A 142,899-nucleotide genomic window follows, 5' to 3' on the forward strand; every position below is an offset into this window, starting at 1 on the left:
TGTGATTTGTTCCCTTCTAAATAATTTAATTTAAAAAAATTATTTAATTAATTATCGAAAAAAAAGAAAAAAAGGAAATCAGCCACCACCAACATTCCCCCAGCCAGCCACCACCAACGACACCCATGCCAGCAAGGAAGACCAGAACCCCCTCGTCGGTGCGAAATCCGACCAGGACCTCCGCCGGCGCACCTCCCCTTCCCCTGAACAGTCATGCCCGGTTGCCCGCATCTCTCTCGAAAACCCCCTACCCTAACCACCGTGCTAGTATCAAATCAAAAAACCCCTAACTCCCTCGAAAAACTGTAACACCCTAGAAATTCCTTTCCTTTAAAAGTACCTATTTTACTCTTTAAAATACGATTTAGGAATATCTAAGACATTACCGCCACCGTGAAAACGGCTAAGGCAATTATCAAAGACACACAGCGGAAGACTTAAATTAAAACCATTCAAAATGAGTCAACTTAAAAGTCAACCAAACAAAAATAAAGTTAAAACCAAAGTCAAACGAAGTCAAATAAAATCAACCTACAACTTGGAACCGTTGAAGGCCCTTATCAAAACCAATTAAATTACGAAAACCTTTGCGTTAGTCTCATAAGCATAACATAATATAATATAATATTTGAATGCAATAAACCACATCTCAACTAATAGAAACTAGCATGATTCGCTCTTCACTCATGCCCCGTCATGAATATGTTTCAACACCTGAAAAGATTATCTCCACTTGCCCCCACTACTCTCCATTAAAATGGATCATCGTAGGGCCAAGATAAAGACATAGCCAGACACAAACAACACACACAATCAGCAAAGCTGAGTACATAAGCGTATTTAAACACACTAACATGCAACTCCTAGCATCACACATACTTACCTCATTGCACCTGTTTACAAGCACACACAACAAACAACAAGACTCTTTAACTGGACACTAAATAATTCATTTAGCGTTGATTACGCATCGAACGGGTTTCCAACTAAACCTACCTCAATAAATTGAGGTTCACTGACACGGGAGCTAACCGTGCCAGCATCACTATGCCACACATTGGTGGCGGAATTCCAGCGCATAATAATAAAAGGGAATATACAGCGTCCTGTACTCCATTAGAAATGGTTAAATATAAAACCCCATAACTCTCCCCATTGTTCATACTCAAGGTATACGTTCCAAGAGTTTTGGTGCGTAATCTCTTTCACTTTACGTTATTTACAGATTATTAAACTTGGTGATGACTCCCAAAGCATAATAATTCAATCAACAATAATTATTCAATCAAACAAACATACCAATTCAAGTCTTGAATAATTAGTGACCACATATAATTTAATGTTGAACCCTTTTTAAAACTACCTCAGTGTCAAAGACACCTTAAACGCATAAAGCGCCAACAATCCTATCCCTCGGTGTTGAAAACACCTTAAGTGCACAAAGGCACCAACATAGTATTTATTCCTTGTGTACATAGAAACTTATATAGCTCCTTCCTCATGCTTAATGCATCAATAAAAATTATATGGACTATAATAAAATTCCTTTTCAATATTCTAAACATAATTAAACAATTAGTTTAATTAAACATGCTCTCTAACATGCCATAAATAAATATGTAGTCCATATACTCATGCCAAAAATATAATTTCCAATCCATAGATCATCACAAATAAATTCATGCTTCATAATTCAATCACCAATACTAATAATTCACAATTTAATACATAAACCTTAGCATGATGCTACTTGTAATTGATTGAAACCAAACCTAGCATGATTCTACATCATTAAATATGCTAAGTACGCGAACGTACCTCAATTAAGCCCATAAAGTGGCCGAAAACACTACAACAATTCCCGAATCAAGTCTCCTACATAAAGGGACAATAATACTAAATTAATTACTCTTGTATACACAATTTTCAGCAAGTTAAACTCACTTTAAACTATTTAGAATAATCTGAAAATTATTTAAAAACCCCTAATTAAACTCCTTTTTAATAGGTTATCACGCCCTTTTATTAAAATCACAATTATACTACTTTAAATAAAATTCCAGCATTTTAAACTAATCAAAAACCCCTTTAAAACTTCATCAAAATATATTTTCATACTTAAATTATCCATAGAAAAATTAAATTATCTCTTACCCTTTAAACTCAAGGATAAAATTTAAAAAAAACCTCGTTAAAAATCAAAAACTGCCCGAAAATCATACTTAGAGGCTGAATTTGGCCACGAGAGGGTGGTGCTCACTACCAAAGGTATTGAGTCTTTCTTAAAACATTGTTTTCACATGGAAAACACTACTTTTTTTTGTCAAAATCGGATGAGTTTAGAACCTGATCGGGATTAAAACGGGATTAATATTAACGAATGGGAATCTATAAATTAAAACACGAATTTATGTGTTCAAAATAATCTGGAATTAAGTTAAACTAATTAGTAGTTATAATCACCAAAATTTCCAAAATATTATTACTATAAAAGCCCTAAATCAATTGTTCATAAAAACCCTAAAAATCAAGTCTTTAATAATTTTAAAACCCTAACTTATAATTTTATGAAATCTGAAAATAAAACACTTTATTATTTAAAATTTACAATCTTTAATCATCAAAACATAATTATGATACTAATCAAACATACTTTGAATAATTAAAACCAAAACCCATAAATAAAATCATCAAAATAGCTAGAATGAAAAGAGGAGAGAAAAAGGAAGAAAATAAGACTAACCTTTTTGTGTGGGAAATTTTGGGGATCTAGTAGATATATATAGTGTAGGGTAATTAGTGTAGGTTTGGGCTTCATATAGTCATGGACTTTAAATGTTGAAATAGGTGGCCCAAAAGTAAAAATAGGGTGATTGGGTTCATAAGAAAGATGGGCTAGCTACATTTGGATTAAATACTTGTTGACCCAAATATAAATACTTGTTTTATCTATAATCCAATAATTAAAATAGTTTGACCCAAAATATATTTTATAATTAAATAAATAATTTATAAAATACATTAAAAATACGGGGTATTACAAAAACCCTCCCTTAAACACCGACCGACGTCGAAAACCTCCTCCCCCGCGTAGGCGAACGAATTCGCCCCGTCCCGATGACATCTCCACCCTATTGAACCACCACGAATGCCGAAACCCTAAAACCAAAATCCAGGGTTTCGATTTTGGTGTTTTGGGGTTTCGTGGTGGTGGTTTTTGGCAAGTTGGGCGGCGGCGACTTGTGATAAAGGGTTTGGGCTGCCGACTAAGGGGTTTTCGGTTTGGGTTAGGTTTTCGACTAAGGTGGAAAGGTGGGGAGGGGTTGAACTCGGCGAAGGTGATGTTTGGGGATTTCGGCTAAGGTGGTGGCTGGGGTCGGAGTTGTCGTCATCGGGGGAAGGGGATGGCTGTCGGACATCCGAAAAGTGGCTGGGTCAGGATTATCGTCGGTTGGTGGGGGCGATGTCGGGGGCACTGGTGATGTTTTATTTTATTAAAAATTTTTAAATAATTTTTCTGAAGTTAATTAATTAAATAACTAATAATAATAATAATAATAATAATAATAATAATAATAATAATAATAATAATAATAATAACCAATTACAAGCTGCCATGTGGCACAATTAACATCAATGACTAATTGAGTTAATAGAAAGGGCATGTTGTGACATTTTCATAAAACTGAAGGTTATATAGTGTATTAGAAAGTTTTCGATGCAATATGGTGAATTAAGCCTTAGCTTGGTATATGGTGAAAAATCTGAAAAATAAATTAAGAAGGGATAATTTAGGAGACTAAAATCCTTTTTAAACCCTAGACTTCGAAACTAAATCTAAATATTTTATAAATTAATTAAACTATTTACAAAAATAAAAAGTTTGAAATTTTAAAATGAAACAAAAAATTATGAAAATACATTATATATATATTTCATAGACTAGATAACGTAGATATTATTTTAAATAATAAATAACTGAGATTTGTTTCATAAAAAAAAAAAAAAAAAACTATTGCCGGTGTCGGGGAGGAATGGTAAGAAAGGACAAAATATAAATTAATAAAACTCATGTTACCATTCCATTAATAAAAAAAAATTACCAACTAGTAATAATCTAATTCAAGATAATAAAAGTCAATTAACGGAAAAAATTCTAAATTATAACAATGATTTATATAATTTGAGAAATTAAAGATGATATGTAAATTATGAGTAAATTGTCTATACACATAATTACATATGCAACATATCTTATCAAAGAAAATTATGTATGCAATTATGTACGAAATTTCATTTAATTTGTTAATTTATCAATAAATTTAATATAATCTTTTTCATATTATTTAATTTGGACCACTTAAAATAAAAGATTCACCACTTTAATTAACAACAAATTTCAGAAACAATTAACATTTTTGAAACTCGGAAACACGTAACATTTTTTAAACGCTACAACATGTTGTTTAAAAAGCTGTGAAATGTTTGTGCGTTGATAATAATTTTTCCCGTGTTGGTCACTTTAACTAAGATGAAGTAATTGATCGTATTTTTTTACGTTTCAATCGTCATGCAAGTATTACGCAATTTATTGATGATATGAATTTGGATGATATTTAACAATTTAAGATTACGTCAAAGGATTTAAAAAATTGTTGCTTCTAAACTCTAACAAATCAGTTCGAGTTCTTCAATTATGTAAAAACCAAAACAGTTTGTACCCTTGTCAAACCGTTACATGGTTTCTATTAGATTATATCAATCTTAATATTAAAAATATGTCTTTTCGTTAGATAGATTTTGTTCCCATCACAATTTTAAACAATTTTAATTGATTAATGGATTGTTAATTTTTTAGTATATCTATTGATTGAAATTTATACTTGCGTTAATTTTTTTTTTTTTTTTTTTTGAAAGAATATACTTGCGTTAATTTTATATATTTATTACTTTTTTTTTTGTTGTTCATAATGTGATTCCTGAAAAGTTTGCAAATCAATTCATATTCAATGATTTTATTGCAAAAACATAACTACCAAGTATTATTATTTTTTAGTATTAGATAAATAGGTGTTGATTTCTATATTATTTGGAGGAATATTTTGAAGTAACTGTAAATTTGAGTTTGGAGGTAAGATCGAGAAATTGCATGGTGATGGTTTTAGCACAGTAGAATTTGGTTTTTGGTATAAAATCAATTAAATTTGCGATCTTTGTGTTTTTATTTAATGTAAGAACATATACTACCTCCGTTTCATGTTTTTTGCAACTTTGCAATATTTTATATCTCACAAATAATGCCCAAAGTTGCAAAAAACATGAAACGGAGGTAGTAGAATAATTGTAAGACTGCCTATGGTGAATCCCAGAAACACTTATGCACGCCCTGTTCTTCTTTTAAACTACCAGCGATGTTTAGTATTTCTCCTCTATAAGGTTAGACTTTACAGGTAACAAGTTTTCAACTCTGAAAGTCTTATGTGTCTCTTTTGAAAGAAAAATCTTGTTGGGATTTTTTTGGAGTTTGTTGTGGGGGTGTTTGGTTGAAGAGAAACTCGTGGTATTCCGAGTCAAAGAAGTTGTAAACTAATGATATAATTCAAGAGGCTATGAGCATATGAAAAGGCAAATGTAAAACTTCCTACTCAGCTTTGTACTATTAAGAGCTTTTGGCTCCTCTTTTATAATGAGCTCTACAAAATCAATTTTGATGCGGCTAGATTTAGGGATAGAAGCATTGGTCTATGAGGTGTTGTGGGTGATAGTTATGGTGATGTTATGATGGCTATTTGTACACAACATACTGTATGAGGCTTTGGGGGACTACTAGACTTAGTGTCAAGGTCCTAGTTTTTTGACATTGGAACTTCGAAGTAAGAAGAATTCAGACCTTGCTAATAAGTAAATAGCAAATGTCTTATCTAAGAAGTGGTGGGTTTGTGGAAGAAAGGAACCATTTGATTAGGCGGTACCTGTATATGTTAGTTGAGACGATTAATACAAGAGGGAGGGTGAATTATATCGAATTCCTATTGACTACTTTTGCGGAATAATAAAACAATGCATATAGGAACTTGCAAAAACACACAGATTTTACGAGAAAACCTTTCAGGGCCCAACTGGAAGTAAAACCTCGACCCTACCTTAGGGATTTCAAACACACACACTTTACTATAAAAGGGCAAACACCAAGTTACAACCTATTAGGCACGGACCTTTATTTCACAAGTTCCTCACTGGACTTGCTACTTGATAGAACCCTATCCTACCCAATCTAAGTACCACACTTAGATTCACTCGTACCACCAAAGTACTACACGTACTGCCAAAGTACAAACTACTTGTACCAGCTAAGTACAAAACTCACAGCTCCACCAAGAAGCTTACACAAAACTGTATATAAAGCAAACTATAAACTCACCCAAATAACCCAACCAATACAAATGTATGACACCTAGCATGTTAGGCAAGCAATGCACGAAATCTGAAACTAATATGACAAGTTAGAAGCTTGGAAAAATTACTCAACTATAGCACTGTGATTTCTCCACGCATAAACTCACAAAAACCTAAAACCATTTTGCTCTCTACTATTTATACAAATATCACTCGTATAGAAAGTAGGTTTTCTAAAAGATAAATAAGCTAACTTAACTTATCTTTAAACACGGTTTTATGTAAATCAATATTGAAGAAAATCTTTCCGGAAAATAAGATAAAAAGATATTCATTAAAAAGAATTATCTTTTTAACAAACCAATTTTAAGGAAATAAACTATTTGGAAAATCTTTTCCTAAAATCTATCTTTTATATATTTTCCATATTAATTTATTTACCAATCAAACTTGTCAAGCTTCTAATAAATTTCGTGGATTAACCTACTTAATATGTTAACAAAAATCTAGAAGATAAAAACCTTAACTAAATATCATTGCTGCGCCGCGCTTTTGTACAGGTTGATTACTTGGGCTCCAAGCTTATTAAGTTCCACCAAAGAACTTAAGCTTGCTGTCTTCAAGTTCTTGTTAGGGAACATTCCTGTTAAGGAACCCAGTTCTTGTTAGAGAACTCTTCTTCTGATTTGTTTAACTCTTTCAATAAAGATCTCTTCATGTCTTCTTAGTTCCAGCTACTTCTTCCATCACCATGATCAACTTCACGTAAACTAATCAAACACTTAAAAACCTTTATTAGTTGAGTTTGCTTTAGTTTAAGTTCCTCATCATCAAAACCTTTATGCTTCAACATTATACCTAAGTCATAAATGCGCTTATTGGCTAACAGCAGTGTTCTATACTCTGAAGTGTAGTTTATATCTGATCAAATCTAGTGTGTCATTTGCATGCCTTAAGGACTGTTCTACTGAACTAAGCTGAACTGATTGATTGGAGCTGAACTGAACTGACCTGAACTAAATTGAGATGAAATGAATATTTTATGAGAGAAGGAAACTAGGAGCTGAACTAAACTGAACTGAACTGATTGGAGCTGAACTAAACTGAATTGAACTGAAATTAAGCTGAAGTGAATTGACCCTTAGGTCGTGGTGGTAAATGTTGCTTACTTCGTACTCCCTCATATCTATTTAAGTATATCATTCGGTTGTGTACAAAGTTTTATGCAAATGAAATAAATTTAGTACTTCAATGTGTAGTGGGTTAAATTGAGAATAAATACTTCGTACGTAGATAAAAGATGAGTGGGAGAACATTTAATTATGGGTGATGCTATATGTGGGCTAAATATAAGCATTAAATACACTCTTGAAATTATATAAAATTAGGAATTTATGACAAAAACACGTATAAATCAATGTAATTAGTGTTTATATTTTCATAATTTCTTAACTTTTTACGATCTTCAAGTGTAAATTTAATGTTTATATGTAGCCCTAAGGGCTATGTATAATATTTTCCTTTAATTATTAAGAAATGATAACGTATTAATGTGAATATGTGTAAGGATTATGAAAGAGAGAGAAATGATTTTTTTTTTTTTTTTTTAAAGGTCGGGTTAGTGGGAGGGAAGAGAAATTAAATATAGAGAGAGATTTCTATATAAAAAAAAAAAAAAAAAAGTAATTTGGAGTATATTTATTCTAATTTGACCTTTTTAATGCGTCACATAGTTAGATACGAAGGGATATTATATTAAACTGCATTACGAAGTATATAACCACAATAGGCGCATTATTTTTAAGATTTGGGGATGATCATGCAAGTGCATGTGAAAAGATTTATAAGGGGTTAAGGAATGTTGCACCCTCTGACCCAAAATTTAGCCTCCAAAAAAAATTTAAAACGTATACGAGTACTTCGTATATTGTTTGAACTTGATCACCAGCTAACCCAAAGGTTACCCCGAGTCCCCGACAACCAATATGCACTTTAAAGGAGCCTCAAGTCCTCAAAATCATATAGCCTACTATACAGCAAATGCAATAGTGATAGATCAATCAATAAAGATTATCAGAGTGGTTATTTTGCCCATTCCCTGTCCTTAAATTCTTAATGGAAGTACACCATATTTGCAGGTTAATGCTTGATAGCGCCATGAACAAAGATACATGCGCGATGAAAAGAAACTGCTATGTGTGAAATATATTAAATGCAGGGAACCGGCTATTGGTGGTGCAAGGATCAGAAGTTTCTGCGGGTGGTTCTGGTCCTTTTGGACAAGACAGTATACACATTCACAACAATAGTTTATGGATAACATAATTACAATTTTACTGATGATGAACTAATATGGAAAATTTGTTGATCATTGAGGATACAAGAGTGATTATTCATATTTACACTGTACAGGATACATATATTACAGGTATTGTCCTACAGGAGTGTAAATATTTTCTATTCAGGCAGGAGGGGTAACCGCGCAACTGGGGTACCTTCTTTGCCACCCTTTAGTGATACAGAGGTTATTTCAACATCATGAGATGAACCATGTTTGGCATGTTTTGAGGAAGTTTTCTTTGATTTAATCGGAAGAATTTGTAATCGAGGGTTCTGTTCTGTACCTGAGTTCTCTGCAGCCAGATGGTAACTTTCCACAAGCTTAAGTTGCCGGGCAACTATATCTGAACGTCGAGGAAGAAGTTCTACTGCCTCCCCACCCGGAATCACAATATACTCAATCGCAAGTCGAACTTCCTATTGACAAAATCAAAGGTTAGTAAAGTCGATTAGAAATGCCTAGAACAGTAGAACTCGAAGCATTAAATGCCAGTCATGCATATACCAGGGGCAAAAACATTGATGAAATATGCAAATGAAATCACCCATTTACTTAAAGCATCCTCGAATCGATTCAATCAAAAGGTTAAAAAAACCTACTTTGGTAGGAAGTTCAATCAAAACAGAAGTCATTTGAGTAGTAATTGGTCTATAACAAGGGGGTTTCATGACTTTCAGCATATCCCAGTATTATTATTTTGTCCTGGTACTAATAGGTGAAGATATTGAAAATTATTTTCTGGAAAGATTGAATATTTGAACATACGAGTACTACCAAAGTACAAAACTACCGCATCCTCCTCCTCTGAGACTCATTTGTTGCACTATCAAGTTGAAGTCCACATTCATCACCAGCTAACAATTGAGAAATGAATTTGAATGGAATGTAGTTACCTCTAAAGCATCGAGCTCTTCTAACGAAGGTTTCCGTTCAGGTGCATCATCTTCGATTTCGATGTCAAGCACATCTTTTGAAGGAAGCTTTGACATTGGGCCAAAAGCTTCCATCCCAAGAATCATGCGAATTGCCTTTACCATTTGTGCCATGGTATTTGACTGCAGTGTCATGATGAGAAGTTAAGAGATAATCGTTGTAGCACACATTTTAAGATATTTATTGGTCAAATCAGAAAATTACCTTGATAACAAAGATAGGAACTTGGTGAAATTTAGCAACACCACGGATCCATGGATTTTGCTTCATCTCTGAACTAGAGGCTAAGATTGCATGCGCTATTCCAATATCATCTGTAGCATCAATTACCTCCTCAAGCCCCATTACTTCTGCTACTTGTAGTAAATCAGCTTCCAATATCTAAAGCACATAAATTGATGTAAGTAGGGTGACTTAACATATTTTCCCTCTAAAATCTACAGGCCATAATGGCATCATTGCCATCATACTCAGATAGATATCATGATTATGGTCAAGAGACTCAGAACCCACATTTACTTCAATTGCTATCTTAAATTTTCCAGATTTGTCCATCAAACATTATTTGTGAAATGTTGATCAATTCTTTGGTAGCTAAAGTAAATAAATTCGCATGAACAAAAAGCATGTTGTGGTCCTTGTGGAACAGGATATTCTCATTTCCTTTCCTGAATGATAATCCCACTGAAATACTAATGCACATTTGTTCAGCTTGCCAAAGGAATCCATAGTGCAAAGCAGATTGGCATATAAACATTCCATTCATCTTACCTTATAAGTGTACACAAAAATCGGTAAGCTATTCTTTCTTGGACCTTTGGTGTTTCTCCTCTTGGAAAGATGAGGTACAGCCATGTCTTCATTTTCAGATTCTATTTCAGTGCTTCTCTTAGCAGGCTTAATGAACTCAGATTCTTCTTGCTGCTGCTTTTCAGGAACCTTGGCCAAATTATCAGAGCTTTTCACCTCAGGTTCCATGTGACGGATTTCAAATAGAGGGGATTTTCCTGTTACATCAAGAATAAACATAGGTAAGCACCTCAACTCCTGAAGCAAAGACTTTGATGTTGACCTATTTTAATAAATTTATATATGATACCAGCAAGTATAGCATCGACTGTTGCATCTAATCTGTGATGGACACGACATTCAGTTCTAGAAATCATTTCAACAGCACATGTAAATGTGGGAGGTCCCTTTCTCTCAAGAACTGTCTTCTGCACTTTTCTTCGCCTTGCTTCTTCATCACCCAAGGTAACACTCTACCAAATAAATAACAATTCAAAGGCAACCAAACATCAGTTATTTTGTTCATTAAAATTTATGACTATGAAATGAAAAACAATAGGGTTAAGAATTTTAGTGATGCACCTCTATACCACCAACCAGCAGCTGAAGTGAAGGATTTTTCATTATATTATCTATGGTCATGCCGTGAGCAGTCCCAACAAGTTGAACTCCCCTTTGAGCAATGGTACTGGCAGCCAAAGCTTCAAGCTCTGTTCCGATTTCATCAATTATTATTGTCTCAGGCATGTGATTTTCAACAGCCTCAATCATCACCTACATGTTTTTAGAAAGAGAGGAAATTAGAGACTAAGATTAAAAGTTACATCGATAATCCCTTGTTTATTAAATTAACAGTGAAGCAATGTGTAATACTCACGTTATGCTGCATATCGACATTAGGCACTTGCATCCTCCTTGCACGACCAATACCTGAATGTGGAATATCACCATCACCTCCAATTTCATTCGACGTGTCCACAATTACCACTCGCTTATTGTGCTCATCTGCTAGCGTTCTTGCAATTTCTCTGGACAAAAAAAGCTTAGTTTTCATTCTTCTTTTTCATTTATTTATTTATTTACTTATTATTTACAGGAAGTAATTTGATGACTATAATGTAGTCAACCATTTAACTTGCAGTAAGTAAATTTTACATTTTCCATTTCCTCACTTTATTTAGGCATAGAAAATGCATTCAAATGACTACACATAGCAGGAAGGAATAATGCCGACCACCCAAGAAAAGCAAAGCAAAGCAAAGAAAGCTTTTAAAGTTTCTAGAGCACAACATGCAAAGATCTGAGCTTTTATGTCAAAAAAAAATATGATACTTGTATTGATCAATGAGCAATTTTGATAACAAGCTACTAACCATAGAAACATTTGAAAGGATCTACCTGATCAAGGTGGTTTTGCCAACTCCAGGCGGTCCTATAACCAAGATAGATCCTCCCCCCTCAATCAAATCATGGATGATCTCTGCACTCCCAGAAACCGCTCTACCCACCCGACAAGTAAGCCCAATTATTTGCAACTTACGATTCCGAATGGCACTTATACGATGCAGTGAACGATCAATTCCTGATCGATTGTCATCTGAAAAATCACCCACCTGAACAATGCAACTAATTCACATAAAATAACAATCTGATTTCCACCAGTTTCCACCACACCAAACACCCTGATAATTAAAAGCTTTCAAATCTAGCTGTTATCACACAAAAACATACCAATAACAGCAAAGTTTCAGACACATTAATAGAACATAAGCATGCCAGAATCAAATTCCATTTAATTCCTTCTTCAAGTTCAATATAGATTACATTAATTATATAAACAATTAACCGATTTGTTCGAATTAATGGCACCTCATGTAATGACCATTTGGAAGAAGCAAAATTCTCCTATCCCATCATTTTATCAACAAACAGATCAAACACTACTTCATGCTAACCAATAACAAAATCACATTTTACAATTAGAAATCAACCAACTACTTGTATAAAACTATATGCATAAAATTCAATCAAACTACCTTAGAAATAGCATGCTGCAAATCCTCAAGCTTGACAGGGTCCTGAGAAATGACCCAATCACCAGAAGGAAACCGCGCCAGAGGTTTCCTTCCAAAATCAAGAACAATTTCAATCAAATCCCCAATCTCATCATGACAAGACAAGGAGTTTCTCATCCTAAATGGAACCAATTCAAGAAACAACTCCAGCTCTGAAGCTGATTCTTCCACTCTATGATTACTAAAGTTAGAATTTGTTGTTGTTGAAGTTAGAACAAGGGAATTTGGGGTTAACCCATTTCCGGGAAACAGCCTATCTGCCGGCCGGCGGATTTCCGGTGACCGGTTGGATGATACGGCGGATCTAGACGGAGCAATTCCTTTACGCCCACCACCTGTTCGACGAAATGCCGCAGAGACAGGGGATAGAAAGTTAGCATTGTTTAAGTAAGAAAAAGTTGATTTTTGGGTTTGATTTACTGATTGCCATGAAGTTTGAAGATCAACCAGCTCAAACCCATAATTTAATGCTTTCATATCTTTCTGGGTTTTTTAAAAAAAAATTAATTTTGGTTAGAAATTATTGAAAAAGTATTGTTCTTTATTTGAGTTTTATGGTTTTGGCAACCAAGAAATGAAATTTGGAGGTGAGAGAAAATTAGAAAATGGAAGATTCGTAAGAATCTCCTTTGTGATTGGAGAAGAAGTGGGGTCAACTGAAGTTGTCATCCTGAAGAACACTCTAAAGAGAAAACACGTGGAGGCTTTGTACCACACAAGCTCAAAAGTAGAAACTGAGTAATCTAAAAGACTAAAATCGGTATTTTTCTTAACTACCTGCCTAATTTGAAAAGATGAAAAGTTATTACGTACACTTAACTAATTTAATTATGTGTATGTGTGATTCTCTTTACACTCAAACCTTTTTGGATTCAAACATGGGATGTGAAGATTGATTAAGACAATTTAATCAGCTAAATGGTAAATTATCATTAGTGTTATACTTTTTCCGTTTCATTTACTTGATCATAACCTTTGGCACACATAGTTTACCTTATTACCCCTAAAATTGTCTCCACCAATACTCGTATAGTATAAGTCAATGAATAATATCAGATTATATCATAATGGAAATTGGATTAATTCAAATAGAGTATGTTGGTTTAAATTAATTCAAATAGAGTATGTTGGTTTAAATGAGAGGTTAGTAACCGTGGGAACAGAAACGTTTAATTACGGAGTATACTTTATCATATAAGGATTACATGTGGAATATGATGCATTATAGTTTAACTAAGCAAAGCAAGCATTTTACAATGGCTTCCTTAAAATTCAAAACCCACTTGATCAGACCTTAAAACTCACAATATTTAGAAAGAGGTTGTATTTCTTTTAGGCCAAAAAAAATAAAGCAACCAACCAAAATCTGATCAGACCTTTCAGAATTCACAAGGAGATATTCGGCCTGTACCAGAAATACTTCTGGGCAACCATACGAGCAGCAATAAGTGAATTGGCATCTGCTTCAGTATCATTATATTTAACCATACTTTCGAAGAGATCATCACAGCAAACAAAATCACTCGTGGACAGCACAACTGCTGGAGTTGCTTCATCATCAGTAGAAGTCTTCCGAGTTAATCGAATCATCATTTTCGTAAGCCTCTTCTTCACTTCATTGAATTTCACAACCATCTTCACTTCTTCAGTGGGCTTCTGCACTATGCTTATACTTCATACTCTATAAGACACAATGAACTGAAGCTCATATACTATCAGTACTTTAGGTAGCTCACACAAAATTTGTGACAGAGAAAGAAAGAAGCCTCTATCATGGGCTGTGTCATGACAAAGGTAAAAAGCATGACAACTAACATATGAAGAACATCAAAATTATGCCTTCACTTGCTACTCAGAATGTCAAAAACTAAACTATTTGCGTGTGAAAAAAGAGCAAGGCCCAAATAGGGCAGTTAACGGGATTTATCATGATATTGGCAGTTTTGGCACAAATAGAAATAGAAAAACGCTGAACATATATCAAACGAAAATATAATATCACTTCTAGAGTTGCTACACAAAAATTGAAATATTGTGACAAACTTGTAGTGATTTCAGTACACAGATTGCAGAAGCTAACTCAACAGCACGTCTCTGCGTTTCTTCCTCATTGATGTATCTGAAAAATCTCTCCCCACTCATTCTTCTAAAGGCAGTACAACACAATAAGGTTATGAGCTGCCAACTATGTCAACATGCTCCAATGTCACGATGACAAGGGAAGAATTGTCATTTGCCTGTATTTCAGATGATTTTTGCTTATCTAAGACCACATCAAAACTTATCTGCAGCAGATAGTCACTCTTTCCACATATCAGCCAGCTCATCACGCTCCATTGGGTTTGATAACTCATGCATTTTCCTTCTAGTCTTTGCTTTAACCTTTTTAACGTATTTGCCAGCCTTCTTTTTCTTCTGCAGAGACCGTATCTACAAGCACACAAAACATCATCAAATCTCTGGAAAAACATATGTAAATGGGAGGCACTCAAGAGTCTATTCTTTTGCTTGATTTGGTAATGGATTGCTAGTATGGTGCATAAGAACAAACAAAAGATATCAAAATCAAAAGAAAATAGTGGCTATAAATCATCTACCTGATTCGGTGAAATATAGAAGGGATTCTCATACAAAGTTGGACCGCCAAAGCTTCCACCAAATATTTTGATGGGATTTAAACAGAACCTTGGGCCAACCTACCAATAGACCAAGCCACAAATTAATCACACAGTCATAAAAAGAGAGTATCTAATAAACAAAGTAGTTCAGAATTTGAACCTCTGTAAGGGTCATCTTGTCCAAGCCGCCTCTGTCCATTTTTGTTGGTTCATTATGTGGAACAGTAATCTGTTGAGAAAGAGGAGAATTTTGACAAAAGAAAAAAAAAAACATAGTTAAACCATCTATCCAAGACCAAAATCTACAGTGAACCAGAGCACAAAATGACATTGAAAGCACAAAGTTGTTCAAGTAATAATCAAGGTAGAAATCAGATGTTAAGAATATCTGTCACCAGAAGTACAGTCAAATTTTTCATTAATCTAGATTAGTCTAAAGTCATAGAAAATATAAATTCACTCTTCAATTTAAATGCAAGAAGCTGGTTGTAGCTTAAGATAAGTCCAAATGAGGATTCATCTATATGCATTGGAAAATATGAGCTTGTATCAAAGATACGCTAATTATGCGCTACTATACAGCAAGTACAGAGGGAACACTGCCCGGATCATCAAGAAAATGAGTCCTATAGTTCTACTAAGTCATACAAATGCAACAGATACAAATTCACAATAACCGTCACAATTGCTGGACCAAGTGACGAAGGAATCATTTGTGCCCTTGTTTAATGATGATCCATATTAAAGCGTAACCAAGATGTATGACAGTCATTCGTAGATAATTACGTTATACGAACCTGGTAGTTTCTAAACCAGATATGATCATCAACAATTGAAAAGGCAAAGACATGATCATGAAAAGGCTTTGATTTCCTGTGATCCTTTGGAATCTGGAATATCTGAAATGAAGGAAGAATTTAATAAGTAAAGGCAATGTAGCGATGAAGTACCCAAGGGTATACAAATGTAAGCATGCACATCATCATTTAACAGCAATTGCACAACAAACCGGCAGTAATTCAACCACATGTAACATACCTCTAGCTACAGAGAGAAATACAAAATCACACACACATTTATACAAACACGCCTAGACTACCCAGTCAAAGCAGGTACACAAATGATTTTTTAAAAAAAAGGAACCGTCTGCCTTGTCTGTCTCAATCTCAGAATGGTAACAAAGGTCAAATAACCACCTTTGAGCAGGCTATAAAAGGTCATATAATCACCTTTACCAATAGAAAAGCAACTCTACAAAACATTTTATTTGATAAAAATGAAGATTAAAATCAAAGTGTTACTGGGAAGAATATCTGATTAAGGTTGTCCTCATGAAAGCAAGTACATAAAACATTGAAGTACGTAGACAATATGAAACCAATTCATAAATTCAATATTAATGTAAAACCTTTTTACCATCTTTATCAGACAGGCAGACACATTTACTAGAGCCATATACATATGGGATGAAAAAATCAAGGTACCTGCAACATCAACTCCTTCAAAAGCATCCAGTGTGGTTCCTTGTCAAAATTAGCCGAGAATGTCAATAAAGGACGTGAACCTTTCAAATGGTTCCCAGTGAGCTTTAATTCTTCCATTGTATGCACTGAACAGGAAAGTGAAATTAACTCATTAGGATAATTCCAACTATAAGCACACAAGTTCTCTACTAACATAACTGCATGGGTAGCAAATAGAACCAACATGTGGGACTTGAGATTGACAGCATACTGCGTTAACTGTAGCGCACATTGAAAACTTTTCAATAAAAATTACCTGCATTAACCAAAAATTTAACTGATGGACCATCTGGACTCTTGGCCATCCACAAGTAAAGATCTTTATGTTTCCTGCACTGGCAGATATAACAGAGAGACACCAATCAGTAAAGAACCAGGAATTTCATGGTAGCATGACCAGATTAGCATCAAATCAACAAATTTACAACAAAAGGTAAATAACTTATAATATCAAAATTTGCACGTTTTATTACAGCTGAAAAGAGAAATCAGAAGCATAATGAGACATTTTCTAAATCCCTAATGAAATTAATTAAAAGCCATTTCTAAATATGATTGATACAGATGAACTAAGAAGATAGTAGTCCATATACTTAAAGATTTTTTTTTTTATATATTTTTGTTCCATTTTAAGTTACCACAGTTACTTGAGTGATGGAACATTAGAAATTTGCAGCTTTTTTTAATAAGACTTCCATACCATACCTATTTGTTGCCCCATTGTATTCCTTGGGGTCAGACTTTAACACAGACCACAAATTCTCACTAATTTTTAAGAAATAATATAGTCATGTGATATCTTGTTAGATTCATTACAATGTTCACTTTAAAAATATCATACCTTTATAATTTTTACAACTACAAAATTGGAGATATTCATGTTTTAAATCGTGTCTCAAAGATCGTGAACAGCCAAATGAGGCAACAAATAGAGACAGAGGGAGTGATAGTATGGTCTCTTAATCCCTAATGAAATATATTTTTTTTTCAACAAAAAGAAAAAAAGCCCCAAAGTTTCATATTAAGCGCAACAATTGAAGTTGGTAAATCAGGAGAGTCATATAAGCCACACCGTGAATCTTGGAATTATAGTTGACTATATAATGACAGTACCGAAATCAAATTATGCCTCAAAAACATACTCCTACATCCAACAAGAAGCCTAAGCAATAAGAAAGCTCTTTCAATATGATAATGCACCACACAAATTATACCTTCCATCCTACAGAGTATATGATTTTATTCCGTCCTATTAGGCTGATATCAATTCTGAAAATCATGGACAGCTTAAAATTCTAGAATCAAAGCCTTATAGTTATTTAAGATAATTACACACCTATTATTGATGGTTTTGCATTTCTACAATTTCCATCACATATTCTTATGCAATCAAAACTATCATTGAAGGCTTCGGTTTCGCACGAACTTCAATCAAATTATTTTACATTACCACTTTCAATTTAGCAATACATACAGTAATACTACTGTACACTCAAATACTGATATAGCTAATAATACCTCAAAAAACATGCAGGAAGAGCAGTTCTTAAGCTCGACAAGCTCATTCAAAGTGGCACCTTTACTCTCCTTCGATTCAACCTTACTATCCCTCTTCGAATGCGGCAAAAGCGACGCCACATTCAACATCAAATGTCGATACCTAACAATTCAACAATCAAACAACTTTACCAACAAATTCCCCCAAAAATCAAACAAATTTCAACAACAAATCAAAAACACAAAAACCTAAATTCCTTTCAGAAAACTTCAATCAAATACCTGAAATTAATCCGACGAGAACAAGTTATAAGAACCTTCTCCTTGTTACGGAAAACAGGTGCATGAACAACGTCACCATTTTCTCTCTCCTCGCCATCTTCTTCCTGAGGTTTGGTCTTCCACCCTAACAAAGTCCTCTTCGGCCGCTCTGGTGCGACGGCGTTCTTCTTCGCTTCTGCCTCTGCTGCTGCTGCTGCGGCCGCAGCTTGGGTCTCGGAATGCTTTCTCTTCTTACCCATCTGCAATTTCGTAGAGCTTTTTCTCTCTCCTCTAATGGAGTTTTCGTGGTATAGTTAGGGTTTTGCTAAAACCCTAATTTTGATTTGCAGAATTTGGTGACGAGGGTTTTACGAAGAAGTAAGATGGAAGAGATATGGAATTGGGTTGTTGTGGGCTATTGTGATAAACTAAGGGCTACTGGGCTTTTTAGCTTGTAAAACTCTATTTTTATTTATTTATTTATTTATTATTATTATTATTATTATTTTTTTTTTTGAAACTAGATAACTATTCCGTACGAATACTAACTTTAAGAAATGGTTACTCTTTTTATTTCGTAATAATGGCAACACTATACTATATACAAAGATTTAGAAAATCATGGGGTAAATAAAAAAAAAAGTACTATCCTCCCTCGCAATCGGGTTGTTGTTATAGAACAGTATAAGGAAAAAGTACTATCCTTCCTCACATAATAAAGAAAAAAAAGGTGTTGTATTAAGGGGCAAAGGGAGTCCTAATAATGGACATACAAAATGAATAAATGTTTCCTCAAAAAAAAAAAAAAAAAAAAAAAAAAAAAAAAAAAAACAAAAATGAATAAATGGTTAATTGGACACAACTACTTACTGATTATGAATAATGATAGTATTAGGCATGCCCTAAAGCATCTGGAATCCTGGATAGCTCTATCTTCAATTGTAATATTGTGTATTGGTGATGGAGGTAATTTCTATCATGTCATACTACGAATGTTCATATGTTTGAGTTTCATGTTAAAAATCTTTCCCTTCAAAATTGGATAATTTTTAGTTTTTTACCTATAATAATTTACTCGTACATTAGTAAGACCTACTAGGGGTGAGCAAAAATTCAGGGTACCCTGATGTGGAACCGGAACCTGTTCGGAACCGCAGGTTCCAAACCCAGAACCTGTTGAACAGGTTCCGGTTCCGGGTAATAAAATTGGGAACCTGTTGCAACAGGTTCCGGTTCCGGGTAATAAAATTTTGGACCTAGAACCTGTAGGGTACCCTGTTAGTACATGTTCCCTATAGGATACATGAAACCGAAACCTATATGGTATTGAATATTCTAGACAATTAGTGTTGGTTTGTTATATTTGAAGCAGTTTACTAAAGTTGTAAGCTTTTATTGTGAACATCCATTTTTAAAAATATAGAATTGTCACAATTATCAAGTAACTATTAAGCTTACTTTGAAAAACAGGGTACCCTGTTTAGGAACCTGTTGCAACAGGTTCCGGTTCCGGTTCCTACTTTTAGGAATCTGTTGCAACAGGTTCCGGTTCCGGGTACCGATATTTTTACTAGGTACCCTGCTACGCTCACCCCTAAGACCTACCCAAAATGTCAAATATCCCAAGGGCACATCCCTTGGTCACTCTAAACTCAAACTTATAAGGTTGTCGATTATGGCCAAGCACAATTCCTTTGCTGCCTTCTCTTGCATGAATGTTTGATATTGTTATATTCCCTTTGAGATTTGAACTTATCAAGGCTCAAAGAAAACAAGTGTGTTTGTGCATGCATATCATAGCCCCTATTTTCCATGCCTTTTCTTCCTTGCAATTCTTTGTTGCAGCAAGGTCTTCTGATTAATTGTAATTGGGAGTTACATCTTCGAAAAGGACCAGAGAATGATCTCCCAAGGACACAGGTCTGGAACTTCCTGAGCTGCCCTCCCAAGAGTCCCAACAGTCACGGAACTGGAGACAGCCGTGAAAATAAACACAGAAGATTGATTGTTTAACTGATTTACATCATCTTACAGGAACAGATATATTGTACAAACACCCAAGGATCCTTTATCTCAAAGCCATAGATCATATCCTCTTAACACTTAAAGGAGTGTCTAAGTTAAGGTATCATGAAATTCACCAATGTTTTAATTCAACACAGACATCTTCTAACCAAGTTAGATTAATTCATTTCCATCAAATGAGCCACCTATAGCTGCATATAAATAAAATTGGTTGATATAAACTGTAGATTAATTCATTTCCACTCACCAAAACACCATCAAATGGAGCATTAAATAAAACTCAGGAAGTCATTAGACATCCCTTTGACAGTACATGGGGTTCTCCATAAAATACAATGTAAATGTGGTTGGCCAAAATGCTAATTTTAGAGGAGAAATGAAAAAAAATCTCTCTTGAGCCAAAGTGAGTATCCTATTCTATAAATTTAAACAGTTCACAGGTCATCTTTCATGAGTTCGTCAAGAGAGAACTCATCCTCTTCTATCACTTCACCATCTTTACCATCCCAAGGTTCAACATTCTCAATCTTAGGAGTGCTACTCATTGGGAGATTACCCTTTCCACCACGCCCTGCTTCCTTTACAAATTCCCTGGGTCACCATATACATGATTTCAAATAAAGATTTACCAAAGACAGGATTGAATAGCTTGGTGAAAAGTAACATATTTTAAAAGTACAGTATATAGGCTTACACTATATGATCAAGCTCAAATGCGGTCTTAAGTGGAGCATAGGCCCCTTTCTTGGCGTTAAGGGCCACCATAGCGGGATAGCCATACCCACCAACACCAACATTTTTCTCGAGATCTGGCTGTTTACCTGCAGCCGCCCATACAAAGCTGCAAGACAATAATTCTATCAGTTTGGCCTCAGCATGATAGTAGAATCCTATCAGGAATTCACCAGATATCCTATATAAGAGTAGTGTCCCACCCATTCTCTCTTCCTCACTCATCCATGGGGGTACAACAGAGTATATAATACCAAACTTAAGTTGCACTGGATACCACGGTTTAGAAAAAGGTAAAGGAAGTTATGTCCTAGATTTTCCCAAATAACAGAATGCTTTAAGAAGGAGCTTTCTAAAGATTATGAGTCTATATAAAATAAGCAAAATGATATATTACCTGTAAGGATTTCTTTTGAATTTCTCTGCTACTGCTAGCAGCATCTCTAAGTACTTGTTCCTTCCCTCGGCCTTGGAGTCCAAGATGTCTGGTAGGAAAGAAACAAAGCATATGGCAGCAGAACCACACTTCTCTTCCATGACATCCTACTCAAAAAGTACAAGTCAGTATCATTTGTATGGTAATACAGTATACTTTCATAAAATCTGGAAAGGTCCACAAGCAACTAGGTAGATAATAAACATACCGGGCTAGTCAGCTCAATAACCTCTGGAGGAGCAGTGTTTGTTTCCAACTGTTCAAGAGCAAATGACTCAATTCCAGAAGCAGTTCTTGCACCTTCGTACGGGAATGGGCTGTCTTTGTCAGCACCAAACACTAAGATGGTTGGGAATCCTTGCACTTTGAACCTGCTCATCAAAGACTGAAAAACCAACAAAATTAGATTTAAGCCACCTGCTGTGTTATATACATTTAACAAAGAAACAAAAAGTTCAGCAGCACCCTTTCTATCCAGCAAGGGACACTGAGTTAGGTTTAATAACTAAAACATTTGTCTTTATACAGGAAAAGGGAGTTACAATTTTTGTTACTTCAATTTTAATGTTGATTTCTCATTATGAGAATAATTATACATCAAGTGCCACTAAAGATCTGAACAAATTAATATCATTCAAAGTTTGTTAGAATCCTGGTAAAAAAATCAAAAAAAAAAAAAAAAATCCTTCCCATCTCCTCCAGAGTACAGTTGATTTTCTATGAGATAAAATTATGAAATCAAAAAAAAAAAAAAAAAAAAAAAAAAAAAAAAAAAATATACTTCTTTCTTTTTTTTCTTGGGGGGTAGGGGGGGTTAATTTTCTACAGGAACAAAAGACCAACGCATCAACCTACATAAACGTTATGTTATATCCTACAAATAAAAACGTTTTCACAACAACACACATAAACATGGAAGGCAAGGTAAATTTACCTTATCTTCATCACAGTTGACATGACCAAGCTTAACTTTACCCTTCAAGTTACTTGCTGCTTTCTTCCATTCTGGGGCTAGTTTTTTGCAGTGACCACACCTGAAAATAAGAAAGCACTGGTCAAACACAAACCGGAAAAGGAAAAAAAAAAGAACGCCAAGCCAACTTAAGAGTATATTAACAACAGCAATGATTTTAATCAGAAATAACAACATTATATTTTGAGAATTTCATCCTCAAGTGAAGCTATCATGTCCTACAGCCACTAATAAGAGACATATGTATGACAAGAATGGTGAAATCTATTCTACAAACTTTTACATAATCCAAAGCACCACCTTGCAAAACATTTTTAAGCACAGTATTTATTACGACAACGTCGACAAGATAATATACTCCGTATTAGATATGAAGCAGTTCACTATGATGATATTTTCCCCATGACATTTGATGCATTACAGTACACACATCTTGCGAATCAGAATACAAACTATCAATTCAAACAAAAAAGCTGTACAAAAACGTACCAAGGTGCAAAGAACTCCACAACCCAAAGATCTTTGCTTTTCAGCACTAATTCATCAAAGTTACGTGAGTTCAGCTCAACTGATGCACTGGGCTCAGACTTCTTCTCACTTGATCCTCCTGCTTTTCCATTTAAACGATCCTTCAAAAGTGCCTTTACCTGCACACAACTTACACATCTCAACATTTGTGTGTTCTCTTTCCAAATATAAAACAGACCATGCTGGCCAAACTGCCAACGACAATCAAAGAAAAAGAAACATCAAAGCACACACTTTGCTAATAGTTTCAGACTGCTTCATGAGAACGGCTTGCTAACCAAGACACTAAGTATTAACATCGACAATGTACTGAATGAAGGCAAGATTCCTAATAAATTGGTATGAAAACCTCCTTCGTCAATCAACCAAGGACATATAGTTTTCGCTAAACCACTCAGTTGGATGCCACTTTTATTATACATTATCAGTTTAACACTCAACACACAAACCACTAATTATAACATGTTGATTGTGGGTGTTGTATTCCATGCTTGCATTATCAGATTATTATTGGCGGCAACCATTTGGTAAGATTGATCACACATTAGAGCACATCGAATGATAAATTAATTGTCATACTACATTGCAATTACCTTCGTGCTAAGAAATGACATTTTCCTGAGTTGATGTTAACAAAAATATTCACTTTGATACATGGACAAATAGATGATTGGGTGACAAATCTCACACGTATTAAGTGCAAAGGATAAAAAGAAAAGTAAAAGATTTTGAAAAGTAAAATAACAAAGCCTTTTGAGTTTGAAGGCATCTCTTTCCTCCAGTAGTGCAAAATACAAAAATCCTGAGCAATAGAACTGAGTGTACATAGCAGATGACAGAGCACGAACTACTAAGTACTAACAAAGATCACTAACCTGCTGGAGAGCAAATTCGGCAATAGGTTTGACATCCCTTGCTCCCATGTAATCAACAGGACCCTTTCCAGGTACAAATACCTTTATCGTTGGGAATCCTTTGATGCCATATTCCTTCACAATTCAAAAATCACTACATTAGAAGTTTAAATAATCATCCAGAATAAAGATGGACAATTTTGAGTGGATACAACAACCTTTCTAGCAAATACACAGCAATAAATCAATAATTTTCGATCTTTCCTATTTTTCACATTTCTTTTTCACCGCTAAGAGATTAGCAAACAGCAAACCAACCTTGATCATTCAGGCAAAGAACAAATGAAATCTACAGATAAAATGCCTTCAAGAACAAATTAAACCTACAGATAAGATGGCTTCCTAATGATCACATTATCTCATAATAGTAAGGAACATCAAAGTTTTATCAGCATTTCGACAATCGAACTCTTTGACACTGAATGGCAATAAAATCTGAGATTAGTATCAAAAGGGCAACCTGAGCCAGAGATTGGTGGGCATCAGCATCAAGTGCTGCTACCGTCGCCACGCCTTTCAAGACTCCGGCCGCCTTTTCCCATATCGGAGTTAGAGCTTTACAGTGACCACACCATGGCGCATAAAACTCCACTAAAACAACCCCATTTGCATTCAAAACCTGCCATAAATACGAATTATATTAAAATTCTTAATATTCCTACTAATTGAATTGCAAAATCAAACTTATCCACACCAATCAAAACCCATTTGAGACAAATAACACAATCTAAATTGCTAACAAACAGAACAACAATCCAATCAATATCCAGAAAATTACATTGAGCTAGAAATTAGTCAATCACTAACCCATAAAATTTATATTGAATCTAATTATCACAATCATTAAAATCCCAGAAAACAGAAGAAACAATTGAACTAATTACTCAATACCCATCATAAAATCACTCAAAAAATCGAAATTAATTCAGAAATTTAATGATTTCCCAAATCAGATCTTAACCAAAATTGAAAAAAGAACAAACCTTAGACTTGAAATTGGAGGGAGTGAGCTGAAGAACGGGTGATGAAGCGCTGTACAATGCATTAGTATGCGCGCAAAATAAACATAATGTTAACAAGATGATTGCTGATTTCTGCATTGGATTTCTTTCTATTTCTCTCTCAAAATTTTCTGAGTTTTTCTCTCTTTACAATGAGATGGGAGTGTTTGTTTCAGAAAATGGAAGAAGATGAAGATGATCTGAGGAAGAAGCTTCACGACGCTGCGAAAGAAGAAGAAAAACCCTTCGGATGGACCCACAGATACGTGTGATACCCAATCACAGTATTATACGTCGGACCAGTGACTGGTCGTTTTTTTAATCTGGTTTTTTATTGGACTTTTGCAAATTGGACATAGATTGCAAAACTAGATTATGTCCCGTGCCACTCTTACACATATACGAGTATATTTTTATACTACTCGTATTACTATTAATTCACTTTCTCATAACGCGGTATTTTTTTCTCAATAATCCACCAACATAAAATCTTTTTCCATATGTTTCGTGTAAATTATATAATGCATCTTTCATGGCAAGTTTCTAATACTTAAATTTAAAAAATCAAAAAAATATTCCCTTAAAAAAAAAATTATGGTACTGAGTATATTTTATTGAGGAAATGTTGAGACTCTAATTAAAGCAATTTCAATGGTTGTATGCAGGAACTTGCTTGTAATTTTCAAAAATTCTTAGATACTAGCTTGACCATTGGAGCTTGAAAAAAAAAAAAAAAAAAAAAACTTGACCATTGTGGCATGGCAAACTTATTTATTATTTAATTAACAATTAGTTTACCAATTGATATACTCTCATGCTAGTATGGCATTATGCTAATGCTTAGTTAGCTTTCTTAAAGCGATTTTGTTATTTTGATAATTTTTGTAGCCACCCTCTTAACATTTTGGCATTTACATTCATTGATGCACAACTTTGACTATATATAGCTATAAATAATGATTATCACGTAATTCATACTCCATAAAAGTTAATACGTAGTACTATTATTTGTGAACAAAAAACACATGGAATATAATTCAATAATAACAATACGGAGTAATTTATGTAATAACCCTTATATATGAGCTTCAGTATTTAAATTTTTCTCAGATTAAAAAAAAAGGAACTTAAGGAAAAAAATTTTAATTACTTGTTGGGATTGCAACAACACTACAACAGTGCTTTCTGCAAGCATTAGCCATTTCATCCTCGGACAAAATTTTCTTCAAAATGCATATTTTACAGGGAATTTACATTAAATCAAGCCCTAGAAATTGGAAGGATCAAGTAAAAAATTAAGGAAAAAAAGGGGTGGTTCAAAAAGTAAAGACTATAGTGTTGATTGCTATCCTCTGTAGTTCCGGTATTGAGCAGACTGTAAAAATTATGGAACTCTGTGGCTTGTACAAGATGACACAAAAGATATCCTTTCTAAAAGTTGATTCTGTATATTCTAGCCAGGCAATCTTTTCGCAAAGGCGAGTCGGTAAATAGGGCTTTGATAAAATCTACAACCTGCAACAATTAGCATCTTGTAAAAAAAATAAACCTTCACAAACATATTGAATTCTAAGTTTCCATTTCACAAGAATTAGCATACCTCTGTTAAAATAAATCCACAACCATACAAGTCTCCAAACTCCCAAGCTTCAGTGATGGACTTCAATGGCATGTCAAGAAGTTCTACCATAGAAGAGAAAACAATCAAACAACAGTTATTTCGGGGTGGGAGATTGTTGGGTAATAATCCATCTCACAGATAGGCAAAATCCAACCCCATGGGCATTTTATCAAAATTCCCAACATAAACTGGGGCAATTCAACACAATAGAGCGAATTCTTAGAATTAAAAACCACAAGATTGGATTTTTTGCCCATCTCTGCAATGGGGTTATCAAAATTTCAGTTGAGAAAAAGGTGTGGGTGGTGTGTGTGTGTAATAGTACCAGCTAGTTTTCTGATTTTCCCCAAAGATGGAATGTCTGCTTCAAGTGGACGTGAAAAGCTCTGATCAGAATTCTTATCATTTTGAATAGTGCTCAGGGCCTCCAGCAACGGTGCCAGACTCTCCAGCAACAATTGAATGAGTCTTTGAAGCTGAAGATACAAGGATAAAGGAATCAATATATTTGAATGCAGTCATTTCAGGGGATAAAAATATTATACATAATCAAGGTTTTACGCACTTGAAGGGACTCTTCAGCCGCTATATCATCTAAGAGAAGTATGTCTTGCGTAATTCTTAAAAAAACTGATTCCAGAGCCATGCACATACACCTTTTGTAAGTTGAAGGCAGTAAGACAGGCTCCCATAGAATTCGAACTTTTTCGATGATAAAAATAACCTGATACAGAAAATTGAATGGACATCAAAACAGCAGCAATGTAGGCAGAAGTGTTTTCTAAAACAAAAAGATACAGTTATGTGGTTCACCCGCTCTAAACTAAACTTTACAGACTCGTATTGTGGCATTTGATGAGTATTCTGAAATCCATCAGCGCCATCTACAGCCTAAATTCAAGATAGTGGAAAAAAAAACATAAATTGGTAGCATCAGTAGAAAGCAGATACGTAATATGTCAAAACAAATCATATCAATATTAAAGTAATGCATACCTCCTTCAAGTTGGATATAGTAACTTGAATGTGCTGCTGAAGAATGTCTTCTCCCAACAGCTGCAATCTAGGAGCTATATCAACAAATATGGCATGCTCTTTTATGAAGCTAGGGAAGTCTGGCCGGTACTGAAAACAAAAAAAGATAGACGTGTAAGCTAATAAAAAGAATTTTAGATATCCAATCCTCAGTTCATAGCGGTTGACTGATGATCAAACAAACGGTTATTCTGAATATTAAATCTAGACATGGTTTGTCACACGAAAATTAATCAATCATAGATTAAAGATTTTAAGCAGGTGGCCAGGAGCACAAATTCAGGACTTACAATAGCAAACAGTTCATCATACCTCAAATGCCAGGCCTAGGATTTCCTGAGAGAGATACAGACAGTCATTGTGCATCAAAACAGCCGCCTGGTTGATGCTATCACGCTGTCGCTCTAACTTCACAAGTGAGAAACTAGTTATGTTAAGATAATTAGAATGTGACAGTCCATATATACCAGGTATTATTATAAAGCACATTATGAAAATTATGAAATGTTTAGTATTAATGCAGTGAACTAATGTCAAAACAATGTCAAAATAACACCCACACTAATATTTTAGGATGCCGTCACCATCACCCTTACACTCCCCAAAATCTACATGTTTTTCTTGGAAACGAAATCCAGAAATTGGTAAATAACATAAAAATTACTGAAAATCAGTTAAGGAAACAATAAAGGCATATAATGGAAAAAGTTTTAAACTCAGTTGAATAATTTTTCTTACCAAATGTCACTCCTTAGTGTTCATACCAAAATTAAAGTACGACCATAACTTAGATGGAGGAATTTCAGATGACGCATAAATCATCAATTAGAATGTGCATGCAGATGTGTACAAGATTCTTTTTTGGACAAAAGTGTCTTCTAACCAAAGAAATTGGTTGGATAAGTAAAACATTTAACAAGTACAAAATTACTCTGATTGTGAATTCTAATTAAAGAAGCACCTTTCTTCAAAAAAAAATTAAAGCACCTAAATCTCGCATAGTAAAACTAACCATTTAGCATAGTAAAAATGTCAATAAATACATATCAAAAAATAGAAACTCTAACTTTCTGAAAAAGTTATTAACAACCATGCAAATTCAAAATTCAGAATACCATAGACATCTCTCTTAACATTGAAAAAGTGACAGATACTAAAGGCAATGAGTAATGTAACGGTGTAACCTAAGACAGACTATAATTATACAGAAGTTCATATTCAAAAAGTTGATGTAAGAAGACTAAGAACCCCTCAACAAGAATACCTTAATTGGAATAATAGCTTCATAAAGCAATAGAGCATCTCTTGCCGCATGATAGAATTCCAACGCCACTCGTGGGGATGACACACAAACATCCTATAGAGATTCATAAACAAGTCATCAATTCTGTCTTTTTACATGAAACCACAAACATGCAAAACAAATATTGGGATGACGAAAATTCGGAACTCTGGAGAGTTGGTATGGCTGAGATAGTGTGGTGGAGTAAATGTTTCATGTGAATTTACTCTTAAGTGTGTCAGGTTTAATAATTCTGAGGGCTTATCAGCTAATCAAAATCATCCACGTAGTCCAATTGAACATGAAAAATAAAAATAATTGTGATATCATTAACATTATACAAACTACTGCTACGAACAATTTCATCGCAAATTCAAAATTTCCCCAATACAGAAAACTTAGTGTCATGAAAATCATAATAATGAGCAATGAGTGAGGCAATGTCTGCATAAATAATCATCTTACTTTAAGTGTTTGATGCACCAACTTCATCAACTGGCTAGAAGCATGAGACACTATACACCTCTCTGATGAAAAAAGCAAATTGACAGCGCAGTCACTGTATCTGTTATTTCTGAATTTATGTCCTTTGCTGCCAAACTCCTGATAGCTCATTGTTAGTATGTTAATCCAGCCAGTGAACACAAGGATACAAGACAGCTTTCATGAAACTTACTTCAGGAACAGTAAAGTCACATTTCAGAATCAACTGTCTAGCATTTGCCAACATTTCTGTCTTCTTCCTCACAGCAAAGTGCACCTCCACATTATCAGCAAAGTTGCTGAGTCTTTCATCATTCTTATCCGACTCAGAAATGAACATAATATCCTTCAAAACAGTCTCAAATTCAGAAGAAGAGTTCATAATTTTCTGAAAATCAGCCAACTTTGAAGCATCATCGGGGACAACCTGGGAAAATAGAATACAAAAGAGTCAGCACAGCAAACAGAAGTCAGGTCAAAGTGTATAGAAAAATAAATCTGACCAATAAAAATACATGAGTTCAACACACAAGCACTTAAACAATCAAACTAAGGAAACCACATCGAATTCAGCATATGTATTAAAAAAATCAATCTCACAGGCCTCTAAATAGTCAGCATGAAATGATAATTTTTAATGTCTTAACATCATACAAGCAGTGCAGTGGAGCAAAAAATAAACATGAATGATAAAGGTGAAGTTTTTGTAAGCAAACCTTCGAGAGGAAGTTTGAAATAATAAGCTCAGACATCCTTGGCCATGTCAATTTGCCGAAACAGCGCATCCAAGGTCCATTTTCAAGACATACATTGCGGTAGATGAATTTAACAACTTTCTTCATTCTTGAGAACAGAGCGTTGCAATCCATGTCTTCTGTCTACAGCAAGAAGAAGGATCAGTCTAACAGTGTCTAGCATGTGGCAATCTTTACCTTGTAGAAGGCATATTAATGTGTAGTGAATTATCAACTAACTAGTCCCTCCGTCCCATAATATAGTGCCTAAATTTTATTTTTGGTGTCCCAATATGTTGTGCCCGTTTCCAATCTATCTATTTTTATTTTACATAATTTATTAATTTTATTATACTACACCAACTTTTTGCCTTTCCTATGTAAAAAACCCTATCATTTCAATAAAATTATGTCATTATTTACTTTATTATTTCTTCCATATAAAATAATCCTACATCCAAAGCTTCATAATATGTCATATTTACTCTTTTACTTTTCCATAAAAAATACCTCTACTTTTGAAAATATTACAAACACCCTCCACTACCCTTCATTTACATGAAAAAATAGAAACGGGCACTACATTATGGAACGGAGGGAGTATTACCAATAACCAAGTTCATTAACACACTTTCTGTTTTCACAAATCTAAGCGTGACTGCTTGGCACACAACAAAAAAACAATTTGAGGAGCCAAAAGAAACCAAATTCACAATAGTAACAGCTATAATACTAATGTTACCTTCGACTCTGAACTTGAGATTATCTTCAAGATTGTATCACTGCCCTCTTCCAGGCTACCACTAGATTTCTCCAGAAATGAAACGGGGGACTTAAAATTCACTGCAGGAGCAATGGCGTGCTTGATAAACAAGTCAGCGGTCTTTGCAAGCCCGTAATCAAGTATTCCCAACACCTGGAAGATAGAACAAAATTTTATACCAGCTGATATTCCGTTCACAAGTAGTTGCCACAAACATAAATATAAGTAATTAGAAGCTATCATGACAACTTAGTAAATCTTCATGTAGATAGGAGTTGTATTCAACACATTCATACACAAAGCACTGAATTATACCAAAAAAATAACGAATTTTATCGCGAATATCATCATACACTCAATCAAATCAACAATGAGGATTGATTTACAAAGCTTGTTATAGGAAACTAAGATTTCACTACATTGCAACAAAACAAGAACTTACTTCCATGGCTTGTAAAACTGTTCGAAGCTCGACGCCATGAGCATCACCAACGCTAGAGCGATAAACAACCCGAATTCCACCCAATTGAGGGTCAAAACTCACCACATTGCTCATAAACTTGACAAGCAAATCTTGAATCTACAAACCCAAATGCAATTCATCCATAAAAAGACCAATCATCACAACACCTAATAAAAACCCCAAAAACCAAAATCAAAATCAAAACCCCAATCAACAAAAATCACAATCAATTACAATAATCTTACCTCCTCAAAGCAGAGCAACCATTGCTTCCTGAGCAACCCATAAACAACAACCTCCTCATTCTCTCTTTCCTCATCAACATCACCAACCCTCAACGCCAATTTCAAATCCCTAACCCCTTTTGCCGCTTCAACAAAATCCCCATTTCTCATCAACCCCTTAACACTCCCCAAATTCCCACTCAATCTCACAATCACCCTCACAATCGACGCTTTCTTCTTCGTCGCTTCCAATTCAGAAACCCCAGATTGAATCTCCTTCAAAATCGACAGAATCTGACGATGATCATCATCGTGGGAGAGGAGAGAGAGAAGGGAGTGGAGATTGGAGGAGAGAGAAAGGGAGTCGGAGAAAGTGGAGGAGGAGAGAGAAAGGAGGTCGGCGAAGTGGGTGTGATGAGAGAGAATGTAGGATTGAACTTTGGATTTGATGTGCTGTGAATGGGCGTCGAGACGGTGGATTAGGAGGCGGAGGTCTGGCGCTGAGAGGGGGGATGATGGGTCGTCGAGGTCTGATGCGGAGAGAAGGTCGCGCACGTCGATGGACTTGAACACGGCGTCCATGGCTGCCGGAATTGGTGGTTTTCCGGCGGTGAATTGGTGGTTTTCCGGCTGTGAGAGAAAATCAGGTGGATTGATTGTTGCTCGGTTTCTTACTTTGTTTCTTAGAACAAACAAACTCGAATCAGCTCAATGTTTTTCGAGTGTAGCGTTATTTGACGGTTTGACCCCCCACTTTTACTTGAGAACGCAAGTATTTATGAGGTTAAATGACATATATACCCTTACTTAGGCTCTTTCTTTTTATCGGAGCGCACCCCAGTTAATATGTCATATTAACGTCCCTCATTAATATGATGGCATTTTCGTTATTATTGAAGCATCTATCAATATTTTAATGTTTTTTGTTTGTTGCTGACATGACACTTAACAATCGACGTTAGAGCTTGGTTAACAGTGAATTTGAATCCTGTTCCATCTTCTTCATATGAGCTTTCATCTTCTCAAGCTTTCATGAACAAATTTCATCCTCCATAAAAGATGGTCAATCTGTCATCCTCCATTGAAGATGCTCAACCATATCCAATGCCACCATATTTTCAGCGGCTTCGCCGCCAAAATTAACGAAAACCCTAAGAACAAGGGGTGAAACAAAGGGTTTGGTTAACCCTAAAGGGTAGGGATTTATCCTCATCTTCAATATCCATTGTAACTGCAATTCCAGTCACTTCCCCCAATTTAATGTCCTGACGAAACCCTAGTTCAATCGCCGCCCGACCTTCAATTGATTTTTTATCACCGCTGAAATCGCCGCCCAACCTCCTATTTGAACTTATGTACAGCGATTCGACTCAAAAACATTTACCAGCTCAATTGGTGTTACTTGTTCATTAAATTAACTGCTAGGTCCATTGGCAGGAGCTGAAGTTCGAATTGGGGGAAGTTGGAATGACGGGAAAGCTAGAGTTGAACGAGGAGAATTACGAACGGGATGCTTATGCCGCTACAAAATCGTTAAGGGCCAAATTGACTTTGACGAGTTTACCCTTACTTTAGCTGGGAAAATGACGCTGATGCCCCCATATAAACGGGTGGTGTTAATATGACATATTAACAGAGATTTTCTCCTTTTTATCGTTGATCCTTGACTTGTCCCTCGTCTAACCTAGCCACCACAACACACAACCACCTCTTATTCATACTTCAGGGTTATCGTCGACCTTCAGGTTTAAAACAGGGTTACTAGTTAATGCCTGAGCCATTCTCGGATTTTCATTTAATATATGGCTGAATTATCTTTATGCATAATATAGAAAATTAATTTTGTTGGATGATTTTTTTTTAAAGATACATGATGCATGATTTATCAAGGGAATATCTGGCAAATGAGCCCCATAACTTAAGAATTATGTGCAAATCAGCCCCTTAAGAATTTATTGAAGCAAATCAGCCCCGCACCTTTAAAAAAATGTAGAGTAATATACAATGGAAGGTACTAATGTTTGACAAAAGTTGCAATTAAGGTAGTAATGTTTCAAAAGTTGCAAGTAGAGTACTCACCACATTATTAACCTTCTACAATAGGTTAACCAAACAAAAAAAACAAAAGGAAAATTAAAATTCTGACATTAATACAGTGGGGACTGAAGTTTGCAGTTGTTTAAGGAATCTAGCAGTTAAAATATAGCCGTTACAACTCCAAAAAAAACTGACTTCCATATATACTCATCTCCATATCCATCTTCTCCACCTTGTATCTATTGAAAAAAAAAAAATCAGAAGAAGCAATTACAAAAAATTACAGGAAATACAAAGTTATTTTTTTAAAAGAGTGTTAAAAAAATGTCAAGGCTGAGCAACTCTGGGAGTAGATGTCATTGTGGATTGTTGGTGTCTAAGAGTAGTGCATGGACAAGAGATAACCCTGGCAGAAGGCTTCTTGCTTGCCCTGACTATGAGGTAGAATTTGATAGGAGGGGTTGCAAATTTTTTAAGTGGGTGGACATGGAAGACCCCAATGAGTAGCAGACTGAGGTGATATTGGGGCTTATGCAAGAGAAGCGAGAACTCAAGAATGAAGTTATGTTAATGAGGAAGAAGTTGAAACAAGCAAACAAGTTTGCTAGGAAGATTGAAAGTGATTATGTTATGCTTAAAATTAAAAGGGCTGCAAGGATGAATTTGGGCATTAATTGTGACTTGTGGAAGGTTGTTATTATGCTGCTGGTGTTAGGAATTTGGTATGCATTGAAGAATTGATCAATTGTAGCTTGAATTAAGTTTTAATTTGTACCTTGTGCAGCTACTTATTGTTGTTTCTCTTCTTCTTGCTAAATCCTGTAATAATTACTGCAATTAGTGTATGAATTTATGTACTAATGATGGATTCAATATAATAATTAATTTGGTTTTATTACCTGCAATGCTTGACTTGAAATGGTGTTGCTGTTTTGGCTTTGCTGCTGGCTTGACATAGGGTATTGATCTTGAGTGAAGGAGTATACAGTTTGCTCCCCTTCAATGTCAGTGTGTTTGCTGTTGATTAGGTCTGAGGTTGGTTGGAACCTTCAATTTGTCACAAGTGAAAACCAAGTTAGCTATAAGTAATTTGAATACAATTAAGGAAATAAATGAGTTACAGTATCATACTGATGGAACTATATCTGATAGCCACTAGGATATGTGTACACTCCATAGCCCCTTATGTGCATAGGTACAGAATTGGTAGGTGCATTTGCATCAGAATCAGCCTCTTTTGTTGTGGGTGTGTGATGGGGTGCTTCTCTTTCTTTTGGAGCATTCTTGCATCCCTTCTTGTTATGTCCCTGTAGTCCACATAAGCTGCAAGTTTGAGGGTTCCATGTCTTCTTCCACTTTCCAGTTGCTATTGTCTCTCGCCTGATATCTTCTCTTTGTCTTTGGTTTGTCCTGCACCTTTTTCAATTTTGGTGGGATGACACAGGCATCAGATTGTGGCCATTCTTGGGGACCATTCAAAGGCTCAAGTAGGAAAGCATATGCTGTCATGTTCTTTTCCTTGGTGAAGAACTCACTGACATAGTCCTCAGGCTGCTCTGATTAATTCCAAATAGCAACCACAGCATGCTTGTAGGGAATGCCACTAAGCTGCCAAGCATTGCAACTGCAAGTTCTTTTCTGCAAGTCTACCACAAATTTGTCCTGTGTTGCACCCCTCCTGACCCCATAACAGAATCCCCCATCCCAAAAAGCATTCCATCCCCTTGCCCAAATCCTCACTTTCTCCAATCTCTGTTGAATCTTGAGCATAGAAGTACATTTTTCCCACCAATGTCATCTCTTTTGTTGTGGAGTCTCTCCATCAACCCCTCCCTTATATCTTCAAGCATTGTAATATGGGCTTATGCCTTTAACTCATAATGTATGCATTGAACACCTCACTCATGTTGTTATCTGATCTTCACTATCACAACATGACATTGGAGTGTAGAAAGCCCTACACCACTTCTTGTAGTTCCTTGTCATCAAATCTTCAGCTGTATCAGCAGAAATGACCCTTATCGGTTCAATGTTACTTAGGAACTCATTTTCAGTGTTACTTTAAGGAATTGTCCAAAATTGCTTTCTAAATTCAAGCTCCCCTCCAAAAACTCCTCTGAAGTTGTAGTACACATGCCTAGCACAAACCCTTGTCTCAGCCTCTGGGAAGACACCAGACACTGATCAGACAAGCCCTTTGCTAACAAGCCCTTTTGCTGATCAGACATAAATGTGTAACCAGCTCCAGTTGCTGTCTCTAAATCATCAGATAGGAGAGACAGGAACCATGTCCAACTGTCAGTGCTCTCAACTTCAACAACAGCCCATGCCAAAGGAAACATTTGGTTGTTTCCATCTTTTCCAACAGCAACAAGTAATTGGCCCCCAAAAGGCCCTTTAAGGAAGCAGCCATCAAGGGAAATAAAGGGTCTACAACCAGCTTTGAACACTTTCTTCAGTGCTTCAAAGCACAAATAAATTCTCTCAAAAACATTATTACTCATCTACAACTTCACAGTGTTACCCCTGTTATTCCTTAATATCTCTGCAGCATACCTAGGAAGCAAAGAGTACTGTTCTGCATACTTCCCAACAATCAAAGATTGTCCCTTTTTCCTAGCCCTGTAAGCCTTGAACCTGCTCACCCTTATTCCCTTTTCAAGCCAAATAATCTCCCTAATGTCTTGCAACTTCATGTAAGGAATACTCTAAACCAATTTGCATAATTCTTAGAAATCCAAGTGGAGGTCATCGATGTAACTTTAGCTTGCCTACCACAACTATGCTCTCCAATGTGGGCTTTCACAATAAAATTTCTTTTACCCTTCTCCCAAAAAGCCCATATTTTCCAAGAGCAACCCTTATCATGCTGCCTACACTTTGCACCCACTATGTCAGGGTCATTTCTGTAGAACTTAATGTTTCTGTCACTACTTACACAGTAGTCATTCAGAGCTTTCCTAATTAAACATCACAGCATTATCAAATTGTTGGCTTGCTTAAAATTTAGAGTTGCTGCTCGCACTATTAATAATACCTCTTTTTTTACCTTTCACAGGTGCTACAAGGTACCCCATATCATTTTCATCATCATCTTCACTGGGGCTATCTACATCACTTCCACCTTCCCATACTTCATCAAACGAACATGTTCACTGATTTCCCCTTAGAGTCTGCTACCACTAGTGGAAAAATAGCTATCCGTAACGGGCAAGGGGCGTTACGAATGCGGCTGTTACGGATAGGCTATGTTATTCGTAACGGGCGCTGTCCGTTACGAATAACCCGTTATTTGTAACAGACATTTTAACTGCCCGTTATAAATAACAGGTTTTTTGTAACGGACATTTAAATCGCCCGTTACAAATAACGGGTTATTTGTAACGGACATTTAATTTGCCCGTTACAAATACAATTTTAGCCAAATTAAAAAAAAAATGGTAGCAGGGGATACCTGCTGCTACCTGGTAATCTTTAATTACCATTATTAATGCTCAATAATAATATATGCAAAATTCAATTAATTATAAATTAAGATACAACTTGTACTAATGTCCAAATTAACTTTACAACTCTTTAACATGAATCAAAAGCTACTACATAATTCCGCTAAACCTCTTTATTCTATTTTTCTTTCTCACTAAACCTCCATAATTCCAAAGCAGAACAAGGCAACTTCAGAGACTGCTTTCTCTTTCTGTTTCTCCAGCGAGGTTGAGGTTGCTCTAGAGGTGGACTTGAATGGAGTGCCAACGCAGTCGGTGGAACATCGACCATGAGGGCTGTGCACATAGACATCATGGTGAGATAACAATAAAATCATTCTCTTCAAATGCTAATCAAAGGAGAAGCCATTATCTCCACCAATAAGCAATGATAAAGAGTCCAATTCCATTTAAGTATCAAAATTCCACATCAAATCTAAAACTTATACAAAAAATGAAAGAAAATAAAATCCACGAATTTATAATTCCCAAATGACTATAAATTACAAAGAAATATCCAAAATTAATTTCTTTTTAGTGTCCCATTCCAGTATATTTAGTCTGCAAACATTCAATTTCATTTACAGAAACCAGCACTGTTGTCTATCCTGCCTAACACAACAACATGATTATCACTTACAGGGACTGAAAAATCGACAAAAATCTTCAATCTTCAGTATCATATTGACTACATCATCCCCAAGAACCCTCAAATGATATAAATTATAACGATACATCAAACAATGAGATAAATACTACACAGAGAAAATTGATACAAACTTTTGACTCCAGATATAGATAAGGCCATAAATTAGTTGAAAAGCAAATATAACCTATTCAGAGCTCCTACATTTGATTATTTTTTTTTAATCAAATTAAGTTTGAAATAAAAATCCTAATCAAATAAGCCCACAAAAATTATACACAGCCAAAAATGAATTAATCTTTTGACACATTCCACCAAAAAAAAAAAAAAATTCAAACACACGCTTAATTTCGATTCAATTAATCTATACAACAAAATATCCAACAAAATAAACACAAACCCATCAATCTTCCAAATCAAGTCACACAAATTAGATCAAACAAACCCGTAAATTAAAAAAAATCAAAATGAATCCAAAAATTCAAACATAAAAAATAATAATCAATTAAAATTCGACAGAAGGTACCCTGAGACAACTCGCAAAAAGCCCTAACTCAATCGAGTGTCGACCACCACTAAATGCATCGGCATCAAGGATTCGTAACGGACACTATTTCGCCCGTTACAAATAATTAAGTATTCGTAACGGACACTATTTTGCCCGTTACAAATATCTAATTGTAACAGGCAAAGCTTTGCCCGTTACAAATAGCCTATTACGAATGAGATTTTTTCCACTAGTGTGTATAAATCATAATTAACATGTGGTCAAAGTGATTTTTATTTTAATTTGACCTCATGAATATTAAGTGAGTCGATCTTTCAGGAATGGAGGTAGCAGGGCCGTCCCGACTATTATGGAGGCCCTGTGCAATTGAGATACAATTAGCCCCCCTCCCCTTTTTTAAGAAACGTATAATAATATTGCTTTTTTTTTTAATAAATGCTCTGCTATGATTTGTTGCAAAGGTTTAGAATAAAGAAATAAATGTAATTTTTGTAATATTATTGAAGAGATCGAAATATGTTGAAAAGCAAATATAATAAGTTATAAAAGTATGTACGGGTTATTGTAAAGAGGAGAGAGAATGGTAATATTTTCTAAAAATGAATATGAGTCAAGGGACCATTATTGGGTATAAAAATATTAAAATATTGTTACTATCTTGCATATGAATGGAATAAAAAAAAATGAAAAGTAAAGCACAGATGAGATGGAGTATTTGAAAATCGAAAGAATATCCAAATCCTTAAATTATAAAATTAAAATTAAAACTAAGAAAAGATAAAAAAAAATAAAAAATAAAAACTGAAAAAAAGTAAATAAACAAGACGGATTTAATATCACCATACTTACCACTAAGCCACAACAATAACACTAAACATTTATTACAACAATTCTGTATATATTGTAAGAGTTAGAGGCCCCAAGCGATTTTGGGCCCTATGCGGTTGCGCATGCTGCACACCCTAAGGGCCGGCCTGGGAGGTAGTGTATACGATGTGCCTATATAATGATTGATATATATTAGTTATAAAAAAAAGTCATCATATCAAGTGACACGTTTGTTATATAATAACTACGGAGTAGTATTTGGGTCCGGGCGATGCCCCGGGTCATTAAATTTTTTCTTGTATATAATCTATTATACAGATTTATACTCCCTCCGTCCCTTTTGATAGTCCCTTATAGACAAATTTTAGTCCCAAAATGTTCACCCCATTTGCTTTTTCCAACAACTATTAATATTCATTTATTTACCAATAATTCTCTCCAATTTGCAACAATACTTGTGCAAATTTATATTTCCCATGTAAATTTGGTTTTCCCGTGTACTTTTATTACTTTCTCTCTCTACTTTTTTGTATACCCAATGTCAATTTACTTTTTCAATGTACTTTTACTATTCTCATTTGTATTTATTAATTCCCGTGAAAAATGCCCATAAGGGACTATCAAAATGGGACGGAGGGAGTATATATTAATATTTGTCTCAAAAGGTAACATTAAATATTCTATAGCTTGGTGGTAAGATGCTCAATTTTAGAATTAGAGGTTGCATACTCAAATCTTACGAAAAATATTTTTTTAAATATAAGTGCATGACATGCAGTGAAAAATATATGGAAGGTAGAGTCATGTGGCGTTGAGTGGGTGACATGGTGTAATAAGAAGTTGAGTAGATGATGTGGCGTTATGAAGGGGGCTACGTTACACATACTTCTTAAGAACGCCTTTTAATATATTAAGAAAAAAAAAGTATATAATAATTAAATTACTGTAGAGAAGTAGCTTAGATTCAATCCAATATATATGATGTGCCTAATAATGATCGAGATATTAGTTATAAAAAAAGTTATCATATCAAGTGACATGTTTTTTTTTTACATAAACAGGAGATATATATTGATTAAAAGGCTATAGCCTTGATATTTACATAAAGCATCCCATTAAGATTACAATTAAGACCATGGTTGCTGCAAAAAGGGCCTAAACCATAGGCACTAAAAACATCCCAATTAAAGCTCATACAAAGAGCTATATATACAACAGCAAAAGACGCAAAAGCTTCCTGCCATCTAAAGGCTAACAGAACATCATTAAACAGACATAAAATTATCCCTAACCAAAAGTTATAGACATCCAACACTAAGAGAAGAGACTCCCCAAGACTAATGATTAGCTGCTGCTGCTGCAACATGCTCCTTTTCTGCTTCATACAGGTCTGAGACACAGTCAGGTACCAAGTAGTGTGTCTTGTACACAACCGCCATTTCTCTTCCAAACACCGCAAGTCTATGAGCTAATTCATTTCCTTCCCTTGGAATGTGAGTCACCACAGCCACCTCAAACTTTGATAAAACAGTAGCCACATCACATATTGCTGCAGCTAACTCATGGTGAGGGTTAGGCCCTGCTGTCATAAGCATATCTCAAAGCACCTTGGCATCAGTTTCCACAATTACTTTCTTGACCATTAAATCCTCAGCAATCGAGAGCCCATCATTCAATGCATACAACTCAGTGAGAAGGGGAGAAATAGCATCATATTTGCAGGAGAACCCAACATACCAAGAGCCATCAGACCTTTTGATAACACCTCCTCCAGAAGAGACAGCAGAATTGAGCCAAGCACCATCCGTGTTGATTTTAAAAAATCCTTCCCTAGGAGCTTCCCAAGCTGTGACTGAAGAACTTGAACCAGAGCTTTTTCTCTTGTTATTGCCTTGAAGTAAAGAGACAGAAATTTTATAATCAAAATAAAACTTGGAGAAAAGAGAAACTGGACCAATTTGTTTATTTTCATAAATAGTATTGTTTCTATGTGACCAGAGGTGCCACAAAGCAGTACCAAAAATTAACTTCCATTTTCTATCCAATCCCAAATTATAATTAAACCAAGTCTTCCAAGTCGAATTCTTGAAAATATTAAAATCAAAATTTTTTGGAAGATAAACTTTTGCAAAGATATCATTCCATAAGATAGAGGAAGCAAAACAATCTCTAAAGATATGCATATGAGTTTCTGATTCTATACTGCATCTCGAGCATATTGGAGAAATAAGGGGCATATAACTGGATAAAGTCTCAGCCACAGGCAAAATCAAGTGAGCACAATTCCATAGAAACATTCTATATTTAAAGGGAACTTGAATTTTCCATAGACTTTTCCAAGAATTTAAATTACTAGAGACTAAGCACTTCCCTTTCAAAAGAAAATGATAAGCTGATTTTATATTGAAAATACCATCCTTGCTCAAATTCCAGGTAATAAAATCCTCTAGATTTGTAAATCTTGATAAAGGGGTTGTCTTGATCATATTAAGAATATGCTGTGGAAGAAGATATTCAATATCATTTAAGAACCAAGCCTTATTCCTAATAATATTAGAAACCTTCCAATTGATCATGTGGGAAGGAATGTCACAAAGAACAATGTCCTTCAAGGGGCCATTGCCTAGCCAGTGATGGTGCCAAAGAGAAGTGGAAATCCCATTACCAATCCCCACCCTTAAACCCGAGGCAAGAAGCTCCCTCCCTTTCAATATATCCTTCCAAATTTGAGAATTAGAAGAACTAACATGACACTCAAACAAACCTGATCTCTTGAGATATTTCTCATTGAAAATCCTAACCCAAAGTTTTTCAGGCTTTGTAAGAATAGTCCATCCTAGTTTAGCCATAAAAGCTATATTCCACAACTTTAATCTTCTTATTCCCAAACCCCCTATTTCCATAGGTTAGTGATATGATTCCAAGCTATCCTTGTAGAATATCTAGTTTTGTCAACCTTATTCCACAAACATTTTCTACAATTTCTTTCAATATCATCACAAACAGCCATTGGGAGGATACTAGTTTGCATTAAATAAACAGGAAAAGAAGAGAGAACAGATTTAACCAAGGTACATCTTCCTGCCATATTCAATAATCTGGATTGCCATCCCTTAATCTGATTAAAAGTTTTATCAAGCAAACCAAAATAATCACTTTTTTTTTTAATTTGTTAGGATGAATTTCAACTCCTAAATATTTACCAAAAGAAGTAGTAGAAGTGAAATTAAATTCAGTGATCAAATCTTTTCTTATGTTGTGATTCATTTTTCTTGGAAAAATAACTGTTGATTTAGCTTGATTAACCCTTAAACCAGAAATATCTCCAAACTCCTGCAAAACTTGCATAATCAATTGAATATTACATTTTGAAGCCTGTCCAAATAAGAAAACATCATCTGCATAAAAAATATGAGACAATGAAATTGATTTTGTCACCTTTAAAGGCTTCCAAAGTTTCTGATTAACTTTGCTTTCTATCATCAAAGAAAGCCTTTCAAGACACAAAACAAAAATATATGAAGACATGGGATCACCTTGTCTTATACCACGCGAAGGAGTAAACTCACTAGTAATTTCACCATTCCAAAGCACAGAAATTTGTGGAGAAGTGATACAATACATAATCAAGTTAACAAAATTTATTGGAAAATTAAAACCAATGAGGGTTTCTTCAATGAAGTTCCATTCCAAGCTATCATAAGCTTTTGTTAAATCAAGCTTAAGAGCCATAATATTTTTCCCAATTTTAGCCTTATGAAAAATATGAGACACCTCTTTGATTATGATTACATTATCCTCAATGCCTCTACCTTGAATAAAGCTAGACTGTAAAGGACTAATCAAATTATCCAAAAAGGATCTAAGCTTAGAAGAAATTAACTTAGTGATCAATTTATAAACCGTATTACACAATCCTATTGGCCTAAATTGAGTCAAATTAACCGGATTATCAATCTTAGGGATTAAAGAGATATATGATTTATTGATCTCCGGATTAAAAGAGGCTTTTGAAAAACTATCAACACATAAATTATGAAGAACATGACTCAAGGAATCCCAATTTGCCTGGAAAAATCTTGGTTGAATACCATCAGGACCCGGACATTTCATTGGTTCCATACTAAATAAACAATTTTTAACCTCAATTATACTTGGTATATAATTGGCTAGAGACCTATTATCATGATCAGGCAAACGATTAGAGGGATTAAAAAAGCCAGAACCACCTCTATTCCTAATTTTAGACTGAAAGATATTCCTATAAAATCAGTAGTCATATCTTTTAAAACAGAATCATCAGTAACCCAATTATCATTCGAGTCTTTGAGACACAAAATCTTTCCTCTACTTTTTTTTTATTTTTGCCAAAATATGAAAATAATTAGTATTTAAATCACCATGCTTCCTCCAATCAATCCCTGCTTTTTGAGCCCATATTATTCTCTCCTTATCATATAAATCTTTTAATTCCTTTAGTAAATCCTTCTCCAAATTCATCAAAAAAATCGAATTTTTAGTGGCTAAAAATCTTTGTATACCACTTATTCTAGCCAAAAGTCTATCTTTTTTATATTTTAGATTTCCAAAAATATTATGATTCCAATTCTTTATTTTACTGTGAAAATTCGACAAACCCAAAACATAATTATCATTAGGTTCCATCCAATTACTAACAAAAAAACTATTAAAATTTCTTTACATCGTAAAGGAAAAGGGCCATTAACTCTAGGATTAGTACAATCAATCAAAATGGGGGAATGATCAGAATATGTAAAAGGGAGATGAAAAACCTTAGTATGAGGAAATTGCTCCACCCACGCTGCATTCCCAAGAGCTCGATCAAGGCGTTGCCTGATGAGAGTAGTCCCCTCCCTCGCATTACTCCAAGTGAAAGGATTCCCATTATAGCCCATATCCAACAAACCAGCCGCATTAGTGAAATTAGTCATATCCCTACATTGTGCATGCCTAAAACCCCGCCCTCCAGATTTCTCAGATTGCGAGGTAACCTCATTTAAATCTCCAAACAAGAGCCATGGAGAATCTGGAGGTGGCAGATCCGATTACATCTCCCTCCACATTGCATGCCTCTCCTTGGGTGTGGAAGGAGCATGCATACCAGTAACCAAAGCTTCCTTATTGATATTTTTAAAATGGAACAGAGCATGAAAAAAGGAGAAATCCTCTTTGAAATCAGCTACATCCACCACATTTCTCCAAAATAACCAAATACCACCCCTTTTGTCATTTGCCTCGACAGCTTTGAAATCATGAAAACCAAGTTGTAACATCACTTGCCTAGCCCTTAAATCACCCGATTTTGTCTCAAGAAAAACGAAAACAGCAGGGCGATGAATGTTAACCAAATGACGTGCATGTGGGATAAACTCATCCCTACAAGCTCCCCTCACGTTCCACAAAATAAATTTCATCTTCAAATTAGGCAAAGGCCGCTATAAAGTAACCGAATGACGTACCGTAGGGCTAGGATTCAGAGGAAGGTAGTACTCCTCCCAATCCTTCCAAAACGCATCCATCCCTATTGGCAATACATCCTCTAACGACAATGGGGTCATTTGGGCTACAATTTCCCTCGGACCCTGTAGAAATCGATAATACCTTATCTGCATTTGCATCCCCACCACCGCATTCTGTGAGATGAATGTTGCGATAAGGCGATTTGCCATGTTTTGTCCTCGGGATTCTAATTGCAAGTGAAAAACCGGAATTCTTCTTGGAATTTGAGAGGGAAAAGTTCGATCCCTTTCCTCCGCCCGTAGAATTGACAGAGACTCCTGCTTTCTTTTCAACGCGTCCAGCAGCCTCACTGCCCCGGTGATCTCCGTCGGAGATCCTGGCCTTCTCTTGATCATCAATGTTTTTATCATTGGTGAGGTCGGAAACAACTGAAGCGTGTTCGATTTCGACCCCAATCCCTGCTGCAACTCGTGAACAGGAATCCCCTGAAGAATCGGTTCCTTTCCTCGAGAATTCGAACTGATCTCTTGATCCGGAACTTTGCGTCTTTGATAAGTTATCATGGGTAGAGCTTGTGAAAATGGAGGGGGATTTTGATTTTGCATGGTTAGAATTTGAAGGGTTTACTATATTTGAATTGGAAATAGCACAGGGTTCTAATAAACTAGAGGAAGGGAGAGGATTGTGTGTGACAACCTCACTATAAGAGAGCTGGGGTTTTAAAATCAAGGGGATATAAAGCGCATCTAATTGCATTTCCTCCAAGTGTCCATTAGCCTTTGACAGCTGAGCATTATTGACACTTGTTTCTTTCAAAATATTGATGGAATTAACATCCACCATCATTCCTTCTGATTCTTCATTTACTTCACTAATTTCCTTATCACTAGAATTTGAAACATCAGTATCCTTTGTTACCTCCAAACAAGATTTATTAGAGTCTTCCTTAGTAAGGCCCAAATCAGCAGAAATTGAGCCCATAATGTGACTAATCTTTACGGGTTGCTGATTAGAAGAAGTAATCACCCCTGTATCTTTCTTTTTATACACATAATTACTTTTGACATTATTAAAAGTCTTCTTATTGTTGTTATTATCAACAATATTTGTTTTAACAAACCTTAGGTTGTTATTATCAACCTTATTTAAATTTTTATTATTATTCCTTCTGTTGTTATTATCAACAGATTTAGAAATCTTTTTTTTATTTGTTACTAAAGTCCATGGACCAAATTCACCATGTGATTCCGAATTTGCCAAGATTTGAAATGAGTTGGGCTTAGAAGGAAGCCCAACCAAACTAGTGGGCTGGGAAACATTTTCAACACTACTTTGAGAAGCAGCATTCTGTTCAGCAGAGGAAGAAGCCAAATTTGATTTCTCAACTGGTGAGACATGCTTATCAACACCTGTTGATATTGAAGACACCTCATGCTTTTTATTCAACATGCAATTGGTTTGGGTATGCCCCACTTTGCCACACAAGAAACAGAGAGTGGTGATATTTTCATAAGCAATTTGTTGCCACGCGCCACCTATCCAAACCTTGGTCACCAGTGGTTTGCTCAAATCAATCTCAATGCATACACGAGCATATCTTCCTCTAGTTAATCTATCGGTTGCATAATCTACGCGAATTGGATTCCCCGCCACCTTTGCAATCTGAAACAGAGCTGATTTATCAAAATATTCCACTGGTAGCTCAGTAAATCTAATCCACACTGTCATTTTATCAAAAGGATTCTCAGAAGCTCTGAAATTTGGCTTCCATTTCGCCATCATCAAATAATGATCAAAAACAAACCAAGGACCCCCAAACAGAGCCCTTTCATAATCATCCTCCATAGTGAAGCGAAATAAGAACACATTATGACCAAGGTCAATTGTTTCTAGACCCCCTTTAATTTTCCACATAATTCGAGCACGATTAAGCATAAAAGCAGGCCTAATTGTTGTACCCAAGCATTTGCCCATTAAAGTTAAACCCCAAGGTTTTCTTAATCGATCAAGCGTTTCTTTATCAAATCTAACTGATAAACCTGAATCAGGGCCAAAATCCTCATCCTGAGACCATTCTGTCGAAGTTGCAACAATCTTTCTTGCCTCCTCAAACCATTGAGAAGAACTAGCTACTACCTCACGAAAGCTGACAACAGAGCGAGCCTCTTTCTGCTCAGATTCAACCATTTCATGGTCTGAAAGAGGTGGAGGTTCTGGTGGATTAGAAACATCCACCATAGCAGACCACACTAAAGAACAATAAACACCACTTCCTTACCTTTTCTTTAGAGAGAAAAGTTTTAGAGAGAGAAAACATAGATATATACGTGAATTATACTACTTGGTTGAAGATGTCAAGTGACATGTTTGTTATAAAATAATATCTTACACGCTTTATTTATTTTAAATATTAACAACTTAATTAAATAATATCTTACATATTTTAAGGATGACTATAAAATAATTACAGTACTATATAGATACACATAGGTTGTTTCAAAAAAATATAGATACACATACATAGGTAGTACGAAGTATTTTATAACGTACGGACATGGTTTGTCATCCAAAAATAAACAAAATATTGGTTGAGTATAATTCAAACGCATTTAAAACAAAAAAAAACAAAACAAATAAATGTTGAGCTACTGAATAAAAGTTGGACATTGTTTTCTGAGTCTAGCTAGCATGCATGGGAGATTGGTAGATCACGTATTCACGTGGCAAAGCGAGGTAACAATGCCTTGACATTCTCGGTCTAGGCTTAATTGTGTTGCTCAATTGGCTCAACTAAATCAACAATAATTCACTTCTAAGTTCTAACACATGAAACTTAGAAATGACTCACTTCTATCTTTTGGATATAATAGGAGGTGTCAATACATGGCTTCCAACTTATTTATCTTACAATAAGATAATATAAAGAAGTTCAATTCAAACTTATAAAGTATGGGGTTAGGGGAGGAGCGTGGGCGAGGTGGCAGGGGCGGCTTAATATGAAAACTGATTTTGAATTTGATTAATTTTAGACTTTTGGTACATTACGGAGGAAAGCATTGAAAACTGTATTTTCACAATAGATGTGTGAAACTAATTTTGAAGTGATAGATCATATTCTATTTCATTATTTTTTGTTTTTGGAGTATTTTACACTATGTTTCAATAGCAATTATGAAGAAAAAGAGAAGCAAGGGAAGTATAAAAGAAGGGAAATTAAATTAAAGGAAATGTATTGATGGGGGTGGGATAGAACATCCATATTCTTCAAAATTTCAATGTAGGAGGGATTTGATTCATTATATGGAGTAGAAGGAGAATAGATATATTCATATATATTTTAATTTATCGTTTGTTAAAGTGACTCACTTTGGCTTTTTGCACTATTTATTTACATATGCGGATATACCTCTTTAATAATCCATGGTTGTACTTTATATACTCCATAAGCTGATGTAGGTATGTACTTTTTTTTTAATAATTTATTTATTTGTGTCAATTATAAGTGGCACACTAAAAAACAAAGGGAGGGTTATTTATTAACTTTAGCGGATACATATGCATGAACATGCAGGAGTAGTATTTAGCTTTAGCGCATGCATGTCAGCATGCAAGGAGTATTTTTTTACTATCTATCGCATGCAAGAGTAGTAATTTGTGCTCCATTTGCCCACTGTTTTATGCTGCCAATTAATTACAGTAACTTCCAAGTTCAAACTACTTGCCTTTGAATTCAAATATACTACTATAAATTAACGTGTAAAAAAGTGAGGGAAAATAATGGACATAGTGGACTCCGCTTTATTTAATATTTAGTTTAGTATAGTAAGAAACTACCACCATTTCTCATTCGTTCTCTAAAGGTTGTTCTATTTAATTAAATTTTTATGGTTTCAAAACATATTACCGAGTATAAAACATAATTATCTAATAGCGTAAGAGGAACACAAGATCAAAATAAAATGTTTGACAAGATTAAAATGAACGATTATTCGTTCTCCTTTCTTTAGATTTATTAGACCAAATTAAATAGTTTGCCATGCTACATTGCCACCACTTCAAAAGTTCAAAGTGGTGACGTTCGATTTCTCAAGCGAATGGAGCTTAAATGTCGACAACGTATACATACGCAATGAGGTATTGTAACGGATCATTATATATAAACTGTACTGTCTTATACTACGTTCTACTCGTCTAAGAGTGTTATAGGATCATCTCTATGGATGTTGTGGCACGTGTAGCTTATGAGGATCCGCAAGACCGCGACTCTAATCATCTTCCGTTCACATGGCACATCGACACATGCTTATCGTAATTTTTTTCTATTATTCTATCATTATTTATTAGGAATGTACGATATTTTATGAGCTGTTAAGGTAGGTGAAGAGAAGAAATAATATAATTAAGTATTTGTATATAAGAAGAGTAACAAAAGAAACGCAAATATTACGATAAATTCAAAATTGAACATACAATACTAAAAAAACGGAGTAAGTATTTTTTTTAAAAAAAAAAAATTAAAGTCATCTCGGGTTTTACATTCAAATGAGAATGGTCTAAATGAGACACCCAAATGCCACGCCGCTAGGAGTATGACACGACTTGGTTAGCCAGCTTATAGGTTCGTTCGTTCAATTGGCATCTAACTACACTAAATGTCAAAACAATTAAATACATACTTCGGATATACGAGTTAACAAGTATAATACGACCATGCAACATAAAATATTTCTCCTATATATATAATCCCCTTAAACCCATAACTTCATTCAAACTTACACCTTATTCTTGTAGTAGTATCTCATATTTCAAAGAGCCATGCATGTTACCACCCAATTCCTTAGTAATTCTACTACTACTACACCAAAAAACAAAACAAAAAATCTACAATTTCATATTCTTCACAATTCATCACCTTCAAATGTTACTTATTGTAACATCCTAATAAATCCCTCCAAATACACAACCAAGATTATTTCTCCTTCTCCGTCTCCTTCTCCTCTTACATTTGATCCCATTCCTCCGCGGCGGCCGTCACATCCGACGTTGCCGCCGCATCGCGAACCTACCCTTAACCCACTCCAAAGGCTGGCTGCCTCAGCCTTGAACAAAATAGAGAAATCACTTATCCTAGACCAAGAAAAAAAACACCCTTTACCCAAAACGGTCGACCCGGAAATTCAATTATCGGGTAATTATGCTCCGGTTCAGGAACACCCGGTTCAGACCGGGTTGGAAATTATAGGCGAAATTCCATCCGGTTTACATGGAATTTATGTGAGAAATGGGGCTAATCCTATGCTCCCACCATCTGGTGCTCATCACTTGTTCGACGGCGATGGGATGATCCACGCCGTCAAACTTGGACCAGGAAATCAAGCAAGTTATTGCTGCCGGTTCACTCAAACGAACCGGTTGGTTCAAGAATCCGCGGCCGGAAGAAATTTATTTCCTAAACCGGTTGGTGAATTACACGGCCGGACCGGATTGGTTCGGTTCGGTTTATTTTACGCACGTGCGGCTCTTGGTTTAGTTGACCCGGCACGTGGTGTTGGAGTGGCTAATGCTGGTGTTGTGTATTTTAATGGGAGATTACTTGCTATGTCCGAGGATGACTTGCCGTACCACGTGAAGATCAAGAGTGGTGATGATTTGGAGACGGTTGGACGGTTCGATTTCGATGGGCAGGTGAATTGCCCGTTGATTGCACACCCTAAGGTAGACCCTAACACGGGTGATCTTCATACACTTAGCTATGATGTCTTAAGTAAGCCGTATTTGAAGTACTTTAGGTTTGATAAGTGGGGCCGGAAGTCAGGTGAAATACCCGTGTCGCTCTCTCAACCTACTGTGATTCATGACTTTGCGTTGACTCAAAATTTTGTAGTGATACCGGATAATCAAGTTGTGTTTAAATTATCCGAGATGGTTCAGGGCGGGTCGCCCCTAATGTTTGATCCGAATAAGAGGGCTCGGTTCGGGGTCCTCTCGAAGGACGATACGACCGGGTCAAGGATCCAATGGATTGAGGTTCCTAATAGCTTTTGTTTCCATTTTATGAATGCATGGGAGGAAAATGAGGGAAAACACGTGGTCATACTCGGGTCATGCATGAGCCCACCCGACTCGATCTTCAATGATAGTAATGACCCGATCCAAATTGAACTAACCGAGATTCGACTAGACCTTGAGACGGGTGAATCAACCCGACGGGTGATAGTTTCGGGTGTGAATTTAGAAGTAGGACAAGTAAATAAGCGTTTGTTAGGAAAAAAGACGAGGTACGTGTACATGGCAATTGCGGAGCCGTGGCCTAAATGTGGTGGCATAGCCAAGGTTGATGTTACAACCGGTGAAGTGACTAAGTTTATTTATGGATATGAGAGATATGGTGGGGAACCATGCTTTGTACCCGCTAAGAAAACATGTACATCTACTAATAATCGCGAGTTTGGAGAAGGTAATTACGATTTAGGTGAAGTTAATTTTGACTTAGGTAAAGTTGATTGTGTTAGCGATGATGATTGCGAAGATGAAGGGTGGATAATGAGCTTTGTGAGGGATGAAAATGTGGAGAGGTCGGAATTGGTGATATTGAGGGCAAAGGATATGAAGCAAATTGCAAGTGTATGCATGCCTTCAAGGGTTCCTTATGGTTTTCATGGCACTTTTGTTGACCAAAATGAATTAAGTGTTCAAAGAAATTAATGACTGATTAGTGATTTGTAGATTTAATTTAACTATTTGGCTTTTAATTAGGATCTTATCATGGTTGTTTTAGCTAGTGCATATGATGTGAATGTCATTAATTAGAATGTAAACAATTATAATGAACATTGAACAATGGTTCCTTTTAATTAGTAACCAATTCAAACATGTTTTGCATTAATCCAATTTTTTTTGTTGGCAATTCCAATGAAAAATACAAAGCATGAATATGGCTACTAAGGTTACTTGGCAAGTTGGCAGTCTTTATTCAAAGAGTTTCAAACCCCCTCTATTCAGTATTCATAGTTATTAGGTTGTGATATGAGAAGAGTAGCGAAGATTTCTATAAAAAATTATATACACCCGGGTGTAAGGTATTTTATGCTCATTTAATTTTTTTTTTTTTCTTCTCATTTTTAGATTTTAAAATAAGCAAACAACTACCTCTATAGTCTATAAGCATCCTACGGTATATAAAAGGTGTTTGAGGATTTTATGCAAGTGGGCTAGTGGCACATTATATATTACTCGGTAATAATCAAGACTTAGGGCTTGTTCTGATTTACTGAATTGAGCTGAACTGAACTGAACTAAACTAAACTAAACTGAACTAAACTGAAATTAAGCTGAAGAGAACAGACCCTTACCACTTGGCATGAGCATGAGATTAATTGTGTTGCAAAGAAAGTATGACATGTTTAATGGATTAATGGATAGACAATATTGGAAGGTTTCCATAATATAATTGTTACCTCCTTTCCTGTTGGGTATCAAACCCAATCTCTTGTATAAATTAATTGTGTTACAAAGAGTGTATGACTTGTATGTGCCTAGAAGCTATTCATTGATTCAAACGATGGATTTGATATATATGGTCGATGAATTGTTCCTTCATTATTGCTGAATAAGCTGATCAATTATTCAACTCATAAATTTTTTCCAAAAAAAAAAAAAAAACGACATAACAGAACTCAAGATTGGGCCTGGACCATGTAGTCCAACACACTCAATGCAAAAACGTTTCTAACTCAAGATTCCAAGGCCAATTGCACAAGTAACCGAGAAAATACTAAGCTTGTACTCCATATGTAAACGGATGTAAATAAGAGTCTCCTAGACTCCTACTCCAACAATTTTGACCTTTATTAAGGCTGGCTGTCAAAAGCTGACACGATATGACAATCCGACACGAAATAAACGGGTTTGGGTCAAGAATTCTCAACCCGTTTAATTAATCGGGTCGACACGAACCTGACACGAAATTAAACGGGTTAGGTTTGGGTTAAAATTTTCAACTCGAAACCGACACGCATAACCTGATCATATAAATGGGTTGAACGACAACCCGTTAACCCGAACCCGACACACCTAACCTATGTATTTAGTAGTACAAAAAACTGATTTTTTAATTCTAAACTTTTAGTTTTGTAAAGAAAAAAAAACATTGGTGCGTTCATAAATGTTGTTAAATTTTGGCGGTTTAATTTGGCGTATGTTAAAATGAAAAATTTTAACTTTTAACATTTCGAGGATTCTAGATACCTAGGCTTAGAGTCTGTTCACATTTACTGATATGAACTGAATTGATTGGAGCTGAACAGAACTAAACCGAACTGAATATTTTATAAGAGAAGGAAATTAGGAGCGAGCTGAACTGAACTGAAGTGATTAGAGTTGAATTAAACTAAACTGAACTGAAATTAAGCTGAAGTGAACAGACCCTTAGTGTCTTACCTTACTCTTATTTAAGACTTTCATCTATCTCCATCAGTTCATCAATCTTCAAGCTATCTAGCTTCCACGATTGTCATTTGAAGGTTGAATTAGGACAATTCTTATGTATGTTTTGCTGTTAAATCCACTAGCTTTAAACTTTTGTAGTTGCTAAAACTAACTTTAAACTCTTGTATTTTTAATGTGTATGTATTTTAATTTTTTTAGTTGAATATTAATTAGTTGAATATAGTTATATGGGTAAAAGGATACCCAGGTAACCCGTTTAATAAACGGGCCGGCTAGGTTTGGGTCAAGGGTTTTTCAACCCATTTAACATTGACACGAACTCGACACGACATGACCCGTTTGACAGCCCTAATTAAGGCCATGTCTTGTTCACTTTATTTCATTTTTATTAACTTCAAATAAGATAAAGAAAAATAATAAATTTTGACTAAGGTTTATAAAGGCTATCCAAGCTTAAATTACAGTCACAATAATTTAATAAGTTTCAATAAATTCAAGTAAGTTCAGGTAACTTAAGATAAAATAGATTCAAATAAGTTAAAATTAGATGAATAAAAACTCAAAAAAATAATAGTATTAGAGCTTACAAACTCATATTTTTTTTTTTAAAGAAAGTTTGGGGTTATTTGGCTAGGGGTTACTCAGGGCCTGTTCTCTTCAGACTATTTTCAGTTCAGTTTTATATTTCTTTCTCTCATAAAATATTCAATTCAGCTCAATTCAATCAATCAGAACAGGTCCTCACTCGATCAGGGGTTATCCGACCAGTCAGGGGAATCGATTGATCAGGAGTTACTTGGTCAGGGATTACTCAGTTAAGGATTACTCGGTCGGTAAGGGGTTACTCGTGTGTTAGCTGACCACACGATATGGCAAGCCATCCACAGAAGTTGCTGTAGAGCTTAACCACAAAAGTCAAATGTAGTGGAAAAATGTTTTTCTTTTTTCCATTTTCTTAATTTGTTTTCAAATAAACCTAACCACTTTGCTGTGCTATCACTTATAGCCTATAACTAACATTTCTTCTATACATTGCCAATCATTTAACTTCTTGCTTTGCTTTCTTCATAAAGCTATCCTTATATATGAAAGGGACATATATAAATTATTATTTCAATCTGAATTGATCTAACTTAGATAAATTATCACAAAGAAATACTTCGTAGTATTAAAGATGGTAGTACAAACTACCACCTTTAATTTATAAAAGAAACCTCCAATTTGTAGAGTGGTTGTACCTTTAATTGTATAGTTCTCAACTACACATTTGAGAATGACACGTTAATCATCACCTGTATTTGCACACATCTAATTATGTGGGGTGCCAAAAACTAAAGGACGCTTCACACATTTTTCTTTGTCATTGAAAACCTACGGTGTACAATAATAATACAAGAACGATTAGAGGCTGTGTTTTTCAAAATCCGATTATTCAATATTCGGTATTTATTATATGATCGCAAATGTTGGTCATTTGTTAGTGATAGATGGATGTATATATGTGGATGTTACACTTTATAATAATTCGTAATTGTACACCATCATTTCTTCTAAAGTATTAGGACTTCTTGTTCCCTCACAATGAGGGGTTTTCAACAATTTAATGTTTTACTTTCTCTATCTATTTATTTCTTACCTATATTTCATATTAGTGTCGTTATTTTAAATTAGTTTAAGTTTTTAAAGTCATAAATTCAAATCTCATTTTTAAAAAGTTTGAATTTTTTTTTTTTTCCAAAGTTATTATTATTGTCATTCCGTTCGAGTTTCTCCATAACTTAAAATATCAAAAATACTGACTTTATTAGAGATTACTTGTTTAATTTGACTAAGTTTGGAGGTCAACATTTTTTTAACCTCTTTTACTATGCATAATGGTTCTTCTAGAGATGGGTTCAAATCTTCTTCATTTTATCATTTGTGGGTCGGGATTCCCTTAGCTTACATCTCATCTCTACAATTTGTCGTATAATAATTTGTAAAATATATAATACAAAGTATCATTTAATTTGATGACATGTATTAGGATTGGGGAGTAACACATTAAGTGAATGCCACCTAACTAGCCCCCACACACTAGGGTATGTATGAGCTAGCTCTCACCGGGCCATATTTGTTCCTTAGGCTCTTGTGCGATCCCCTTTACTTTCATCCCTACAATTAACTTTACAAGCTTACTATAAAATCTTATAATATCATTAAGTATGTATCCAAAATATACTTTTATAAATACATAAAAATACTTTGTATTGTTTTATTAATGATGTACAATGAGTAACATCTATACCGAAATTATTACATATTGAAAATCAAATAAAACTATAATTTATAACAAAATGGACACTATAAATTCCATTTGCCCCTCTCCCCTCCCCAAAATAGGAAAAATAAATAATTGAATCTCCGTATAAATCAGAAGATTCAATCTATAAATTAAAAATACATAACAACAACCAATTTAGCCTTTAAAATCGATAGATCACACATTCATCAAATCCCCTCCCCCAGACCATATGCAATTTGTAATGCCCTTGTGACTTTCAAATCGGAAAAAAAATATAAGTATAGGAGAATAGGACATCAAAGAAATCTGTACAAAACAGTCTTGAAGAGATGTTGAGCCATAACTTGGTTAGCTTTCTCAGTTGGGTGGAAAGAATCCCAGAAAATATATTTGTCAGCATTAGAGCAGGAGTATGAACTATCTAGAACACAAAGATAACTCATCTCCACCAATCCAGTGCCACAGCATGCTTTAGATGTCTCATCCATTCCTGTCATTTAATCAACACTCATTTTGTCAATCAACTACCCTTTTAAAATTCACCACAACAAATGCTATCATACATTTCAAAATCATTATATTAATGAGCATTTTTGAAAGCAATCACTCTAGCAATAGCTACTTGTACTAGTAAGAATGATAATAACTAAATCTACCCGATTTGACAACTTTTTCAGTTCCATTCGTGGATTTAGTATCATCTGATTTGCCGATATTTTAAATATTTGAAGGGGTCTTTTAGGGAATTCTAATCTAATAGAGGATGTTTATAGGGAAAAAAAAAAGAATAGATAAGATTAGTTAACATTTAACAATATACCGATACAAAATACTACGTAAGAGTGTATAATACTTACTAGTCATCACTCTTTTCCATAAGAATTGAAGTTCATTTTTTTTGTCTTTCCTTTTTTAGGCCTGGATTTGACTTTTATTCTGTATAAATTTCGTTATAAGACTACCCAAAATTCTAATTGAAATAATAGAACGTAATTAATATTTTGAAAATGATAAGATATTTTTTTATATTACTTAGGGGACATATTTCATTTGACAATTCAATCCACCCACTTAGACATTATTGTCAATTGTCTCCCCATAAAAGAAAATTGGCCCTATATAGCCTTTTTTTAATTATTATTTCATATTTCTTTGAGTGCAATGTCATAAAAACACTATTAACACCTCAACTAAACTATACCTACTCGAAAAATCATTAAAATCTAATCCTAACAAGGTCATTTATACGCATCCAAAAGTAGGAAAAGAACCCCATCAAAAATAAGTAGGCTAAACAAAATTAATTAAATAATCATAAAGAATTCTAATTAAAATGTAATAAAGAATTAAAACCCTAGCTAAAAGTAATCTTACCAAATATTGTAGGCCTTTTAATCATTTGGTAAAGGATCTTATAAGGGTTAGAAAAAACAACTTGTATTCCAGGCAATTCCTTGTTGAGTTGGTTTACCAAGTTGTTCATTTTAACATTAAATTCAACGGCCACATTGTTGTACTCTTCGTTGCATTCTTCTATTGCCATAAAATTTGTGGTTCTCTCTAGTGGCAAGCAACCCATGGGAGGAATGCCGGCCATTGAGATCTTTCGAGCACCAAGATTATAAATCTCCCCCACAAATTGCTTCGCGAGGTCTATTAGGTGATCCTCAAACGCTTGAACTGTTGTGTAGCACAACCTCGTCGTGGGTAGTAAGTAGTAATTCTCTAGGAAGTCGTTTGTTCCCATGCTTGTTAGGTACACTGCCTCGGATATGATCTCATTTGCCTTTTGCACCCCAAGATAGCTTCGTAATTTTTCTTGGTACTCCTTGTAATAATCAACTTCCTTCGACAATGGTATCACATTCTGTAATGAGAACAAGTTTGCATTAAGTAAGCTAAACACGATGAGTCAATTGTTTCACTTCATCGGATCACAAATTTAGTAATTGCCTGACAGTCACGTAGTTAACAAATTAAAGGGTAATAACAAATCATTGTCGTCCTTACATGAATCCAACTACATTTTGCACATCACGTGTACGTAGAAATTATTCACCAATGCTACATAGGGAAGTTTTCACTTTTTTTTACAACAATAAAAAAGGTCATCAATCCAATTTTAGTACTCCGTGATAACAATTAATCAATACACAAAAAAGTTGTAGGATTACAAGATGAAAAAGTATACTAAATCACGAAAAATAAAGTCAAAAGGTAGGAAAGAATGCACACCCAATAAATTTGTTGTAACAAAAGGCAAACAATTTAATGAGAAACAAGATAAAGTAAATTAAGTTAGTGACATTTGGGAACTCTAATATTTGGCAGGGTAAGTTTTTATGTATACTCCAAGTTGAGTTATTAGTCTTATGACTATAAGCGGTGATAGATAGGTGAACGTTAGATGCCAATAACTTCAAATAATTTGTTGGAACCTTCGAAATGGGTCCACAACACTTGTAAAAACCAGTAAAAAAGAAAAAAAAAAACAAACCTACCTACAATTTAATCCAATAAATTTTTTATAACATAGAAATGTTAAAACATAAATTATATTGTACGCAATTCACGGCCACACTCTTTTTGTTTGAGAGTAGATTCTTAATTAAGAATTTTTTTTTCTATCATTTTCGCACCAACTTATTGGGTTTTCAGGATCATAGAGGTTTCATTTCAAAATTATATTCAATACAACAAAAAATATAAGGAATAGCTCTTCTGGCCTTGTAAAGTGATAAAATCTCTTTTCTTTTATTGATCTCGTAGTTGCATGTAATAATATGGAGTGCCTTACTTTAATATGTGTACATGCACTTAACGTAGCTATAAAGTACTTAATTTTAATTTCTAAACAACGCAAATTACACACATTCCTTTACAATTTTTTGATCAACACTTTCATATAATCTATCACCAAAAGTATACTACTTTGTATGTATGATTCATCACCAAATAAAAATTAAAACATACTTTAAGAGGTAATTCATTTATTGATTCCTAAAGTTGTGAAGTGAGATAGAATAATAGGTGTTGTTGGTGATGCTTACTCCCTATGTATTTATTTGTTCTTCATGCTTCTTTTTTTTCTCTTAAAAGCTTCCAAATAAGAAGAAAAATAAAAACGGACAGAGAGAATAATATACACCATACTTTTAAATTATGCAACTTTCGGCTTTAAATTATAAGTCGGCCGAAAATAGATGTTTCAACTACTCATATTGGCTATATATATTACTCATATAGGTTATGGTCATAAATCATTTTATTCATGCATATACTTTTAAACCTACAAAGAACGTAGAAGTAAAGAAGATCACATAATCACTAAAACTATCCGTTAAATACAAAATAGCCGTACAATTTACCCACGAGAAAACTCGGGGGGACCCCAAATACAAAAGTCCATATTATTACAACATTTAATATGGTGTAAATTACTTGTAAGTTTATGAATCAGAATAAATAATTGCTAACATAAATAAAAAAATAGAGATATTTTACTAACATTATTTATTATTTATTATTTTGTACTTTTGACTTTTTATTTATTTATTATCATTTCATCAATCATCATTTCATCTGAATTTTCTCATAACCTCATTCCATATTTGTATCATTCTACAATTTTAATCCATATATATACGTAGGATCAAGTAATATACTGACTGAACGTTTAAGTTATTGTACCTAGATACGATATTTTTAAGCCTTATAATTATAAAAATACGCAGGTACGTACACTTCGTAGTAATCTTACGATAGTTAAATATATACCGTATAACAGAAGGATTTTTTTACTACCTTCGTTAAATACTAGTTAAAACTTTAGAATATTTTATATCTCACAAATAATACTCTAAAGTTGCAACTACTGTTTAACAGAGATAATATAAAAATTGTACAAAATAAAAATAAAAATAAAAATTTTGATGATATGAAAGAAAGGATTAATAGTAATAATAGTAATAATAATAGTAATAGTACTTACTAGCACAGAAGAAGTGGTACTATCATACCCGGTACCAGCAGAAGCAAAATTGACTCCAGTAGCAAAATCCGATATATTGTAATTCGGATCCAAGTAGGCTGGAACCGTTTTCTTGAGTCCATAGTATTCGGAGAAGAAATCCACGGGCACCCGCCCGTTTGAGAATCGACCCGTGGGTCGACCGCCATCGAAGTCCCGACCATACGGGGCAAAGTTGCTCTTAAGCAATGTTTTTATCCCATTGTTGTTCCCCGTGTCGACCGAGGAGTCTCCGAATACTATCACGGCCGGTACCTTACCACCGGCTACGACAAAAAGTCGTCCTAAGAAGAAGAAGAAAAAGAAGAAGGAGAGGTACCAAATATGGTGGCATATGGTCTTGGCCATTGTATTGTATTGTTATTTTTTTTGTATGTGAAATTGGTAATAATATATAATGTAAGTACGTACGTTTATTAGTACGTGAAGTTTGAGGATTAAAAAGTGGGAAATGAAGGCGAAATGAAGCTTGGTGTATCGAATATATATATACTACTGTATAACGTGGGGGATGTTGTTGTGTTAGTGTGATTGAATTAATTAAAGAGTTGGAAGTGTTTGATAGGAGTTGATAAAAAGTCTGTTGGTTGGGTTGGTATTAATTGTATTGATTTTTTACTTTTTTGCAATCCAATTTCTCTTTGAAGAAGGGTGTACCAAGAGGAGCATTTCGTCTACACATCATGAAAATGAATCATAAATATTACTTAACACAAACATGTATAAGTAATATTATCGACAATTATGTTTTTCAAAACCTGACCCGACCTCACTCATCAAATTAAATGACAACTAACCTAATTCAAATTAAATTAGTTGAACATTGATTTGATTAATGTTATTATTAATTATCATAATATGAACTAACTAATGAAGCAGTACAATAGCCTGAATAATATAATTGATTTAATTCAAATGATCTTGTTTATTAGCCGAGTTTGATTTAGAATATCGAACTTGTATAGTATGTACTTGAAGACAAATTATATGCAAGTAATTTTCTTAGAACATGTAATATAAGATAAAGGATGCATAGTAATTTGCTTAATGAAGTACTAGTACTAGTACACTTATAAAAAACAGTATGAGAAGAAAACAACACACATCATAGAAAAAATATCTATATGTAAGCAAACTACCTTCTAAATTATTGTAAAACATTCATGGAATCAGAAAGGGAGTGCATTCCATGTTTATATCTCTTTTTTCTATTGTCATTGTATTTTATTTTTTCAAGTATGGAATATAGAATATTAGAATAGGTGAATACTTTTATATAATTAATTTTAGATGCTACTAGTTTAGTCCCCGTGCATCGCCCGGATTAAGTAGCTATTATTTGTAAATAATTGTCCAATTTTATATTCAAAAAAGTGTAATCATAATCTCATTAATTAATTTTGAAAGAAGTATTATATTTATTTAGTTTGGAATAGTCCTCAAAAAAAAAAAAGGAATATATGAGATAAGAATAAATAAATAAAAATAAATAAAATAAAAATAAAAACAAAGAGAAAAAAAGGATGATGTCTAAAATAGTTTAGGCGGGAAAATTTTTAATAAAAAAGTGACTTGTGTCCCTTTATGACGTCAGCAAGTTTTGTTTTAGTAATAGTTAATAGATTAATAGAAAAATATAATACGGAGTACGTTTACATGCAACAATTGTAAGATTTTTTTTCGGATAAGATTTACAAGAACGAATGGTTTAAGGGGTTTTAGAAGAAAAAAAGAAATAAAATAAATAAATTATGCATTGATTTTTGGTGCTTATATTTGTTAAGAATGGATAAATACTATAAGCAATATATTCATCATAATTATCATCTCCTTTTATTTAAATGTTTTAGTTTTAAATAGACAGTGAATTAATTCTGTCAATGCTTTTTTTCACTTATTTTATGGCTTTTAGGAAATTCCGTATCTTGAACACTAACTAGTGAGTCATGAGCTCTCTTATAGGATAGAGATTTCTTGAATTCTTCATCATTTTGAGAATGTTGTAAATAATTAAATTTAAAAAAATCCAAATATTTATTTCATATACAACATACTTACATACATGTATTTTTCCAGTCTTAATTTTTTTTTTTTTTAAAAAAAAAAGGTATATGTAACTATTAATTTCAAATTATATAGAACAAACTTGCATAGATTGTATGATTGATATTATTTTTACCAAGTTAATTGCAAATCCGCTTTGAATTGAATAGGGCCTGTTCTCATGCGATTATTTTCAGTTCGGTTCAATTCAGTTAAGCTCTAATAAGTTCAGTTTAATTCAATTCAATTCAGCTCTTATTTTCCTTCTCTTATAAAATGTTCATTTCAGTTCAGCTCTAATAAGTTCAGTTCAGCTCAGCTCAGTTCAGTCAATAAGAATAGGTCCTAGCAAAATTATAGAGTAAATCAAGGCTCAAATTGAATCCCGTCTACAACATGCATTAACCATTACAACTCTTATAAGAAAAAACCCTCTATCTCATAATTAAGGCTAGGCTTATTCATGATCTGCAAGCTAGCTAGCTAGGCTTAATGCTTAAACAGTATAACACGTGTAAATTCTCCAACTAATTAGCCGTATAATAATTTCTAAAGAATAATGTTTGGTGTACTTTATTTGGTTTGCAACTTGTTAGCTAGTCTTGTGAACATAGGACTGATGATAGCAGTATCAACAACATACAGCAACAACAATATGCAGGTACAAATGGTCAAAGAATAATATATGTGTTGCGCAGAGTTTAATTTATTTATATTCCATGTCAATTCTCAATGTAGACAACATTCATTCTATTCTTACTTTTCTTACAATTTGGTCAATATATATGTTGTAACGATACAATGTTTCCTCTTTGTCTCCGTCGTAGTCCATACCGCCATACAATAGCTAGCCTACAAATTTATTACATACTCACTATGGTATCGATATTGTATGTTCTTATACAACATCTTCAATTACGCACAAAAATGTTTTAAAATTATATATTAAAATAAAACTCACGAGATCTCAAATATTTCAAATTAAATGAAATGGAATACATTTATACAGGGAATAATTTGACCTAATAAGTGATCGAATAATGCATACATATATAATATAATACTTCAAAAATAGCGGAATTTATTGTATGATTATTTTGGCACAATATTGATTTATAGGGTAGGGGCGCACACTATTTTTGGATGGTAGTAATTAGGGTCTCAATAAATTTATTTTGGAGAGCCAAGTATAATCAACGCCTAGGTCTAGGGAGGACCATGAGAATAACACACAAAGACGCAATACACAACATGTACACTCCTAAAGTCCTAAGTGATAGGGTTTGTTGCGGCTAGCTTGAAAAAATTCATAAACTCCCTCCTCTAAGAAGATGACTTATGGCATGGCGATTGACTAATAATCTAACGTAGTGTCACGTTCTTAAAAACGACAAAGCGTTGCTAAGAAAGTATATGCACGTATTTGAAACAAGGTACGTTGAACTCTAGACCAACAAGATATGAATTGGAATTCTTATCATCTAGCTAGCTACTAGTATATTCTTTAGATTATAAATTCATATCAAACTCAGAAATAACTAACTTGGATAGAGAGGTGTTTAGTTTGTGGTATTATTTTACCCTTATGTCTATAATTTTTGCTGATTTTTTTAGTTTTAGTTTATATATAGTTCAAACCTCATATAAAAATAATATACGGAGTAATATTCAAAATAATTAACAATAAGTCATAGCGTATTAGCGTTATCCAAAACACATTCTCTTGATCATATTAAAAATGAAATAATTATTTTCAAATTAACAATAATTTAGGGCATTATTCGAACACATTCTCTTGATCATATTAAAAATCAATTATATTCATTAAATTTAAGAGGGCAAGACAGACTGTATATGGATTTGTTCAATCACGCACAATGAATTATATCTTCCATTAAGACGTTAAAGTATTTTATGAGAGATGCTAGGTGGCGTGAAAGGTTGAGGAAAACTTGATTAAATAATATTATAAAAGAAACATCCATAGATTTTTAGGCAATATGATAAAATCATAAAAAGTTATTGTATGGCCATTTATTTGTTTATATAATAAAAAATGAAAATAATAGCTCTAAATACTACTCCCTTCCTTTCATAATACGAAATAATTAACATACTTGATTTTTTTTCCTCATCAACTTTGTCTAATAATATCTTTAAGGTAAAATTGGTATAAACCACCTTTTTTGTCCAACTTTTTTGAAAAACCACCTTTTATGTTTTTTTTTTTTAACTAAACCACCTTTTAAGTACCTAAATTTTTTATTGCACCACCCCTATTTACACATAAATATATCTTGCCTATAAATTTATAGTACTAACATTAATTTTATAAGAAATTATTATGTACAATATTTTTTTAAAAAATTGATTATAGTTTATACATTTTCCTTATTTGTTGATTAGTAGAAATTTTATAAATTATTGAATGTTTTTCCAACTTTTGATTTGTTGTAATATAAAAAGGAAATTTATTGTTATTAATAGTTAATGAAATAGGCAATGAAATATCGGGTATGTACTTATCCTTGAAAATGATAATTTAAGTTATGGTAAGATTTAGTAATAACCGCACTAAAAAGAAGATTTTGGGAAGTAAAATTAGGCGGGAAAATATTATATCACAAAATGACATGTGTCATTTGAGATTTGCCTTTAGTATAGGTTTATTGATTGATTATTGTGTTTTTTCAAATTTGACTTTTATTACCCCTAATATATTACCCCAATCCATATATGGAATATTTATTGATACAAAATAAATATTTATATATATAACAATGAACATTTTACATGTAATTTTAAACCGGAAAAATTATAAAATACTCCGTAGAGTTAGTATTACCCACTACGAGGAGGATGAAGGTATCATTTCTGATGATGATGAAGACATCCCAGAGGAGATACTTAATGATGAACGCTGTCCTGTCATTAAGTTATCTAAAGAAGAGAAAGCTAGACTGCGGAGACCATGGAAAACTTCGTTAATCATCAGGATGTTTAGCGGAAAAATGGGGTATATGGGACTTATGCGCCGTTTGAAGAAGAAATGGAATATCAGAGGGGATTTAACCTTGACTGACATTGGATGTAATTTTTACATTGCTAGATTCACCAACCAAGCTGATTATAACTACGTGCTCACACAGGGTCCTTGGCTTATTGATGATAACTATTTAACTATTCGGAAATGGGTTCCCAACTTTGTTCCGGATGAAACTCCAATTAAAGTCTTGACTGCTTGGATTAGAATCCCAAATATGCCAGTAGAATACTTTGATATCAATTTTTTAAATAAAATTGGATCAAAAATTGGAAAGGTGTTACGTGTTGACAAAACCACTGCACAAGCAGAACGTGGTCAATTCACAAGACTCAGTGTGGAAATTGATATTTCTAAACCTTTACTGTCTAAGTTTTGGTTGAAGGGCCGGATTTGGAGAGTGCAATACGAAGGCATCAAGATGGTGTGTTTTAAGTGTGGAAAATTGGGTCATGTTGAAGATGATTGTGTGCCAATTAGTGAAGTTAATGGTCAGAGCAGCATGGTAGTTCATGACAACCCTTTGCATAGTCATGGACATAAACCAGAGGAAACAAAGGACTTCGGTTCTTGGATGTTGGTTAAAAAACCAGGAAGGAAGAAAAATCCGCGTGTTGATAGGGCTGCAACTGAGATACCTAAGGCTAATCCTGGTGGTGCTGTGGTGGCCGAGAAGCCAGACAAGGCGGTGAAGCAGGCAGGGGTTGAAAAAGGAATAATATTCGAGTCAATAATTCGAACGTGAATCAAGGAGTTGGCTCCAGATTTGCCGTGCTGAATAACCAGGAAGAAGATTTGGTGGAGCAAAATAAGGAGCAAGATATGGAAGTTGAGGATATTTCGAATATCATCAAGGATAATGATGGAACTTGTTTTGGTACAACCAATTTAGGTGATTTTACACAATTTGTGTTACCAAAGATAAATTCTCAGCATGCTACTAAGGAGAAAAATATATCTTCTACTCCTAGTCAGCATAAATCAAAAAAGATTCCACAAAAGAATTTTATTGACAAAAATAAAAATAAGAATATTCCCTCTGAAAATCCCTCCAAGCCCCTTCAGGAAATTGACTCTAATGCACAACTGGAATTTTTTCCACCCAAGCCTATAACCACGCAAGGAAAGGAGAACTCAGAATTCAGCATTCAAGCCAACCAGGAAGCCATCCAAGAAGCATCTTACCAAGTTCAGAACTCGATTTACCAAGCAACTCACAGGCAATTCGAAGCAGTTTTTGAAGTACCCCTGACTGTCTCTCATGTCTCGAACACCCCCTTTGATTCCTCTCTTGATTCCCCCGGAGAAGACTCTTTGTGTAGGACAATCGTTGGACCAGATTTATCTTGTGACCATGAACCCCCTGATTCACATCATGGAGATGCAATTGGAGTCTATGCTACCCCCAATCTCGGATCCTCCGGAGTTGGTGGCAACAATGCAAATTCCCAGTGAGTTTAAACGTCTTTTGCGTTTAATCTGTCAAGCTTATATGTCTTCTTTAAACTTTACCCCTGTTTCTATGGAAGATTGTATACCTAATTTAGCTCCGGACTCTTTACCAATCACGTGTTTGGTGTGGAACGTTCAAGGTGCGGGAAGTAGAAATTTTATTTCATCTGTTAAAGATTTGGTGCGTGCTAACCAACCTCTTAACTCTTGTTGAGACTCATATGGGAGGGGAACAAGCAACAAAAATTGCCTCAATGCTGGGGTATTCAGGACACACAAGGGTTGATGCTGTGGGGTTTAGTGGTGGTATTTGGGTTTATTGGAAACCTGAAATTGTCACAGTCACTCCGATTTCTCATCACAAACAGTATATTACTTTGCATTTTTCGAGGGTAGGTGCCATGCCGTGGTATTTTACTTCGGTCTACGCTAGCCCTGACCCGAGTCAAAGACATGAATTGTGGGATGAATTGAAGAACTTTGCTTTATCTCATAATCTCCCTTGGTTAATAGCAGGGGACTTTAATGATACTCGTTTTCCCTCCGAGAGAAATACTTCGTGTCATGAGACAGATCGAAGGTCAGCCCGTTTCAATGCTTGGGTTGAAGATATGGATTTGCTCGAGGTTGAATTTTCGGGTGCTTCTCACACTTGGGCAAGAGGTCTAACTCCCGAGACCAGGCAAAGTGGGAGGTTAGACAGGGCTTTATGCAATGAAAGTTGGGCTATGCGTTTTGAAAAAGCAGCTATGAAACATCTTACAACTATTCATTCGGATCATAGTCCCCTTTTTATTTCCCCCAATGGCTTCACTCCTCTTCAAGCTCTGCATCGGCCGTTCAGATTTCAGGCCACTTGGTTAACCCACGAAAATTTTCGTGAGTTTGTTGCTGCCAAGTGGGATTCAGATGGTCCTCTCATGCCTTCTTTACATAAACTTTCTACCAATCTTCAAGAATGGAATAGGGATGTATTTTGGAATATTTTTAAGCAGAAAAGATCTCTCATTGCTAGAATTGGTGGCATCCAGAAATCACTTGCATCGAAGGTTGACAGGGGACTCTTGAAATTGGAAGCAAAATTACGTAAGGAACTTGACATTGTTCTTGATCGTGAAGAGTTGTTGTGGTACCAAAAATCTCGTGTGGAATGGATTAAAAATGGTGATAGAAATACTACTTTTTTCCATTTGAGCACAATTGTTAGACAGTGGAAAAATAAAGTAGTGGCTCTAAAAAATGCTGATGGTTTTTGGTTACATGACAAAGGGGATATTCAAAGTTTAGTGGTGGACTATTTCAAAACTCTCTTCACTGATGAGGGGGGACCGGACTGTTATGACCTTCCTGAAGATATATTTCCAGAGCTCTTAAGTCATGATTGGCGCACTCTTACAAGAGCTTACTCAAAGGTGGAGATTGATGAAGTAATTAAAGAAATGGGAGCTCTCAAAGCCCCCGGTCCGGATGGGTTTCAAGCTCTCTTCTATCAGAAGAATTGGGATTTGGTGGCTCCTACAGTTTATAGAACACTTATTCCCATTTTGGATGGAAAAGGTATTCCACCAGATTTTAATGAGACATTCATTGCCCTCCTCCCGAAAGTAGAACAACCTGAGTTTGCTTCTCAGTTTCGACCAATTGGTCTTTGTAACGTTGCTTACAAAATTGTAACAAAGGTGATTGTGAATCGACTTAAGGCGGTATTACCAAATTTGATTTCGAACACCCAAGCAAGCTTTGTGCCGGGTCGTCAAATCACGGATAATATTGTCATCATGCAAGAAGTCCTTCATACTATGAGAAGAAAACAAGGTGCTAAGGGTTTCATGGCTATAAAAATAGACTTTGAGAAGGCTTATGATAGGCTTCGTTGGACATTTATTCGAGATACCCTTGTCTCAATGAATTTGCCGATTACCATGGTTGATCTCATTATGGAGTGTGTTACAACTGCTTCCCTTCGTGTCTTGTGGAATGGAGAACCTTCTCAACCGTTCAAGCCTAGTCGGGGGGTTCGTCAAGGTGATCCTCTTTCACCCTACTTGTTTGTCATGTGCATGGAGCGACTCTATCAAGTCATTGAAGAGGCGATTGCGAATGATTTATGGAAGCCTATACGGGCGAGTCGGGATGGTCCTATTTTATCAAATTTGTTCTTTGCTGATGACATTGTGTTGTTTGCGGAAGCTAGTTTAAATCAAGCTGAACTTGTTAAAAATTGTCTTGCACGTTTTTGTGAGGCTTCGGGACAAAAGGTGAGCCTAGCTAAGTCTAGAGTTTTCTTCTCGAAGAATGTTGCAATTTCAGATCAAGAAAGGATTGGAGCGGCTTTGGGGATGGAGGTGACTATGGATTTGGGCATGTATCTTGGTATGCATACTCTCACTAGTAGGGTAACTAAGGCAACATTTAGTCATCTTTGTGAAAAGATTAACTGACGTCTATGTGGTTGGAAGTCGAAATATCTTTCACTTGCTGGCCGTGCTACATTGGTAAAATCCACACTCTCTACCATGTCTTTCTATTCAATGCAGTCAGCCAAGATACCTCGTTCTGCTTGTGAAGAAATTGACAAAAAAATCAGGAGGTTTATTTGGGGTGGCAATGATGAAACAAAAAAAATTCATTTGCTCTCTTGGGAGCTTCTCCAACGACCTAAAGAGTTGGGTGGCTTAGGGATAACTTCGGCTAAACAGGCTAATGCTGCCTTCTTGACGAAGCTTGGATGGAGGGTGGTTTCCGAACCTCATGCTCTTTGGTCTCGTGTACTTAGAGCCAAGTACTGTAAAGGTCGCTGCGACATCGACATGTTTGAACCAAAGCAAGGCATGTCAAATGTATGGGCTGGCATCACTGAAAATGCCAAGTTTTTGGGCAAAGGTATACGTACAGCTATAGGGAATGGCTCTCAAACTCTATTCTGGGATCACCTATGGGCTTCAGACACACCACTAAGCGATCTTGCTGTTGCTCCAATTCCTGAAGAACTTGCTGGAGCTACTGTGGAAGAAATGTGGGAACCGAATCAAGGCTGGAGGTGGAATATTTTCGCTCCCTTCTTGGATGCTGACACCCTTAAGTTAATCCAACACCATGAAGTTCGTGCTGATCCTAGCATTGGGGACTTGATTTATTGGAAGGATGGTTCTCAAGGTCGATTCACTATCAAGTCAGTGCTAAGCATCATGCGTCATGAGACTGATTTTCTCGATGAGGAGTGCTGGAATTTAATCTGGACATCTCCACTTCAGCAGCGCATCCGTGCATTTTTATGGTTGGCGTGTCATGATCGTTTGCTTGGTAATTTGAATCGCTTTAGGAGGAACCTTACTGAAGATCCGAAGTGTCATATTTGTGGCCATGAAGAGGAGAGTACACTCCATATACTTCGTGACTGTCCAGCTGCTAAGCAGGTGTGGCGCATAGTTCTAACCCCAGGCCTGTTGTATAATTTTTACAATTGCTCTCTCAAGGATTGGCTCACTCGAAATCTGAAAGATTCAGGCCAGGAGGATGATCAGGGATGGCCAACGCTCTTTGGCATTGTAGTTTGGTGGGTGTGGAGATGGATAAATTGTCATGTCTTCAATCGAAGTGATGAGATTCCAGTTGATATTCGTGCTTTCATTCGAATTCGGGTGGATGAAACATTTAGTAGCTTGCAAAATCAAGCTACTGCAGATGGTCCAAAGCAGGGGAAGAAACAGAAATTTATCTCTTGGCACTCCCCTCCTCATGGCTGGTATGCCTTAAATAGTGATGGTGCTGCCAAAGGAAACCCGGGGCTAGCTGGGGGTGGTGCGCTAATCCGAAATCATGAAGGTAGCTACATTTCTGGTTTTTCTGCTAAGTTTGGGAGATGTACATCATTTAGAGCAGAGGTTTTAGCGTTAACTCGTGGTCTTGAGCTAGCAAAAAATCTCCAGATCACGCATTTGGAAGTTCAGCTGGACAATTTGGCTTCCGTGCAACTGCTGAGACAGGGGAAGGCGCCTCCAGGGGAGAGTGTTCATGAGCTATCTCGATGCATCAACATGCTAAAGGATGATAGTTGGGAAGTTCGAATTATTCATGTCTTTAGAGAGGGTAATCGCGCGGCGGATTGGTTGGCCAACCGCGGAGTCACTCAAGACACTGATTTTGATATTCTTAATGTTATTCCTGTAGGCTTGTCTAGTATTTTAGGGGAGGATGTTCGAGGTGTGGCCTTGCCACGCTTAGTGCCTCCGTAGGTGTTTGTTTTTTATTTTTGTTGGTTGTTTTTGCTGTTTTCTTGTTCTTGGCTCAGCCTCTCTAGAATAAAAAATAAAAAATAAAAAATAAAAAAATAGGTATGGGTAATACTACCCAATACCACAATATAATTATTATTATTTTTTTCCTTTTCCCTTTTTTCCCCCCTTTTTTTTCCCTTTCCTCTTAATCTGCTTCCTCCTTAAACCCTTTCCCTACCTTCATGGATAGCTCCCATTGCCGGCCAAACCTCTGCCCACCACACCTTCACATCCTACAGCAAGAAACCCACCCCAGGAGCTACTACCTTGGTCGAAATCCAAAAACACGCAACTACCTCCGTTAAAAATCACCGGAAACCACCCAATAAAACATAACCCAAAATCGAGAGACACAAACTTATGGCTCTAGCCATAAAAACCAGTGAGTTCTATGTTGGAAATCGTTGAGTTCGATCGAAATTGACGACGGTACTTGTTTGTTGGTGGCTCATTATTAATTTCTATATTGTTATTATTTGTTTGTGTACTGTTATTCTTGGTTTGTATACTGCTATTCTTAATTTGTATATTGTTATTGAGAGTTAGAGAGACTACATTTTTACAACATAGATAAATAATACGTGAAATTACATTTTTGCCCTTGGTATGGGCCCAACGACCCCATACCTGATAGTGGTCTATGACTCAACGTTATTATTGTGATAGAAAGAGGTGCAGGAAGAGTCACCTACAACGGCTACAAGGGTGTGTAGGTTTAAATGTAATCCCCCGTATTTTTAAATATTTTATAAATGAAAATTTATTTTATTTATTATATTTATTTGTTATTTTTCATAATTTAATTTCAAAAGTTTCAAATTATTAATCTGGGTCGAAAATTATTTGAACAAATTATTTTATGCACCTTTATTCTACAATTTATGTCCAATCACACAAGCCTAACCCATTTGTTTACTTAATCGACCCATTATTTTTATGAGGCCCAATCTTTCTTTTTACCCTACAATAATTCTCTCCTATAAATACCCCATGAATCTCCAAAAATTTCCCACACAAAAAGGTTAGTCTTATTTTCATCCTCCTTTGTTTCATTATTTTGCTTAATGTTAATTTAATTGTTTTGGGTTTTGATTTTAGTATAAAGATTATATTTTTAGTATCAAATTATATTTTAATGGTATAAAGATTATAAATTTTAGATTATATTTATGTTATAAATTTCATATTTTATGAATTATAAACCTAGGGTTTCAATTTATTGAAAATCATGATTTTAGTGTTTTTATGAACAATTGATTTAGGGATTTTATAGTAATGATGTTTTGAAATTTTGGTGATTATAACTACTGATTAGTTTAACTTAATTCCTGATTATTTTGAACACATAGATTCGTGTTTTAATTTTTAGATTTCCGTTCGTTAATATTAATCCCGATCAGGTTCTAAACTCATCCGATTTTGACAAAAAAGTAGTGTTTTCCATGTGGAAACAACGTTTTAAGAAAGACTCACTACCTTTGGTAGTGAACACCACCCTCTCGTGGCCAAATTCAGCCTCTAAATATGATTTTCGGGCAGTTTTTGGTTTTTAACGAAGTTTTTTTAAATTTTATCCTTGAGTTTAAAGGGTAAGAGATAATTTAATTTTTCTATGGATAACTCAAGTATAAAGATGTGTTTTGATGAAGTTTTGAAGTGGTTTTCGATTAGTTTAAAATGCTGGAATTTTATTTAAAGTAGTATAATTGTGATTTTAATAAAAGGGTGTGATTACCTATTAAAAGGGAGATTTTTAGGGGTTTTTATATAATTTTTAGATTTTTATTAGACTTTGAACTTGCTGTAATTTCATGTATAAGAGTGTATTTTAAGGTTTTTACGAAAAAAATTTAAAGAACTATATATAAGCCTTTAAGTTTAACAAAAGGGAAGGTTTTAAAGTGTTGTTTGATTTGGATTTTGAAGGTTTTAAAGTAAGTTAGTATTGCTGTAAATTTGATTGATTGGGTATTGATTGAGATGTTATTATTTGGCTTAGGAGAGGAGTTTATTGAAGGTGATTTCTAGTTAGTAAAGTGGCATACTAATTCGTTTGCTCAAGGTACGTACAAGTTACGAAACCTTTCTTTTAGGTGCATGTTTAAGGACGACGGATCGAGAACTTAGTATCATGTATAGGGATGACTGAGTTAAATTGTTTGGTTATACATTGTGAATTTCGTATGACATGCACTATTTTATATTGCAAGTATTATTTGTGCTCTAATTATGCAAGATGCGCTTAGAGGCAAAGGTATATGATTGGTGTAATGATTAATGTATTACTCATTCATGATTATGCAAGCAGGATGAGTAAAGGAAGAATTTAAGTCTTCTAAGACGAGGTTGAGGTTTTGGGGTGCCTTATGCACTCAAGGTGTTTATACACCGAGGTAGTAAAGGAATAAATAATAAATGTTGCTTGCCACTAAATCAAGAATTGAAATTGAAAAGTTGTTTTACTTGATTGAATTGATATTGGATTGATTGTGTTGTTATGCATATGAGTCATCACCAAGTCTAAACCTGTAAATCACGTAAAGTGCAAGATGGATGAGCAATAAAACTCTGGATTGGTGCACTTCTGGAGTAATGACAATCAGGGGTTGGGGTACATGGGGTATTAGCCGTGTACTTTTCTCGAGGCCGTCTGATCTACGAGTCTCTTATTTCAAATATTTTTCAAAACTAGGAGTTAGGTGAGATCTCATACTAACTACGGTCACGGAGTCGCGCCCGTGGTCGTTGGATGTTTATTGATGTTTCCGAAAGGAGGCATGGGGTTTTTCTTTTATTGATGTTCCAAATGGAGCATGGGTTGGACAACCTTGTCTATTGCGTAATCCAATGAATAAAAATAATGATTTACCTATTATTAATTAATGGAGTCTTAGCAATATAAATAGTTGAGTCTATAATTTAATGATGCATGATGATTGATTATTGGTAGCATGTTATGGATTTCTTAATTTATTTTGCAGCTTATATGTACTCAGCTTTGCTGATTGCGTGCTTTGTGTGTCTTTCTTTGGTCATGGCCTTCGCCTTTCAATAACCCTGTGACGATCCAATTTTTACACTTGTAATATTGGGGAGCAGAATTATCACAGGTTCTTACACATGCAGCATTCATCAGGGTTGTGGGATCTTGAGTAGAGAGTTGGTTGTTTGCATTTTATTTCTTTTGCAAGTTTGAATTTATTTTAATTTGATTTTATTCGACACTATTTCTTTTGGGTTTGAATTTATTTGAACACTGAATTTAATCACTTACTACTTTTATTGGGTTTTGAATAAGGGCCTTAATGGTTCCAAGTTGTATGACTTTTGGTTTCATTCGTTGGTTTTGAAACTTATTTATAACTGATTTAGTTTTTCCGCTGCTATTTTCTGATAAAGCCTTAACGTTTGAACACGTGGCGGTAGCACGCCAGTAATTCTCTTGAATATTGTTCAGGGTCCTCACAGGTTTAAAGAGAGAATTATTGGGGTGTTACATTAAATTTGTATATAATGTATGGTTGGTGCACCCGGGTGCACCATGCGCATGATGCCCGTCAATTTATTTTTTTTAATTATCCAATAATAAGGGTAAAATATTTTATTGCTAAATTACGTATAAGATACACTTTGTAGCTTAGGGTCGGGCCCTTATTTAAGTTTTTGCTTCGAACCCCGAAAATATATGAGACGACACTGGTAATTTTTTATGCATGATATCATATCTATTTATAATACTTATTACTACATATTTAGCGGTTGGAGGGGTAAAAGGCGTAATTTTTTTTAAAATCTGATCAATTTTTTTCCGTCAATATCATTAATATTAGGGTTGAAAGTGATCTGGATAAAAACTGAAAACCAAACCAAACCGAATTAACAATTTGGTTTGGTTTTTTTCCTATTCAGTTTGGGTTTTGGCCTTCCAAAAATCGAAAATCGTAATTTGAACCGAAATAGGCCTTTCAAACTAAAGAAAAAGTGATAGTGTAACTAAAGAAAAAGTGATAGTGTTGCCGTGTTGGTGTTGTTGCATGTTGGTTAGGTGTGAAAACTTGTGAAAAACATGGAGTTGTTCATCTATATATTTTATACAACGATAGTTAATCTCTTCCTCTCTCAAATCATCTCTCCTATCTCATACTAGTTTCATATTAAGTAGTTGTTGCAATTGTGAATGGCTTTTCTGGGATTATAGGACTGAAATCGTACTAACTAGATATAAACCCGTGCGATGCACTGTTCTAGTAAATCTTTTTATTAATTTAAGATTTTTTTTATATGAAGATCATTCATTGCATATTTGGATAAAATTACTAATATTATAAGATAATTTTTTTTTTTAATTTTAACACTAAAGTTATCTTTCGTAGGTTTATTTATTTTACGCGGCGCTTGAATTTAAAATCTCAAACCTCATTCTTTGACTTTTGCTTAAGTGACAATTTAATTTTTTAAAAAAATATATGGCAAATCATTTTATTTATTGGTTAAAATAAGTCCTTTGCAAATGCGTTTTTTTATATACTTGTTCTGTTTCAAAAATGTTAGTCTCATCTAGAATCTTTTAACTATTAAAAAAATTAGGGGGAATCTTCTAAATTTCTCTCTATATGTAAGGAAAAACATAGTGATATGAGATTTAGTTTTATTCGTTTCGATGAGTACATTATAAGTATCTAATTTTTATAATATTTGCTAGGGAGATTAAAGATATTTACGATCAAAGATTTACATCCATATATGTAAAAAAGATAATTATTAGTTTTTTAAATAATTTATATTTTAATTTTTCACTATTCGTTATTTTTACGGCAAAATTCTTAAATCTTATTTGTCACTTTTTCTTAAGTGGCGAGTGAATTTTTTAATTCTAACAATTATTAATCTAAAATTTCATTGGTCAAAATAATACCTTTTCCTATGTGGCGTGCCGAATGCTCTCCAAAAATGCCTACTTTATTTATATATAATATTATATTAGATTATGTTCCAAAAATAATTTTGAAAACTGACGCACTACTGCTCTATAAATATTTAGGGGTAGCGGGGCTGGTGGAGGTGCGGCCCTCGTGGCCCAACTCCCAACTCTTTATTATTTTGAATTAGGCGGTGGGCAACGTGCAGTGCCGGGCCGCCCTGGGCCGTGCCTGGTGGTTGCTCGTGCCGTGCCTGCATCTTGGCGTGCCAGACCACCATTTGGCACACCCCAGCCCATGGCACAGCACGGCCCACGTGCCTGTCGTGCCGTGCATCGTGCCCATAATTTTTTTTTTAAAAATCAATATATATTTTTTTGGAACAACTTTTAAAATGGATATACTTCTTTATCATTATATTAGTTTATGTTTATGTTTATGCTTCTTTATCATTATATTAGTTTTGTCCTTTTTATTAATTTATGTTTTTCTTATTATAGTTCTTTATTATTGTTTATGTTATTTTTATGGCCTTGTCGGGCTTTGCCTAGCGTGCCGTGCCGGCGAGCCAATCTACCGTGCCGCCCGCGGGTTCGTGTCGTGCTTGTGCTGGATTTTCGAAATCGTGTTCAAGGCACGGCACGGCCCACGTACTGATCGGTCACTTTGCCGTGTCGTGTTGGGCCAATCTCGTGCAGGGCTTGTGCCGCCCACTAGCCGGCACGGCCCATGCCTAGCTCGCCCCAAGATTATATATAAAAATGAACATTTGTATGTCATTGTTCACTTAGAATTTATAGCTTAGTACGTCTTCTCTTTATGTTAAAAAAAAAAAAGAATTTATAGCTAAGTTGGTTGAAATACTCGTTTAAGTTCCACTTATGCACTAGTCATGGGTTCGATTCTAGACACTTCTTGCACATAGTGATTTAAATCTAAACTATTTTTTAAAAAAACATTTTATCCTAATATCACAATTTATTCTAATATTCGACGAATTAACCGAACAAAACGCGCGCAGTAAGATAATGCCCAGATTGAATACATTACAGGGAAAAGGCTATTTTCGATGGCTAAAGTCGTCGAAAATCACATAAAAATCATTCCAGTGGGTTTTCGTCGGAAAGTGGTTGTTGGAAAAAATGTGTGTTGAAAAATTGGATTTTAACGATGAAAAACCCGTCGAAAATCACATCTTCGGTGGATTTTAAAAACGTCAGAAATTTCTAATGGGCTTTAAAACCATTGAAAATGCAATATAATTTTCATCGGCTAAAACCGTCGGAAACACCTCAGAAAAAAAAAGGTTTGCACCACCCATAACCATCCCCTACATCACCAAAAAAAACACTCTAATCTACGGCTCCATTCCCCACACTACCTAAAACCATCCAAAAAAAAATTAATTAAGGTCCCTAAACTATTAATGACTAAGCACTAAGTCCCTAAACTATTGTTCACTAGAATTAACCCTCAAAACTATTTGGTTAGAAAATACCAAGTTGGATGAATGAGGGACTAGTGAGCATTTGAGAGTTGAGAGATCAAATATGTATAAATACAATAGTTTAGGAGTTGTATTTGCGCTTAACTCAAAAGTAACTATATGTATTTTCCCCATTTTCACTTTTTCTTAATTTATGTAGCTACAACAAGTGAGTAATACTACTAATTGGCTTTTGGTCTAGTGGTAATTGAGATTACACTATTTTTTTTTTTTTTTGATCCAAAAGAGAATGGTAAACATTTAAAGAAAAGAGCAAACAACAAAGAAAGAAAAACACAAGCACACAAGTAGCCTAAGAAAAACAGAGAAGTAACCTACGGAGGAATGAAGCGTGGCAAGGCCACACCCCTAATATCCTCATCTAAAATACGACTAAACTCCGCCGGAGAATTATTGAAGAAAGCTAATTGAGAGTCTAGAACAACTCCGCGGTTGGCCAACCAATCCGCCGCTCTATTGCCTTCACGATAAACATGAGCCACTGTCACTTGCCATCTATCATCATTAATTAGCTCAAGGCATTGCCGTAGGTCATGAATATTTTCCCCATAAGCTACCTGCTGCTTTTGGAGTGCTTGAATGCAGGCTAGGTTATCCATCTGTATCTCAATCTTGTCAATTTGAAGACTTTTGGCAATTTCCAGACCTCGAACAAGAGCAAGAACTTCAGCCCTGAAGGCTGTGCTGTAGCCAAAGTTAGCTGCGAATACTTTAATGAGCTGACCAGAATAGTCTCTTATGATACCTCCCCCTCCAGCTGGGCCAGGACACCCCTTTGCCGCTCCATCACAATTTAAAACATACCAGCCATAAGGAGGCGCATGCCAAGTAATATTAGCTGGTACTTTGTATCTCTTCCTTGCGCTTGGACCATCGATCTCATCCCATATGGCTCTTCGTGCTTCATCACATCTTACCTGTAGGAAAGCTCCAAAGTCTATAGGTAATTCATCCCTTCGATTGTACACAAAGTAGTTTCTCCACCGCCATATCCACCAAACAGCAACTCCAAAAAAGGTAGGCCACGAATCCTTACCTTCAATTGTATCCTCTTTGGCATTCTCCATAATCCACTCCTTCAAGTCTCTCTGAAAGAACCTGTGCATTATCGAATCATCCACCACTTTTCTCCATATTACTCTCGCTGCAGCACAGTCACGAATAATGTGGAGTGTGCTCTCCTCTACTGCTCCACAAATATAACACTTAGGAGAGTCCGTCATACGTCTTCTAAACAGGTTGAGGTTGCCTAAAACTCTATCATGGCATGCCACCCATAGAAAAGCTCGAATTCGTTGTTGAACCGGGGCATGCCATATAATATCCCAACAATCATCATCCAATACTTCAGTGTGGTGCTTCATGATACAAATGGCCGATTTAATCGAGAATTTCCCCTTGATTCCATCCTTCCAATACACTAAGTCACCAATCGAAGGGTCGGGTCTAACCTCATAATTCTGAATTTTTTTCAAAGCATTTTGATCGAGGTACGGGGAAAAAACATTCCACCTCCAACCCACATCTTTTTCCCACATTTCCCCTACGGTCGCACCTGCTAATTCCATTGGAATTGGAAGCAAAGCCAAGTCACTCAACGGCACATCAGTGGCCCATTTATGGTCCCAGAACAAAGTTCTCTCGCCATTACCAATTGCAACTTTTGTACCAGCATTGAGAGTCTTAGCGTTCTCTGTAATGCCGCTCTACACATTAGACATGTCCGCCTTAGGTTCGAACATATCGAGATCGCATCGTCCTTTGCAATATTTGGCCCTCAACACCCTCGACCATAGAGCAGTGGGTTCCGACAGAATTCGCCAACCAAGTTTCGTGAGAAAGGCAGCATTGGCTTGTTTGGCTGAGAAAATACCCACGCCCCCTTTTTCAAATGGTCGTTGCAAGACCTCCCAAGAGATAAGATGAGTTTTCTTTTTATCTTCATCGCCACCCCATATAAATCTTCTCGCCTTTTTATCAATTTCCTCACAAATTGATCTAGGAATTTTAGCGGATTGCATCGAATAAAAAGCCATGGTCGACAGGGTAGATTTTGCAAGGGTAATACGTCCTGCCAACGATAAATATTTCGTCTTCCAACCCGATAGGCGTCTGTCTATTTTCTCACATAGATGATTGAACATATCTTTAGTAACCCGACTAGTAAGGGTTGGCATACCAAGATACATACCGAGATCAGGGGTGGCTTGCATTCGGAGCTCATCACTAATCATCCTTTGAGAGTCTTCATCCACGTTTGCTGAGAAGTAAACCGTAGACTTGGCTAGACTAACCTTCTGTCCCGAGGCCCTACAAAACCGTTCCAGGCAGCAGTGAACAACCTTAGCCTGTTCCACACTTGCTTCGGCAAATAAGATTATATCATCGGCAAAAAATAGGTTAGAAAGCGCAGGGCCATCTCTACTTGCATAGATCGGTTTCCACTGTTTATTAATGATCGACTCTTCAATTACTTGATAAAATCGTTCCATACACATCACAAAGAGATAAGGCGAAAGTGGATCACCTTGTCGGATGCCTCTACTTGGTTTAAAGCTCCTAGAGGGTTCACCATTCCAAAGCACTTGGAGCGAAGCCGAAGAGATGCATTCCATAATGACTTCAATCATCGTAATAGGGATATTCATTTGGACCAAGGTGTCTCTAATGAATGACCATCGCAACCTATCATAGGCTTTTTCAAAGTCTATTTTAATGGCCATATACCCTTTTTTTCCCTGCTTTCTTTTCATAGTATGGATTACTTCTTGTACGATAACAATGTTATCAGTAATTTGCCGCCCCGGGACAAAACTAGCCTGCGTATTTGAGATCAAAATAGGAAGGACTGACTTGAGATGGTTTACAATAACCTTAGTAACCACCTTGTAGGCCACATTACAAAGCCCAATTGGACGGAATTGAGAGGCTAACTCCGGGTTTTCAATCTTTGGGATCAAAGTAATGAGGGTATCATTAAGATGCTCCGGGATACCTTTTCCTTCTAGAATAGGCATAATGGTGCGATACACTGTGCTTTTCACAATTTCCCAATTTTTTTGATAAAAGAGAGCCTGAAATCCATCTGGCCCCGGGGCTTTTAAAGCCCCTATTTCTTTTATCACTTCCTCTATTTCGACAGTAGTGTACGGTTTCACCAACATACTCCAATGCTCTGGGGAAAGCTCAGGGAAAATGTCTTGAGGGACATCAAAGACAGCAGGTCCTTCTTCTTCAGTAAATAACTTCGAAAAATATTGCACAATGTGGTCCTGTATTTCCAGCTTGTCTCTAATCCACTCATCATTATCATTTTTGATCGCACCAATTTTGTTTTTCCACCTCCAAATGATAGTACTTAGATGAAAAAACATGGTGTTTCTATCTCCATTTTTCAGCCAGTCCAATCGAGACTTTTGGTACCATATGATCTCTTCACGGTCAAGTACCTCATCAAGGTCCTTACGCAATCGAGCTTCAAGTTTAATCAGACCTCTATCTGTTTTCTCCGCAAGTTTTCTCTGTACACCCGCTATTCTAGCCAAAAGTGTTCGCTTTTGCTTAAACACATTGCCAAAAACATCACGATTCCAACATTGCAAATCACCAGAAAGTTTCGAGAGTGAAGACATCAGTGGTCCATTTGAATCCCATTTCTCAGTCACGAACTCCTTGAAATGTTCATGCGTCATCCAAGTGGCTTGAAAACGGAATGGACAATGTAAAGCTTGGAAAGGAACGAAGCCATTTGGAGAAATAAAAATCGGACAGTGGTCCGAGTGTACAGCTGGGAGGTGCTTAACTTTGGCTTGATGAAACATCAAGGCCCACTGATCATTACACAACGCCCTATCGAGACGCGCACTTCTTCTTGTCTCTTCTCTGTTTCCCCTGCTCCATGTGTGTGATGCTCCCATGAATTCGAGTTCTATCAAGTCCATATCCTCTACCCAATCATTGAATAGTCTAGAGCGCCTAGTAGTTTCTCTGCAGGACGAGTTGCGCTCCGAAGGGAATCTCGTATCATTAAAGTCCCCTGCAATGAGCCATGGCTTATCATGGGTGTGTGCAAAGTCTTTCAATTCCTGCCATAAACTGAGTCTTTGGGTAGGATCCGGGCTTGCGTACACTGCTGTGAAATACCATGGAGTTCCCCCCACTCGAGTCACATTCATTGTGATATATTGCTTGTGCTTATTGATAGGGTCTACCTTTACATTGTCAGGTCCCCAATAAACCCAAATGCCACCGCTAAAACCCACTGCATCAACCCTTGAGTGTCCAGAGTATCCAACAATGCTAGCAATTTTCTCAGCTTGCGCACCACCCATATGGGTTTCAACTAGAACGAGAACATCCGGCTGATTGACTCTAACAAGATCCTTCAAAATAGTAATAAAATTACGATCTCCCGCACCTTGAACATTCCACACCAAGCAAGTAATTGGTAAGGTATCCGGGGCTAAATTAGGATATGAATCTTCCATAGAAACTGGGATAGAGGGAAGAGTTGACACATAAGCTTGACATATTAATCGCAATAAACGATTGACTTCATTGGGAAATCCCATCATCATTACCAAATCCGGTGGATTCGAGATTGGTGGCATCCAAGACTCTATCCTGATCTCTAATATGTGAATCAGGGGGTTCATTATTACCATGTAAGGTTGCTCCATGGTTTGTCCCACACACAAGGTTTTGTCCGGGGGAATCATTAATTTGATTGGGGAAAGTCGATGAGACATGGGTGTTTTCAATATTCTGGCTTGCAATAGCTTGCTGGGTCCTTTCTGTGTCTTCGATGGTCACTGAGTTGTCTTGTGATGGCTTCTGAAGGTTGACTTGGGTAGAAAGTACACTATTCTCTTTGCCTTGAATATTAGCAATTGGGGGGATTGAGAAGATACTGGGAATATTTGGATTAATTTCCGAAAGAGGTGTGCTTGAATCTTGAGAAAAAGATTTACTTTTCTCGTGATAGGTCTTCGAAGCAGATTTTTGGGAATTGATTTTTTTTGGCTAGTCTTAGCTGTCTTTATCTTATTAATTCCATATAATCCCATAGGACTAGAATTCCTTAAATTTTGCTGGCCAATATCAAAAACTCCCTCTTTATTTCCTTGAAAATCTTGGGAATTATCTTCTAAATTAACAACTTCCTTATATTTATCCCCAAGATTTTCGACTTGCATATCTTCTTGCTCATTCAAAACAGAAAATCTAGATCCTGCTCCAGATTTTTCGGTCAAATTTCTAACTTCCCCATTAGCTTGATTCACTCCACGCGCCACTGAGCCATTGGATTTGTCAGCTTGACCAGGTGGCTTAGGCTGTCGAGGTGCATACTTTCGAACCGGTTTCTTGACTAGCATCCAAGAACCAAAGTCCTCTGCTTCTTCAGGTTTCTCATTCGTTTTGAACGGAGGATTTTCTTCAATTCTTATGCCAGGTTGTTCATCAATTGTCTCTTGCGGCTTACAGTCATCTTCAACATGACCAAGCTTCCCACATTTGAAGCACACCATTCGAATTCCTTCGTATTGCACTCTCCATATCTTCCCCTTAAGCCAGAATTTTGAGAGAAGCGGCTTTGATAAGTCAATTTCAACACTAAGACGCGTAAATTGACCTCTCTCTGCTTGAGCCGTGGTCTTGTCCACCCTTAGAACTTTTCCAACCTTTGACCCAATTTTGTTCAGAAAATTGATATCAAAATACTCCACCGGAAGGTTGGGAATCCTCACCCAAACAGTAAGCACTTTGATCGGAGCATCATCTGGAACGAAATTAGGAATCCACTTCCTATTGTGAAATAATTATCATCAAGAAGCCAAGGGCCTTGTGTGAGAACATAATTGTAACCTGCTTGGTTTGAAAACCTAGCAATATAGTAGTTACATCCTATGTCCGTGAGAGTCAACTCCCCACGAATGTTCCATTTTTTCTTCAGTCTTCGCATTAGTCCCATATAGCCCAATTTGCCACTAAACATTTTGATGATAAGTGAGGTTAACCATGGCTGTCTTAACCTCTTTTTTTCCTCCTTAGTTAGGCTAATAACAGGACATCTTTCATCATTCAAGACTTCTTCTGGCGGTGCCTCATCATCAGAGACTTCCTCCTCTTCTGGACCATCCAAAATGGACAAAGGATGGCTCAGTTGGTTGGAATTACCATTCCCCTTCAGGAGATCTCTAAACGAGATCGGAGAATGAGGATTCACATTTAATTGAGCCTGCTTGGTAGGGTTTAACATACCGTTTTGAGATGTATGTATCCCATTACCATCATCTGTTTCCATCATCACTTCCTCTAGAGAAGAATTTCGATTGAAAATAAAATCAGTTATCTTGCGCTTAGGTTTTTTATTGGATCGATCCAATTGGTCACTCTCTTCTCTAGTTTTCCCTGCTTCCATCAATAGGTTTCGAGAGTTTTTTTGTTCTTCTCCTCTTTTGTTGGTATGTAATTGAGATTACACTTGGTAGGAAGAAACCGTATTCGATCTCTCGCAACAACAATTAGGAGGGGATTGGAACATAACCATCCAAAACCGATTCTTGAATCCGAATTCTCTCAAAGGATGAATCGGGTGGAACACCAAAAAAAACAATAAGACTCCGCAAAACTGAGGAAGTATAACGCCGGAAATAACAAGTGCTAACCTTAATATTGGATTTCGCGGAACAATTATAATTTTGTATTCATATCCCGCCCCGACCAAAGTGTAAACCCTAACCCCTAAAGCCTTCACTAATTTCATACGCTTAACAAATTGCTAAGAGAAAATCGAATCAATAGATGCTTCAGCTATCCAATTACAACAAGTCTGCCATTGAAGGTACAATTTCTTCATCGCATTCTTCAGCTTTTTTCTTCAATTTTTCATTCATTTTGTTGTATGCAATAATAAAATTGTCAATTTTGTTGTAGTTCATAACAATATTGGTTGGAATATGCACAATTTGATGCATCAGCAATAGTAATTAGTCAATAAAATGTTGAAATGATGATTATTTTTTGATTAATTATAGTCTATTGCTATTTTGTGTTCTTCTATATGCAAGTTGTATTAGATTAATTTAGGTTATACTCTTGATAGTTGAGTGTATTCAATTCTTTAATTAAGTGTGAATCTTACAGCATTTCTCTCCCTCACTGTTTGATTGTAAAAATGGTGAGTTCTGACTCGTGTTTGCTGATGGGAATTGTTTTCGCCTTTTCGACCTTGCAATATTTTCCGTGCTCGATCTTTATGTTCTTCTGATCTTCTCACATGGCAAATTATCATTGTTCAATTGCAAGAATTGGTGTTTTATGTGTTTCGAGTGAACGAGTGTGTGTGTGTTAGGGGGGGGGGGGGATTTTTTCTTTTCGAATGCTATAGATTCTATGTTCATAATAGGGAAAGTGGCTTGTACTTTATTTGGTTTATGATTTTTTTTCTCTATTATCATGTTATACAGCATGTTGTTGATGTTGGCAAAGGCAAGCCAAGTTTTGAGCAGGGAAGTAGTGCTTAGGAACACTGGCTTGATTAGGAGATTTATGTCTGTTTCAAGTAGGGCTGTTGTTGATTCTGCTGCTAAAGATGGGGAGCTCAGAGTGTTTGTAGTTGCTGGCGAGGTTTCTGGGGACATAATAGGAGCGCGCCTAATGACTTCATTGAAGAGGTTATCACCGTTTCCAGTCAAGTTTTCTGGTGTAGGTGGGTAAGTCTATGTTCTTTCAGTTACTGTTCTAACACATTTATTTGCATGATCTACTCTTTACCAGCCGAGGGACCTTTTTTTTTTTTTTTTTTTAATGTTTTTATTTAAGCCATTTTGCTATGATGAGAAGTGAAGAATTAATTGTTACACTTTCGTACTTAAGTTGTATTAGGAAAAAAAATGCTTTGTTGGCTCAGTTATTTTTTCAATCTCATCCTCGTTCTAGTGTTTCTATGTGTGCATTTTGTAATTTTTTTTAATTTCTATGATAAACCATGGTCTCTATTCCCATAAAAATGTTGTAAAAATTGCTTTTAGAGTTGTTTCCAGCAGCTGGTCTGCCTTATGTCTTCCATCTTGATTCTAGCTTATATAGTTTCTTTTATCCAGTTCAATGATGTCTCAACATGGATTGCGATCTCTGTTTCCTATGGAAGATCTTGCTGTAATGGGAATTTGGGAATTGTTGCCACATCTTTATAAGATTAGAGTATGTATAATACTATGTACTTTTTATATTTTTGTGTCTGCTCAGCAAATAAAAACCAACTCACTTTGTGGGTTTTTGATATTGTTCTGAAGTTTAGATTATCAAATTCAGGTAAGGTTGAAGGAAACAGTGGAAGCTGCTTTCTTGTTTAAACCACATGTTGTTGTAACAGTGGACGCAAAGGGTTTCTCTTTCCGTTTCCTCAAAGAGCTAAGAGGTATTGACCAGTCACTCGGAGTTCAAATTTTCTAATTTTTTTCTCCTAATAACTGTTGTAATAGAAAAATAGACAAATGCCTTTTGCAGCTTCCTATATTCTGCAACATGTAGATAGTCCTATGCATTTCCATTATGTTGCACCATCATTCTGGGCTTGGAGAGGTGGTGAAGCAAGACTCAAGGGGCTTCCTCAATTTATAGACCACATTTAATGTATTTTGCCATTTGAGGAAGAAGTTTGCAAGCTAAATGGGTTAGCTGCGACTTTTGTGGGACATCCTGTGCTGGAAGATTGTTTGGAGCTGAATTTAGTACGTCTTTTGACCTCTCAGTATTGTGGATGCATGCATTTAAAATGAATAAAACTTATTCCAGATTTTGAGTAGGCAACTTTTTTGGGATCTTGTTGGTTGGTTTCTGTAATTAGTTGCTTATCTCTCTCTCTCTCTCTCTCTCTGTGTGTGTGTGTATGCTCGCCCATTTGTATACTCCCTTATTTTTCCCTCTTCATTTTCTTTCCTCCTAGGTTTAGAATACGTTATTAAGTTTTCTATCTGGTATAGACTATAGAGACAACAGCTCTACTTTGTTCAAGTCACAAGGGAAATCCTTCTCACGAATTTTTATTTGGGATTAAATTCATGGATTTGTTCCATAAGAAGTTCTACGATGAAGAATATCTCTGCTCGTAATAGAGAGTTTCCATGATTCGCATCAAAAACTTCTGGGCAGAACTATTTTCTTTCCTTGCTGAAGTGTAGGTCCTCCCAACAGTGAAGCCTTGAAGATGTTAGGCAATAGCCCAACAGTGTTCATTTACTTGATTGAGAACCAATATTGGTGTCTTGTGCTTTTATATGATTCTGTTTCTGTTATTTCAAGAACTTAACATCTGGTGTTTTGAGCTTTAAATGATCCGTGAAGGTCTTTTTTTTTTTTTAATTTTTTTTGTTGTAATAAAAATGATGTATATTCCTTTTTGCACCATCCTGTTGCAGCTACTGTTCTATTAGTTTTAATATAGTGGTAGAATTTCAGGGGGAAGACACTATTGACTGGAAGGTTCACACAAATAATCAAGACTTCAGAAGTAAATTTAAAATTCCTTCAGGTATTAATCTTGGTGGTAATAGTTGCTGCAGATGTTTACTAATCATGTGATTAATGCATTGTTTGAAAATCTCCTTATTTCTGGGATTTGCCTTTTCCATATGCATTTCTTTGTTTTTTACATCTTTAAAACCGAAATAATGAATCTTTGCTATTTCCTATATCATCTTGTGTGATCTGTTACTGGAATGGCTTTGTAATCAATGTTGGTGACTATTGGCAACATTTGTTTTTGTCTCGAAAGGAGCCAAGGTTATAACACTGCTTCCTGGTAGCAGATTACAAGAGGTAAAACGTATGGTTCCAATCTTCTTGAAGACCATGGAGCTTTTGAAGGGCTCATTTCCTGAGTTGAGAACAGTCATGCTTGCCGCTTCTAATCAGCACGTGGAAGATTACCTTAGTAGATTGATTGACCATTGGCCTGTGCCTGTCATGCTGATTCCTGGGAGTTCAATAGACCAAAAATATGTTGCATTCAATGTAAGTATGTACAAAAAAATTTATTGTTGTATGTACAAAATTTTTATTGTTGTATTTCAATGCATTCAACTTTTGTTGTTGTGGAAAACTTAGTTGGGTCATTATGCTACTACTACGGATGTTGGAAATTATAGTCATATATACTAATCTGGGGTGTCCAAAGTAACTTTTCTCCTTTTGTAAGATTGTTATGATTAATGATTACCCCTACTGGATTGAATGATGGGAAGAGCATCTGTATGGACAACTATCCTGAACTCATTTATATTGAATACATGTTCTCATGCTGTGGATATAGGATATTAGGATCTATGTTGCATTTGATCTGTCATATTTGGCAACAGTAGCCTTAGCTATGTAGTATTTACCCCCCCCCCCCCCCCATCTCTCCAATTCCATAATTCCTCAAAGGTTTCAATGTTTATGATTTCATTTCACAGGTGAGCACGGCTGCATTATGCACTTCTGGAACTGTTGCTGTGGAGCTGCAACTTGCTAGATTGCCATGCCTTGTTGCTTACAGAGCCCATATCTTAACAGAATGGGTAATCCGGTACAAAACCAAAGTGCCATACATTTCCCTTCCTAATATCCTCTTGGATTCACCTGTCATTCCTGAAGCTCTCTTTGACACATGTACTCCCAAAAATTTGGCATCTACTCTTACGTAAGGTTCTTGAACACTGTCATGTCAGTGATATTTCTGCTTTTGTAACTACTACGTAATTAATTTGTGGCTAAATTGAATCATAAACCTTTTGCTAACTAAAATTTCTGAAGTGGTTATTTCGATCTCTGGTAGAAGGATTTAGTCTATGTCTATCTACTTATTTCATTTGATTCGATGTTATCAAAAACTTTCCTTTGCACGCATTATCTAGGTGTTAGAGAGCCATTTATCATGCATATTTGCAGTTGCAGTTACAGTTACAGTGTTTGATAGCATTTGATAGAACTGTTTAATCTCTTTTTGCAGACAACTAATCCAAGACGAGGGCCTAAGAGAACAACAAATCAAGTCTGCTGGAACTGTTATCAGGCTTTTAAGTCCTCCGAGAAACAGTTATCTACAAGATGAATCAGGATATACTACTTCACAACCTAGTATGATTGCTGCTTCTACTTTATTGTATTACAGAAGGTGCCATTAGCTGTAATATTCATTTCAACCTGGTCCCTTTGTCGTTTTGTTTGATTGAGAAAGTTTCTTATTTCTATGGCTTTAAGCCTCTATAATATTTCACTTTCAAATGTCTCATAGTAAAAAAAAATTTCTTTAGGTGTGTTTTGTTTGGTAATTTCGCTTATATGTATATATTTTTTTTCTTTTTTCTTTTTTTCTATAATCGCTGTTCATTGTGGCTTTCTAGTCTCTAAACACAAATATGCAGGGTTAATTATTTTCTCCTTTTAGGCTTTCCCTCTTTTGTGTTCCTTGATTTGGCATTGTTCATGCTTTTCTCTTCCATTGTTTTATTTGCCTTGATAGGAATTTGTGGTTATTCTTAGAAAACTTTATCCTAGAATATTAGTTCATCATCTAAATATCTAATGGTAGAGAAAAATGGCATTTACCAAGAAAGCAAATCATCCCTTGGACCACAAATTTTTTCCTTTCAAGTTGCTGTTGACTGTTGTTCACTTGTTCTCTATATAATCTCTGACAATTTTCCCATCTTACCATCAACCATTACCTGGCCTTACTTTCTATCCTCGAAAAAGCAACAAAATGGCGGCAACAAGAACAATGGCTGTTTGCTTGGGAATGATCTTAGTTTGCTCGGTCCTGATGAATGTTATTGACGCTGATCAAGTAGATGCAGGGGTAGCAACACTGACGGTCGGTGATCATGCCAACGGCAGATCATTAGGCGTTGCTAGATCTTTAGAAGATGGTGAATATGAAAGTCCTGATACCGGGGGTGATGATCCTATTCCCAGGGGCAATGTCATGGGATATTAGATCATTACTACCATTCTAAGGGACGTTGTCATATTGTCCCAATTCCTAAAGTAAATCAAATCCCATCTTGAGAAAAATATGTAATTATAATTTAATTTTGATTTGTAAAATGAGATTTTTGTTCCTGCCACAAATCTCTGTTCTAGCTTCTTAAAAAAAAAAAAAAAAAAAAAAAAAAAAAAAGCTTTTACCAATCAATTTTAGGTGGTCAATGTTGTGAAATAAGCTTTTAACCGATAAAAATAAAGAATTAATTTACAATTAATCAATTTATAGGGAAAAAAAAACTGTAGCCTTCATTGTTGTATTTTGAAGGGGATTTTATCGGTGGAAGGCCCAATCGTGTGTTTTTGTGTGCTTTTTCTTTTGTTTTAGGTTTATAATAACTCTTCCTCTTCTAGGTAGAACATTTCTCCCTTGAAAGACAAGGTTTTTCTTCTTCTTTAGGAGGATTTGACTCCTTTGAAAGACCTGGTTTTTCTTCTCTCTTTTGAGATAGGATTGCTTTTTTATTTCATGGATTGTTATAGAGGTTAATATATCGATTACAATCTTATGAATCAAGCGAAAATTTTCTACACGGCTACATAAATCGATAGACCCCCTCGTCGGAGAAGGTTATAAATCACAGCGATATGAAAGAGAGTATGAAGAATGTACGATTTGCAACAACGATCGTAGCTTTGCTTACGGAATGTTTTTATTTGATTCAATAATGATGTATTTGGTAGATCTAAATCTCTTTGTAGATGTCGTATGACTTTTATTTATGAACAATTTTATTTCAAAATAATCAATTTATAGGGAAATCATCTCTTTAATTATATGATTTTCTTAGGGATATTGCTAACGTGCGCCCTAGGACGTTAGATAAGGAATAATTATATTGGTTGAAATAGTATTAAGTTAGGAATGCATGACAAAATCATGCGTCGTTTGGTGTGATTAATGTTAATTTTACTCTAATATTTCCACTTTTATTTCTCTTATCTAATGTCCCGGGGCGCTCATTAGCTTTTGCCTTATCTTAATACTCATTATACATAGTTAATTTTAGTGATGATATGATAATCAAATCATCAAAGGTGTGTGCATTGAGAGATGTAATTATTAAGCAAATGAATCCCTACTTTATAAAAAATACAAGATTACTCTTATGAATAGTGTAATGCCAATTATATTCTTCAAAATATGTATTTACTTAAAAACCATCATTAAGATATGCAAGTTTTTTTTAATGAATAGTGTTTGAACAACCGTACCCTCCAAAATGTTTATTTACTTATTTTCCCTCATTAATGATATTTATTTATTTTTAACTCTTAGAATAGTGCGTTAATATTTATACCCCTAAATAAATTTGTTTACATATTTTCACTCCTTAATGCTACCAATAACTTAATTTGTAATGTAAGGCCAAACCGAAAGAGCTTTCGGATTTGGCTAGCTATGACGTCTGCGCACGTTAGCTCCCTAGTATTTAAATAGATGAGGGGAGTATATGGTATGTCACTTGATTTGGGTATCACCGTTAAATTAATGGATGCTTAAAATTTTATGGGTATAAATGATGCTTTAAGAGCTCAATTTGATATGCATACATTTAAACTTTTAATGAAAAAATATTTTGATATTGAATACTTTCATTATTTACTATTGGGAAATTGTTCCATGTACCCATGAGGCTTCAAAAATTGCACCATGTACCCATGAAAACTTTCTAGTGCACGTGTACCCAGGAGGTCTGTAAAAAAATTGCACCAAATACCCGTAGAATCATAACAAATGTTAATTTTGTTGAATTGAGACCCCCTAGGCATCAAATTCTATTAAGTTATTATAATTTAATATAAAGGAAAATGCTATACATAGCCCTTAGGGCTACATATAAGCATTTAATTTACTCTAGAAAATTGTTAAAAATTTAGAAAACCATGACAAATGCACACTAATTACACCGATTTGCGCGTGTTTTTGTCATGAAATCCTAACTTTATACATTTTTCAAGAGTAAATTTAATGCTTATATATAGCCCTAAGGGCTATGTATAGCATTACCCTTAATTTAATAATTCTACTAAATGCTTAACCATTTAATTATCAAGTAAACTTAATTAATAAATCAAATTTTAACACCCAAAAGTTTAGGATTTAAAATGATCGATAGAGTTATAATTTTGATGTTATTTATGCTTTTAGGCGTTTTTATTACTTAAATCTATAACATAACAGAGGTTTTCAATGTGGCAGGCCACATGATGCGGCAGGGGTTACTTGTATAGTGTTACTTGTATTCTGAGTTACTTGTTTATGGGGTTACTTGTAGGTGTTACTTGTATTCTGGGGTTACTTGTATGGGTTACTTGTATTATGGGGTTACTTGTAGGGGTTGAGTAACACCTACAAGTAACCCCGGACCAAAACCTCGTATCAAACCAGTAACACTTGACCAAAGTAACATCCATACAAGTAACCCTAGAATACAAGTAACACCTACAAGTAACCCCTCACAAACTAGTAACACCCATATACAAGTAATCCCAAAATACAAGTAACACCTACAAGTAACCCCTTACAAAACCAGTAACTACAAGTAACCCCTGCCACACCATGTGGCCAGCCACATACAAAAATTTGTGATAACATAATACTAAAACAAACACTGGGAATGACACATGTCACTTCCTGGTGTCGTTTTCTCCCTTCAAAAAATAAAAATATTTTAACTTGATTTTCTTTTATATCTTTTTTATTTACAACTTATTTAAGACAACAAATTATATATACTCCCTCCGTGTTTTTTTAAGTGATACATTTTCCATTTCCGGCCTTGTTTTTTTAAGTGATACATTTCCTTTTTTGGCAAAATAATACATTAAAATATTATACCTCTCTCCTCTCATGGTCCCCACCCAAACCCACTACTACTTTTTTTATTATATCTTTCCTCTCACATTCATTACTTTTCAATAAACTATTAACCCCACTATCTTTCTTTAACAATTTTTTAATACTCCACTACCCCACTTACCTCTTATTTTGTTTGAGTCAATTAAATTGCCTAAAACTATGTGTCGGTCAATATGTATCACTTAAAAAAACACGGAGGAAGTATTTAATTTAAATTATATAATATATAATAGAAGTAAAAAAATTCTTATTACTAATGTTAATATTATTTGCTTAAAATGATTTTTTTTTCTATTTGAAATTTTTTGAGAGTTTTCAATTGTAACAAAAAAAAAAAAAAAAAAAAAAAAAAAAAAAAAAAAATCATATATTTTAGGGTTTTTCTACATGGTACCCCTAAGTTATTAGGTTTTCTACATTGTACCCTTCTAAATCTAAAGTTCTACAAGGTGCCCTTGAGTTTTTGGGTTTCTATATATAGTACCCTTGAGTTGTAAAATAAATGACTCTAAGTTAATTTGACTCAAACCGACACCATCTAAATATTTACCACTTCTATATTTATATTAGATGGAGGAATCACTAATCTTCATTATTCGCTATTTAGTGGAACTTTTGTATGATTGTTTGAGATGGAAGATAAGAACTTTATTTTTTGCTCATACTTTAACTAAAAGAGCTTATTTTATAGGGTCTCAAGTTGTTAGTCCTTTTGTTTTGCAATAAACATACTAGTTGTGTCTTTGAGAATGCTAAATAAGTTGTTTAGATGATGTTGGTTTAAATCAAACTAATTTAGAGTCATTTATTTTACTACTCATGAGTACCATATAGAAAAATCCAAAAACTCAAGGGTTTAATGTAAAATAAACTAATAACTCAAGGTCAGCTTGTAATTGAATTTAGGGGGGTACAAGGTAGAAAATTCAAAAACTCAAGGGTACCACGTAGAAAAACCCTATATTTTATTTGAAACATCAATCTTACTAATTTGATATGAAGAAAATAAATTCATTTAAGCAAAACATATGGATAATCAATTATGTACGATTTATGAACACCATTTAAAGACTCTCTAGGTTAAAAAACTTGACATAGTATGTCCACATATGCATATGTTTTACAGTTAATATATGAAAATCTACAATACTAAAAATTATTAAAATTTGCTATATATTATGATAATATACTTATTAATGCTAATTAAACAAAATTATATATACATGATAACATTTGAGGCTTTTTTTTTTCTTATTAATAATAATATTTTTATTTTTTTTGTACTATCGAGAAATTCTATACCTCAAATAACTTTTGTCATTAATGACTATAATAAAACGGCTGATATAAAGTTGTATATAATTAGATGATACTGTACCATTTTAACACCAATCAAAACATATATGGATACCAACAAAAATTCATGCTGGTACTAATGAAGAAGTATTTTGATATCATGCATGATCAACAGATGGTACCATCTAAACACAATTTATTATGTACCCAATAAAAACTGTTACATTCATTAGAAACAAATTAAAAGGTACTGTAGGTATAGAATTTCTCTATACGAGTAATATGTACTAATGAATTCAATAATTTAATTGTTATTGACAAAAACTAATGAGCACCCTTGGTATCAATACTATATACTAAAAGACACACCAGAAATGACACGTGTTATTTTCTGGTGTGTCCCTTATCTTTTATTTTTTTTATTTTATTTATTTATTTATTTTTTTTGAAAAAAAAAGTTATATAAGGAAAAAATCTTTCTACATATAAGTAATAATTACATATGAAATATACTAATGTTAAAGATTTGATTTAGCTTTCCAAAAAAAAATTATTGACAACTAATAAGTTACGAATAAAAATTTAAAATAATATTTTTAACATACAAGTAATTTGTGACAGGTGGATGTGGACGATTTTTTTGAGGAATGAAAGACATATTATAACTTATATACGTTTATTACAAAAAAAAATTATCATCAATCAATAACTATATACTAAAAGACACACCAGAAATGACACGTGTCATTTTCTGGTGTGTCCCTTATCTTTTATTTTTTTTTTTTTGAAAAAAAAAGTTATATAAGGAAAAAATCTTTCTACATATAAGTAATAATTACATATGAAATATACTAATGTTAAAGATTTGATTTAGCTTTCCAAAAAAAAATATTGACAACTAATAAGTTACGAATAAAAGTTTAAAATAATATTTTTAACATACAAGTAATTTGTGACATGTGGATGTGGACGATTTTTTTAAGGAATGAAAGACATATTATAAATTATATACGTTTATTACAAAAAAAAATTATCATCAATCAATAACTATATACTAAAAGATACACCAGAAATGACACGTGTCATTTTCTGGTGTGTCCCTTATCTTTTATTTTTATTTTATTTTATTTATTTTTTTTTTATTTTTTTTGAAAAAAAAAGTTATATAAGGAAAAAATCTTTCTACATATAAGTAATAATTACATATGAAATATACTAATGTTAAAGATTTGATTTAGCTTTCCAAAAAAAAATATTGACAACTAATAAGTTACGAATAAAATTTAAAATAGTATTTTTAACATACAAGTAATTTGTGACATGTGGATGTGGACAATTTTTTTAAGGAATGAAAGACATTTTATAAATTATACACGTTTATTACAAAAAAAAATTATATATTAATTTCTTGATTTTTTAACCATGTAATAGAAGCTACGGGCTTAAATAATAAAATGAGAATATAAAATCAACAAATAATATTTTTATAATTTTTTGATTTTGTCATGTTTTTAAGATCAATTATTGAAAAGTACCGTGCATGGCACGGGAACTAACCTAGTGCTAGATATAAGAAAACTAAAAGTGGGAATATTAAAGTAAAACAAACATAAATTACACTGATTGACGCATGATTGATTTTGACATACAATCTTAAATAATTTGTATCTTAAGTAATATATATATTAATTAGTTATCTAACGCCCAGGATGCTCATTAGCAAGATCCATCATTTAAGTATATACAAGTTTTTGATTTTAAAAAAAGCATATACAAGTATTTTTTTAATTATAATTGTTAAAATATAATTAGATATATAAGGTCAAAATAGCGCATTGACAACATACATGATCAACATAAATGGTTGTCGCCGATCAATAAATATTTTTCATAAAATTTCCTTAACCTAATTCAAAAGAGTAAATCTTTCTAACGATAAATTATGTACTCATATAGTCATACTTGTATATACTAATTACTCATTTTCTTCCTAGGTGAAAAGTAATCTTAATTGCATTGTTGTAATTGTTAGAAAATTTTGCTTATTATTAGAAAACTTATTCCCATAAATTTTTTCTTCCACAAAATAAGCTCGTCCAATGAAATTAAAAAAAATAATAATAAAAATTGTCAAGTAACTAAAAACTCTCCTTCAAAATCGCTATTATTTTTTATATAATCACAAATATTAGCAACCCATAATTTTTCCCATCTAAGCATTACCAAAACTTGAATATTATTCTAACCATCCTATGTCGAAAAATGGCGATCACAAGAAGAACAATGGTTTTTTGCTTAGGGTTGGTCTTAGTATGCTCACTCCTAATGAAAGGGATGGATGCATCTGATGAAGCTGAAGCTCCAGGGAAAGAAAAGAAGGTGGCGGCCGTCGATGGCGCGAAACAGTGGAATATAGACCTTACGGATGACCCTTCATCAGACGAAAATGAAGAAAGTACCGAGACTAAATTTGAAGGTGATGAGGCCTCCGATGATACCCCTAGGACGATTGTTATGGGACACTAATATATTTCTAATCTTGCATGCTTTTTTTTCTTTAATTTGTTTGTATTAATCTTACTCTCTCTTTTTTTTTTTTTTTTTTTTAATTACTAATTTAATCAATTTGTTTTTGATTTTACTCATGTATTTGTATCACTACATCAATTGAAGAAAAGGGGAAAAAAAAAGTTTGTGTATGATATTTTTGAAATACATTAATGTATGTAATTATATTTTTTAGAAAAAATTCATAGTTTATAGCGGTGTTGAGTATTAATTAATTATTTTTATTTGAATTAGAATTAGAATAAGGAATTTAATTGTTATACGTAGTATTTTTAAAGTTTTTTCTATTTTGATATGGAGGTGATTTGAATATATTTTAATATGTCCTAGACAATTTTTTTTTATGTACAATCGGTTTTATAACGAGTATGTTGTCTAGTATCGATAATTCATGATTTCATTGTTCATACCCTGTGAACATAGGCCAACGTATGTAGTTTTAATATGTTCATGCAATTTTTATTTTTTTGAGGAATTATCCTAATTAATTGTGTTAATCTCTTGCATTTTCTTTTCGGTGTGCTATAAATATATTTAATTTTCTGTTATATTGAAGGTAAACTATGATTTTGGAGCGGATTTTTTTTTAAGGCCTGGAAGTTTATATTTACATAAATTAGCTATTTTTATAATAATTGTTAGATAATTAAATAAAGTCCATTCGTCCTGGTCACAAAAATATTGTTTATCATCAACTTGATTATTTTTTCTTACAGTATTATTCTAAATCATAAACAAAGCTTTCAATAAAATACGTACTACTTGGACAAAGAATCAAAGATCTCCGAAGTTAGTATTAGTATGATTTTAACAATTTTCATTAGTCCTACATAAAAAGAAGATTTTTCTTTAGAATTAATATATATAAAAAAAATTTGATCATTCACAATTACATGCTTTCTAGTCTGACCATTACGCAAGTAGTACTACTTGGTGTAGTTGGTAACCTTGTAGTAATGAATATGACCCCTACAAATTGCGGTTTTTGAAGCTAATCGAGGTTTCCTTATCTTTCCCAATTTCTTCCCCCTCTATGCCCATGTTAGGAAATAAGGGTGTAAATTGTGTTTGATTAATACGGAACAAGTTAATGAAAATTAAGAACGAGAAAAGCAATAAAGAAGATAAACAAAGAATACAAGAACCTGACGTATGTAGCTAGTGGAACTTATTTACCCGTGAAAGAATTCGGTCCACTATAGGGAAAAGTCATACTGATCACGTACTCTTCCAAGGGAGGTATATATGATTGTGCATGAAAGTTTCCACGAATCATCCCAAAAAATGAAATTACTAGTATATTATTAGGTATTAAAAAATGTTAACTACAATTACATATAATAATCTTACGTAATCAAATTAGAAGTCTACTATTGTAAAATAATTAAATAATAAAGCATCACATAATTATACAAAGAAAGGAGAATTAAGAATTGGTAAATTAAAGAGAGGAATGGCAGCAACCAAGTTTCAAGCTTTCTTGAACCACCCTGCTGGTCCAAAAACAAGTAAGCCTTTTCATTAATCTTAATTATCAAATTATATTAATAGTAATTTGTTAGATTGTTAGAATTTAATCATGTTTTAATCCGATTATTAGCTGAACTTGCTACTATAATGTTTTCATTTGATCGATTACTATTTATAATTTTAAATGTTTTAGAATTTGAATCAGAAGAGATCGATGTCCTCATCGAAGTCGACTTTCGAGTGCCAATATTACATGTCTTTATTGCATGTTTGATATCATAGTATAATACTGAGATGACATAAAAGTAGATTGTTTCTTATTTGGATTAGGGGTAAATTATTTTTTAAAACGATTTTACTACAAGATATATGATTGTAATGAGTTTGATTAGATAATTTTACTCGAAAAATGATGTTCTCAACAGTTTATCTGTAACTAAGCCATTTCATAGGTTTTCCTGGGTTAGCTTATCATTTCATCACACATAGGAGTACGAAGTAAGATTGAGGGTCTATGTACAATAGGTCGTAGCTAAGCTCAAATCCCCACGCCTATTTGTAAATTGTAACTATATAATAAATGACAATTGTGAATTTCAAGAATTACTCATTATTTATAATGAATTTTGCAGTTCATTTTTGGGCACCTGCCTTTAAATGGGGGATAACTATAGCTAATGTTGTTGATTATGCAAAACCAGCTGATCAAATTTCCTATCCACAACAAGCAGGTGAAATTTTTTAATTTGAACTCATATATGTGACTAAATGACTAATTATATGGTTTATTATGTCTTTATTAATTAGGTTACATGACTAATTAAATGTTCTTTTGTTTGCTCCATTATTATATCTTATCGATCGATCTTTAAATGATTAGCCATAGTTACAAGCGGAGCTATATGGGCTAAATATAGCACTGTAATCACACCGGTAAGCATACTTAAAGTAGATGATTAGCTCTTAATTTCTTGAATTTTGAGGGTTTTGAATTAAATTAGTACAATATTTGAAAGAGCTACATTATTGTTGTTTTTGAATTTGTAGAAAAATTGGTCACTATTTTCTGTGAGTGTTGCAATGGTGGTAACAGGAGCATATCAACTACTTCGCAAATATGAGTAAGTTTTACTTAATTTCTTTTTTTATAAATTTTACATTCACTTATATGTTTTCAATATACTCTCAACCTTAGCTCTATAGTAAAATATTTTTGATAACTTTTTACAATGTGTACACGAGTGTTGGTTTTTAGGTCATGCATGTATTGAAAATATCACAAGGGTCAAAGTGTTGAATTAAACCCATTTTTTTTTTTTTTTAAAGGAAAATAAATTGTTGCTAGTACTACTTTTGAGAGCACAACTTTCAATGTTCGACTTATAAGTACGTGACGTGTAAATGCTAAGTCTATAAGCTCATTTTGAAGAGAGCTAATGAGCAACATAAAACACCAAATTCTTATTCTATAAAGCATACATTAAAACTCGAACTTATGAAAATGGGAAATTTATGCCCACAAATCCACAATTAAACGTTGAGGATGTGGATGCAACCGATCTTATTTGGTTAAAGAATTTCAAATTTTGGGGAGAAATTCAAGATATGAGATTAAATCTTGTCTACATCACTGCGTTATATAACTCTCTTTACATCAAAATATAATAACATAAATGAAAAAAAAAATAAAGTAACTTGATATTATTAGCCGACGCGGAGGGGTTTTTTTGGTATTTTTTTTTATAATTATATATTTATTTGAGCACATCTGATTTTTTATTTATTATTATTTAAATTTTTATGATTATATACGTGGTATACAATTAGTTTTAACTTTTAAGTTGTTATGCTCCTATATTGGAACTTAGATTACTTAAGAATTGTTTGTAAATACTATTTGACTATTTTTATTTTTTTTTATTAAATAAAATATGAAATATAAAATTAGTTTTTTTTTCCGATTGATGATTTTCAGGCATGAGACTCTCCAACAAGAAGGAAATGTTGCTCTCAAAGAAGCTTAAGCAGTATGATGACCCACATTGCTGTTGAAACAATCAGAAGTTGCATAATTACTTAAATAATTCATCTTGGTCTAATGGCTCATACAATTATTAAGCAAGTTATGTAATACTGTATAATGTACTTATTAATATTGTTGATGTTTTCATTTATCAGTTTCGATTCAAGAGCAAGCACAAATAGGACTATAGGAGTGTACTAGTGTAGGCTAATCAACGATATTAAATCGGACTTCACTAGATCTAAAATCAGAATTTGCCATTCACTCTACGTCTGTACATAGAATTAGACCAGTTATGTGGCCTTGGCAAAAATTGGACCAAAATACCAAATTGTCATAGAGCTGTCAAAAACCGACCCGAACTGGTGACTCCGAACTGTTCCGAAAAGGAACCGAACCGTTAACAACCCGTTATGTTATAACCGTAAACTGACCCGACCCGATTTTTTAAAACCTGAAACTGAACCGATCCAAATGTTTGAAAACTGTTAAGAAACCGTACCCGTTTTCAAGCAAATCGATGCAACCCGAAACCGAGAACAACCCGAACCGAGTACTGCCGAACCCGATAGTAACCCGACCTAGTGTAAACCGAAACTGTTAAAACCCGACAAAAACCTGATTAACCCGAACCTTTTATTACCCATAACCAGTTATGACCGAACCGTTTACAACCCGTAACCGATTATGACCGAACCGTTTAAAACCTGTAACCGGTTATGACCGAACTGTTTACAACCTGTGACCGATTATGACCGATCAATTTATAACCCATAAGTCCATAACCTATTCAATCAATCCAACTTGTTTTATGACCCTTATTAATTTAATTGTGACTTTGTGAGTTAGGATTTAACCCAATACTTCATAACCTGCTCAATTATATCCTAACTCACTTGATTTGTTTAACTCACTATTCAATCAACCCAACTTGTTTTATGACCCTTATTAATTAATTGTGACTTTGTGAGTTAGGATTTAACCCAATTTGTTTTGAACCAAAACTCGTTTTTAAATCGATTGAGTTTAGCTGGAACCGATTATGACCCGAACCGATTATAACCCGACCTGATTATAGCCCGATCTGTTTTGATCCGAAAACCGTTCTAAATTGGAAAACCCCGTTTTCAAACTGATCAAGTTAAACCCGAACCGATTATGACCTGAACCGATTACAACCCGAACCGATTAGGACCCTATCTGTTTTGACCCCAAACCCGCTTAAAACCGAAAAAATCCATTTTCAAACTGTTGAATTCAACCCGAACCAATTATGAACCGAACCGATTACAGGCCGATCTGATTAGAACCGGACCCGAATAGAAACCGTAGTTAAAAAAACCCAAACCGAACTGAACCGACCCGTTAATTATTTAAACCCGTTATAAACCGACCCGTTACAAACCGAAATCTGATAAACTGAACCGAAAATCGAACCGAAAAACCGATTGACACCTCTACAAATTGATGTAACAAGAAATCATGTGAGTATTCGACATACTTCGTTTCTTCCTCCGTGTTTAATTAATTTTAATTGGACTTTTGAGAGACTCCAATACAAATAATTTCACATACTTAAGAATTAATATACCTTATGTATAATCTTTTCTTAAGTGAACTTATTTAGTTGCCATTTCAACTTGAGTATCCTTTATCAAGTATTATCAAAACTAATTTTCCATATCACTATGCACAACTCACTTAGACTTTGTTTTTATTTGTTTACTTTAATTTTGAAAAAATAGTCACATATGAAAATCCGAACATGATTTAGGAATTACTTAAGTTTAGGTATAAGATGGGGTGCCACACTATGAGAGATATATAAATCTCTCGCAGTACCAACTACCAAACAAGCACATTTTTGTATGGTACCAAAACCACTTATATGAAAAATATGCTTGTTGCCGTTGTTGGTAAATCTCTCAATTTGAAGCGTTAAGACTTTCCACACTTTAGTACAATATAACAACAAAATTATGTTCACATTCGGTACTTAATTTTTTTATTTTTTTAAAGAACGAAAGCTAGAGGATTACACAATTACAATTAGATATGTCTTCTCTCATGATTAATGCCTAATCTATCATAACAAAGATAACAAGAAATCTATTATCCAAAAAGATCAACATGATATCTGCATTATACGAAATAACGAATTGAGGTTTAAGGCGATATAATGTCATAATCTATAACCTTGTTAGCTTTCCGACTTTCCGTTATATTATCCGATCCGATAAGAACCCGAGTCGGGAACACAAATTTAGTGTGTGAAAGTATATTTGGAATTTTGAGCACCACCCATTTTCGATTTTCCGTTATATTATCCGATCCGATAAGAACCCGAGTCGAGAACACAAATTTAGTGTGTGAAAGTATATTTGGAATTTTGAGCACCACCCAAATAAACAGAAGTTTGTAGAAAAGCTCCAATGACATCACAGCTGACTATCACTCAGACGCCACAACCGCCACCTTAACCACCTATCTATTTAATTCTAACCCAAATATTTAAACAAAGATAAATAATTAAAACAACAAACCCAATATATAAAGTAGAAAAATTCAATTCAATTCGATTCAACTCTCAATTTTCCCAGTTACCTTCAGAATTATCGACGTCTCAATCCTCAGTCTCACCGAATTTAATTCTACAGGTTTCTGCTCCTTTACTTCTCAATTATCTCATTTCTATTCCAAAGTTCCAATCTTTTTTCTTAAAATTGATGATCATTAAATAAATTGTGATTTCCGCTGTTTCAAATTTGATTTTGCAGTTGGGTATTTTTAATTTTGTCTTGTTCATGTGTTTCAATTTCTTTTATGTTTTATGGGTTTGATTGTTGAGTGGGTTTCATTGCGTAATTTGAAATGGGTGATTTTTAGGTGTCTTCTTGTGCAAGGTTTGCTGAATTATGAAACTTTGAGATTGCAATTTGTGGGTATGAACAGAATTAGGGATTTTGAGGGGTTGAGTTTATTTGGGATACCTATGAATTGTTGTTTTGTTTTGTAGTCTATACATAGAAGTATAGAACTTTAGGTTGGGGAGGTACCTTCTTGGTGCCTGGAACTCTGTGCATGGTACACCCGGATGTATAATCGACTTCGTCTCAATTTGTCATAGTAAACCATGATGAGTAGACACCTGGTTTGTGTATAGTTGTTTGTAGGTAGAAATTAGTTCCGTGTTTCGAATTGATGCATGTAGAAGTAAAACAAGGGTTATGCAATTGTAGTTAATTGCTAATGCGCTCTTGCCCATGGGGTGGCACTTTGCCGATCCCTTTTCCTCTGTGAATTTGTGCTGCCGTTTGCCCATGCTTTACTTGTACATAACATAGTGTTAGGCTGTTACAGTCCTGTTAGTATGCTAGTAAGCTTTTCGTTCCCATAAAGAATGCACTGATAAGAGCGGTTGAAACGATCAATTGCACTTGATAAGCAGTCCAATCGTAACTATTTGTGTTGAACTCTTGGCATTTCCTCCATGTGCTTATCGAAAACTTGTTTACCTGACATGCTGGACTGCAGGAATATAGATGAGAACGCAGTGGCATTAATTCTAGCAATAAGTTATTGGATTTATGTAGTTTTATGTACTGCCATTTATGACCAAAATTCAAATCTATAGTGTAGCTTGCAACCAAAAGATACCAATTATTAGATGGCACATCTCGGAGTTAAAGCCCTTGCAGTCATTCCTAATGAGTGGATGACAGATTTATCAGTGTGGTTAATTTCTATCTTGCACCCCTCATTAAGTACATATAGAATGTAAAAGGAAACCAGGGATATGATGGAAAATGAGGTTTAAATTGATGGGAAGTTTGTTTTATATTGATGGAATCGATTAACTCCAGGCTTTGTTGTTGATATATTGAGAATTGGTTAATTTGTTGTCCTTGTTCCATTATAGATGGGAATGTATCAACAATAGTGTTATATGGATCATGCTGTATTGATTTTGTAATGAAAGAAACCAAATATCATTCAGCGCAACGTGTTGGCAGTCTGAAAATTAGGACTGCTTGCATGTTTGTTGCAGTATTGTTTGCTGGTTTATCATACATGCACTTCAAAGAATTCTTAGTGCTTAACTACTTTTTTTTCTTGATCAAGTGTCTGTCATAGGAAGTTTTGTTCACCGACTTACTATTCCATCTCCTTGCAGAAAATTATGGTGCAGCATCAAAATGTTATTACTGTTCCTGTTATATGGAGGGGAAAGAAGTTTGAGGTAAAAATAAATTCAGAGGCCTCTCTCAAGGAGTTGGGGGAGGAACTGCAGACCTTGACTGATGTTAAAGCTGATACAATTAGATTGATTATTTCTCTGCCTTCCACCAAAAGCTCAAAATTGTTGATGCCTTTCTCTGACGAGCATTCCAGTCTAAGGCTAAGAGATACTGGAATTGTAGAGGTCTATACTCGCATCTTGATTCTTACTCCTATATTCATACAATTATACAAGTGTATAGATAATCTCTTGTCTTAGATAGATATATTAATTAATGTTGTTTAATATGTCAATTATGGCTAATTGATAATGTCTGGAATGTTAGTGCTTAGACTGGCTCATTGGAATAAAAAAAAAACCCCTCCATTCTTATTTTAACTCTATAATCTCCTTTTTGTGGAAGTTTCATATTAATTGATTACCTTATTTGCAAATGTTTTCTTTTCACTCTGTTTCCATCACATAGGCCCCTCCTTTTTTTTTTTTTTTCTTCTTCTATACCCCTCTCCTCATCCTGTGAGCTCCTTAAATACTGTTCAATCCTTACATGTTTTAATGATAAAAGATTAGAGGAAGTATTCTCTTTCGATGGATGAGGCATTGGTGCAAAATAATTTGAGAAGTACTTGGACTCATATGTATATGTGCTGTCAGGGGAAGTCTTTAAGAATGATGGGAGTCTCCAAGGATGAGATTGATCATGTTCTTAAAGATGCCAAAGCAAACCTAAGAATTGCTGGATTTGAAGAAGAGGAAAAGAGGATGAAACAACGGATGTCCAGGGGATCCCATTCTTCATTGAAACTCCCGCAAGGACCTTACATCTTCTGCAATTTTCGTACACTTGAACTGCCTGGAGTTCAGGTATTTATTTTTTCCTATATTATCTTGTTTTGTGCAGATAAAGTATGGGTAGTCACAGAGTTAAAGAAACAACTTTCAATGGTCAACAGCTAAAGTCATCTTGAATGCAAAGAAGTATATAATGAATATTTTTGAGGAACTTCACGTATTTCTTAATTTTTTTTCCTTTTACTAGTTAAATCCTCCTCCCTCGGAGGCTATGAAGAGAATGCACATGCTTGCAGCTGACCCAGGAATTATTGCCATCATGAACAAGGTAGTATTTAGTGAGGAGGTTAGTTTTTTGTTAATGCTCTTATCTTTGTAGACTTTATTTTCACATGTGATTGTGGTTCCTTGAAGTATCGTTGGCGAGTGGGGATCATGACAGAGATGGCGCCTGTTGGTTATGTTGGTGTTAGCCCCAGATGTGTTCTTGGTTTGAACAAGGTATATGAACACCTCAACTAATTTATTATGTGTTGATAATTGATCATCAAACGGTCTTTGCTTTTGTTAGCTTGTGTCTTTCTTTTGTTTCTAATGTGTTGCTTATTTGATTGCAGAATCAAGGAGAGGAAATATCTCTTCGTCTACGCACTGATGATCTAAAGGGTTTTAGAAAATATCAAAGTATCAAGAAAACTTTGTTGCATGAACTTGTAAGCACTCTTCTCATGAATTATTACTTTACTTCATTGCTAAAAAGTTAATAAATTTTTAAAATTTGCAGTAATTACCATTTTCTGGACACTTTATAGTTTATTCAATCCTGCAAGTAGACATTAAGTTGCAAAATCAGTTTTTTCTTTTCTCATATATTTCAGTACTATATTTTGGATTCCCTGCAATTAAATCATTTTCTCCATGTCATTTTATTTATTTATCTATTTTTAAAATGGATGCTTAAGCTATAATGATTTATTTGTTATACTTTGTCAATTATTATTTAAATTGTAAACAACTAGTGGGTTCTAATACTTCTAATCCTGGTTAATATTAGAGCTCCTTAATAAGATTTTAGATTAGAGGCATGTGTTCTACTTTGCTTGTTTTAAGGTGTAATTTTCTTGGTGATAAAGTAGGGTGATCTAGATCTTCTTTATCATCTGCTTAAGGGTAGCAGACTTTATCTTTTCGATCCTTGTTTGCCGCCTTCTACATCAACCTCTTGAGAATACTCAGCTTACTTGAATGGTGGCTGGCAAGGGTTATGCAGATAATTTGACTTACCATTCTCTTATTACTTTATGATTGGGCTGAGGAGATCCTTAGCTTGGTGAAGAATATAGGTGATTGGTTTGTCTGACTTGCCTCATCAATTATCAGTTATATAAGGGTGTAATCTTTTCTTTGGTTTCACACACTTTTGTTTCTAAAGCATGTGGGCTATTCATCTATATAAAGCTGATAGAATTTGCTCCCTTCTTAAAGAAACATGTTTGAATATCCTATATGGTAAAGATAGAAAATGTTTATCAGGAAGTTGAAATTTGAAAGATGAGCTTAAGGATTGGTACAAAAGGTCTTTCGATTTTGGAGATATTACAGCCTTGAGAAGCGATGACACTATAGAGACTGGTGGCCTGGAAAGAAAAATTATTGACTTAAAATTTATTGTTTTAACTTGTAAGAATTTAGTAGAGTTGTATTTTGCAGAAAGGAGATTGAATTAAAAATTGAAAGCAAGGACGATGTTAACTCTTTTTTAAGTTAGTCAATGTTAGGATCGCAAAAGAAGACTGAGCTTTATATATTAATTGAAGGTGATAGATGGTTGTTAGACACCAAGATATTTTTGTTTTAGAGACCATGTCGTTCTTTGAAGGTGTTTTGATTGAGGTAAAGGAAGCTAATGGTGGAGGGGCTTGAGCAGTTCTCCTACTATGTTGTCAGCAACACTTGATAAGAGAGACCTTTGAGTAGGAGATTTATACTTTTCTTTATTGTAGTGGGCAACAAGTCACCATAGTTTTACTTAATTTCGTTTAAGTAGTCACCGTTGATTTATAGATTTTCTTTAGTGTAGAGTCTAGAGAGTGAGGGTTGATTAACTCAAGGTCTTTCTTACTCTTTGTGATTGGGATTGTGGGCAGAAGTGTAGAAGTATGGAACCATCTTTTTCATTACTCTTGTATTGTCTTTAATTAGTTGTCTTCAGAGTTTTTGGATCTTAGGCCTATTAGTTTCGTCACTGCTGTTTATGATAGGCACTTTAGTGTGTAATTTTTATTTTATTTTATTTCAGGTGATGATTTCAATGGCCTAGAGTCTGTTTGTGACGGATATATTTTGGAAATTCGTCATGTAGTTTTTGTATCTTAAGTTAAAGTACATCTATACTTTTCTCCGCATTCCTAAGGTATTTGTCTCAAGACCTTCCAGTTGCCTTCTTAGGAGTCTCTTGGGTTATAACAGTACTTGATAGAACATTCTACTGAAATAGTTTGTTGGTGCAAGGCATAAGCCTGGGTTGGCAAGCTCATGATCAATTGGAGTTTGCTGGGCCTTGAAAGCTTGGCTTCATATTAGGCTCAATTTCTGCAACGCAGTCCGATTTTTTGAGTACATGTTACAAGAAATCATTAGTTTAGTAATCACAAGTGCGGACATGGGATTGTTTTGGCCTTCCATATTGAGCTTTAGCAGCAATAGTCTTTTTTGAAGTCTGGCTTTTCTGATTTTTATTTTTATTGTGCAATGTATCCTTTAGCTATGGTCAATGCGTCAGTAAGAAGAATTTCTCCACTGCAATTTTTGCATGTGTAGTTTGAATTGGAGTTGCATACTTGCTGGTGTCGTACCTTAATGCATGGAACTTAAATGTGTACTATGTTTTACATGTTACAGGCTCACATGGTCTACTCTGAACATGATGCAAACTTTTATGCTCTTGATAAACAGGTAAAGTCTTTCTTCAATTCATTTCATTTATATGCTGAATTTCTGATCCTCTACGGCTTCCGCATAAGAGATTTGTTCTTGCAAAAATTTGATTTCTGCAGCTGAATCAAGAAGCTTTCACTTTAGACTGGACAAAATCAAGGAGTCATACCTTGGCTGATACCCGATTTTCTGGGCATGATGATATGGATGTGGATGTGGACTTTGATTTGGATAGCAATTTGCCTCACAAGCTTGGAGGAGAAGCTTCTCTTATGTCTGCTGGTGCTCGTGTGGCTTCTGTGGCTGCCGCCTTTCATCGTTTGACAGATTCTTCTTCCATTTCCCATGGATCTGCAAATGGGCAGCAGAATTCTAATGATTATACATGTGATACTCCTGGGCTCTCAAGCCCAGTTGATATCTTGAATAAGGAAGAGCGGTTTATTTGGAATCAACATAATGATTATTCTCATCAAGATGAGCTGGAACCTGATCCTGATGATTCTGAGGCGAGAGCAACTGTGTATTCAGAGCCTTATACTGAAATGTTGGTAGGGATACCTATTGTGAAGCCCAACCCTGATGATACTAGAATGAAAGCAGTTGTCTCCCAATCTACTGCAAGGAGAAGCTTTAATGATAATGCAAATTCACGTGAGGAGCCTGATCCTGATGATTCAGAAGTTACTGAAAAAGGAGTGGCTGCTTGGCCTGCTTCTACAATTTCCCTCACATCAATGCAGATAGATAACAATGAAAATAAGATAGTGAGGAATATTGATGAACCTGATCCAGATGATTCTGAAGCACAACATGATCATTCACAACTAATCAATGTTCATATGGAACCAGATCCAGATGATTGTCTTAAAAATATGACAGGGCAAACCCAACCTGATCCTGATGATAACGTTGAACGTCTGTCGCAACCTTTAGAAGTCACGGCTGATGAACCAGATCCAGATGATGAATTAAGGAGGATCCAAGACCCTGCAGCCGTATTTTTTAATCGACTTAACAAAGCCATTGAGTTGCTGCGTACTGAACTGAACCCCTTGGAGGCTGTGGCAGTCCTACAGACTCTGTTTAAAATAATAAGGTAGCGTCTTTATTTTGTAAGAATATATTTACGTCCCAATAGGCCCTTTGTCCTTAATGTAGAACATGGAAAGGATCTTATCTAAATTAATAAATTGGTAAAAAAGATACTGAGTGAGTCAATCAAATTAATATTGACTCACACTTTTTCATGCTTGAAGAGGAATTATGCTGACTAATGATGCCTTTTATTTGCAGAAATGTATCTGAAAATCCTAATGAAATGAAGTACAAAAAACTTCGCAAGGTATGGTCCCTTCATACTGCGACTATTCTTATGCACTCTGAGTTTTGGTGTAATCCTTGTAATAGTCATGTGTATGAACCATTGACGGAATTAACTTGAACATCACCTGTTTAAATGAAATATGACATCTGAAAGCAATTTGATTAATAAGAATTATAACAGCTTTTTAACTTGAAGGATGAAAATGATTTTCTTAGATGATAAGAAAGATATAGATGGGAAGTAAAGGAAAAAGAAGGCAAAACAATTAGTCATTTCATCATCTAGTTTACTAAGTAGGATTATAGTATCAACCAATCTCTAAGGAATTCTTGTGTTAAGCTTTCTTTCTATTCCAATTTCATATATTGATGTATCTTTTGTATAAGATAAATGAGACTTACATAGATAATTTCAAGAAATGAATTTCCAGATTCTATTTCTGTGGCCCATGCATAAATATATTAAATGTAAGCATGTGATAGTGTTTCTTCTCCCTCCAATGGAAACACTCGAGCTGGTTTAAGTTGCCAAGACCCAACATTTCTACTTGCCTCTTCTTCTTTCTCTCTTTACTCCCTTCTTTCTTCCTCTCCTGTCTGTGGCCAACTGGCCATTGGTGCTGAAACATAATACTTAATAGGCTTAGAGACCTTTGGATATATGCGTATGTGGTGCTGTTGCAATTATATATGTTGATTAATCATGTTGTCCACTAATGGAATAAAGGAAGTTCCTTAAATGAGCCCCATGAGATTTGATCTCTAGACCATAGGGATCCGGGAGTGATTCCACTACTACACCTCCTTAATCTTCAATGGGCTACCTTTCTTGAGGGCAGGGGGGTGGTTTTAATCTAAAATAATGCACTGAAATTTTAATCCTTTTACCCAACGTTTATTTTTCATTGCTTTCTGGACATGAAAGGATGGTCCGATTCAAACTGTTGTCACTGGACTGAAAAACTAGCAACGCAAAATTAGGACAGATTAGAGATATGAAATCACCCAGCCTCCACCCAAAAAAATTGTTAAACTAGTTTAGATTGTAATACTTTGAATTCAATTATTTAACCATCTTTTTTTTTTCCTTGACACTCTCCCTTAATGTTGCAGGCCAATCCTGTTTTCCAAAGGAACGTTGCATATCATGAAGGTTTGTTCTCCAAAAAATTTAAACTTCTTATTAAAGGTTATGTCCATCTATTGAAAGATTCCATGTCATGGATTGCTATTGATCAAATTGGCCTGGCTTCCCTATGAAGTTTATAATGAATTGTTTCTGTTTGTTTATCTTAAAAATTGAATTGGTAATTGTCTTGGGTGCAGCTGCCATGGAAGTTCTTAAACTGGTTGGTTTCAGTGAAGAAGTTGTCAATGATGAAATGGGGAAGGCTGAAAGTTACCTGGTGTTGAAAAGGAATGATCCAGGTTTGCTGTGGCTTGCGAAATCCTCTCTTGAGAGTAGCATTGCTAAGTAATTGTTGAGCGATGTGGCTACACGTATAGATCAGCATTTGTAACAAGTTTCAAAACATGAAATCTGGCAAGTGTTTGCAAATATCCTGCTTGCATGTTCTTGTACATTTAATCTATTAATAATTTAAGCTATATGTACCTGTAATTTGTTCATTATTGATTTCACATATAGTTGCTTGCCCCCCTATCAGAGTTTCTTCTGAGTCTATTGTAACCGATGCAACACCGAGTATGTAAGATGCCTAGTCTAATAGAAGATACATATCTGGTTGGTAACTTGGGTATATTTCATATATGTTCGAATTATTTACTCATTATTGTATTGAATACAGACTGAGGACAGCCTTACAAGTTACAACCCTTTTGTAAAATGATACAAAGTTATGATGTCCAACATGCTACGACCTTGATCTCTCAGTTTGGTGATGATACGTCTCTTGATTTTAGGATAGAGCATCAACAGCACTTCTAAGATGCGAGCAAGGGTCGAGGTTCTGTTGTAAACTTTCAATCAAGAGTTTAAACCCTGGTTCCTTTCTTTTTCCTTCCTTGCAGGTTGGAGCTCTTATTGCATTACTACAATTTGAATAGTTGCGGAGAGAGTCGAACTTCCAGCTCGTCAAGATGTTTCAATTTTCATATGCTTATGTATGATAGCGACAGTGACTGAAGATGCTTATGATTTTGTGTCGGCTTTTACACGTACACAAAACTGCTGTCGAATACAAAATTGTATCAGAATGTAATGCAGGGAGCAATCTGGGGCAATGATGAAACACGAAATGCTGTGTTGACGGTAACTCATTTCTAGATGCACACCAAGCACTTTTCATGCGATAAGTCGATCAAAGCTTGTACATCAAATGGCCTTCCCTCCATGCAAAATTCTTACAGCCTTTTTTTTTAAGCGTTGTTTTAGAAATATGAATATGTATCAAACCATTGATGAAATGTAATTTTTTCATTGCAACATGAGATGTGAATAAAATCCGATCACTTACGAAACAATGAAACTATCAAAAGATGCATAAAAATGAATCCTTCACGGTATTCAGATCTCAGATAATGAAGTTGCAGTGTGTTGTCTAGCAAGTATATAGTTTTTAATTCCCAAAGACGCAGGTTGTCTAAATAGGAGCTTCATACTTTCACACATGAAAACAAGTGCATTGACGGATGATATTTGTACACCATCAAGCTCAAAAAGAGCTACCGATGTCGGTGTTGGATCACTAGAAGACTTGGTGTCTGCTATAGTCTATCTGTGGTTTAGGTGAACTTTTTTATATCATGATGTTGTACATTGACCACTATAAGTTTGGGTAAACAGAAGAGTGTCTCTCATATCAGCGATACAAAGTGTGCTAATTCACATTCAGGTAAAGGGGCAAGGCAGAATATTATTAGCTAGTAAAGTCGGAACAATTATGCAGCGTCTTTGGGGCAAAAAAAATTTGAATAAAAAAAAAAAACCCCCTCAATTGTTTTTGTTGAGTGAGCTTATGTTCATCTCCTCTAGTCCCGTAGAATGGGAGATCAGCACCTATTTTTGAATAATAATACTTGTACTAATTGGATGTTCTATCATAAAGATGTTAAATATACAAGCACCAAAATGTTAAAGGAATGAAAATAACCTTTTCGGACATTGGTAATATCTATATAGTAATAGGCTTCAGTGAACCAATCACAAGCTTTACACCAGGAGGTTTCAACATCAAACAACGCCAACAAAAAAAGGGTAGCAAATGTAAGAAAACATCAAAATGTATTTGATGTCTGAATGAAGCTTATGTATCACAAAAAAAAAAAAAAAAAAGTTCTAGAGATGTAAACCTAGCTTTGGCATCAAGGACCACCCATCGAAACATCACTGACGCTGGAATTGGCTTGATTCATACCCTGACCAGCTCCAAAGGCAAATTGTTGAGTAGGAACTTCTAAAGGACGGTCAAAGATAGAGGAACCAGTTCCTGTGTTAAAAGCTGGTACAGGAACTGCATCATTCTTTGCAAACCCAAAGCTGAAAGACTCGGCAGGAACTGTATTCTCATTAGACCCAAATACCCTATGCTCGTATTCTTGCAATTGCTGGGAAATAGCTAAATAAACAATTAAGAAAACATGTCAGTATTGTAACACTGCATGATGTACTGACCAACTTATCTCCTATAGACCAAGCACTGACCCACACCTGAATAGTAACCGAAATTATATGACCTGATTTAGACCCAACCCGACCCAATAAGTAAGGTGATCAGAAACCCACCCAATAGACCAGACCCAACCCAACCTGAATCTACAACAAATTATCATCACCTTAACCAAATTATTATGGCAGGTCAACCATATTATGAAATCATCTCCACAAAGCATTAAACTACCATGCATACATATGCAATGTACACAAAACCAGACTGCCTCATAATTACAATTGTCTCGAAAAAAGGAAAAGAAAATTAAAATTTAAAAAATGAGTGTAGATGTTAGATGGGTTTCGGATTAAAAACGAATACTGAGTTGCAGAATAAAAACTCATAGGCAATGAATTCTTTATTCCACATTTATATAGAACTTACTTTCAGCGGTCCAGTGCAGCGTATTATAAAATTAAATTGAAGTGTGGGAGGGCAAAATCAATCAAATCAAAGCCTTAATCCCATAAGTGGGTCGGCTACATGAACCAAAAGTGATTATTTCGTATAGTCATAGTGTGGGAGACTGGGAGGCCACTGGGAGCTAAAATGAACTAATAAATAAATAAGTAGCTAATACACTTTTCAAGTTCAAAAGTATAATACTGACAATAGAAAATAGCAAAACAATGCACCAGATACGCACTAACCTTCAGTAAGCTCAACAGATGACCTCCGCTCTTTCACCCATTGGTAACTCTGTGCAAGCCTCCAGCCTTTGCATTTCATCAAGTAAGCAATAACTACAGCGGGTGACCTGCAATATGAGAAGCTTCACAATCTAGTATCTGAACCAAAAATTAGGGACGCAAATATGTGCATAGCACGTGTAATGAAGTGGGGAAATAAAGGGGTTGCGTTCATTCGGAAACAATAGGGGTGAGAACGTCCATGATTTTTCAGTTATGGTGAATCAGCCTAGAATACAAATAGAAGCCACTGGCATGCTACAAAGTTAACTGATTAGCATAGAATTGAGGATTGACACCTCAACAGCCTCTAAAATTTTATTTGGATATCAGCTCCAGGTACAGAGGAACTGAAAGACTGAACTGAGACCAGAAACTTTATTGCAAATTACCACAATTTGCATAAATCTTATCATCCTTATTCATCAAATGTTCTTATAGACAATTTCTAGTGCAGTGTGGCTGGCATAGGCCAACATGGTTAATACAATCATAGTTCGATATTGTTAATTCTGAGAACCCACCTACTCTTTCCCGTCATGCAATGTACAAGAACACGACCCTTCTCCCTTTCACATTGTTCTGCCAGACAAACAGAATAATTAGCTTTTATAACATGCAATTCAACAAGAGTATACATACACTATTTAAAGAAGAAGAAGAAGAAAAACAAACTGGAAATTAAAAAGAGACATTCAGATGTGAGCAACATAGTATATCATGCTTCATAATCAGCAGGTGTAAAAGGCCATCTAAACTCATCATTCAAAAGATATGCTCCAAATCAAACCTAAGAAGAAACAACTACTAAGAATTAGTGTCTCTTCTTCTAAATCAACTAAGGAGTATCTACTACAGCAAAAGGAAGAAGGTGTTGGGAGAAGGCCGAATGGACATGTCAGGAGAAAATTACTAGAATTGCAATAAGAAAAGAAACAAGTCAATAAGCAACACTTGTGACACAATAACACCCTGAGAAGATACATAATTTAGGGTAGAAGCCAAACAAACTTCAGCCACCAGTAACATGTAATCACTTTCACTATTTAAAGTCCCTAAGAAAACATGGAAATTGCTTAAAAAATAACTTTCCATCAGTGCGAACAATTCATATTGTTTAACACATGAAATGAAAGACTCCTAAAATAAGAGCGCTCACATGGCACATGAACATGGTTAAGAACACTTTTTAAAATAACCTCCTTGTCTAAATGATCTTAACTATTTCCAAATTTCATTTTATGGTCAACTTCTAAAAGTTCTTAACACTGTCATTTTATTTCATTATTGGCAAACCCCCTTACCCCCCTCTTACCCACAATGTTTACACCTTTCCACTCACCTATTTTATCCACCTTTTTCTTACACCATCCACTTTTCTACACTCCAGTTCTAATTTTAACCACCTTAATTACACCCGTCCACCCACACACTCATATTTTCTAATTATTTGTGCAAAAATATCAAATGGAAATGGAGGTAGTATAGATTAAACCTGAACTATTTAACTTTCCATCAGTGTGACCACCATTTACTCTCTTAAGGTTGAACATCAATACACAATGAACATCAAAAGAGTAATATCATGACCTAATTTGCATTTGCGGTTCGAGTAACTTACCCTGAACCATGCAGTTCTCTGACATGTTTTTGGTTTATATTATAGAACAACATCTCAATATAAAACAAAGGCAAACAGCAAAAATGGCCATGAACACTTCATGTCATATTAAAGCATGTATAAAACAGAATAGACCATATAAATACTAAAGGAACAACATATAGCCGATGCGATGTATACTCACCTAAAAATTGGATAGCATCATCAAACTGTAAGCTTTTGTCATCTTGAAGGGAATGGTACATAAACGAATTTCTGTAGAGGTTCTGGCAAGAAGGGACGGTCTACATCCACAAAGCAGAAAACCCATAAACAAATACAACAACTTTGAAATTAAGATCAGAATCAAACAAATACTATGTAGAAAAAGAGTCACATCAGATTCTGAGTGAGATGTAAGTCCTGGTTATCAACAACACCTTTGGATCAAAAAAGATACACAACCAAAATAAAAATAAAATCTGAATTAGATTGGCTAAGTACTAAGTTATGCTAAAAAGTTACTCTATGTTAGATTTAAAGTTTGACTAATTATTTGAACATTAGCATTTTTTCTACACTGTAAAAATAATTAAGAAAAAACTACGAACTTCTATGGCCTGCAAAATATTTAATTTTGCACTTAGAAGTAACAGCTTATTAATTGAAAGACAGTTGCCCAAATATTTTCCTTCACAGGGCAGGTGTTTCTGAAGCCTTTGGGTATTGGGCTGAAGTTCAGCACCTAAGCATCACTTGAGTTTTGAGCATAAACTTCCACACAGATTAGTAACTCAAGCCAATCATCAAAGAGCCTTTATTTAATCACTCTGTTTACATTAGCTTAAGTAATTTAACAGTGTCCCTCAAAAAAAAAAAAAAAAAAAAAGGTAATTCAACAGTAAATATAGCTATATAAGATCTAGGAAAACGTAGAGGATCCATTTGAGAACTACATATTGCCACCAATTTCAATTGTCCTTGCTATTAGTTTCATTAATTCCATTATTGATTAAATTATCAGACAGCCAAAGAGCAAATCTTTACTTGGGCACAAAAATATTAGCCCGAGGGTCAACTATCATAAAATTTCTAAACCACACAAGTCCTTAGTACAAGGGTAGCCAATTGATTTGCCTCCATAGATAAATGTCCATCTTCATTAGTTGCATAATCATTGTAATTTGTGTACTGCATTTGAATTCATCAACCAATTTACCCCTCCCCCCCTCTAGGATAATTACCACCTTCCCGTCACAAATAATATTAGCGCCTTCAAGGTACCCTTGGATCACAACTAATTCAGCCAACCCCTATTAACATTGTCAATAAGTCTCATAACATCCTTAGGAATTCATATTCATATGTATCCTTGAAACAAAAAGATGAAGCCTTTGGGACATGAGAACCTAACAGCAATTGAACGGTATATCATGTAAATCGTGAAATAGGATTACTTTGGTAACATAACATGCCTAAAAAATTCACAGATTGCATTATTTAGGTCAAAGAAGTAAAATAAGACGACTATACGGATAAATAATTTCCATACATGTCCCCAAATCTTGGTCTATATCTTCATCCAAATTTTGTCCCTCTTAATAACATAGTCCATCATGATTCATTCTATCCCAAACTACCAAAAAAAAATGAACATTTGTCAAACTTCACCTTCACTATTGATTACATCCTCAACACTGAGCCCTACAAAGTGCTACATACAAACCCCAATCCTCTAATTGGAGTACAGTCTACTCTCTAGCATTGAATTTCAAGAGCATTATAAAACAACACTTAAATCATACACCCAAAAACCAAAATTAATTATTTACCAAGAATACCCTAAATTCAAATTAACCCATCAAATCAAGAAGCAAACAAATACAATTAAACACAAGAATCAATGAAAAAAGGGAAATTTAATCAAAATGGTATCCAAAAAATCAAAACTTACATTGAGAATTCTGGAAATTCCTTGAGCCTTAAGAAGTTCAGACCTAGAAGCGTTATCATAACTACCCAGAAAGAGAAAATCAGGCAAGATCTCAGAAGGAAAAGCACCCGATTGAACAGAACTTTTATCAGAAGTTTCCGGCATTCGATGCCCGCAAATCCCACAAACTTCACCTTCTTCATACTTGTGGTAATGCCCACAAATCAAACATGGGTTTTCTCTCTCCCTCTTTCTCATATTATCAACCTAATTTAGCAAAAACCCTAAATCAATGATTTACACTTTCTTCAATTAAAATTTAAACTAGAGTCTCTGTTTTTGTTGTTGTGAATTTGTATTGTTGGTTAGGAATTAGGAGGGTGTTAATTGAATGTTTGATTGCGTGATCATTTGCTGGGGTTATTTTTATAGATTCGGTTTGATGTTTTTGTAGTCTTCCTTTTGGAAAGATCCTCACTGGAGGTCTTTACCTGAAAACAGTAGACATATTTTAAAGATATATTAAAGAACATGAGGAAAAAAAGAACATGCTAGTGTTTTAAAAAGAACATGTATCAAAAAAAAAAAAAAACATACATGTATTTGACAAAAGAACATATTTATGTTTGACAAATATAAAGTTTTTACAAAAAGAATATGTTATTTTTCATGGTTACTCGGGTGGTTGAACGTATTTGAAAAAGAACATTATATTTGACAAAAAAAATCATGTTTATGTTTGACAAATATAGAGGTGATCATTGGGCGGGTCGGGCCAAGATTATAAATCAGCTCACTTTTTTGGTTGGGTCGGGTTTTGGGCCGAAGTTTTTGAACCCAAACCCGCCCAAAATGGTTCGGTGGTCGTGCAGGCTTTTGGGTCGAGTAAAAAAAATCAACTAAAATGCATAAAAACGCATTCCTAAACTAGCCCAAAAAATTAAATTTACGGGCCAAGTCCGACCCGATTTGGGAGGCAAAACATTCTGTCCAAAATCGGGCCGACCCGGTCTAACTTTGATTACCTCTAGCCAAAGAACATAAAGGTTGTGTTTGGTTATCAGCGTTTTGAGCCAAAAAGAGCTTATTCAACACAATTAGAGGGTTTGACCAAACCAATCATCTAATTGAGGTGTTTGGTAAGCAGCGAATCACATTAGCTTATTGGTATGAATCAGCTAATTTTGGAAACGTTCCAAACCCCAGCGTATTCAAAATAGCTGATTTGATTACCTTGCATAATTACACAAATGCCCATATATCACAATTCACAACAACTCACCCTTTTCTCCAAAAATTAATTAACAAAATTTAATTAATAGAAAATTAAGCAGAAACCTTATCACTAAAACAATGAAAAGGGGTAAAAAGATTACAATAACAAGTACTAAGTATCATTTAATCAATAACAAGAATCCATTATTTACAAGAAAAAAAAAAAAAGACAGTTGATATTCGACATGGAGAACTTCTTCATCTTCATCAAATTTTTACTTAAAAATAGGTATGCATGTCTTAATTTGAGAGTTTTAAACCTTGGTCCGAAATTGAGAATAATTTTGGAGTTGAAGGACAAATAAATTTTTTACCTTCATAGTTGAGCTGTTGAGTAGGTAAATTAGATCTGAAAAATAGATGCCAATTTTCTCATTCAATTGTTTTTGATAAGAAGATGGGAATGAAGGATGAGGATGAGGATGAGGGTGAATTCACTTTTTTTTTTTTTTTTTTTTTTTTTTTTTTTTTTTTTTTTTTTTAAATACAACAAAAGGAGATAAAGATGGTAGTGAAATAACTTAGGGAAGATGAAGAAGTGGGTAATGGGTAGTCTACTGGTCAAGGTACTGTAGTTTTTATCTTTTTCTTTTTTTCCTTCAATTATTTATAAACCTTGTTTTTGGTAAATTAATATTGTTAGTGGGATAATAATTTTTGGAAGTTCTTATTAGTACATTCTAAAAATAATTACGGAGTACTAATTATTACTCCCTCCGTCCCATAATTACAGGCAAATATACTATTTTGGATGTCCCAAAATGTTCCTCCTATTACTAAAAATAACACCAAATTATTACTTACTTTTTCACTTTTTCCATACAAATTACACACATACCTAAAAAATCATTACTTACTTTTTCACTTTTTTCATACAAAATACACACATACCTAAAAAATCATTACCTACTTTTTAACTTTTCCATACAATATTCTCTACTTTCTATCAACATTCTTCACTTTTTAGCTTTTCCATACAATATTCCTCTACTTTTTCCATCCTCCTTAAAAACCGTACTTTTTAGAGTTATTTGCCTGTAATTATGGGACGGAGAGTAATAACAAAATATGTCAATGACCTTATTGGTCATTTTACATAGTTAAACACCTATCAGCTAATAATGGTTTACCAAACACTTTTTATATATATAAAATTTATATATGTATATATATGTTTGTTTATAAAACTTTAAATTTCTTGCTATAAAACTTATATCACTAACTCATAAAACTCTTCCTTTCGTTTTTCTCAATTTCTACATACCACCATAGATAGACAAAAGCTTTTATATCATTCCAACAACAATATTAATTTCAAATTTCAACATAAAGTTTTTCACTTAACAAAAAAAAAAGAAGTTATTTTTACTCATTTAAATAGATATGACCAAAGCTATATTTTTATATCACCAACTCATAGTACGTACAAACTTTGCTCATTTAAGTCAAATGAGCAAATTTTAAAATCAATTGGACTTTAATAGGTACAACAGATTGTACAGTGCATGAGTTGCAACTTAACCTACAAAGCCCTTGATCTGATACAGCCTCCTAACGGCTACCGCAGACCCGCAATAGATAGGTTGCAAGCGTGCAGCTTTTGTGTCCACCTGCAGAACGAAAAGTTTAAGTGTAAATTACGTAGGAAATGTAGAACATAAATCATGCACTAAAAATGCTCTAAAAAGAAGTCATGTTACTACATATTTTTGCTTATCTTAATACTAGTAGCAAACATTCTAAATAACCAATCTAGGAACAAACAAAAGGTGAAACTAAAGCAAATACATCAATTTCTAATAATTACTCGGTACTTTAATCTTTATGGAACGCCAACAAGCCTTTCAACAAGAATCTTATGCTCCATTTACTTATATTAGAAAAATCAACATCCCCACTTTTTATATGCTACAATGCTCCAAACATTTCATACAATATTGTTCTCAAAGAGTGTATGCACACACACACAAACATAATCCTTTTAGGCAACAAGTCCACAAACTTAATACCTGATTCGACAGACAGCCTTGTCTTTCCTACTTTAAAAAAAAGAAGAGATTTTTCAGGAGCTAACAAGCTAGAAGAAGATATCCTATTAGCAATGAAACATTAATCCCAAGATGATCATCCCTCACCAATAACAACCTTGTGACTGAAAATATAACAGGACAATCAGGACCTTGATCATCCTTCTAGAATCCTTCAATATTTTATTCCACGTAGAAATAGCACATCAAGTGTATTAATTAATGAAACTCAGTTCCCCACTACCCTAACGGCAACTACTACTGCAACTTCAAGGGCCTTATTGTGATTTGGACCTAGAGTATAGAAACCAAACACCAACAGTGAACAATTCTTAAATACTTCATCAGGCTCTCACTCTCTCATTATAAAACCACTGACATCATGATTGGCAAGGTAAGCATAACAACAACGATGGCAGAATAAAAAAAAATGATCCCTTATATAGAATGAAAAGTGAATCTTTTGTAAATTTTGCTATCCATTCCATTCTAGTTTTGCCAGAGACATGAGGACTGGCATGACATTGAGCCATTGACCATGAGGGAGAAACATGTAACATCATAATCCACATACAAGATAAATAATAAAGTATCCTAAAACTCAAAACTTCACAAGGATGTGAACAGGCCCCAAGGAAAAATTACCAACAAAAAATATTCTAAAATTATTAATACAATGATCCTCCGACAGCCGGAGCTAACCACATTTCACATAGCAAGACATTATTGGTCTCCAAACCACATGGAAATATTACCGATAAACAAATTTTAACAAAAGACAGCAGCTACCCTTCCCACAGCCAGAGCCTACCATTCACATAAGGCACACCAGGAAAATGCAGGTTGCAAGAAGTAAAAGGTACCCTAAGTCTTAACAATTAAATATACATCTATGTTAGCAACTACTTAAGCATGAAAATATGTGAAGAAATGATTATAGCAAGTAGCAAAGCTAAATGTACAAGTTCACAGATCAAATCATCCAGCAATAGAAAATTACCAAAAGCCTCTTCTAACTCTGTGTTAGTCTTGGTCTACAAAGTTCTCATGTCAGTTTCTTTCTTTTTAACTTAGGTCCCACCTTACCTGATCTGCAAAAAAGCCAGTTATGCAAATGATAGAATGCGTCGACAAATAAGGACAATAGTAAAAATTCGTATTACTAAATAGAGAAAAGCAGACAACACTGTTGAAAGCCATACACCAACACCATGAGGTTACACTACATGCCAAAAACTGAATGGCGTAAGAGTTCACTCTGATTAGATGTTACTTTATGTCTACACGGCTACCCTGGAATTCATTTTTGCTTTGCAGTCTTAGTTACCTTGTTTATCGGATATGTAAAACAACAAAAGAAAGAAAAAATCAAAATGCATTCTCCATTCTCTAGAAAGAACAAATAATGAGAATTCTGTGATTTTTTTTTTTTTTTTTTAAAAAAAAAAAAAAAAACCTTACCCTGGCTTTTGGGGAGAGTGGATTGGGAATGATATATAAACGTACAACCTTTCTCCAAATAGTATAAATTAAAAGCATATGTATGATAAGGAGGCAAGCACTAGTTTCTACCCGTGAAGGTTAATAACATCCAGTTGACAAACTGGCCAATATTAGTAATCCAGTTCCAAGGGCAATATTATGATTCCTCACCCTCCATTACTATTTCCTTATTATTGTGATAGAAAAAAGTGAGGACAAGGGGTTGAATAGTGGTAAGCTCTTCAACCTCCTGCACCCAAGAGTGGGTAAACATACCTTGCCTTTGCTTGACTTCCAGTCTTTGCATTTGCTTGAATTCCAGTGTCTGATTGTTCTCCTGTGTTTGCTTGCTCTCCCGTCTCTACTCTATTCTCCAAATCTAATTTCAATAGATTACATCCATTAACCAAATCGGCCAACCCAGTTAATCCTGTCAATTGCAATTCATTTACTTCTCCTTTGATGTGTTGCATCAATACAAATCCTGCAAAAGCATGCAGATGAGGAGATAAATCAGTTGTGCCAATCTGCAGACTCCAGTTTTCTTTGTTCAATACATCCATTGAAAGCTGTGTAATTATAAAACTTGGCACATTTGAGTTTCAAACAAGCATAGCAGACAAAAGGCACAACAATGCATATAAATCATTCAAATTTCTTACTCCTAGCTGTCACCCAAAAGGTGCATAACCACATAGGTATGCGATTTCTTAATTTGACCAAATACCTCATTTAAAACTCAGGATAGGCAGTATAACAGAAATAATGGGTACAGAGTCAAAGTTTCAGATGGGTGAACATTTTACTGATTATGAGATTGCTAGGAGAAATAAATGGAGGAAAAAGACAAAAAAAAAAAAAAAAAAAAAAGAACACTCATCATCAAACAACATGCCAAACGCTTATGCCATTTTTTTTTTAAAAAAAGGTAAAAAATAAAATAAAATAACGTAGGAACTTGCCAAGTGCTCGGAGCATTTTCAGATCAAATTTCTGGGCTAGACTTTCATGCCCAACGGCTTGAGCTCGTTGAAGGGCAAGCTTCTTTAGGCTGATAAGCATGTCCTGTCAAAGTTGTATTACCATCAAGTCAGTAACAAAGTTTTGCAATATATATATATATATATATATATATATATATATATATATATATGATTAACATAAGTTATCATCCAGCTTCCAGCCACAACTAGATTATAAACAATAGCCTTACAATAGTCAGATCAGTCTTAAAATTTGAACCCAACAGATTGTTGCAGATCTATAATGAATATGCCGAGCTAAATGTCTATAACAATAGCCCCTCCACCCCAATGGCACCACATTGAATAGTATGCTTTTAAAGTTTGGAATAAGCACTAGTGTTGAAAATTATGACATGGGTATCTCAATGCTTATAGATTACAGAGAGAAACAAACTGCAGCATAGGACGTAAAAAAATTAGAAAATTTGGTTTAATCTGTTTAATTTTTGAAACATGAATCTGCTAATTATCATCAATTAAATTTGTATGTCCACTATATCACTATCTAAACATAAACCAAATATTAGTTTTCTGACTAAGTAATGAACCGCAACACTTATGCTGATGAGCGGTAACAAATGCTCTCAGTTTATAGAATCATGCTTGATCCTATCTACAAAATCAAAGAAAGACGGTTGTTGCCAGCCTTGCCATTAAAGCTCTTGGTGCAAACTATTCAATATAAGAATTTATATTACTTGGCCTAATTAAACATGAATTCATGACATCCTATAAGCGGAATATTAGCCTATTGATCATAACATAAGGTCAAGCTTACAAGTTCCGACTCGGATAGTGAACACAGCCATTTGACATCGTCAGGATGATTATTTCCAATAAATTTGATCTCATCCATGGTCTCTGACATCGTAAACCTATCAATAAAAATAAAGGAATAGAAGAATTAACAATTCTGTACAAGATTACATATCAGCACAAAAAGAAACATATTCATCATGTTTAATATTTGAATCCAATAACACAATCCAAAATTCAAAATTACTAGTAATAAATTTAAAAAATGCAATTGAATTCGACTATTTTCATGTTTAGAAACGATCAATTATCATTTTTCTAGTAAATCAATTGTCATCCTTCACTAGAAAAAAATAATCTAAACTATCATTCAATACTGTGAAGTTATTAAATTCACCCAAACATTAAGCACTATAAGCATAAGCCTGCAACACATTAACAACCAAATTGAATAAATTATTAAATTCAGGTAAAAACGCATAAAATTATTCTCGCTTTAGATAATCTATTTAAATTGCACAAAGAACATTCTAGAAACAAAACTGCTCGTTTAAACAACCCTAAATCGACAATTAAATCAACCATAGTATGAAATTAAACCCTAGACTGTGAAATTGATATTCGATGATAATTTTTTTTTTTAGAATCAACATTCAATGATAATTATAAAAAAAAAAAAATAAAGTCTTAACATCACCTGTTTCAATGGAGGAGAGAAGGTTAGAAGCTGCTTCAATGGAGGAATTCAGATTAGAGAGTACGCCTCAATGGAGTTGAAGCGTAGGAGTGTTTTTTTGTTTTTTTTTTGAATTTTTATGTGAAGCTGAAGCGCAGGAGTTGAATCGGAGTATATATATTAACGAGGCACGTTTATATGAGGTTAAATGCGTCATTTCGTCAGCTTTACTGGTTTGAGCAGTAAGCAGGGGTTTAAGGTGAATGTAAAACCTCACCTTTTCAGACCTCCACTCCAACAATGGCGATTCATCAATGGCGTCGTATCCTACCTTCTCGCTTCCACCTTATCCGTCTCCTCTCCTCTTCAACAACAACAACAACTTCATCTTCATCTTCATCTTCCTCGCATCGCCGCCGCGTCGTCGTAACTGGTACCAATTCTCATCTCTTTCTCTCTCCTCATGTTCGCTGTTATCAATTTGATTCATTTCAATGGCGGAATGTTGTTTAGGGTTGGGCATGGTAACGCCTCTTGGTTGTGGAGTTGGAACAACTTGGAAGAGATTAATTGAAGGTGAATGTGGAATTCGAGCATTAACTATTAAGGATCTTAGGTTGGATAATTTCGATGTTGAAACGCAGAATCATGTTTTTGATCAATTGTCGTCTAAAGTTGCTGCTGTTGTTCCTTCTGGAACTGATTCTGGCCAATTCAACGATCTCTTTTGGTTCAAGGTTTTTATTCTTATGAATTTTTGCTTCTTAGTTTTCAATTACATTGGAATTTAATATTTTGTGATACTTTAATCTTGATTTTTATCAATTAGTTTGATAAATTTAATATTTCCTTTGTTATTTATAACTTGTAATGTACTCTTTTGACATGTAATTTTAAGGAAGAGAGGGAAATTTAATGATCAAGTTAATTACTTAGCTTGGTCTTTTTAACTGGTGTTTTAAGGGAGTTTAATCAATTTATCCATAATGTGTGTGAGCTTTCATATGAGTTGAGAGTTCGAAAACTACTGCCAAATTGTGTTTTGTTTTGATCAAAAGTCGAAATTGTCCTTATGAATAGTACTCGTTCATGCCGTGAGGAATTTGTTAATGTAACCTGGAATTGCTCTGTTTGAACTCTCTATACTCTGTTAGTACTGTCCTTATAAATCAGTTGGCAAAAAGTTGTTGATAGACCAGTAACCATATCTGGTAAAGTTGGAATTTTTACATAGTGTTGGTTGAGTCGGTTATGTAACTGGAACTACTATGTTTGAACTCTTTTACTATATACATATTGTTTATATACATGGCCATATTCTATTTTGATCAGAAGTTACAATTTAAATTTTTTAATATAATAATTAAGTTGTTTGTGCGTGTCTGTTACTGATGCAGTTTCCGTGGAGTCTGTAATGTGCTCAAAACTTTTAAGTTTGAAAACTTTGTGCTGTATTGGTATTGCCCTTATTGAGCAATTGATGGACATATATTGACATAGCAATGGTCTGGCTATTTTTTTGACCAGGAGCATAGGTCAATTTCGAGGTTTATAGGATATGCATTATGTGCTGCAGATGAAGCCCTTAAAGATGCAAATTGGGTTCCAACGAAGCAGGATGAGAAGGAAAGAACTGTAAGGATTCTTTTGCTCGTCCGGTGGCAAAATAAATGCGTTTGTAGTCATTGTCAAGATTTTGGCTATATATTGTTTGCTAACTAGAAGGCAACAGGGAGTATCCATTGGTGGAGGTATTGGTAGCATGAGTGATATTGTTGATGCTGCGCAGCTGATTTGTGAAAAGGTAGATTTGTCCTGGTTCTTTGCAGAATTTTTTCTTTTATCAACTCAACAATATTCCTAGTGATCTATAGAAAAGCATACAATTTTCCTGCCAGAGCTAGTGAGCCAAAGGCAAAAAGTTGATCAGCATATTAGAACCAAATTGATATCTATCTACTCTAATCAGCTTGATATTTTTTTGGAGTGTTGTTTCAAAGTGATATATTTCCTTATTTCTTAAATAAATCAGTATATATACCCTAGTATGCTGGAAGTTTTGAATATTATTCTTGTTTTAGCTGGAAATTAACTACTATCTGAAAGAAAAAGGGAAATCAGAGGTTGACACTAAAAGTTTGTATCTCTTTTGCAGCGTCTTCGGCGTCTCAGTCCATTCTTTGTTCCTAGGATATTAATCAATATGGCTTCTGGTCATGTGAGCATGAAGTATGGATTCCAGGTATTCTTGCATTTAAATTCCTTTTTATTTTGGATCTCTATGTTTTCTCTGTATCTTCTGAACTTTCCTTTGGCTCTGGTGAACCTTGAGAAAACTGCCTATGAATTTGTGTAATCAACTTTGTGCTTCATTTATGCAGAATTGTATATGATGATTGTTGTTACAGTATTGATTTGAGACTTTGAGTGTAGCTTTTTGAAATGGTTTGTTTTGTAGAATTTCACAGATCTAAATCATATATATTTTACCTGGATCCAGATCTAATGAAATAACATTAGATTTTATAAAAGCAATGCCATTGCTTGCTACATCCATGTTTCTAATGTGTGTCCCCAACAAGATACTCCTTTCATTTCAAAATAGTTGACCACATCATTTTAACTTTTTTATTCATAGGTTTTATCATTAAATCATAGATGATAGTTTTTGAGTAAGTAGCTCTAAGATAAAATCTAGCAATATTGTTGTCACATTCTAATCCAATACATGGACAAGTTTATGGTTAAAGCTTGCAAATTTTTTGTCAAATATGGCTGTTATTATGAGACAGTTGATAACTGGAAGGCTCAATGTGAACAAGGCCATACCTTCAAATATTACCAGGGCCTTATACACTTCACTAATCCACTTATGCAGAGTTACCTAATACTTGAGTACTAGATTTCAGTACGATATGCATTTCTCTACCTAACTTGTTACATTGGGTCAAAAATTACCACCTTTATGTTAGAGTTCGCCTTTTCCTATATGTGGGTCAATTGAATTGAAAAGTTTAAGCAAGAGAAGTAAAGAACCCGTGGGAGAAAGAAAGAGGTGGTTTACTTGATCCTCCTCTTCCTAAGGTTGCACCTAATCTCTGAGGTGAGATTCATTTTTTGAAAAATTAGAATATCATTGGTAAGAACCTTCCCTTTAATCACTGCCTAGTCAAAAAAGCATGTTATGAGGAGCCTTAAACCTCTGTATAAAAATGTGCAAGGAGATCGGAATATTCTAGCTCTTTCAGTACTTGAACCATGAAAGCACCACTAGTAATTCCCACTGGACCTAGAATCATCACCTCTAAAGTACACCTTAGCCATTGAGAGTGATGAAGATTGACAATCAGACTGTGATAGTGATTAACGGTTGGGATCAGTGTTGGAATATTGAATCTGATAGCTTATTGTATTTAAAGTGATGATTCTCTTGTATGATTTTTTCTGTATCAACATGTTTGTTCACTCAAAAAAATGCTTATCAATTTTTTGAAAGCGTGTATGCATGCATAGTCTTATTTTTGAATCTAGGGACCAAACCATGCTGCAGTGACAGCTTGTGCAACTGGGGCGCATTCCATTGGAGATGCTGCTCGTATGATTCTATTTGGAGATGCAGATGTTATGGTGGCTGGAGGAACAGAAGCCAGCATTGATGCCTTATCCATTGCAGGTTTTTGCAGGTATCACTCTTACATGAGAAGCATTGTTGGTTCAAAAAGTCTTAAATTCAGGAAGAAGTTGCCCCCTCCCTATCTTCCTCAAAGATAAAAAGATTTTATTTGTAAAAAGGATGTCAGGCTAAATTCTGAAAGTTAATCAAGGAACAAATCATTGAGCTAGTTGTTATTAGGGTTGATGCCGTTGTTGATCTAGAACACGTCATATGATGGTTATACATTAATTCTATAATTATAGGCTAAATGCTATTTCTTTTATTGCTTTCAATTGCTATGTTTAGTTAGCCTTTGCTGCTTAAGTCATATGGGGGTATAAATGTTTCCAATTTAACTGAACTGTTTTCATTTCCTGCTTCTAATGGTGTGCTTTCCTAAAAGGTATTACTAACTCCATAATGTGTCTACTTCCATCCCTGACATTCTTATCTACCTTTCATTCACTTGAGATAATGTGTGCAGCTAAAGTAATATAAATTGTTCAACAAAAATAGTGAGTAAATTCTTGTAACGTGCAGGTTGAAAGCTTTGTCCACAAAGTACAATTCTTCCCCTTGTGAAGCCTCTCGACCTTTTGATGTTGAGCGTGATGGTTTTGTGTAAGATGATGCTTGCAGCTTCTTTGAGGTGTTATTGCATAAAAATTGGCATAAATGTGTAATACTTCAAGGATGTATTTATTCTTTTGGTATCTATGTTGTTTCTTAACTGGATTGACTTGTTTGTCTGCAGAATTGGTGAAGGTTGTGGTGTTGTAGTTTTGGAAGTAAGTTGATCAGTTTTGTTATGTCTCTGGATTGCTTAGCTGTTCACTGTGGTTTATTTCTGATATCATGTTATCTTTAATGCTATAACTTTAAGCTGTACTGTTGCTTACATGTAATTGAAACTTAAATTTCCCGCACTACTCAGTTCCTTTCAGAAACCTAGTCGGAATGTTGCTATTCCTTTATCTACTACCATCTAAAGCGAATATCCTTGTGTTGAAGGAACTTGAACACGCTAAGGAACGCGGTGCAAAAATTTATGCGGAGCTTTGTGGCTATGGGATGTCAGGTTATTTCTCAAACTACGTTCATTACAGAAATTGGGATCTTTTTATATGAGGTTTCTTGACATTTTTAGCTTGTAGGTGATGCGTATCATATAACTCAACCTCATAATGATGGAAGAGGTGCCATCCTGGCTATGACAAGTGCTTTAAAACAGGTAAAGTTACTGTCTGTAAAGGTTTCCTTTCTACATTTTTCTAATTGATGGCATAAGAGATACAGATTGAGAGAGGGAGGTCATGGTGTCTGTCATGTGCCTTGTGAAATCCCACCATATATGTATGTCATGTAATCTGAAAGTGCTATTTTGTTTGATAACAATTGATGGCTTGATCCACAGTGCACATGAACCAAACATGGGTTGGATTTATTCTTCTACTTGAAACGCAGTGTAAAGCTGCAGTGGGCAATATTTTAGTAGTGGTACAACATCAATAAATTAGTGCCTTAATGATTCATGTCAATGAATTGAAGCTATTGCCGTCATGCAAAAATAATTGCGAGCTATGTGGCAATCTAGACTCAAAGACCTACTTCATTTTTCATCTCTAAAACCATGGGCCAACAGATTTATAAAATCCTATTGAGATTTTAATGTCATCAAACTCACACTTCATATAACAGTTTACTACATGCTCATCTTGGATTTTCAGTCAGGTCTTCATTCTAACCAAGTGGATTATGTGAATGCTCATGCTACATCAACACCTTTAGGTAAGTTGTTGGATCAGTTCATAATGAATTAATTCTCTGGCTGTTTGGAGTAGTAGTGTCTGTGGTCCTGTCATACCTAATTTGCATGTATGCTCAGGTGATGCCATAGAAGCCGCTGCACTCAAAGTAACATTTGGTGAGCATGCAAAGTCTGGTGCATTAGCATTTTCTTCAACAAAGGTAAACTTGAGAGATCTGATGAAAAATATTTCTTGACTTTTGTGATAAATTTGGAGATATGTTTCATGCACTCTGAAGTGGATGACACTGCTAATGTTCAGTTGAAAAATTACACATGGTCTGCTTTTCTGTATGATATATTTATGCTATAATCTATGCACAATATCAGGGTGCAATTGGACACCTTTTAGGGGCAGCTGGAGCTGTGGAGGCTATATTCAGTGTCTTGGCTATTCATCATGTAAGTGTTATCTTTCTTTTTGTTGCTATTGTTCTACGTTATTAACTCTTGATAAAAAAAAAAATTCACATGACATTGTGTATTTATGGTTGAATTTAATAAAATGACACATAATACATAGATTTGTTAAATACAACTAAAGAAAAATTGATGAAAAAAAAAGAGCACATCTATTGTTGAGGCAGTTTACTTATACTTCATTACATTCTATGTAGAGCTATCTTTCTTGATGCATGACGAATTTGAAATTAGACCATACGTTCAATAATTTGCTGGCTAAGGCGTCTAAATATCTATTTCCACTTACAAGTTACTCTGAAAAGCCAAACAAGAAACATTTATACTCATTAGAATATTTGTATTAGATGCAATAATTACAGAATGTTCGATGATGGTTGCATTGTTGCAGGGAATTGCGCCATTGACTCTCAATCTATCCCAGCCAGACCTTGTATTTTCTGATGCCTTCATGCCATTGACTGCATCAAAACAAATGAATATTACAGCAGCTATGTCAAACTCTTTTGGCTTTGGAGGAACAAATACATCTTTGTTGTTTACCAAAGTGTCTTGAGATTTTGACAATGCTTTTTAAGTTACATTTTTCTTGTTTTGGATTACAACCTCATGTCAGGAGGGGTTAATCTTGTATCGTTTAGAAAATTTTGAAAATTGAGATGTATCTTAAGAATGATACTAGCATGTTGTAAACTAGTTAACTGTATATTTCAGTTGGTTTATTTTTCTTCACTTTGTTTTACTTTTACTTGAATGTAGTTAAAGCTGTATGCATTTGTAGAATTGTAGTATAAGAGCAAATTGTGTAGCTAGCCCTTGCGAATTGTGACGTTGGTCCCAACACTTGGGCTTTTCTTCTTTAGTTCGCATACCTGAATATTTTTCCCTTCTGAATGCATAAAAAGCTTTGTACAAGGACATTTCATGGTGCTATTTTTCCCCATTTACTATATTTATAGAATATATACATTAAACAGCTAACACTGCTATAAAATACAAAGTAGTTTAGAAACCCACTGAAATGGGGTCAGATAAAGAACTCAGCTAAAAAGGGGGAGTGTCTGCCTAGTTAATTCTAAAACATCAAAGTATAGTTACAATGGGGATAATTACAAAGCCCTAAAAATAAATCCATTCCCGAGTTTATGAATACATGGACTTGAAGCCTTCTGTAAGGGGGACTACTTTTGCTGATACCTTGGCCTGCAACTTCGATACAGCTTGACGAATATCCTGAAATTTGGGGGGAAAGGCTCTTAAAGATTAGTAAACACAAAAAAGAATGAGAATTTAGCTGTGTTAATGCCTCCAGTATGACAGATCGTACGGAGTTACAAAGCTAGGATGCAAACAACAAAATCGGTGTATTTTAGAGCAAACTTTGCAAGTTGATTACCTCAAGATGATAGCGGGAAGAGAAATGCGTCAACATAACAGTTTTGTTTCGTATCCATTGGGCATGTTCAATAAGCTGCAGTTAAAACATACTTCAGAAATTTGGATTTCAAAATGAATTAGCTGAATGCTACAGATGATTAGTCCCTCCACTTTGTTATCATTTGGAGTACGACATACTAGTATATGGTATTAACATTCCCTCCTCCATGTGATTCTTTATTCTGTTATCATTTGGAGTACGACATCCTTTAAAAAACAAGCATACATAGATGCTAGAAAATCACCATTTATAATTAAGATCCCTTCATTTCCAGAGTCCTAATAAAAGTTTCCTGCAACATATTCGACCCCAAAGTCCTAAGGGCTTCAAATTTACGCTTTTTCATGGGAAAACACAACCCTTTTTATCCTCTACTGCCATGTAGATATGAATGGGTCTGGAGGTTTTTTTTTATTTGGACAGCTTCTTGTCACATCCCCAAAAAGTGTCTTGTTAATGGGCTTTACTACACATTTGCATAAAAAATTCAGTTTTGCAGTTCTGTATCCTCAAATTTATTAGAAGGTCAAAGAGAGTTGGCAGATTGTTTTGCATGCACATTGTACCTCAAACAAATGAGTATGACCACGCTCGCGTGCATCTTCAATGCTAAATCCATCATCTAGAAATGTTGCCTGTAAAAGTAATCTTGATGAGAGAGATGATATATCAAAGGTACATATATACAACAATTTCATGATTGCATCAATGACAGAAGTATCGTACATGGTACACAATTGAGTAACTGATTTGAACCATATGGTACTGAGCTGCAGACCATCTATCCACGCGCACACACACACACACACACACACACACACACACACAAGGATTGAATTTGGAATGGGATACTAAAAAAAGAGATAGATGTGCTGCCAAGTACGAGTTTTATTGCTTTAAGAGGGCAAGTGGTTTGTGAAACTGTAGAGGTGATGAACTCTATTAGTCTATTGCTTCTAGAGTTCTAGTTAACTCCTCTATTTTTTAAGGATCAATAATACGTAGTAGGACACATAATCCACAGACACATGGCCCAAGAAGTGAGTAAGCCAAAGAATTAATAGGTTGCAAAAAGAAAACGGTGACAGCAATTACCTCAGTAATAAGAAGTTTTGCCCTCAGTGCATCTGCATTACGTGGCTCAAGCAAAAAATCTGATGTTGTATCTCCAGTGAATGCCACCTCTGGAGACAATATTCTGTCTGTGATCTAAGAAAATTAAGAGTCAAACTACTATCTGAATACGGGAAGGAGGAAAATCATGACAAAACTAACCTCAACACCAGACTTCTTAAGCTTCTCAATTTGCTTTCCTTTTAAATGAATGTATTGTTTCTTCAACTTTTTTCTAATTGAATATATAACATATCCCTGGAAATACAAAAAAAATAATAATAATAAAAAAATAAAATAAAAATAAAAAATAAAAAAATCTAGATTTAAAATTATAAAGCTTTAGCATGTCTGACAACAGAATGGCCAGCACTTTAACAATTGACATTACACAACATTAAGTTACAAGTCTGCTTGAGAATGAGACTACCACAATGGATCAAGTAAAGCATACCTGGCTGGGTATAACATGATAAGTCTTGAATGGTCGCACAACAAGGTCGTTCCGTAATTCATATGTTTCCCCTTCACCACAAGTACAATAGATTATAAGGGAAGGGAAATTCTGACAGGTATAAAGAAAGATATGCAGAAGCAAATTTTCACTAAATCAACATACCAATATCAAGAGCTACTAAATCGAAATTAAGCTCCACTTGGCCCATGGATCTATGAATGTCGAATAACTTCTCTACATCATCTTTAATGCTAGGTGGCACAAAGATGGTTGGTGGTTTCAAGCTATAAAGAGCACGAGTTGCGACATACATTGGTAAACCGCCCTGAAACCCAGACAATATTTCATTAAGAAAAGAGGAGTTAGAGTGTAAGTAAAACATAAACTAACCTCAACTTAAGACACAAATTCATTAACTTGCAATCTTAATGTCTCCTATTCTAATAATTACCATAAAAGTTATGTTTCTTTCAGATTTAGTCTCCATCTTTAATACATAGTATGTACCAGGGTGGAACTGTCACTGAAAGTACCTTGGTAGGAGAATTAGACCAAAAAACAGTACAACATAATCGCATGACTTTAATGTTTTTGGATAATTGAAACAGAGATAACATAGTCAATTTATCTTAAAGACGAGTCAGTAGACAGTAAATGACAAGATTAAAAACTAAAGGTCTAGACCTAACATCAACTCTACAAAGATCAAAACACCAAGTCAAACGATTTTCTCCACAAGCAACACAACGAATAAAAGCTTAAATACAAGAATTAAAAGAATAGGGACATTAATATTCAATCAAAAAGCATACATATGCACCATATCAAAGGGTTAACTGGAAGCCCACAACCATCAGCCCTATAACACGTCGACTAAGTTGAAGATGAAAGACCACCATATCACTTGAATTCTCAAGTTATTTAAAGAAATGGAATCAATCCAAGTAATGAAAAGGTCACCAAAATAAATGGTTTTGAAGCATTTCACACAGCCATGAGCAATCCATAGTTTCAACAAACAAGCTCTATCTGAATTACTTACTATCAAGTCTTATCATAGACGAGTTTACCACTTTACCGGTCGAATAAACAATAAACCATACAAGAGAAGCAAAAGACAATGAATCAATGGTTTTTCATGATTCTCAATGGTTGTAAGGAGAAATGAGTGCCTGTCATTCACAGATGAAGTCTTGGTTCATGCAATCGACCCCATTTTATTCGAATCATTATCAACTAAACAACACAATAATTAGCCAAGTCTAACCCATATTTAACAGCTAATGAATCCAATTCAATCTCAAAAGGGCATATAACCTGCATTATAAAGTTCCATAAAATGAAATAAAATTGGGATAAAATAGAAGCTTACAATATGATCAATCCACAGTTTCAACAAGCTCTATCTGAATTACTTACTAACAAGTCTTATCATAGAGCAGTTTACCACATTACCGGTCGAAAAAACCATACACGTATGAAAGTAGCTCAAGAGAAGCAAAAGACAATGAATCCAATGGTTTTTCAGGATTTTCAATGGTTTTAAGGAGAAATGAGTGCCTGTCATTCACAGATAACATCTTGGTTCATGCAGTCGACCCCGTCTTATTCGAATCATTATCAGCTAAACAAGCCAAGTCTAACACTAATTTCACAGCTAATGAATCCAATTCAATTCAAAAGGGTATATAACCTGCATTATAAATTTACATAAAATGAAATAAAATTGGGATAAAATAGAAGCTTACAATATGATCAAGATGAGCATGAGTAATGCATACAAAATTCTGATGAACAGCGCGTAAAGGGCACCTTCCAATATCAAAAGCAACCTTGAATTCAGGAACAATAACACAAGTTTCATGACCACCAACAGATAAACCTTCAACAGAATAACCTTCAATTTCAAACCCTTTTCTCTGAACTTCAGCTCTAGCTTTTCTGTACTCTTCTTCTTCAATTGCACGCCCAATTGCAGAGAATAACCCAGTACCACCACCAGACCCAGACCCTCTAACTGCTTCAACCCGACCCGGACCCGAACCCAAACCCAGTTTTGGTTTGTAGTTTAGAGAAAGATTGTGAGGTTGAATTGGGGATGAAAATGGTGAAATGGGGTCATTGAAAGGGTGAAGATAAGGTGGTGTGTTGGTTGGTGATGGTGTTGTTAGAATTACTTGCATTTTTCTATGCTGGTTATGGAGAATGGAAGAAGGAGAGAGGACAGGGTTTTGGAGGGGTTTTCTATCGCTTACAAGGTAATAAGGGGTTACAGACTTACAGCTACTTGCAAGTTCGTAGTTCGGGTTGGTTCGGGTTGGGTTAGCTTGTCAAGTTCGTGTTTGACTTAGTATTATTTGTAAAGGTCGTATCGTATCTGGTTAATTTTTGTACTCCCGAGCAAATAGATGGTTAACTTGTTTTACTCCCGAGCTGATAACTGGAGCAACTTGCATTTTCGCGTACTATTTACATGGCGCCAATGAGGATGTGGCCATGCCTGAAAGAATACGCGTTGTGTTACTATAAATAAATAAGATTAAATCATTTATGAAATACAAATCAGACAATTGATTGAATGAAATACCAAATTACATTAAACTATTGAGAGAAAAGTGTTTAGAAACATTGATATATACTCCGTAGTTTTATGTGGACCATGTGGTGGGATAAGGAGTGATAAAAGTGAAAATTTTCTATGCCATTAAAGGAATAAAACAAAAGTGAAAGATAAAAGTACGAAACAAAATATAAATGAGCTCAATATATTGACTCCATTGACTCTAAATCGACATCTTTGAGAGCTCTTTACCTTCTTCGCCTTCACCTTCTCTTATTTGCACTTGTCCGTGAATAGAATTCATTGACAATTATCTATACTTAGCATAAAAAATGGTAGCGACTTAAAAAAAAAAAAAAAAAAAAAAAAATTCCTTCATCCGTTTCATATTGTTCCTCACTTATAATCTGTTTAAAAAAAAAAATTGGTCAAAGTGGTAAGAACAAAAATAAAACGAAGGGGGTAATCCTTTAGAACAGAAAGGATAGCAGCAATGCAATAGAGCATAATTCAAAGGTTGGCATTAAAAATTCATCATTCTTCTTTGCAACCACAGTCGCCACTGCGGGCAAAAAATCCACAGTGGCCACAGCGGGCACAGACCACTGCCTCATAAATAGCGGATCAAACAATATCCAAGATTTTGAACATATGATGCACAGGTTTATGTGAATTATGATTTCTTGCAATGGGGTTGAAGTGTGGTTTCTTTCAAATACTGGGGATTCTTATTGTAAATATCAACTAGAGAAAGTATACTCCAAGATAATCTACTTTAAAAGTTTAAGGTTTAACAAATGTTTGGTGCCAAAATAGTAAAATACTTGCCAAATCAAAGTATATACTTGCATCTATTTACCCAAAAAGTTCCAAATGATACTCCATAGCATTTTTAGTGTATTTACAATTTGATAACGGTACTTTTCTAATGAGTTAAGAACTGTAACATGCTAAAAAAATTTATGAGAACAAAGCTTATGCATAATTTACATATGAAACACAGAGATTACACTTGCGGAGCATGATCATATCATCATACCCATATATATACAGTATGTTAATTCATATATGAAGTACAAAGAGCAAAGCTGCCTCCGTTTTCATACACAACTGACAACGTAAGGTTACGTGGTCTGCAAGGCTCCCAGCTAATTGTATACAGGATCAAAATGTATGCGGCTTTACACATTACCCACATACACTGTAGCAAATAGCAATTCCTCTGATTCTGAGTTGACATAAAATCCTATGATATCTGTTTCAAAGCCTGACATGATCATCTGACTCCGAATATGCTACGTCGCTGCAAACAATGAGACTTGAGTCTAGGTAATTTGTTATGGCATTTTCAAGGGTAAAACCGTGGAACATGGGCAATGTAAACCCTTTCCAAAGACGTGCGTTGGCATATGGTACGAAAACTGTTTCAACCACTGTCCGTATAATAGGCTGCAAACAAAAAAAAACGGGTCAATTCCCAAATGCAGACTAAAAAAGTTTCAGTCATCCTAGCCTTATAGTCATGTAGATCTTAGGATACCAAAATTCAATTCAAATTTTAAGTCTTCAAAAATAAAGTAGAAGCATAGCAGAACACTCATGACTAGCACACACCACAAATATCAATATTCAGTATTATGAAATTTAGATCAACAAAATGACTAAATCTGTCAAGTTTGGGTCAAATATTCATAGAGGTTTGCATTTCCTCTAGATATCTATCCAGTCAATAAATAGATGTAATTTTTATGATACATTAGAAAGTACTATTTATTCACAAATACCTTGAGGAAAACCCGAAAGCAAACAATTTTTACAAAACTGTAAACACAAGTTGAATGACATTTACCTGTATCAAAAACATCTTCAGATTACCAATCTTACTCCACTTTAATGCCATTTTGAAATCATCCACTTTTACCTTGCCCCCAAGATCATTACCTCTTATTCTTACAAAGCCAGAAGCATGAATTTCCTAAGACAAATACACAACGTGAAGTGAACAACATAACTCATGATGTGAAATAAAAAGCCAGCTAAAGCAACTGATGTGACAGTGCAGGCAATAACTCCAATTATAGGCGCTCAACAAAATGATCAATAAGCTTATAAGCTTGCATGCTTAATCTAGAAAGTGCAAAAGATTGATACACACAGGAATTTTACGCTTCACATGCAACAAAGATATCTACAACATTCACATGTTATTAAGCACAAAGATAAAACAAAATGTATAGTACTCAAGAATTCTACACCCCTACTTGGATTCTGAGTTATAATCACTTGCTTAGATGTCTTTCAAATGAAACTAAAAAAGCCTCTATGCATATTACTCATTTAAAGCAGCCATACTCTGAACTAGCACTAAGAAAACTGCCAGGTCATTTAAAGTGTAACTACATTCCTAATTGGAATTTTGGATCCAATTATTTAAAATTATAATCAATTATTTAAATGTCCTCCAAATGGATCTAAAAAAACCTACCCTCTAAAGATCTATGCATATTAGTCATAACTCCTGCAATATCCTCCCCAAACCAAAACAACCTTTAAATACCAATTAGTTTGTCTTTAAAAAAAAAAAAGTACCAATTAGCTTAAAAGAGCCCCTCAATCCAACTGTAACTACTATCAAACACCATTTAAACTACAAAAAGGAGCTTCTAAGATCTAAATCAAAAACAATCTCAACCAAAGTGCCTGCTAAGCTCGGAAAGATCTAAATCAAAAACAATCTCAACCAAAGTGCCTGCTAAGCTCGGAAGCTCTACTCTTGCCCCTTTAATTCTCTATCCCCATAAGATACAGTAGCTCAAGAAAATATCACAAAAGGTCATGACAGCTGTGCTTAAGCATCATGTAACATTATATTTTATATTTATAATTATGGTTGCCAGATCACGCAAACAGATTTCAATATGCATACAACATAAAAGTAATAGGTCATGCACCTAGTCAATCATTTAAAAAACTAATTGCTATAGAACAAAGAGCATACAAATAGTCAGCTAATTAGCCCAAGTTGGAAAAACTGACCAGTAATATGCATGCAACTGGTATTACTTGCCCACCTTCTAAGACGTCAATTATCAAGTCCACATTGGCAATAATGTCAATGTTTTGGGGGGAAATCCTTACAATTGGAGGAGAAACGAAAGAGACATTCAAATTCATATCATCTTTTGGGTACTTCTTATAAAGCTGAGGAATAATAAACCTCCAACCAGCAGTGTTCAGGAGAGCCTGATCTGGTATCTTATCCACAATCCATTGCAAGTAACCTGCCTAGCCACAAATACATATCTAATCAGTTTGATCAGCCAACAAGTTTTAGTTGTAAAATGAAAAGACTTTTATGCTATATAATGATTATAATCACACATAAAATGACAAAATCACCCTTAATTTAATGTGGGAATTAATTTATAAGCTCAAAAAGAAAGTAGTAATCATTTATATCAACGATCAAATTGTCATTGCTGGGGAAAAGGAATTCTCCTTATCATACTATCATAGTCATTTACAAAAATCATTCATTTCCCCTCTTTGTTTAGTATTTAAAATTCATATCATAAATATCTCATTGAAGTTCTTTTATAAACGCTTTAATGGCTTGACTAAAATCCCCTTGAATTAAGAAAATGCTGTCATTATTGTCTTCATGCTGGAAACAAAATATGTAATCACGTAGAAGATTCTTGCTTTCATTTGTTTTGACTCAAGCCAATTCAAAATGTTAGCATAAGAGTACATCTAGATTCATAGCAAAGCCACTATTCATATGTATAACCAATCTGCACATGGAAAACACTTGCCATACGTCAATTGTATGATTAATCTCATCCCATTTTATCTCTTGAACTCCATTCATTCACTGGTATTTTCATTTAGTTTCACAGCTCCAGTCACTGGAGCTAAGGTTTTCACTTGAGTTCTAACTATAGGTCACCCCTTTGATAGGACATCACTCATATTTGGTTGTTTGTATGCAGAATTGAAAAATCCTTCACAACTTCAATCTGTTAATAAAATCAACATACTTTCCAGGAAATTTTATTATAAGAAATGCTCTTTTATTTGAGGCATATTCAAAATTGTAAGAATTGCATAATCGTCGATAAATGATGACAAATTTGATGACAAATTGGCAAGCAACTCAGAACAATTTGATGACAAATTAATTTTTCTACAATCAAAAGTAGAAAGCTCAAATCAACATATATAGGTCATGCTCACTTTTCTGCTTTCAAGCCATATTTCAAGCTCCGCCCGGGATGAGAAGTCACAAGTTTTTCATAGCTATTCAACATAGAGAAATGCAAAGGGGAAACAAAATCTGAATACAAACACGTGAATCAATCTAAATTTGAGCTTACCTCGAAGTACAAGTTGGAAGCTGAGTGAAAAATGGCTTCATCAATCGATATTCCTACCATTCTTGATGAATCACGACAAGATAAAGCCTGCACATGCTCCTCATAGGAATTATAGGAATTCAATTTCCACTTTTGATCTGTTGGAGTGAAGGAACCTTCTTTATGAAATAAATGGTCCTTGTATTTGTATTCCAATGCTTGATCTCTTCGAGTGAATAAACCATTGATCTCAAATCCAATTGAAGAATTACTCAGGACTAAATCATTTACAAAAGTGACATTCAAGGACGCAACATCATCAACTGGTATCTGTTTTGGTAAGCTTTCAAGAGACAAAGCGAGCTTTAAAATTGCTTCGTTAAGTTTCTTGGTAATAGCTTCCTCCACTGCAGATTCAATTTGTCCAGCAAAAACATCTACAACCCTTGAAAGAGTGAAGAAGTGAGAAGTTAATATTGTCAGAACTCAGAAGACTCAAAGCTGATGCAAATTTAATTTATAACTGGTCATATCAACTCTTTATTATCTGACATCGGCCAATATTTTGGCATTCGTGCGAAGATAGGCTTCCTCCGTTTTCTATTAGATGAAACACTTCTATTTTTACACTAATCACACATTTTAATTCCTTAAATTTTGCTCATTTACACATAATGAAAAATAAATTTAAAAAAAGTAAAACGTTTTGACTACCTAATCCACTTTGACTAATGTTAGTGATTTACACATAAGACAAATAAAAATCTTGTAGGTACTGCTAGGAATCGTCTCAATGAATAGTTAATCAATATTCAATTGTTATAATTTATATTTATTGATATTATTGGACAAAGTTATGCATTGACAAGCATGAAAAGAAAAGAGTTTCACCTAAATAAAAATAGAGAAAGCAGACTTAAGAGCAGAGTTGTTTCTACATTTAAAAGTAGAGAGCTAGCCATCATAGAGAAGAAGTGTAGTCAGCCTATTTCTCAAGTGGAGACAAGTCAATAAGTAACTCTCAAGATATGGATTATGGAAAGTCATCAGCGGAAAATGACTAGACACACTTTACTTTCAAAACGAGATGAGCTACTTGCACAATAACTTGTTACACAATTGACTCCAAATTCCAAAAAGAGAGTTCAATGCTTAAATCATTTTGGTTTTTTTCCTTTCTACAAAAAAAAAAAAAAAAAAAAAAAAAAAAAAAAAAAAAAAAAAAGCAATTTCAGGTTAGTACTTTATCCTACCCTTCGATTTTTTTTTCTCTCTCTCTTCATTGCTCCTCCTGCCATCCTTTTCTTCTTTCTTCGTTTGTTATCACTTCTTCTACAAATTTTTTAGTGTTGTTCCTGTTTAATCCATTTTTCATATTTATTTTTAATCTGGGTAATGGGTGCCACACAAAATTAATAATTTGAGACAGTCACGTGGCTGCTCCCTCCCCTCATCTCTATTTCTCTTTTTTATTTTTAATCTGGATAGTGAGTGGCATACAAAATTTATAATTTGAAATAGTCGCATGGCTGCCCCTCCCCCTCCCCTCCCTTATTCTCTTCTCTATTCTTTTTCCTTTATATTTTTCAATTTAAAATAAGGTATTCTAATAATCTAATTCACTTATTTAGACTTATACATTTGCCTAACACACTGCGCTCAGGCTCCAGGGACCTTATGTGCCTTGCATCTTTTAAATATAGCAGATTGACAGGGGAAAGGAATGTAGTACATTGCTCAGAGATAACAGTGGTTGGTTTTACCTTTTTTTTTTTTTCTTTTTTTTTTTTGTGAGTATGGGAGGTAGAGCCTCATAGTTTTACATTTTGTGAGAGAACAATCCTCTCAATTGCTTGTAACTATCCTCTATTGTTATTGTTTTCCCATTATTACCCCTCGTCTTCATATTTGTTTCTAACCCCACTCCGTTACTGGACTACCAAAAAGGTAGGTAATGGAGCCTCTTATTTTTAAGATTTCTATCCAAAGCTAATCTGATTCTTAGCATGTTTGTCCAAATTTGCAATACAAGTCAGAAAGTCCATCCTTCAAAAAGGTCATGTACAGAAGATATATGTACAAGATGTGTATACTACGGTGGATGTAGGTAGATTGGTAGCACAGGAAGATATAGAATCTTCATTGGAGAGATATATGGTTGTACTGCAGTAGGATAAGATGGAGAACTGACAATGGTGATTGGGCTATGTTCAATGCTAACATCAGAAAATGTCGGGTCATATAATGGAGAGTAGAAAATTGAAGATTTTTAAAAAGAAACCGGAAAGACCTGAGATAACTTGGACAAAAGGGGTAAAAACAGGAACTGAGAACAATTGGATTGATAGGGGAGAATGAATAAGAAAGGTTTGCTTTAACAAATAACGTAGATGTCATCTTGTCCTTTGCAACCAACTCTATCCATCTGGGATCAACAATATGACATTGTTGTAGTAGTTGTTAGCCATACAGATTTATCATATAACTAATGATTTGATAAACAAATCTAGATGCACAAGAATATAAATGATGGACAAATTTCACTTAAATATATCACCGCAAGAAGTTAAAAGATAAATACCCTTGATAAAGCCAAGATGCACCTCCATCCAATTTGATAGAGAGATCTTCAACAAAGCAACCACATTCAACAGGAGACAGTTTCAGACTTCCTTCTTGGATCTCCAAATACAAGGTGAGGCCCACTTGCATCCCTTCTACCTTTTATATAACAAATATTTACAGAATAATTAATATGGAATTACTAGTCATATAGTTGAATGGACTAGATAATTGACCTAATCAGGAAATTTTTAGCAAGTCAACTTCAAAAAATGTGTTTTGGATGTGAGTAGACTGGCCCAAACTGGAAGACATCATAGATGATGCTTGTATAGATATATGATCACCCATCAACATATGTCAAATCATATAAAGAATAATTAGAATTTGATATTAGTTACAACTTCAATTCCTTATTTTTCTTCCAACCTCTATTTGATGTCCAAAAACTTTCTTCTCAATCATTTTGAGTTTAAGATAACTATATGACTTCCTCCATCAACCACCTTCTTCTTCTTCGCTCAAGGGGCAATGAGGCGATTAAGGTCCTACTGCGCCTAGGCACGCTTCAGTGCACTTCTTTGAAGTGAGGCACACGGTATAAAAAAAATTAAAAAATTTCTTACGCACGCCTCATTGTATGGGCCTCGCCTAGAGCAATAAAGGCGCTCTACCCTAATTGCCTAGGTGCGTGGTGTGCCTTTTTGTACACTGACATAAAGGTAGTTTTATTATTGAGCTCATTGCATCTAAGAACATGCTTCAAGTCAAGAGGAAGACTGTTTGGTGGAGACAGCATGAATTGAAAGATAAAAAATGTTGAGTGTTTTCCTAAGGTCACTAAAAATCTGCTTAGCATGACCAAATACTTCACCTTACAGTTTTTACGGGCCACTTGCTGGAGTCACGAATCCCACACTCTAACGTTTCAGATAAACATGATGGACAAAACTAACAGAAAAGTTTCCAAAACTATCTATCCGTATTCATATTAAAGCAAGGTCTGAGAAATTAAACTACTATGAGACATTGACACCAATTTAGCCATAAACAAGACTCTCAAAATGTAACAAATACTTCAATTCAATCCATAAATCAGTGTTTTGGTAAGTACTGCCCTCCCATAAAAACTTTAGTAGAGACTGAAAGGACACAGAAATCGAGTCCAATTGACAACAGATACATAATTATATTCCAATATAAACAAAAGAAAGCAGCAAA

The 142,899-nt window shown here is 34.6% G+C and overlaps 14 protein-coding genes and 1 pseudogene across 17 annotated transcripts in view; 5 read left to right on the forward strand and 10 right to left on the reverse strand.

Annotated features, from left to right (window-relative positions):
* Positions 1-8,705: 8,705 nt before the first annotated feature.
* Positions 8,706-13,129, reverse strand: LOC145620256 (protein SEEDLING PLASTID DEVELOPMENT 1-like). Its single transcript, XM_081674896.1, has 9 exons — positions 12,496-13,129; positions 11,858-12,072; positions 11,337-11,487; positions 11,042-11,233; positions 10,770-10,932; positions 10,442-10,677; positions 9,875-10,051; positions 9,631-9,792; positions 8,706-9,153 (listed from the first exon to the last, which is right to left on the reverse strand). The coding sequence occupies exons 1-9, from the start codon at positions 13,009-13,011 to the stop codon at positions 8,854-8,856; spliced, it is 2,112 nt and encodes a 703-aa protein (XP_081531022.1). The 5' UTR covers positions 13,012-13,129; the 3' UTR covers positions 8,706-8,853.
* A 1,360-nt stretch (positions 13,130-14,489) lies between these two features.
* Positions 14,490-18,819, reverse strand: LOC145620319 (ribosome biogenesis protein BRX1 homolog 1-like). 2 transcript variants are annotated; one of them, XM_081674963.1, is made up of 8 exons: positions 18,455-18,813; positions 18,194-18,335; positions 16,932-17,010; positions 16,637-16,761; positions 15,950-16,051; positions 15,313-15,381; positions 15,132-15,230; positions 14,490-14,964 (listed from the first exon to the last, which is right to left on the reverse strand). In XM_081674963.1, the coding sequence occupies exons 1-8, from the start codon at positions 18,691-18,693 to the stop codon at positions 14,833-14,835; spliced, it is 987 nt and encodes a 328-aa protein (XP_081531089.1). In that variant the 5' UTR covers positions 18,694-18,813; the 3' UTR covers positions 14,490-14,832. The 2 variants fall into 2 exon arrangements, with proteins under 2 accessions (XP_081531089.1, XP_081531090.1); XM_081674964.1 differs by lacking the exon at positions 15,950-16,051 and having other exon boundaries at positions 18,455-18,819.
* Positions 18,820-20,694: 1,875 nt separating this feature from the next.
* On the reverse strand, positions 20,695-25,257 carry LOC145619548 (protein disulfide isomerase-like 2-3). Its single transcript, XM_081674260.1, has 9 exons — positions 25,025-25,257; positions 24,502-24,660; positions 24,003-24,116; positions 23,089-23,246; positions 22,561-22,660; positions 21,835-22,011; positions 21,588-21,733; positions 21,153-21,299; positions 20,695-21,049 (listed from the first exon to the last, which is right to left on the reverse strand). The coding sequence occupies exons 1-9, from the start codon at positions 25,139-25,141 to the stop codon at positions 20,893-20,895; spliced, it is 1,275 nt and encodes a 424-aa protein (XP_081530386.1). The 5' UTR covers positions 25,142-25,257; the 3' UTR covers positions 20,695-20,892.
* Positions 25,258-26,092: 835 nt separating this feature from the next.
* LOC145620335 (centromere/kinetochore protein zw10 homolog) lies at positions 26,093-32,374 on the reverse strand. 2 transcript variants are annotated; one of them, XM_081674992.1, is made up of 14 exons: positions 31,669-32,374; positions 31,403-31,540; positions 30,940-31,113; positions 30,180-30,341; positions 29,657-29,890; positions 29,446-29,580; positions 28,963-29,055; positions 28,011-28,106; positions 27,660-27,788; positions 27,477-27,554; positions 27,229-27,387; positions 26,989-27,139; positions 26,643-26,725; positions 26,093-26,557 (listed from the first exon to the last, which is right to left on the reverse strand). In XM_081674992.1, the coding sequence occupies exons 1-14, from the start codon at positions 32,227-32,229 to the stop codon at positions 26,474-26,476; spliced, it is 2,277 nt and encodes a 758-aa protein (XP_081531118.1). In that variant the 5' UTR covers positions 32,230-32,374; the 3' UTR covers positions 26,093-26,473. The 2 variants fall into 2 exon arrangements, with proteins under 2 accessions (XP_081531118.1, XP_081531117.1); XM_081674991.1 differs by having other exon boundaries at positions 29,446-29,583.
* A 9,867-nt stretch (positions 32,375-42,241) lies between these two features.
* On the reverse strand, positions 42,242-46,870 carry LOC145618979 (uncharacterized). The gene is made up of 4 exons (XM_081673583.1): positions 44,774-46,870; positions 44,274-44,607; positions 43,945-44,174; positions 42,242-43,399 (listed from the first exon to the last, which is right to left on the reverse strand). Exons 1-4 carry the CDS (start codon positions 46,868-46,870, stop codon positions 42,242-42,244), a joined length of 3,819 nt encoding a protein of 1,272 aa, XP_081529709.1.
* A 2,577-nt stretch (positions 46,871-49,447) lies between these two features.
* LOC145618980 (9-cis-epoxycarotenoid dioxygenase NCED6, chloroplastic-like) lies at positions 49,448-51,337 on the forward strand. Its single transcript, XM_081673584.1, has 2 exons — positions 49,448-51,089; positions 51,162-51,337. Exons 1-2 carry the CDS (start codon positions 49,448-49,450, stop codon positions 51,335-51,337), a joined length of 1,818 nt encoding a protein of 605 aa, XP_081529710.1.
* A 4,131-nt stretch (positions 51,338-55,468) lies between these two features.
* LOC145621022 (GDSL esterase/lipase At2g42990-like) lies at positions 55,469-59,961 on the reverse strand. The gene is made up of 3 exons (XM_081675760.1): positions 59,356-59,961; positions 56,739-57,231; positions 55,469-55,854 (listed from the first exon to the last, which is right to left on the reverse strand). The coding sequence occupies exons 1-3, from the start codon at positions 59,740-59,742 to the stop codon at positions 55,661-55,663; spliced, it is 1,074 nt and encodes a 357-aa protein (XP_081531886.1). The 5' UTR covers positions 59,743-59,961; the 3' UTR covers positions 55,469-55,660.
* A 23,337-nt stretch (positions 59,962-83,298) lies between these two features.
* LOC145620829 (putative lipid-A-disaccharide synthase, mitochondrial) lies at positions 83,299-88,060 on the forward strand (annotated as a pseudogene). The gene is made up of 9 exons (XR_014108303.1): positions 83,299-83,479; positions 84,105-84,350; positions 84,741-84,840; positions 84,952-85,057; positions 85,147-85,370; positions 86,098-86,170; positions 86,414-86,652; positions 87,093-87,319; positions 87,629-88,060. The product of XR_014108303.1 is annotated as a putative lipid-A-disaccharide synthase, mitochondrial (transcript).
* An 8,782-nt stretch (positions 88,061-96,842) lies between these two features.
* On the forward strand, positions 96,843-98,883 carry LOC145618984 (mitochondrial pyruvate carrier 3-like). Its single transcript, XM_081673589.1, has 5 exons — positions 96,843-96,897; positions 97,492-97,590; positions 97,740-97,792; positions 97,907-97,980; positions 98,835-98,883. The coding sequence occupies exons 1-5, from the start codon at positions 96,843-96,845 to the stop codon at positions 98,881-98,883; spliced, it is 330 nt and encodes a 109-aa protein (XP_081529715.1).
* Positions 98,884-101,320: 2,437 nt separating this feature from the next.
* LOC145621034 (uncharacterized) lies at positions 101,321-110,623 on the forward strand. The gene is made up of 11 exons (XM_081675768.1): positions 101,321-101,539; positions 103,057-103,305; positions 103,777-103,986; positions 104,162-104,242; positions 104,329-104,415; positions 104,532-104,627; positions 106,816-106,869; positions 106,971-107,950; positions 108,148-108,196; positions 109,291-109,330; positions 109,504-110,623. The coding sequence occupies exons 2-11, from the start codon at positions 103,063-103,065 to the stop codon at positions 109,653-109,655; spliced, it is 1,992 nt and encodes a 663-aa protein (XP_081531894.1). The 5' UTR covers positions 101,321-101,539; positions 103,057-103,062; the 3' UTR covers positions 109,656-110,623.
* A 546-nt stretch (positions 110,624-111,169) lies between these two features.
* Positions 111,170-117,763, reverse strand: LOC145620296 (protein-tyrosine-phosphatase IBR5-like). The gene is made up of 6 exons (XM_081674939.1): positions 117,660-117,763; positions 116,092-116,561; positions 114,343-114,442; positions 113,062-113,119; positions 112,499-112,605; positions 111,170-111,755 (listed from the first exon to the last, which is right to left on the reverse strand). The coding sequence occupies exons 2-6, from the start codon at positions 116,326-116,328 to the stop codon at positions 111,502-111,504; spliced, it is 756 nt and encodes a 251-aa protein (XP_081531065.1). The 5' UTR covers positions 116,329-116,561; positions 117,660-117,763; the 3' UTR covers positions 111,170-111,501.
* An 894-nt stretch (positions 117,764-118,657) lies between these two features.
* On the reverse strand, positions 118,658-123,458 carry LOC145621610 (uncharacterized). Its single transcript, XM_081676337.1, has 6 exons — positions 123,333-123,458; positions 122,658-122,754; positions 121,817-121,919; positions 121,131-121,338; positions 120,373-120,463; positions 118,658-118,955 (listed from the first exon to the last, which is right to left on the reverse strand). The coding sequence occupies exons 2-5, from the start codon at positions 122,745-122,747 to the stop codon at positions 120,418-120,420; spliced, it is 447 nt and encodes a 148-aa protein (XP_081532463.1). The 5' UTR covers positions 122,748-122,754; positions 123,333-123,458; the 3' UTR covers positions 118,658-118,955; positions 120,373-120,417.
* LOC145621608 (3-oxoacyl-[acyl-carrier-protein] synthase, mitochondrial-like) lies at positions 123,451-130,108 on the forward strand. Its single transcript, XM_081676334.1, has 14 exons — positions 123,451-123,744; positions 123,825-124,048; positions 124,839-124,946; positions 125,044-125,115; positions 125,467-125,553; positions 126,843-126,994; positions 127,507-127,587; positions 127,721-127,754; positions 127,978-128,044; positions 128,121-128,197; positions 128,694-128,754; positions 128,852-128,934; positions 129,104-129,175; positions 129,585-130,108. The coding sequence occupies exons 1-14, from the start codon at positions 123,612-123,614 to the stop codon at positions 129,747-129,749; spliced, it is 1,416 nt and encodes a 471-aa protein (XP_081532460.1). The 5' UTR covers positions 123,451-123,611; the 3' UTR covers positions 129,750-130,108.
* Positions 130,104-134,473, reverse strand: LOC145621609 (tRNase Z TRZ2, chloroplastic-like). The gene is made up of 8 exons (XM_081676335.1): positions 133,950-134,473; positions 132,364-132,526; positions 132,199-132,269; positions 131,907-132,002; positions 131,727-131,840; positions 131,198-131,266; positions 130,590-130,664; positions 130,104-130,426 (listed from the first exon to the last, which is right to left on the reverse strand). The coding sequence occupies exons 1-8, from the start codon at positions 134,382-134,384 to the stop codon at positions 130,337-130,339; spliced, it is 1,113 nt and encodes a 370-aa protein (XP_081532461.1). The 5' UTR covers positions 134,385-134,473; the 3' UTR covers positions 130,104-130,336.
* A 1,142-nt stretch (positions 134,474-135,615) lies between these two features.
* The window catches only part of LOC145621607 (putative BPI/LBP family protein At1g04970), an 8,216-nt gene continuing 932 nt past the window's right edge, over positions 135,616-142,899 (reverse strand). Inside the window, exons 2-6 of the mRNA XM_081676333.1 lie at positions 141,698-141,837; positions 139,138-139,561; positions 137,798-138,046; positions 136,611-136,736; positions 135,616-136,210 (exon numbers count right to left, since the gene is read on the reverse strand). Of these exons, the coding sequence (XP_081532459.1) occupies positions 136,022-136,210; positions 136,611-136,736; positions 137,798-138,046; positions 139,138-139,561; positions 141,698-141,837 (1,128 nt within the window). The 3' untranslated portion in view covers positions 135,616-136,021. The remainder of the gene's footprint in view (positions 136,211-136,610; positions 136,737-137,797; positions 138,047-139,137; positions 139,562-141,697; positions 141,838-142,899) is intronic.

This window comes from Chenopodium album, chromosome 27 (genome assembly GCF_948465745.1).
Source record: "Chenopodium album chromosome 27, dcCheAlbu1.1, whole genome shotgun sequence".
Taxonomy (NCBI): Eukaryota; Viridiplantae; Streptophyta; class Magnoliopsida; order Caryophyllales; family Amaranthaceae; genus Chenopodium; species Chenopodium album.

Coding starts and splice junctions, on each gene's coding strand:
- LOC145620335 (XM_081674991.1), bottom strand. CDS start 32,229: ATGGACGCCGTGTTCAAGTCCATCGACGTGCGCGACCTTCTCTCCGCA. Junction 30,342..30,939: donor TCTCAAGTTCAGAGTCGAAG/GTAACATTAGTA, acceptor TTCTTGCTGTAG/ACAGAAGACATGGATTGCAA. Junction 27,140..27,228: donor CGGCTGAAGAGTCCCTTCAA/GTGCGTAAAACC, acceptor TTGTATCTTCAG/CTTCAAAGACTCATTCAATT.
- LOC145620319 (XM_081674963.1), bottom strand. CDS start 18,693: ATGGGTAAGAAGAGAAAGCATTCCGAGACCCAAGCTGCGGCCGCAGCA. Junction 18,336..18,454: donor TCTCGTCGGATTAATTTCAG/GTATTTGATTGA, acceptor TTGAATTGTTAG/GTATCGACATTTGATGTTGA. Junction 16,052..16,636: donor TGAAGGAGTTGATGTTGCAG/GTACCTTGATTT, acceptor CCTTCATTTCAG/ATATTCCAGATTCCAAAGGA.
- LOC145618980 (XM_081673584.1), top strand. CDS start 49,448: ATGCATGTTACCACCCAATTCCTTAGTAATTCTACTACTACTACACCA. Junction 51,090..51,161: donor TAATCGCGAGTTTGGAGAAG/GTAATTACGATT, acceptor ATGATTGCGAAG/ATGAAGGGTGGATAATGAGC.
- LOC145620256 (XM_081674896.1), bottom strand. CDS start 13,011: ATGAAAGCATTAAATTATGGGTTTGAGCTGGTTGATCTTCAAACTTCA. Junction 12,073..12,495: donor TGCAGCATGCTATTTCTAAG/GTAGTTTGATTG, acceptor TGCATTGTTCAG/GTGGGTGATTTTTCAGATGA. Junction 10,933..11,041: donor TGCTGGTTGGTGGTATAGAG/GTGCATCACTAA, acceptor TTTATTTGGTAG/AGTGTTACCTTGGGTGATGA.
- LOC145621609 (XM_081676335.1), bottom strand. CDS start 134,384: ATGCAAGTAATTCTAACAACACCATCACCAACCAACACACCACCTTAT. Junction 131,267..131,726: donor CAAAACTTCTTATTACTGAG/GTAATTGCTGTC, acceptor TTACTTTTACAG/GCAACATTTCTAGATGATGG. Junction 130,427..130,589: donor CTTCCCGCTATCATCTTGAG/GTAATCAACTTG, acceptor CCCAAATTTCAG/GATATTCGTCAAGCTGTATC.
- LOC145621610 (XM_081676337.1), bottom strand. CDS start 122,747: ATGTCAGAGACCATGGATGAGATCAAATTTATTGGAAATAATCATCCT. Junction 121,339..121,816: donor GAAAATGCTCCGAGCACTTG/GCAAGTTCCTAC, acceptor ATGCTTTTGCAG/GATTTGTATTGATGCAACAC. Junction 120,464..121,130: donor GGAAGTCAAGCAAAGGCAAG/GTATGTTTACCC, acceptor GCTTTTTTGCAG/ATCAGGTAAGGTGGGACCTA.
- LOC145621022 (XM_081675760.1), bottom strand. CDS start 59,742: ATGGCCAAGACCATATGCCACCATATTTGGTACCTCTCCTTCTTCTTT. Junction 57,232..59,355: donor GTACCACTTCTTCTGTGCTA/GTAAGTACTATT, acceptor TTCTCATTACAG/AATGTGATACCATTGTCGAA. Junction 55,855..56,738: donor TAAAAGGCCTACAATATTTG/GTAAGATTACTT, acceptor ATTAAATGACAG/GAATGGATGAGACATCTAAA.
- LOC145620296 (XM_081674939.1), bottom strand. CDS start 116,328: ATGAGAAAGAGGGAGAGAGAAAACCCATGTTTGATTTGTGGGCATTAC. Junction 114,443..116,091: donor GAATTTCCAGAATTCTCAAT/GTAAGTTTTGAT, acceptor TTGTGGATGTAG/ACCGTCCCTTCTTGCCAGAA. Junction 112,606..113,061: donor TGCATGACGGGAAAGAGTAG/GTGGGTTCTCAG, acceptor CTCATATTGCAG/GTCACCCGCTGTAGTTATTG.
- LOC145618984 (XM_081673589.1), top strand. CDS start 96,843: ATGGCAGCAACCAAGTTTCAAGCTTTCTTGAACCACCCTGCTGGTCCA. Junction 97,591..97,739: donor TTCCTATCCACAACAAGCAG/GTGAAATTTTTT, acceptor TTAAATGATTAG/CCATAGTTACAAGCGGAGCT. Junction 97,793..97,906: donor ATAGCACTGTAATCACACCG/GTAAGCATACTT, acceptor TTGAATTTGTAG/AAAAATTGGTCACTATTTTC.
- LOC145621608 (XM_081676334.1), top strand. CDS start 123,612: ATGGCGATTCATCAATGGCGTCGTATCCTACCTTCTCGCTTCCACCTT. Junction 127,588..127,720: donor GTTGAGCGTGATGGTTTTGT/GTAAGATGATGC, acceptor GTTTGTCTGCAG/AATTGGTGAAGGTTGTGGTG. Junction 128,198..128,693: donor TGACAAGTGCTTTAAAACAG/GTAAAGTTACTG, acceptor TTGGATTTTCAG/TCAGGTCTTCATTCTAACCA.
- LOC145621034 (XM_081675768.1), top strand. CDS start 103,063: ATGGTGCAGCATCAAAATGTTATTACTGTTCCTGTTATATGGAGGGGA. Junction 103,306..103,776: donor GAGATACTGGAATTGTAGAG/GTCTATACTCGC, acceptor ATGTGCTGTCAG/GGGAAGTCTTTAAGAATGAT. Junction 104,628..106,815: donor AAACTTTGTTGCATGAACTT/GTAAGCACTCTT, acceptor TACATGTTACAG/GCTCACATGGTCTACTCTGA.
- LOC145619548 (XM_081674260.1), bottom strand. CDS start 25,141: ATGCAGAAATCAGCAATCATCTTGTTAACATTATGTTTATTTTGCGCG. Junction 24,117..24,501: donor CCCACCAATCTCTGGCTCAG/GTTGCCCTTTTG, acceptor TGAATTGTGAAG/GAATATGGCATCAAAGGATT. Junction 22,012..22,560: donor TCAACTGTGATGAAGATAAG/GTAAATTTACCT, acceptor TTGGTTTTTCAG/TCTTTGATGAGCAGGTTCAA.
- LOC145618979 (XM_081673583.1), bottom strand. CDS start 46,870: ATGGTGGATGTTTCTAATCCACCAGAACCTCCACCTCTTTCAGACCAT. Junction 44,608..44,773: donor GGGATGCAAATGCAGATAAG/GTATTATCGATT, acceptor GTTACTTTATAG/CGGCCTTTGCCTAATTTGAA. Junction 44,175..44,273: donor TAAGGAAGCTTTGGTTACTG/GTATGCATGCTC, acceptor TCTTGTTTGGAG/ATTTAAATGAGGTTACCTCG.